The sequence below is a fragment of the Callithrix jacchus genome, chromosome 22 (assembly GCF_049354715.1).
Source record: "Callithrix jacchus isolate 240 chromosome 22, calJac240_pri, whole genome shotgun sequence".
Classification (NCBI taxonomy): Eukaryota; Metazoa; Chordata; class Mammalia; order Primates; family Cebidae; genus Callithrix; species Callithrix jacchus.
Genome location: NC_133523.1, coordinates 36,992,557 through 37,114,452, shown reverse-complemented (window position 1 = coordinate 37,114,452; position 121,896 = coordinate 36,992,557). Strand labels below are relative to the sequence as shown.

The window sequence follows — 121,896 nt, the reverse complement described above, 5'->3', positions numbered from 1 at the left end:
AGTACAAGACCAGTCTGACCAACATGGTGAAACCCTGTCTTTTTATTAAAAAAAAAAGAAAAAGAAAACCTAACACAGGAATAGAAAACCAAACACTGAATGTTCTCACTTCTACATGGGAGTTGAACAATGAGAACACATGGACTCAAGGAAGGGAACATCACACACTGGGGCCTGTCAGAGGGTCGGTCAGGGGCTAGGGGAGGGATAGCATTAGAAGAAATACCTAATGTAGATGGTAGATGACAGGCTGAAGTATATATAAATAGGATTCGGAGCTCCAGCACACTGTCTTTTATTTGTCATTTATTAAAGAGTGTGCTGGAGCTCTGTCCTAAGCATTCAAAACATATATAAAAATATATGTTTATATATGTCTACAAAGAGTGAAACAAACCTCTATTAAAAAATACATATCTTTACATATATATGTATATCAATATTTACCATATCGTTTATATACATGTAACAGGTAAGATATACACATACACACATGCACATAACCTACTGGTTATATATTTTTTGTATAAACAGAACCCTAATACATTAACCTTTTAAATCTTAGGTCATTTCTTTTACAAGAACAATTCTTAGAATTTATTTTGTTTTAGGCTGGGCATGATGGCTCATACCTGTAATCCCAGCACTTTGGGAGGCTGAGGCTGGTGGATCACCTGACATCAGTTCAAGATCAGCCTGACGAACATGGTGAAACCCTGGTCTCTACTAAAAATACAAAAATTAGCTAGGTGTGGCGGCAGGCACCAGTAATCCCAGCTACTTAGGGAGGCTGAGGCAGGAGAATCTCTTGACCCTGGGAGGCACAGGTTGCAGTGAGCCAAGATTGCCCCGCTGCAGTCCAGGCTGGGCAATAGAGTTAGACTGTGTCTCCAAAAAAATAAAATTATTTTTTTTAACCATAGCTACACTATCATAAATTATTTCAGTGCTTATTTATATTCTCAAATTTTCCCAAATTTTAATCTATTTGGACATCTAATTTTCTTCTATTATTCACATGTGCATCTTAGCAGTTCCAATACTTTGGTCACAATATTTTTTTTCCTTAAACATTTATAGATGTGTTACCACAATCTTCCCACATGTGATATGGTGTAGAGGTGAATGCTAAGGCTAGCAAGCTTTATGTTCCTTTCCTTTATTTTCCACTCTATTTTTCTTATACTATGAAGATGATGCATTGAAGCAATCACCATCCTCGATATTAATCTTTTCTAATAAAATGTAACTAAAAAAATAAACCCAAGGCTGGGCGCAGTGGCTCACGCCTGTGGTCCCAGCACCTTAGGAGGCTGAGGCAGGCAGATCACCTGAGGTTGGGAGTTTGAGAGCAGCCTGACCAACATGGTGAAACCCTATCTCTTTAAAATAAAATAAACCCAAAAACGTTGGGCACCAGGGAACCAGTGTTCTTGTTGCCTTGACAACTTGGCTTGCCCAACTAAAAACAAGCAATGCAAGCCCCAGTTTCATCAGAATTGGTGTGTATATAATGCAGGTTCCTGGGTATCACCCCACACATGCTTGCTGGATCTAAGTCTCAAGGGGAATTTCCTAACACACACCAGCATTTGGTAACCTTTGCCTGTGCAACTGGAACACCAGCATCCAACAAGTAGTATCTTTTTTAGGACCATGGCTCAACTGATGACCGTGGAAGTTTCACCAGGATGATGATGAACAAAGAACCCCCTAAACTTGTTCATAAATGTGTTTGCACAAACTCTTCTCAGGGTAGGAGTCAAACTCAAGCTGCAAAAGAGAGTAACGGAGGAAGGATGACCAGACACCATCACAGAACCATTCTTTCCTGCTGAGAGCCTCTTTATCTTGTAGCTAGCAAGCATCCTCAGGTTTTTCTCCTTCATCCCATCCCTTTTCTTGATTCAGCTTTATCTTTATGGTTTTGCATGGATGACCACTCCAGTTGTTCTGAACACTTATTTCATGACTTTCATGATGTTACAGCTCTTGAGGGGGAGGTTTGGGAATGACTTTACCTGGGGACTGGGGGACCTGGCATGCTGGGCCAAGATGGCTCTAGTCCTTTCTGCAGGGGATGCAGTTGTTAAAAGATGGTGGCCATGATCTGTACACCCAGGTGGGAAGCAACTGCTTAAAAAATTTGCTCTTCATAGGAGCTGTTAGGACATCAAGTGTTTTTTTTTTTTTTAATATGATTAAAAGCACAATGTAGTAAAAAAGTAGTAGAATTAGGAGACTTGACTTCTAGCCTTCTCATCTGAGCAACAGGCTGAACTAGACTTTCAAATGATGCCCTAGAGTCCTAGTGCTCAGAGTGTTAAGGGCCTGAAGTGAGTAGAATAGGGAAGACCAGGTGCTGTGGCTCACACCTGTAATCTCAGCACTTTGGGTGGAGCCTTTGAGTCTAGAAGTTGGAAACTAGCCTGAGCAACATGGTGAGACTGTCTCTACAATAAACACAAAAATTAGCTGGGCATGTGCCTGTAGTCCTAGCTGAGGTGGGAGGATCAGGAGCTGGAAAGGGTGAGGCTGCAGTGAACCATGTTCATGACATTAGCTGGACATAGTGGTGCATGCATATAATCCCAGGTGAGGCTGAGGCAAGAGAATTGCTTGAACCCAGGAGGCGGAGGTTGCAGTGAGCTGAGAACCGGCCATTGCACTCCAGCCTAGGCAAGAGTGAGACTGTTTTAGAGAAAGAGTTCTTTCAGGCCAGGTGTGGTGGCTCATGCCTGTAACCTTAGCACTTTGGAAGACTGAGGTGGGCAGATCACCTGAAGTCAGGAGTTTGAGGCCAGCCTGGCCAACATGGTGAAACCCCACCTCTACTAAAAAACACAAAAATTAGCTGGGTGTGGTAGCTGTAATCCCAGCTACTCGGGAGGCTGAGGCAGGAGAATCACTTGAACCCAGGAGGTGAAGGTTTCAGTGAGCCGAGATCACGCCATTGCACTCCATCCTGGGTGTCACAGCAACTCTCTGAAAAAAAGAAAAGTTCTGGCCGGGCGTGGTGGCTCATGCCTGTAATTCCAGCACTTTGGGAGGCCGAGGTGGGTGGATCACGAGGTCAAGAGATCGAGACCATCCTGGTCAACAAGGTGAAACCCCGTCTCTACTAAAAATACAGAAATTAGCTGGGCATGGTGGTACATGCCTGTAGTCCCAGCTACTCGGGAGGCTGAGGCAGGAGAATTGCTTGAACCCAGAAGGCGGAGGTTGCAGTGAGCCGAGATCATGCTATTGCACTCCAGTCTGGGTAACAACAGCAAAACTCCGTCTCAAAAAAAAAAAAGTTCTTTCCAAAAGAAGCATTTGGAATAATCTTTGAGGAAAAGGGGTCTGAGGCAAGGCTAGCACAGCAGCCTAGCATCCCATCAGTCACACACTTCGATCTTGTTTCCACCACCCTCCCCAAAGTATGCAGAAGGCAGCAGAGTGGAGAGAAAAGCATATGGATGATTAAACCAAATGAAATCAGGCTTAAATTCTGACCTGGGCAAGTCTTCTCAATGCTTTTGACTGCAGATTCCTTTCCTGCAAAATGTTCTCACTTAATCAGTGAGAATAGTACTCAAAGTTATATATATAGTACTTGAGACTAATGTTCAAACATTAGCCAGCCAGCCAGCCATCCCTCTCCCACAATAAAAAACTGCTGGCTGAGCCAAAGTCCAACTCCAGGGGTATTCAAGTCACCATCCCTCATGAAGCCTCCTATGCCCAGACACGTATTATTCAGAATCTCCTTTAATTCCACAGCCGGACATCATGTCTACCTGCATCTGCCCTTGGGGATCACTGAGAAAATCAGATGGCCTTGGGAGACAAGGCCCACATCAGGCCAGGAGTCGGGGACAGGGTTTAAGAATCTGATTTCTCTAAAAGAATTCCTGCCACCAGCAGAAAACACCCTTGAGCTTTTCCACAGGGATATGGGACCTCTAGTGGTAAGAGAGCCATGCTACCTCCATCTAGCAGTAAAGTGAAGTCCCTGCTCTGAGAGCCATGCCCATGAACACCACATCATTCTCTTCAGCCCAACAAATGTTGACTGAGCTCCTACTACCCGCCAGACCCACTTTTAGGTGTTGGTGACACAACCATGAGCGGTGAGACCTAGTATCTGGCCTCATGCCTCCTAAATTCCACTCTATACACTGCTGGCAACTCAGTCTTTATTGACAGTTTCATTTTTGGGGTAACCAGTGCTAAGAGGTGGAAGGCTGGGGGCACCTTTGTGTGTGTTAAGGATCCCAGAGCACCCCCTCAGGAGAGAATAAATCCAATTTAGAACTTACATGGTGGTGGGATGGGAAGAGGAAGGGACACAGTATGTACAGAGGCTTAAGGGGATGCTGGAGGGCCTTCAGCAACAGGGCATGGAGGTGCTGAAGAGGAAGTCAGGCAGAGTCAGCCATTGATCTGGACCCCCTCAGCCTCGGCCAGAGGATAGATCTCAATGGCTTCCACCAGGGGCAGTGCCTCCACGGCAGTCTCCATCACAGCCAAGCCAACAGCAGCCTCTGCCTCTGCCAGCTGCTGCCGCACAGCTGCCTGATGCTGCTGCTGATGCGTCTTGCGGTGCTTCCAGAGGTTGGAGAACGAGCGGTAGCTCTTGCCACAATCAGGGCAGGAGTAGGGTCGTTCACCTGTGTGGATGCGGCGATGTTCTGCCAGGCGCATGGAGATGGCAAAGGCCTTGCCACACACTTCACAGGCAAAGGGCCGCTCACCTGTGTGCAGGCGCCGGTGGTCTTTCAGGTGGGTACTCTGACGGAACGCTTTGCCACAGTCTGGACACGGGTACGGCCGCTCACCTGTGTGGATGCGCCGGTGCACTTGCAGTGACGTCTCTGTGCTGAACAGCTTCTTGCACTCGCTGCACTCTAGACCCCGGCGGCGGGCAGGGGCCGCAGGGGATGCTGCAGCAGTGCCTCCGAGGGCTGCTGGAGAGGCGACTGGTGCACGAGTGGCACGTGGGGCTCGAGGGGCAGGGGGCTCCTTAGCCAGAACCTCTCCAGGTCCAGCAGCTGCATGGGCTGCCTCATGTGCCTGCAGCCGAGCCGCTGAGCCCACTTTCTTGCCACAGGTGCCACACTCAAAGCGCCGTGGGGCCTGGGCAGCAGCAGCTGCACAGCGGTGCTCCCGGAGCCTCAGTGAGGAGGGGAAGGCAGCCCCACAGGATGGGCAGCGGTGGGGCTGGCGCCCAGCATGGACCACGAGCTGGTGTACCTCCAGCAGCCGGCGCAGTAAGAAGGAGCGGGGGCATTCGCGACACTTATAGGGGTATTCACCTGTGTGATGGTAGCGGTGCATGAGCAGGCGGTAAGGGCGGTGAAAACGCACCCCACATTCCTGGCAGCGGTAGGGGAAGTGCTGGGCATGCACCAAGCGGTGCTGCCTCAGCGTGGAGCTTTGTGTGAAAGCCTTGCCACAGTCCCCACACCGGTAGGGCCGCTCTCCTGTGTGTGTGAGCCGGTGGCGGGCCAGGTTGGCAGGCGAGTTGAAGGGCTTGGAGCAGTCAGGGCAAGGGAAGGGCCGCTCCCCTGTGTGCGTACGCAGGTGATTACGCACATGAGACTTCTTCTTGAACATCTTGCCACAAATGCTGCATTTATGGCGCCGCTCCAGCCGATGCACAAAACGTTGGTGTCGGGTCAGCTGCAAGGCCTTTCCAAATTCACGGCTGCACAGGAGGCAGCGGTAGGTGCCTGGAGCAGTGGGCCCTGCTGAGGTCTCCTCGGACACAGGGGGCTCAGGGGCCTCTGGCTCTCCAGTCTCTGCTGGAGCTGGCTCAGAAAAACCAATGACAGGCTCCTCTGGTGGGACTGGTGTTGTGGGCAGAGGGACACCCCCTACCCCATGAGTACGCCGGTGATAAAGGAACTTGGTAAGATTGACAAACGTCTTTCCACATGGACACGAATGCAGAGGATTCGGGGTGTGGGCTCGCCGGTGGGCCAGGAGGAGGGCTTCTGTGCCAAAGGCCAGGCCACAGTCTACACACAGGAAGTGTGACTCACTGCTATGGTCTCCAAGGTGCTGGTCCAGACTGGAAGGGCTAGGGAAGACACGACTGCACAGGGGGCACTTAAAGACACCCTCCCGGTGACTCCGCAGGTGCTGCTGTAGCTGGTGGGGTGAGAGAAAGAGCTGGTCACAGGCTGAGCAGAAGAGTTCCTGTGTGGCTGCCCCGCCTGCTTCTCCACTGTTGTTCCTCCGGGCCCTGCGTCCCCGGCGATCCCGCCCAATGGCTTCGCCATTGCGCAGCTCATAACTGTGGTCAGAAGCTGGCAAGGGGTCAGGCTGAGACACAGGCACCTCTGCAGGTGATGAGGCCTGCATCTCCTGCTGTAGGGCAGGCTCCTGAGATTCGGGGACAGGAGCAGGAAAGTGAGTGGCCTGGTGCTCCAGGAAATCCGCTGGCAGCTGGAAGAGCTGGGAGCACTCAGAGCACTTGTAGAGGAGCAGCTCCACCTCAGTCACCACCTCAGTGGTAGTGGTGGCAGCAGCAGATGGGACAGCCGCCCCTTCCCCACCCTCTTCTGCCTTGCGGTATGAGTGCTCCACAGCCACGCGGGCCTGGCCCATGGGAGGCCCTAGAACAACTGGGGACCCCAGGACAACAGGGGCAGGAGCCTTGGTGGGTGTGGCCCGGAGGTGTGTCTGCCGGTGGTTCAGCCAGAGCTCCTGGCTGGCAAAAAGAGCCTTGCAATCCACACACTCGTAGTGGATGGTGCTGGAGCTCAGGGGTGGTGCCTTGGGTGGTGGCTCAGCTGGCAGTGCCTCCTGAGGTGCCATCATCTTCAGGTGCAGCTCCTGGTGCTCCAGGAGCTGGCTGGGTGACATCAGCAGTTGACCACACTCCAGGCACTGGTACTGGCTCTCCTGCACAAGGGTCTGATAGAGGCCTGTGCCTGAAGCTGCCTCCGTGGCCACAGTGACTCCAGGGTCAGCCACGCCCACCAGCTCAAAGTGCTGCTGGGGCACGTGGGAGTTTTGGTGCATGAGCACCTCTTCCAGGGATCCATAAAGCTGGTTGCACTCAGAGCAGACATAGCGGTGCTCAATGTACAGGACTGTCTCTTCTGACTCCTCAGTCATGGTGGCAGCAAGGCCCTGGGCTGGAAGAAGGGACAGTGGGGACAAACCAGTTGGGTCACTGATTCCTCAGCTCTTCCCTTTATCACTCTCCACTCCCAATACCTTAGATCTGCTTCTCCCTAACTTCTTCCTTTGATTTTTAAAATTCTGCCTCCCTCTCTCCTAATAATCCTCCCTCCCTTCAACCTAATAAACACCAAACACAAAATCTTCCAGGCAATCCCTTCCCCAGGAATCTACCCACAGTCTCACCTCTGAATCAACTTGCATCAAATTCCACCCACCAGATCCTTGTCACCCTTCCAGTCCCCTCATCTCCCACACCTCTCAGTGGGCCCCACAGCTCAGCCCAGCACACTGGAACCTCCACTTAAACCTCCTTCCACTGACTCCTTTTCTTAGCAACTCACGTCATCCCATTCCTCTCCAAGGCACCCAAACGAAAACTCATATAGGCCTTTCCCACCTGTTTTTCCCAGCAACACCCTTCCCATGGGCTCCACTCCTCCCAGATTCTCAGACTTCTTTTTATACCCAGACCACTCAAACTGCCCAATGCCCCACCACTCCACTTTCAGCACTGTAAACGGTTCCAACCCTCCCCTCTACACGAAACCCCCACTACCCACTAACTCTTACTTGGGTGCCCGGGTTCCTCACATCAGACTATCCCTTCCTGGCAATCAAATTTTCTCACACTGCCCTAACCCATCTCCACACCCAGACTTTGCCCACCTTAACCACTTCATGATACCCAGCCTTGTTTAATTACTTAACCTACTCTACAAATCAAGGCCTTCTCCTACAACCCAAACCCCCTATCCAGAATACCCAGACCCATTTTCACAAACGCCTACTCTTCGCTTCAGACCTAGAACCTCCCCTTACCCTAACTCCTGTCTCCAGGATATCTATCCACTCTTTACATTCATCACCTCTTCTTTGTACCAAGACCAAACTGCCAATTATAATCCCCTCTGGGATACCCAGATCCCGTTCCCATTGATTTAAACCCTTCCTGTTCATACACAGCCACTCATTCAGGGACACCCATAACCTCACTTCATACCAACTTATCAACCTCCTGCCAACAGGCCCACCTTAATCCATCCAAGGAATATCCAGATCCTCCTTCACATTGTTAACCTAACCTTTTTTTTTTTTTTTTTTTGAGACAGAGTCTTGCTGTTGTTACCCAGACTGGAGTGCAATGGCGTGATCTTGGCTCACCGCAACCTCCGCCTCCTGGGTTCAGGCAATTCTCCTGCCTCAGCCTCCCGAGTAGCTGGGACTACAGGTGCGCACCACCATGCCCAGCTAATTTTTGTATTTTTAGTAGAGACAGGGTTTCACCATGTTGACCAGGATGGTCTTGATCTCTTGACCTCGTGATCCACCCGCCTCGGCCTCCCAAAGTGCTGGGATTATAGGCGTGAGCCACCTTGCCCGGCCAGAACCTAATCTTTTTTAATTTGCTAAAAGACCTAACTCAACCTCACCCATTCTAGGGATGCTCAGACCCTCCTCTTCCTAGCAACATAACTCCTCTTCTTTTCTTTCTTTCTTTCTTTTTTTTTTTGAGACAGAGTTTCACTCTTGTTACCCAGGCTGGAGTGCAATGGCGCGATCTCGGCTCACCACAACCTCCGCCTCCTGGGTTCAGGCAATTCTCCTGCCTCAGCCTTCTGAGTAGCTGGGATTACGCGCCACCATGCCCAGCTAATTTTTTTGTATTTTTAGTAGAGACGGGTTTCACCATGTTGACCGGGATGGTCTTGATCTCTTGACCTCGTGATCCACCCGCCTCGGACTCCCAAAGTGCTGGGATTACAGGCTTGAGCCACCGCGCCCGGCCACTCCTCTTCTTTTCATAAAGATCCACAGGCACTCTAACCCATTCCAGCGATAACCAGACCATCCTTCACAATGGCTTAAGTTCCTCTTACGCTCACCCCTCTCGTTGCCCAAATTCCCTTTAGGGATACCCGAACCTCCTGTTCTCATGCAGAACCCTTATCACCACCCTAATCCAGCAGACCCCTCTTCCTCAACACTCAAACCCCTCTCACCAGCCTACTACTCTAAGGGGTACTCAGACCCCAAACCTCTTAGCAACCTAACATCTCGGTCTCATTCCAGGAATTCCCAGACACCTCTCACTTTAGCACACAGATCTCTCTCACTTTACTTCCTCTCCTTCCAATAACCAAATCCCATCTTCACCTTGGCCTAATTACCTGAACTTACAAAAGACTACCTTCCCTAGCTCATTCCAGGGACACCCAGACACCCTTTTCACATACACATAACCCTTCTTTGTACAGAGACCCCTCTCCACGCATTCCAAGGGTACCCAACCTCCCGATGGTAAATACATCCCATATTCCCAATGTACCCACATTGGTTTAAGGTTTCTTTACATTAATTTAACCTAATCCGTCACAACTGGACTCCTCCTTAGCTCTAAAGCGCTCCCTTGGGGTATCTATTTCCTAATATCTTTTCACATCAAGACCCCTCTCACCGCCCCAATTCTTTCCAGGAAGAACTATTTCCCCCGCTTGGTTAACTTAATTATCTTTCTCACACGTTAAGCCCCTCACCGGACACCCCAGTACCGTCTAACCGGCCCAGCCCCTTCGTCCTGAACTTAACACGACACCAAGTCCTTTACCCCAAACCCTGGGAAGCCGCGGAGCCCTCCTGGGGCAGCTCTGAGGCCTCCCCTTCCCGCCCAGGTGTCCCGCCAAGGCCCCAGCCCGAGCCCCGCCCCTCCTCACTCAGCCCCGCATGCGACTCCACTCCCCTTCCCCACCCGCCGCCCCGGCCCGGCCCCCGCCCGGCCGCCCGCGCGCCAGGTCGGTGGTTGGTGCCGTTCCGCCCTAACTGCCCGGCGCGCGCTCCCTCAGGCCCTCACTGCGCAGGCGGCCTGGCAAGAGGAGGCCGCGGCGGCAGGGAGGGCAGCCCGGCCAGCCTCCGCGCGCCCGCTCGCACTCACCTGCCTCCGCCGTCTCGCCCGCCCCGGGCCCGGGCGCGGGCCACGGGTCCCCTTGCACGGCCACCCTAGCGCTGCGCCCGCTCTAGCTCTCACCGTCGCCTCTCGCCTGCTCCGCAGCCTCGCTCTCGCCGCCAGCTACCCTCGGCAACGCCCCTCCCATCTTCTTCCTCGGCCGCCGTGCGGACGGCCGGACGCAACCAATCATCGTCCGCTCGGGCCCTACCGTTCGGCCAATCGACGTTTATATCTCTGGGGCTTGAGCCAATAGTGAAGAGCGTCGAGATTCCCCTGCAGCGCCCAACCAATCCTTTAGCGACGTTCCCTCACCGGTCGGCCCTCGGGTGGATAGTACCCGCCCCTTTAATCCTCCCTAGAGGATGCTCCTCCTCCTCCTCGACTCCGCCTCCGACGGCTCCAGAAGGGAGCTCTGAGCGAGGGGCGGTGCGATGACGTCAGGCGGCGGAGCGCCGCCGCAGGCGCCATCTTGGGGGTTCCGTGAGGGAGTCAGCGTTGGGGTCAGGGAGAGGGAAGAGGAGAGGCTGCGAAATTGAGGCGTGCGGCACCCTGGGGGTTGGAGCGGCGGATTGGAGGCACGGGAGCCTCTGTGGTTTCCCCGAGGGTCAGAGGGAGAAAGTGAAACCACTCAGCACGATGGGAAGAGGGCAAACTGCAGCACCAGTCACATGGAGGGAGAAAAGGAAACCAGGACTCCAGACTCACTTTATTAAAAGGAGGGTAATGAAGGCCACAGGAAGAAACAGGGAAAAGACCGAGGGGACTTTTGGGAGGTAGAGAGAGGAGAAATGTCAGAGGGGAAGCAAGGAGAGCGGGGATATGGAGAAAAAGGAGCAGCAGGGACAGGCGGTTTCATTGGAAGAAACGGAACGTGGCGGGTAGAGGACCTGAAGGACAATCGGGGTGAGGGCCTGAAGGAAGTGAGCAGGTAGCGCCTCCTTCCGGGGTGACTCTGACCCTTATAGTTCTCATGTCTCCAAGGGCTCTGGCCATTCCTACTCACCTTGTTCCTGCGACGCTCGGTCTTGGGAGGGAGTTGCCCCAGTAAAAAGTTTCCAGGCAGGGCGCGGTGGCTCACGCTTGTAATTCCAGCACTTTGGGAGGCTGAGGCGGGTGGATCACTTGAGGTCAGGTGTTCAAGACCCACCTGGCCAACATGGTGAAACCACCGTCTTTACTAAAAATACAAAAAATTAGCTGGGCATGGGCGTGTACTTGTAATCCTAGGAACTCGGGAGGCCGAGGCTCGAGATTTGGTTGCACCCAGGAGGCCGAGGTTGCAGTGAGCCGAAATCGCGCCAGTACGCTCAAGCCTGGGCGACAGAGCGAGACTCCATCTAAAAGAAAAAAAAAAAAAAAAAAAGATTTCCGGACCTACTCCCTGAACCCAAGCACAGAAGAGTTTCAATTTCTCGGATGAGGAAACTGAATCTCAGAATTGGATTATTTATTTACCTACCTGATGCCATTCGTCTGTTTTGCTGTGGCCATTTGGTCTCCAGATGTCCTATCTTTCTCGTGGATTAAATTCCCTAACATCAGGCCTGTATAGTTAAAACAGATTCCCGCATTAGAATCCGGGTTCTAGAAGAAATTAACTGTCCTGTGTCTAAGTTTCTCATCTGTGAAATGGGGCTAATAGCCCATCTCATGGTGGTTTTGAGGCACAGAGTAAAAGATATTTTAGCTGGGCGCAGTGGCTCACGCCTGTAATCCCAACACTTTGGGAGGCCGAGGCAGGTGGATCACCTGTGGTCAGGAGTTCGAGACCAGCCAGCCAACATGGTGAAACCCTGTCTCTACTAAAAATACAAAAATTAGCCAGATAAGGTGGCATGTGCCTGTAATCCCAGCCACTTGGGAGGATGAGCCAGGTGAATCACTTGAACCCTGGAGGCAGAGGTTGCAGTGAGCTGAGATCGTGCCATTGCACTCTAGCCTGCGGTACAAGAGCCGGAGTGCTTTTTTATCTCTGAAAAAAAAAAAAAAGGTATCTGGATATCTAAAATTTATTTATTTATTGGAGACGGTCTCACTCTGTTGCCCACCACACAGGCTGGAGTGCGATGGCACGAGCTTGGCTTACTGCGAGCTCGGCTTACTGCAACCTCTGCCTCCTAGGTTCAAGCAATTCTCCTGCCTCGGCCTCCCAAGTAGCTGGGACTACAGTTGCACACCACCATGGGTGGCTAATTTTTGTATTTTTCGTGGAGGCAGGGTTTTGCCATGTTGGCCAGACTGGTCTGGAACTCCTGACCTTAGGTGTTCCACCCCACTCAGCCTCCCAAAGTGTTGGGATTACAGGTGTGAGTCACCACCCCTAGCCCCTAATTTTTTTTTTTTTTTCGATATGGAGTTTCACTCTTGTTACCCAGGCTTGAGTGCAATGGCATGATCTCGGCTCACCACAACCTCCCTCCTGGGTTCAGGCAATTCTCCTGCCTCAGCCTCCTGAGTAGCTGGGATTACAGGCATGCGCCACCATGCCCAGCTAATTTTTTATATTTTTAGTAGAGACAGGGTTTCACCATGTTGACCAGGATGGTCTCGATCTCTTGACCTCGTGATCCACCCGCCTGGGTCTCCCAAAGTGCTGGGATTACAGGCTTGAGCCACTGTGACCAGCCTGTTGTTTCTAAGACAGTCTGGCTCTGTCACCCAGGCTGGAGTACAGTGGCCTGATCTCAGCTGACTGCAACCTCTGCCTCCCAGGCTCAAGCAATTCTCAGCATCCATCTCCCGAATAGCTGGGATTACAGACTCCCACCACCATGCCCAGCTAATTTTTGGTATTTTTAGTAGAGATGGGGTTTCACCATCTTGACCAGGCTAGTCTTGAACTCCTGACCTCGTTACCCATCCGCCTCGGCCTCCCAAAGTGCTGGAATTCTAGGCATGATCCACTGCCACCACGACTGCGTTTTTTTTGTTTTGTTTTTTTCAGAGATAGGGTCCCACCATGTTGCCCAGGCTGGTCTTGGAACTCTGGGCTCAAGCCATCCTGCCTTGGCCTCTTAAAATGGTGGGATTACATGTATAAGCCACTGTGCCTGGCCAGTTGTTATTTTTATTAGTGTCTCCGGAAACCTAATAATAACTAGTATCTCTTGAGTGTACTATGACATGTTAGGTATTATACTCAGTGCTTACGTGCATTATTCAGCTTAATCCTCCTAACTACGCTATGAGGGAGAAACTCAGGCTGACTTTACAAAACATCGAGGCCTAGAGAAGTAACTAGTCATAGTTCCCACAGTTAGGAAGAGTCAGGATTCCAACCCAGGATCTACACTCTTGGTCCCCTGGCTCACCTGAAGTTCAAGTGGTTGCATGTTGAAGGCATGAATGCAAGAAGTAAAGAGTTGGTGGAAATTAATGAGCTAAAGCTAGGCCCGGCCTACTCTGAATCAGTCTGGGTTTGCCTTAGAGCAAAATCACCTGGGGTAGGTACCAGAGTAGTGGAAGCCTTGCCCAGTCTTTGATAGACTGTGTGATATTGGGCAGATTCTTGCTCCTGCTGAAACCTCCTTTTCCCCACTTGAAAAATCTGAGGATCAGGCCAGGTGCGGCGGCTCAGCCTGTAATCCCAGCACTTTGGGAGACCAAGGTGGGCAGATCACCTGAGGTCGGGAGTTAGAAACCAGTCTGACCAACATGGAGAAACCCTGTCTCTACTAAACATACAAAATTAGCCAGGGGTGGTGGTGCCTGCCTGTAATTCCAGCTAGTTGAGAGGCTGAGATAGGAGAATCACTTGAACCCGGAAGATGGAGGTTGCAGTGAGCCAAGATCACGCCATTGCACTGCAGCCTGGGCAGCAAGAGTGAAACACTGTTTCAAAAAAGAAAATCTGAATATCTGGGTGACTTCTCAGGCCTTTTGCTTCGACTTCCCAACTTGATTTGGGTTGCGTAGGTCTGTCTTTCCAGACGATATAGGAATGAACTGAGGCCTGGACTGGTCCTTCTGAAGGTGATAGCACAGGACTGGCTAGGATTTCGGGGACAGGTTGAATTTTGAGTGGGTGGTGGTTTTTTTTTTTTTGGAGATGAGTCTTGCTCTGTCTCCTAGGCCCGACCCCAGGTGGTCCACCTGCCTCAGCCTCCTAAAGTGCTGGGTTTACAGGCATGAGCCACTGCTCTAGTTGAGAGGATGGTGTTCTGTGTTGAGGTCCTGCATAAGCAAAGTCCTAGAGGCGAGTGTGAGTCTGGGCTTTCAAGCCTGACGAGCTGAGTGTAGGTGTTTGGGGGGTGGGTATTGATGTTGACCAAGTGGGATAAGGAGGTGTGTGCAAAGTTGGCAGTCCTTCAGCATCAGATATATGTGTCAGATGTGTGTCCAGGATGCCCCACATGCCAGCTTGTAGAGGGCTTCCCGTGCTAGGCTGACATGTGGTCCAGGAGTTGCCATGTGCCAGCTGTGTGTTCGAGGCATGTGGTCACATGTGCTGTGGGCCACACGTGAGTGTGTCAGTGTCTCCTCCCCATCACGAGCATCGGGGGTGGTGGTGAGTCACGGGCTCAGCCTTCAGCACCAACTGTCATGTTTCTTCCCCTCAAATTTCACCCCCCACCCAACCATGTACCACCCACCCCCACTCCAAGATCTGTGTCGCTTCTCTCTTCCATCCCCCTGCCCTGCTTGGCTCCTGAAATGCTGCAGAGTGTTCCCTGGGAAGGAGTCTCCCACTTCTCCTGGCTCTGCCCTCCAGCTTCTGTCCTTGTCCCATCAACCTTACCCACTGCCTTTCCGCTCCTGCCACTAGAGAATGAGGGTCCCTTCTCTCCACCCACTCATCTCTGAGGGTCCCAAGGATTTCTCTATGCACGACAGAGAATTCTCATACTCACCACCCATCCCTCACCTCTGTAGGAGCTATTTCTATTGGGGGAGGCTTCCCTCGCATCTCCAGGCTGGCAGCTCCTGCCTCAGTGGCTCTCCTATGTCTATGAGCCACATCCTTGTCTTTGTGGTCCCTTTGTGGCTGTAGGCCTCCCTTGTTTCTGTGACCTTCTTCAGCTCTCCTTGGCTCTCTCCCTGCCCCTGTGGACTGTTCCCCATATCTGAGGAGTGCTTTCTGTTTCTGGGGGCCTCTCTCTAGTGTCTCTGGCTTCTCCCGTGTTTTCCTTCACGTGAGGTCTCTGTGTCCACACACTGCCCTGGTCTCCAAGGTCCTTTTGCTTGTCTCTGCGGGCTGCTCCCTTGTCTCCATGGGCCTTTCTTTCTTATCCCGGGACTCTTCCTGTCCTTGCCTTTGTGGGGTTTGTGGGCCTCGGCCCACTTCTCTGGACAGTCTTGATGGCTATCTCTCTTCATTTTTCTTCATCTCTGTAGCCCTCTCCCTCCATCTCAGTGGCCTTCTCCCCAGGTCTTCTTGCCTCTCATCTCTGTAGGCTCCTGTGCCCAGGGCTGCCTGGGCAGGGTGGCGGCATGGGGTGGTAGAGAGGGTGGCCAGGGGGTGGGCCCTCCATCCAATGCAGCTGCTGCTTCTCATCAACATTCTCCTTGGTGGGGGAGGGGGGAGCAGCCCCAACCAATAAGGGCTCCACCTCCTCTGACTCCCCTCCCTCCTCGCTCTCCGCCTGCCTCCCTTCCTTCCTCCTCCCCACCCTCCTCCCTGCCTCCCTCCCTCCCTCTTCTCTCTCCCCCCAACCCCCCCTGTGATCCAGGACCTAGCTTGGGCGGCAGGCCGGCAGGCAGGCAGGCAGGCAGGCGGTGGCCTCAGAGGAGAGACTGAGCAGTGGCGGCAGGGAGGCAGGCCCAGCCGGGGACTGAAGCCGGCGGAGGCTTCTCACAGGGGACCAGGAGTCTATGGACAGGCCCTCCCACTGAGGCCCAGTGCCGGGAGCCCCTGGGACACCCCACCCTCCTCCGCCTTTCTCTTCCACCTGCTCCTCTGTATCCTCCTTTCCCTCCTCCTCTCCCTCCTCCCTCTCTCTCCACCTCATTTGCCCCCTTCTCGGCCTTTCCGGGTCTCCCAGCTCTCCAACCTCTCTCGCCCTCCACTCCAGGGCTCTTCCCCGCCCCCAGCATGCTTTTCCGTGGGGGCTGAGGGCTTGAGGACTCCGGGGCCCTTGCCTCAACCAGGGCAGGGCCCAGGCTCCAGGGGGGAGGGGGGAAGGGGGCGGCCCCCTCCCCCAGCAGGCCCTCCCCTCCCCCACTTCTCCTGATGGCCAGCTTCCTTTTCTCCACCCAATCCTCGCCCCCTGTGGCCCCCCAAGGCCGGCCCGGCTAGGGGAGGGGGCGGGGGCCCTTTCCCGGGCCGGCTTCCCCCTCCCCCGGCTTTGCCTGTGCCCCCCCTTCCGTTTTCACCTTCCTCTCCTCCTTTCCTCCCTCCTTCCCCTCCATTTGCTCCTTCCCCCTTTCCTGTCTCCCCTTCTCTCCTCCATTTTCTCCTTTCCCCTTCTTCCCCTCCCCGGCCCGCCCTCTCCTTTTCCACCTGTCCTTCCTCCCTGCTCCTGTGGAGCCACCGTTTTGGATTAGTTGGGGGCCACTGCCAGCGGCGGGGGAGGGGGCCCTGTGGACTGCCCTCTCCCCCCGCCCAGCCCCACTGCCACCCAGCGCCGGAGCACCTCCTGCTGTCGGTTCTCGGGCCTCGAGGGAGCCCAGCCCTCCGTCCCACCAGGATCCGTGAGTGTCTGTAGGGCGGGGATTGGGCTGGGTTTTGGGTCCTGGAAGGCTGGGCTCGGTGCCGCTTGGTGGGTGGGGGGCCGCATTCTCCCCTTTCTCCGGACTGGCAAGTACCCTCCCCCACTAGGGGCCTGCTCTGCACCCTCCATCTCCTCAGCCTCCATTCACCTCAACCTTTTCTTGCCTCTTCTTTTGGGTACACAGCTCACTGCCACCCCTGGCCCCCCAGCTTTCTTGGGTCCTAGGTGGCTGACTGCTCTTACTCGGGCTGTCACTTGCCCCGACCCCTGGCACGTCCGTGCCCCTGCTGTCTCCAAGCCTCCGTCCTGGTCCCAGACTAGCTGTTTGCATTCCTCTGATCCTCATCCTCTGCCTGCTGTGGGCCCTGGTCCTGTCCCCATCCCATCCAGTCTCTGTCTCCTGCAGATGTCTTTCCGTTTTTGAGCCCCCATTTCCTATGTCTCTTGGGTCCAGTCTCTGACTCTGCCCAACTTCTCTCTTCTTTGCTGTTACCCCAGGCTGCTCTTGGCATGTCTCTGTTTACATTCCTCTTTCTATCCGAACTCCTTGCCCCTGGCTTTCCTCTTTCAGAGGCCCCCCTTAGCAGGTCTTCTTCTACTTCTCTCTTTCCATTCTGTGCCTCTGTTTACTTCTTCTCCTTCCTTTCTCTGCCTCTGGGCTGGGAGTCTGTCTTTCCTCTCTCACTTTTCCACCTCTTTCCTCCAGAGCCACTCTGAATGCCTGGCTCCTCCATCCCACCCTCCTTAGCTGCTGCCCCACCTTTCTGTGGTCCATGGTGACTTTTCCTGGCTGGTCTGGCTCTTCCCACTCCCTTCCTCTCTCCCACTTCTGCGTTACCTCGTGTGGCCTTTCTGCTCCCATTCCTCTCCTTGTCTGGGGGCTTTCGGGCCCTGGGATTGCCTGCTCCCCCACAGGGCATTCCTGAGTGTCTTGGGGTGGCTGTGCCTCTGTGTGGGCCTGGCCCCTCCTATAGGCGCTTGCCTGTGCTCCTCTAGGGAACTCACTCCACCTCCCTGACTCCTGGCCAAGGGCTATGCCCCAAGGGAAGGGATTCTTGAGTTTCTGTGGAGTAGGATTACTGTGGGCCCTGACTCAGTTTCCCTCCTTGACTCCCCCTTTCTCTCTTCCAGGTACTTTTCCCCCTTGCCCCTTTCTTTTCTATGGGCTTGCTGTGCAACTCTGACATACTGTCTCTCTCTTTCCAGCTGGTCCTCTTTGCGCAGAGTTTGGCCGTTTCTCTCCTCCTCCCAAGTCTTGTGCCTGCTGCTATTTCTTTATCTTCCTTTACCTTCTCCCTCACCCCATGTGCCTTTGCTGGCCCTCCTTGCCTCTCGCCTTCGCTGATGTCTCTCCTTTGCCCACTTGTGTGTCTCTCTCCATGGGGGGGCCCTGTTGCTCAGCTCTCTGCTGGGTTTTGACTTTTATCTGTCTTTGCCCAGCCTCTGGGTCTGTGAGTCCTGGGCCGCCTGACACCCTGACTCTATCCCTTTTGGTGTCTTGCTTCTAGGCTGTGTCTGTGTCTTGCTCTCTCACATAGCCTCAGTTTCTACCTCTTGGGCTGTTTTTCTGTGTATTTATGTCCACCTGCTGCCCCTTCAACCCTGTCCTATATATAGTCTTTCTCTGTCTGCTCCCACCTTTGCCTGCCACCTGTGGGTCTCTGTCCTTCTGCTCCATCTCTTCCTCGGTCTTTCTTTTTTTTTTTGAGACAGAGTTTCACTCTTGTTACCCAGGCTGGAGTGCAATGGCGCGATCTCAGCTCACCGCAACCTCCGCCTCCTGGGTTCAGGCAATTCTCCTGCCTCAGCCTCCTGAGTAGCTGGGATTACAGGCATGTGCCACCATGCCCAGCTAATTTTTTGTATTTTTTAATAGAGACAGGGTTTCACCATGTTGACCAGGATGGTCTCGGTCTCTTGACCTTGTGATCCACCCACCTCGGCCTCCCAAAGTGCTGGGATTACAGGTTTGAGCCACTGTGCCCGGCCATCTCCCTCGGTCTATCTGTCCTCTGCTCCCTTTTTGCCCCAGGAGTCCCTGGTGTCTTAGCATGACCCACTCCACTCCTACCTCTCTCCTAGCCCCGCCCTTCACACTCCTCCCACTGTGAGCGCTCCTTCCGGGTCTCCCAGCATCCCTTGCGCCTCCATCCTTGACAAGCCTTCACCTTAATCCACATTATAGTTTGCAGTCCCCAGCTTGTCCAGCATGCTCTCCTACTCTGCACCCTCTCTTTCTCAGAGGCCCAGAGAGTGGTGACTTGCTCAGTATCACTCAGTGAGTTGCGGGCAGAGCTGGGACCGATCCCCAGCCTGGGTTTTCCAGGCCACTTGAGATGGTCAGAAGGACTTGTGCTTCTGTCCTTCCCTCGAAGTTCTCATTCCACAGTTTCACCAGCTCAAGCTCTCCTTTCATGGGCATTGAGTGGGGTCCAAGGTCCAGGCCCACCTCACAGCATTCTGGGCCCCCACAGTAATCCTACTTCATAAAAACTCAAGAATCCCTTCCCTTGGGGCATAGCCCTTGGCCAGGGGGAATGGAGCTGTGCATCTGGCCAAACTCCTTGCCCAACGGTTGCCTTGCAGAAGGCCGGGGTGCCTGAAAGAATCCCTGACTCCTTGGGGGTGGAGAGCTGTTAGGAGCAAAGATGCACCATCTCCCCTTTTACTTCTGCTCCCCTTCAGAGTTGGGGGGCAGTGGCTTCGCACCCACTTCTGGCAGGCAGCCCACTCCCTGCTTTACTCCTCCATTCCAGCCCTTCCTGCTTGTATCAGAGTCGGTTCGTATCTTTTCTCCATCCTCTGTCTCACTCTTCCTGTGTCTCGCCTGTGCCTTGGTTCCTCCTCTCCAGCCTGCCCCTCTCTCTTCCTCTCCCTGCTCTGTCCTTGCTTCTATTTTGCGTCCCCATCCTCCTGTCTCTTCCCTCTTTCTCTCTCCTAGTCCTCTCCCTAGCTTCCTGTATCTCTCCTTCTCTGTTTGTCTCCATTTCTATCCCCGTATTCTTGTTGTCTTGCTGTCTTTTCTTCCCTTGTGTTTCTATTTTGTCCTTTCTCTTTTTCTGTCTTTCCCCTTTCTAAGCCTCTCTTTCTCTGTCTCTCTCTGTTTCTTCCCTTCTCTCTCTTTGCTCTTTTTTTTTTTTTTTTTAGCCCTTTTAGTACTCTGGGTCCATTCATCTGTGAGGCTCTGTGTGTACCTCTCTCTCTCTGTCTCTCTCTCTCTTTCTCTCTCTCTCACCGTCACTCTTTTTCTCCATCTCTCCATCTTTCCGAAAGTTTCCTAACTCTGGATACTCTCCCCTCCAGACCTCAGATATCCAGGCCTCTTTCCCCATGGGATTGTGGGAACCAGGGACGTCAGGAAAGTGGCAAGTGAGGCCTGGGATGGGGTTGCCTAGCAACCACCGCATCCTCTCCAGCCAGTTTCTGTTGCCTAGTAACAGCTGCCTGCCCAGAGACAGGGGCGGGACTGGGTGGGGGGGTGGCACTTCCTGGTTTCCTATTAGGGTGGGTCTGGTCCCTGGAATTTACTCCCATCTCAGATCCTCACATGCCTCCCTCCTGCTTTGGTAGCTGTGCCCATCCTCTCTCTTGCAGCCTGTCCCACTCAGAGCCTGAGCACTGTGACCTCCGCTCTGGTAGTGTCCCTCTGAGCTGAGCTTCCATTCTCCCAATGCCTTCAGTATTGTCAGCTTCTAAACAGAGCAGGGCTCTGCAGAGCTGTGAACTGCTCACCCACAATGTCCCCAAGGCTTCAGTGACCACCCCATCCAGCAGGCCTCCAAAGGGTTCCATCCCCCACATAGCAGTCTCCCCCGGGCTGTGGGGTCTCCCTGCAGGTGGCGAGTGGGGGCCGCGGCAGCTGCGTCCCCATGAGGAGGGGAGGAAGATGCCGGCTGAGCTGCTGCTGCTGCTGATTGTTGCCTTCGCCAGCCCCAGCTGCCAGGTGCTCTCATCACTGCGCATGGGTGAGGCCCTCCCGCACCCTGCCCTTGCATCCTCAGAGACCCTCCCGTCAGGCCCTGGGGCTCCTCTGGGGACCCAGGCATCCCAATCCCTCAAGAGAGTTGGGTCTCAGCTCTCTTCAGCATCAACAGGTCCCAGCCTCTAGTTCCTCCTTCCCCTGGGACCCAGGAGTCCAGACCCCTAGCTTCCACCAACCTCAGATCTAGGTGTCTAGACTCCTGGTCCCTGCACCCACCTCATCTAGAGCCCAGGAGTCCAAGACCTGAGCCCCCTCCTTCCTCAGGACTCAGGAGTCTGGTCCCCAACCCCCATGTCCCCTCAGCTGCAATCCTGGATGATCAGACAGTGTGTGGCCGTGGTGAGCGTCTGGCCTTGGCCCTGGCCCGGGAGCAGATCAACGGGATCATTGAGGTCCCAGCCAAGGCCCGAGTGGAAGTAGACATCTTTGAGCTGCAGCGGGACAGCCAGTACGAGACCACGGACACCAGTGAGCGGGGCCATGGGGGCGTGGGGTGAGGCAGGGCAGGCCGGTGGCCCTCAGTCAGTCCCTCTGCCCCCAGCCTCTAGCCTGGCCTTGTCCTCTTCTAGCTCCATCTTCCCCCTTCCTTCCTGTCTGTCTCCGCCTTCTTCCCAGACATGGCTGCTGGGTTGGAGAGGAGGGAGAGCATAAGCCCCAGTTCTGCTCTGGGGGAGCGCAGGGCAGCATTGGAAAGATAAGCCCTACCATCCCAGCTGGCTGCGGATGCTTGTTAGTCCTCAGAGCTTAATAACAAGCCCCAGACATCGAGGGCAGGAGCCTCAGGTGAGGGTCAGCAAAGGCATTCTGGAGAAGGCTAGTCTGAAGCTGAGCTCTGAAAGGTGAACGGGATGTAGAAAGAGTGGCATGGCTCCAAGCACAGCTGGCCACATGACGGGGGTGTGGAAGTGTCTGTGGAATACTGATGGGCTGAATGTTCAAAGGTGTCACTTGAACAGATGTGAAGGAGTTAGACCTTTGGGAGATGCTGCCATAAAGCATGTTTTAGACAGGTTTCTTTCCTGCAGGCCTTATCAAAGGCTTTATGGTGTTCGTGTACGTTTCAAATTACCAAGAGGGAGAATGGGCTATGGCATTTCACAGGCTTTTTTGGCTGGTGTGGCACACAGTACAATTTGGGAGAAGCTGGGATGGAGGGTGAGGAGGAAGATGGCATTCCAGGCATGTGCCTAGAGTCTGGAGATGGGGTGGGGATCAGGGTGGAAGCAGAGGGAAGTGTTTGGAGCCAAGGAATGGGTGTGCAGTTGAGCCCATCCTGAATCCACCTGGACATATTTGGAGAGATTGTGAGATGTCAGGGCTAAGTATGACAGGGCAGTAGGAAGTGAGGCTGTGCAGATCATCAGGATGGCTCAAGGAGGCTACAGTGCCAGGGTGGAAGATGCTGCCTTCACCCACAGGCACTGGGAAGCCACTGATAGGTCTGTACCTGGGATTAAGGCCTCTGTAAAGAGAATCTGGAGGCTGGATTTGGGTAATGAGTGAAGATTCTGGTATATGCCTGAAATGAGGGTCCTAAACTAGGGCAGGGGCCAAGGGGTTAAAGAGAAAGGGACAGATGTGAGATAATTTGAGGTCAAAGAAGAGAGGATGTGGTGACTAATTGGCTGTCAGGAGAGAGATCGAAAACAAGGACCTTTTTTGGGCATCTGGTCTGTGTGAATGGTGGAGCCCTCACCAGTGTGGAAGGTCCAGAAGAAGCCAGTTTGGAGGAAATGAGGTGTTCAGTTATGCCTTTAGTTAGATGTGGTAGAAATCCAGCTCAGCCTGGTTTAAGGAAGAAAGAGAACTTATTAGCTCACAGTCACTAAAAGACCTAAGGACAAATTTCAGGCATGACTGAATCCAGGTGTTCAAATGATATCCTAGGCTTGTTTCAGGCATGGCTGGATCCAGGCATTCAAATGACATCCTGGCAGTCTTTCCGTGTCTTTACCTCTGGGGCCTGCTCTCCTCTGAGTTGGCTTCGTTTTCAGAAATGGTCTCTCAACTGGTGGCAAGATGGCCCCAGCATCACCAAGCTTACATCTCAAAAGTTTAGCAAACTCAGTGATAATTGTAGCAAAAGACCTGGGGAAGGAGCTGCATGTTCTGATTTGAGCCCATGTGCATCTCTGAACCGGTTGCCATGGCTCAGAGAATGGGGTTCTGTGACTCCCCAAGTCCTGCATCAGGTGCCAGTCAATCCTGGAAACCCTGGACTGAAGGGTGGGGAATAGTTCCCCCAGGAGAAGTTAAGATTCTGCTATGAGAACAGGCGCTGGACAGGCAAAACAGCGCTATCTTCCTCTGAGTTTTGAGACATACATGTGTCTAAGGAGGAAGAAAGCAGAAGAAAGAGGAGGAAGTAAGTGTGGCAGGAGAGTGGTGTTTGGAGTGTGGAGAGGATCCAGGGGACCTGGGCTGCAGGGTTAGGGGAGAAGTTGGTGAGTGCACCATAGACTGTGGCACGGCTAAAAAGGTTGAGAACAACACAGCAGCTGAGGGACTAGGCACAGGCTTTGCAGGCAGAGAAGGCCCCTGGTGTCTCTTTTCTCTTTATCCCTTCCTTTGATCTCCCTTGGCCTGACCTCTCCCTCTGTTGCTTTGTCCTCATCTCTCTCTGTCTCATGCCCCCTCATGTTCACTTGTTGGGTGGGGTCAGAGACTGGCCCTCTGGGTCCCAGATGGCAGAAGAGGATCAGGCAGTTGCCAGTGTCTGATCCTATCCTGGGCCATGGTGGCTCCCTGGGGGATGAGGAAGGAGAGGAGGCAGGGAGTCCCTGACTCTGTGGTCTCTTCCCTGTCCCTTGCAGTGTGTCAGATCCTGCCCAAAGGGGTCGTGTCTGTCCTGGGGCCCTCTTCCAGCCCAGCATCTGCCTCCACCGTGAGCCATATCTGTGGGGAGAAGGAGGTGAGGTGGGGAGTGTGGGCTGGTGCTGTGGCGGGAAGCGGTTCCCTCCGGGGCAAGGGCTGGACGGAGGAACAGGATGGAGGCCAAAATTTCCTCTCTGTCTAGATCCCCCACATCAAGGTGGGTCCCGAGGAGACACCCCGCCTTCAGTACCTTCGCTTCGCATCTGTCAGCCTGTACCCCAGTAACGAGGACGTCAGCTTGGCGGTCTCCCGAATCCTCAAGTCCTTCAACTACCCCTCGGCCAGCCTCATCTGCGCCAAGGCTGAATGTGAGGGAGGAGATCTGGATGTTTTCTTTTCTGTTCCTTCCCAAGAGATCTGATGTCCCACCTAGTCATTCACTGGCCCCTAGTTAGAATTCTAGGGCACCCAGGCACCAGGCTCTTCTTCATCTTCAGAAACTGAGGCCTCTGTTTCCACAGACCCCTGCTCTCCTCAGAGAGACCCATTTAATCCCCAGATGGTGACTAAGCACCTGCCATGTCAAAGCCCTCTGCTAGGCCCTGGGCATGGTCCCTGGGTGCTTGGAACTCTGGTTCTAGTGGAGGTCCTAGGTCGTTGAGCTGTTGTGATACAGAGTGGTACCTGTGCTGCCAGGAGGCACGTGGAGCATCTGGTATTACATAGGAGAGATCCTAATCCATCTGGGAGATTCAGAGCCTGTGTCTATGAGAAAGTGATATCCAAGCTGAACCTGAAGGGTATGGGAAGAAAAAGGAAACAAGTTCTAAGCAGAGAGTGTGGTAGGGGCAGAGGTGGAGGGCCCAGGGAGCACAGCCCCCTCGAGAGGCTTGTGGATGCTCCCAGTGGCTGAAATGTGGGAACAACGAAGCAAGAGATGATGGGAGCCATGGGAGGTCCCCACACAGGGCAGGGTGAGGGCACAGGGTCAGATGTGTATTGTAGGAAAAACCTGTTGGCTGCAGTGTAGAGAATAGACTGGAGATTGACAAGAGGAGTGGCACGGAGACCAGCGTAAGGCAGGGGAGAGGCAACACTGGTCTGGGCCCAGGTGGTGGCAGTGGGAATGAGCGGGCCAGGGTGATGTGAGAGGCAGTGAGGGAAAGAGGAGTGTGGATCCAGGGATGGTGAGAGACCTCTGCCAAGGAGGAACACAATCCGTAAGGGGCCCACATTGGGCGTGGTGTGACATTCACATGAGATGTCTGGTAGGCTGGTAGATTTGTGGTTGTGGAGCTTGAGGCAGGGAGGGACTGCCTCTAAAAGGAATTCCTCCTTCAAGAAGTATTTATTGGGCCAGGTGTGGTGGCTCATGCCTGTAATCCCAGCACTTTGGGAGGCCAAGGTAGGAGGATGGCTTGAGGCCAGGAGTTCAAGACCAGCCTGGGCAACATGGCAAGACCCCATCTCAAGAAAAAGTTATCTATTGAGCACCTGCTATGTGCCAGGCACTGCTCTTTGTATTAGGGATCAGCCATGGGTGAAATTGTCCAAGTCCATTCTGATGAGAGGAGTTGGGCGAAAAACACCACAAACAAGTGCATTACGTGGTTAAAAGTAGTGAGTTCTATGGAAAAGTAGAAACGACTTATGAAGAATGGTGTGGGAGTGGGTGCAACTTTAAATGAAATGGTGGGTGAAGGCCTCATTGAGAAAGTGACCTTGGAGTAGAGACCTGGACGAGGGGAAGGAGAGAGCCATTTGAGAATGTGAGAGAAGAGGGTTCCAGGACAAGGGAACAGCCAGAGTGAGGGCCACAGGACAGGAGCAAGACTGTGGTGTGTGTAGAACAGTGAGGGGGTGATGTGGCTCAAGCCCAAAGAGTGAATGATAGGGATGGGGAGAGGCAGGGCTGCAGGCTGGGTGGTTAAAAATATATATTTATTAAATAGCTGCTGTGTGCCAGGCTCGGCTCTTGGTATTAGGGATCAGTCTCTAGTGTCTCAATGAGGGCCCTGCCCACCATTTCCTTAAAGTTCCCCCTCATGCTTACTCTAGAATCCTAGTCTTCATACCTCACTTTTGCTTTAACACAGAACTCACTACTTCTAACCACGTAATGTACTTATTTACAGTGTTTATTGCCCAACTCCTCTCCTCATCCTGTACCTGGTTTACTTCACTCACGGCTGACCCCTGATACCAAGAGCAGAGCCTGGCACAGAGCACCTACTCAACAAGTACTTTTTTTTTTTTTTTTAAGAGATGGCGTATTGGTCAGGCTGGTCTTGAACTCCTGCAATCGGGGCAGTTAACAAGGAAGGTGGGCAGGTTGTGTGGGGCTTTGGAGGCTATGGGGACTTTGGCCTTTAGGACTCTGAACTGACAAGCCATGAAAGGATTTGAGGCGAGAAGGAACATACCTGACCTGCATCATTGTGGTTGCTGTGTAGGGAACAGACTCAAGGGCAGGCTTGGGGATTGCAGCAGGCAGGAGTTGGTGGTCGCTCAGGGCAGAGTGGTGACAGTCGCACAGGGCGAGGGGATCTGATGTGTTTGGAAGATAGGGTCTTGATGGATTGGATGTGAAAGAGAGGAAGCCAAGGTTTTGGCCTGAGCAACTGGCACACTGGAGATGCTGTTCACCAACATGGGGAAGCCTTGGTGGTTGAGCAAGGAGAGTAAGCATGAGATGCATATTAGACACCCCAATGAGGGGTCAAGAAGGTGGCAGAGACAGGAATCTGAAGTTCTAGGAAGAGGTCTAGGTTGGTATTTTAATTGGGGAGGGCCCAGGCTTCATGTCTCTGAGAGCATTACCCCATGGGACCCAGCTGCCCCATGTCCTTGGCACACCCTCCAGTCCCCTGCCCAGCTGTCCCATGTTGAGGAGGAGTGAGTGTCTACACCACACCTGGGCACCCGGAAGCACTCTAACCCAAGGCCCCACCCCTCCCTCAGGCCTCCTGCGATTGGAGGAACTGGTACGTGGCTTCCTCATCTCCAAGGAGACGCTGTCAGTGAGGATGCTGGATGACAGCCGAGACCCCACACCGCTGCTCAAGGAGATCCGTGATGACAAGGTGTCCACCATCATCATCGACGCCAATGCCTCCATCTCCCACCTCATCCTCCGAAAGGTGAGCCTCCCATCTCTGATTTCCCAAAGGGCTGGAGCCAGAAACTTGGGGTGACTGATTAAGTCACCAAATGCCCATGGGTCTCAGGAATCAAAAAGATGTTTTAAGACCTTCTTCTTCCATGAAGATGATAATTGTAAAGTTTGTCTCTCAGCCTGGCTGCTTCCTGGTTGTGTGGTCCTGGGCAGTCACCCCTTCTCTCTGTGAGTAGTTCCTACTTAGTGGATTGTGAGGGTTAATGAGTGAGTGGCAGGTAAAGAATGTAGGGCAGTGCCTGGTCCAGAGTCAGAGCTGGCTACCTCATAGCTCTGAAGGATTTTTTATTGAGCTCTTTTTTCTTTTTGAGACAGAGTCTCACTCTGTCACCCAGGCTGGAGTGCAGTGGCACGATCTCGGCTCACTGCAATCTTTACCTCCTGAGTTCAAGAGATCTCCACCTCAGCTTCCCAAGTAGGCCCCCGCCACCACACTCAGGTAATTTTTTTATTTTTATTTTTTAGTAGAGACAGGGTTTCACCATGTTGGCCAGGCTGGTCTTGAACTCCTGACCTCAAGTGATCCACCCACCTCAGCCTCCCAAAGCGCTGGCATTACAAGCATGAGCCACTGCACCTGGCTTTTTTCTTTGTTTTGAGACAGGCTCTTGCTCTGTTACCCAGGCTGGAGCGCAGTGGTGTGATCCTGGCTCACTGTAGCCTCAAACTCCTTGGCTCAAAGAATCCTCCTGCCTCTGCCTCCCGAGTAGCTGGGACTACAGGCTTGTGCCACTACACCTGGCTAATTTTTTAAATAATTTTTTATAGAGTCTGGGTCTTGCTATGTTGCCCAGGCTGGGCTCAAACTCCTAGGCTTGAGTGATCCTCCTACCTCAGCCTCCTATAATGCTGGGGTTACAAATGTGTGCCACTGCACCTGGCCTGCAGATATTCTTTAATTTGTCTTTCACCCCACCCCACATGACAGATGTCATGATGAAGAATCTGGGGATCAGGGGGAAAGGACTGGCTCAAGGGCACGTGGGAGAGACCAGAGCACCAGGACCTTCCCTGTGGGCCTGGCACATTCTGTCTACCAATGATCCATACTCACCAATCACTCATTTGCTTCCCTGCTCATTTATTTGTTTAATTTTATTATTAATTTTTTAAAACAGAGTCTTGCTCTGTCACCCAGGCTGGAGGGCAGTGGTGCAATCTCAGCTCGCTGCAACCTCTGCCTCCCAGGTTCAAACGATTCTCCTCCCTCAGTTTCCCAAGTAGCTGGGACTACAGGTGTGTGCCACCATGCTCAGCTAATTTTTCTATTTTTTAGTAGAGACAGGGTTTCACCATGTCGTCCAGGCTGGTCTTGAACTCCTGACCTCGAGTGATCCACCTGCCTCAGCCTCTCAAACCTGCTCTTTTAAGAATTATTTTTATTTAATATTTATTTATTTACTAGAGACAAGGTCTCACTATTGCTCAGACTGGTCTTGAACTCCTGGCTTCAAGTGATCCTCCTGCCTCAGCCTCCCAAAGTTCAGGGGTTATAGGCGTGAGCCACTGCACCCAGCTCTACTACACTGATCTTAATTTTGATTCATAATCAAATTTGTATTATTTATTTTCTCTATTTTTTTTTTAATTAAAGCCATATGTCAGCTGGGTGTGATGGCTCACGCCTGTAATTTCAGCATTTCAGGAGGCTGAGGTGAGCGGATCATGAGGTCAGGAGATCAAGACCATCCTGGCTAACACGGTGAAACCCCATCTCTACTAAAAATACAGAAAATTAGCCAGGCATGGTGGCACATGCCTATAGTCCCAGCTACTTGGGAGTCTGAGGCAGGAGAATCACTTGAACCCAGGAGGTGGAGGTTGCAGTGAGCCAAGATCGTGCCACTGCACTCCAGTTTGGGCGACAGAGTGAGATTCTGTCTCAAAAAAGAAAAAATTGTATGTCACTGTTGACATAGCCCACAGGAAGTGTGAACAGAATCCACTGGGCTCTTGAGACAGGATGGCTTAGGGAAGAGGTTACAGGTGTGGGAGGTAGATAGGCCTGGGCTGGGATCCTGGCCACTACCATGACAGCTATGTGAACAGTTGTCTCTTCCCTCTCCAAGCCTGCCCTTCCCTGACACCCACGTGATGAGAGCCCAACCCCTGCCACCCAGGAAATGCAAACTGGTGCCCTTTAGTGTTATGATTCTTGTAGGGAGACAGACTTGGGTGCTTCTGGCAGGGAGTTTTTCCAGCTTTGTTTTCCTTGAAGACTATGAGAAAAGGGGCTCAAGAATGAATCTTGACATTCAAACTGGCTGCTATTATTGCAAAGCACTTTTAAAGATTGCAGAAGATCGATTTTATGACTTTACGACTGGGCTGAGCCCTACTCATTAGCAGCCCAACCATGGCTTTTGGAGAGTGTGGCGGTTAAAATTAAGGCTCTCCTCTCTGCTGGGCCTGGTGGCTCACATCTGTAATCCTATCACTATGGGAGGCCAAGGCAGGAGGATTGCTTGAGGCCAGGAGCTTGAGACCAGCCTGAGCAGCATAGCAAGACTTAATCTCTACAAAAAAAAATTTTTTTTTAAATTAGCTTGGCATCATGGTGCATGCCTATGATTCCAGGTACTCAGGAGCTGAGGTAGGAGGATCACTTGAGCCTGAGGTCAAGGCTGCATTCAGCTACGATCCCACCACTGCACTCCCGCCTGGGTGACAGAGCAAGAACTTGTCTTAAAAACAAACAACTAGCCAGGGGTGGTGGCTCAAGCCTGTAATCCCAGCACTTTGGGAGGCCGAGGCAGGTGGATCACGAGGTCAAGAGATCGAGACCAAAAATACAAAAAATTAGCTGGGCATGGTGGTGCATGCCTATAGTCCCAGCGCCTCAGGAGGCTGAGGCAGGAAAATTGCCTGAACCCAGGAGGCGGAGGTTGCGGTGAACCAAGATCGCGCCATTGCACTCCAGCCTGGGTAACAAGAGTGAAGGCTCCGTCTCAAAAAAAAAAAAAACAAAAAAGATAATTTCCCTCCCTGTCCTGTTTCTGAGGCTTCTCCTTGCCTATCTCCAGAAGGACATCTTCTAAGTGCCTTCATGAGAGATGGGGAACTTGGGGGATCTTACTCTCTCCTCTAGCAAAAACTCTGTCACACCTGGGACAGCAGTCAGCATGGTGGGACATCAGGGACTAAGGCCTCCCTCTGCCCCCACTTATTTCCTCCCTGTCTGTCTGAGCATTTCTCACTTTACTGTGTTTCTCACGGGGTGTCTTCTTGCCAGGCTTGTCTCTAAATCTCTCTTCCTCTCTTGGATCCTCTCCATCTCTGCCTGTGGGTCTCTGTCTCTAACTCTGCCTCTTTGCCTCCCTGTGTTTTCCAGGCCTCGGAACTGGGAATGACCTCAGCGTTTTACAAGTACATCCTCACCACCATGGTGTGTACACCCTCTGTCTCCTCTCTGCCCCCATTTCCCTCCCACTGCAGCTGTCTCACTCAGGGCTCAGCCACAGGCCTTACCACCTCTTCCTTGTCCCAGGACTTCCCTATCCTGCATCTGGACGGTATCGTGGAGGACTCCTCCAACATCCTGGGCTTCTCCATGTTCAACACATCCCACCCCTTCTACCCTGAGTTTGTCCGCAGCCTCAACATGTCCTGGAGGGAGAACTGTGAAGCCAGCACATACCCGGGCCCTGCGGTGAGCACAAAGATACCCAGTCACACCCAGAGACACTCTGTACGTAGATACTTCTGGGGACCCCTTTCAGACCTCACTCAGATCGTGCTCAGAACCCTCTAGCCCTCCTTGAGGCCTCGTGATGTGGCCCTGTGATGGGTTGGGCCCATGCCTTCCTTCTCTCCCTCTACCTTTCACACCACTCTGCCCACACCAGCTCCTCGAGGTGCCTCTAGTGCCCTAAGCACAGGTGCACCTTAGGTCCTTTGCACACCCTCTTCCCCCTGCTTCCTGTGCACTTCCCCAGAGAAACGACGGCTTGCTCCCCATTACTAGGACATTGCTCCAGTGTCCCCTCAGGTATGAAATTTTCCTTCCTCCTCCTGTTAAAAAAAATGGTAAACTTGGCCAGGCACGCTGGCTCACACCTGTAATCCCAGAACTTTGGGAAGCTGAGGTGGGCAGATCACCTGAGATCAGGAGTTTGAGACCAGCCTGGCCAACATGGTGAAACCCCATCTCTACAAAAGTACAAAAATTAGCCGGGCATGATGGCGAGTGCCTATAATCCCAGCTACTCAGGAGGCTGAGGCAGAAGAATCACTTGAACTTGGGAGGCGGAGGTTGTAGTGAGCCGAGATTGTGCCATCGCATTCCAGCCTGGGCAAGAGAGCGAGACTCTGTCTAAAGTAAATTGGCCAGGTGTGGTGGTTTACACTTTTAATCCCAGCACTTTGGGAGGCTGAGGTGGGAGGATCACTTCAGGCCAGGAGTTTGAGACCAGTCTGACCAAAATGGTGAAACTACTAAAAATACAAAAATTAGCTGGGCCTGGTGGCACACGCCTATAGTATCAGCTACTCAGGTGGCTGAGGCACAAGAATTGCTTGAGCTTGGGAGGTAGCAGAGGTTGCAGTGAGCCAAGATTGTGCCACTGCACTCCAGCCCATGCGACAGAGCAAGACTGTCTCAAAAAAAAAGAAAGGTAAACTACCTACTTTTTCACTCCTTCCTGCCTTCTCTTTTTCCATAGCAATTATATTTACTTATTTCATCATGATATGGCTTGCTGTATATTAGACTTACATAGAGATACGGATTTGAGGACTGTTTAAGTTCCATGAGGGCAGGGGGTTCTGTCTATTTTGCTCACCATTGTATTCCCAGCACTTAAAACAGTCTATAGTTCATAACAGGTATCCGATAATAGATGTTGAATAAATGCCAGCATACAAAAGATGCATATTTATGAATATTTGTTCATAGATATCTACTCAGATACCAAGACACCAAGATACTCATACATGCAGAGTGCACGTGGACACCAAGCTGTCCAGTCAGATGGGTCCACACAGGGACGTCACACATCCCAATACAGAGGCATGTTTGTGTGTACTCCTGTGCACATCTGCCCAATGCAGATACTCAGAACTTCAAACTAACACAGCTAGGACACACACACACAAGCACACACAGACACCGTGGTTGTGTCACACCTTGGTGGCCAGAGTGTATGGGATGCTCTCTGTGTGCCAGGTGCTGTTCTGAGTGCTTTACAGACATTATGTTACCAGATCACCACTACACATGAAGGTAGAGATTACTGTTATCTTCATTTTACAGAGAAGGAAACTAAGGTTCAGGGAGGAATGGGGACTCAGCCCTATCACAGAATGAGGAAATAGCAGAGCCAGGCCTCTAGCTCTGAGCCACCTGCCTCGCAGGCCCAGGACCAACCATTATATGCTCCTGCCTCTCTGACACCACACCCACCCTGTGTATAGACGAATGGGCACTGTCATCCAGCCCCATTCATGTAAACATGCCGCAGATACACTCAGATGGGGACTATGGCCATCTTCCCCGGCCTGCATCATCCAGATTCCCAGACACACCTGCCTATGCAGGTGACAGCTAGCCATCCAGGGACCCTCTGAGAGACACATGGCCACACGCAGTCTAGAAGACCTGCTCCCACCAAGACACGGGAGGCATACACACCTTCCCCACTGTCATTTCGACTTCCCGAGAAAGACACCAGAGCCACTTCCTTCTGACCCACCTAGTTTTCCATTCCTGGAGAGAGGGAAATTATTCAAGGGCCTGAGGGTGGCAGCTTGGGGGCTCCCCTGGCTAAGCAGCCTCATCCATCCCACCTCCGCCTCTGTCCCACCCCAGCTGTCAGCTGCCCTGATGTTTGATGCCGTGCATGTGGTGGTGAGTGCCGTCCGAGAGTTGAACCGCAGCCAGGAGATTGGCGTGAAGCCTCTGGCCTGTACGTCAGCCAACATTTGGCCCCACGGGACCAGCCTCATGAACTACCTGCGCATGGTGAGCCCCAGCGGGAGTGGGCAGAGGAGGCAGGGCATGGCCACCTCAGGTGGGAACACTCACTGTGTCCATCGTGCGGCCCTCTGCCCTCCCTGCTCCTCACACCTTACCCACTGCCTCTCCTATCCACTCCCGGCTGTTGCTGCCTGTCTGGGTTGTTCTCTCTCTCCTTCTGAGACTTGCCCTCTTCATGCCTTTTGTCCCATCTCCCCTTGCTTCCTTGCATGTTATCTTGCTCTTTTGGCTGTGGTCTTCCTCTTCTCTCTCTTGTCCCATCATCCCCTATCTGTCTGTGCCTTTCTCTGTGGATGTCTCGTCCCCGCTGGGCCTTCCCTGCCCATCTCTGGACCCCTGCACCTTCCCTCTGCCCTGCCTCCCCGCCCTGCCAGGTAGAGTATGATGGGCTGACTGGGCGAGTCGAGTTCAACAGCAAAGGGCAGAGAACCAACTATACCCTGCGTATCCTAGAGAAGTCCCGGCAGGGCCACCGTGAGGTGAGCAGACCCAAGGCAACACCAGAACCCTGCCGGGGTGAGGGTGGGGGCAGGCCCAGAGGCTGCCATGACCTCAGATAGGGCCTGAACTGACAGCACCCTCTCTGCCTCCTAGATTGGGATGTGGTACTCTAACCGTACACTAGCCATGAACGCCACCACCCTGGACATCAACCTGTCACAGACACTGGCCAACAAGACCCTGGTGGTCACAACCATCCTGGTGAGTGGCTCTAGATGGGGGTCTGGGGGTGGTAAGTGAAGGGGCCTGAATGCTGGGCCTTCCCTGACGCTGCCCTGAGCCAAGTCCTAGCTCCCCCCATGAGGTGAAGGGATGCATTGGCTGGCACAGCACACAGGCCAGTGGGGGCTGGGATCCCTGCACCCAACAACTCCAGGTTATGAACCTCCATCACCATTCTAAATGCTGCCAGAGCAGAGGAGGATGCAGACTGCCTTCAGGGCCAAGTTTAACCCAGCTCTTTGCACAGTATCTGGCCGTGGTTGGTCCTGATGAATAATGATTGCCAGAACAGTTGTTTTGCCACCCTTGCCAACCGAGTGTGTTAATACATGCCAACTCAGTGTCCATCTTGAAAATGTGGAAACTGAGGCTCAGAGAGGGGAGGCAATTTGCCCAGGGTCACAGAGCAAGTACCCAACACATCCAGGACAGGAAGCCGTGTCTCTAATCCTTCAGAGCCAGAGTCTTGACCTCTGTGCTCTGAAGCTCCAGACCTCTCACCAAGCACCAGCCAAGGGTATTGTCCTGTAGCCCTGGGGATGCCACTCCTGCATTTCACCAAATCAGAGGCAGAGGAGCCTTTGTGTGCCAAGTATTTATTGAGCACCTGTTCTTCACCAGGCACTGTGCTAGGCCCTTTCCAAGCATCATTCTTCAGACCTCATGGCTACCGTTGTGAGCTTGGTCTTATTTCCTCCTTTTGAGGCTAAGGAAGCACGTCACACGGTGAGTCCCTGGTGGAGCTGAGTGTCAGGCTCAGAGCTGGTGCCCTGCTTCTTCCTGCCGGGTACAATGGGCTTCCAATGCCTTAGGAGGTCAGGAAGAGGGTAATGCACATCGCCTGGTGAGCAGGAGGCTTCCCCAAACACCTGGCCTGGAGGCTGGACACGCCAGGCAGCCACGCTCTTCAGAGCAGCCAAGTCTGCAGCCTGTCAGAATTCGTTATTACTGAGGGAGCTTCTCAATAACTGATCTGTGCCAGCTATTAGCTGTGGATGCTGATATTCAGAGAGGGTTACCAGAGGACTCTACAGGATGTCAGAGGCCCCTAAAGCAGTGAGTGGCAGAGTGGTTCCCTCAGTCCCTAGGGAACTTCTGATCTAAAATGGACCTCGAATCTCTGGAGGAGGGCCAGTGAGCCTGTTGTGGAGGAACAGATGCCCTGCAGACGGGAAACCAGACACCTCCTAACAGCCTCACCAAGGGGTCCTGGGGGCTTGGCTAGGAGCAGTTGGCCCCTTTGTGCTGTGGGGTATGGTCAGTTTCTGAAGCCTCCTGGAGGCAGAAGAGTTGGGGGCTTGGTGGGGAACAGGGTACAGAGGCCAGGGAGGGGAGGTCAGGAGAGCTGAGCCATGACACTGGGAGCTTCGAGTGTCTTCTTCACTCTCCTCCCTACTTCTCCTCAAGGCCTGGGAGCCCATATTGTTCTTGCCTTCCTGATGTTTACTCTTCTCTTGGTAGGTTGATTCACTTACTCATTCCATGAATATTTACCAAGCTGCATGGTGCTGGCCATTACATTCTAGAAGCACAGAAATGAGTCAGGTGCTCTTGGGTGGCACTGGGAGGTGGTCCCAGTCTGATGAAGGAGGCAGACCTGGACATAGTCATTCCCACAGTGAGGGACTCCCAAAGAAAGGAGGGACCAAGTCAGCTTTAGGAAGCCAGAGGAAGGCTTCCTGGCAGAGGCGGTGTTAGATGGAGTTGCATAGGAGTTGGGTGTGTAGAAAATATCCCAGGCAGTAGGAGAGTAGCAGGAGGGGCAGGAGCTGGGGTTTTAGGAGGCATTTGTCAGATTGAACAGGGAGGCAACAGCCTCTGTGTACACATCCAGACAAGTCCCGTTCATGCACTGGTATTGCCTTACATGGGTTTCTGGGCAAGACCTGTGTCAGGCACTTGGGGATTCACATGTGACTCAAACTGGGTACCTAGGGCAAGATGTGGGTTAGGACTTGTCTCGTTTACTGCTCTGTTCCCAGGGCCTAGGGCCATGCCCAACACCCAGCAAGCACAGAGGGGTGTGGTGAGCCATGGGACTGAGGCAGCATAGGGGCTGTGAGGCAGCAGGTGGCGAAGGACTTTGAAGGACTCAGTTGTCCTATGCTTTACCTTGGAAAGAGAGTGTTCAGCAGGAAGGGGTGGAGTCAGATCTGGAGCCAGGAAAGCTCCTTCTTGGCCCATAAAAGATGCTGCTAGGGATTAGAGGTGGTCTAAGTGTGGGAGTGAGGGGCTTTGGTGATGGAGTGCAGGCTGGCACTGCCCCTGGGGCAGGCTCTGTGGTCTGGTGCTGGGATAGGGTGGGCTGGTGCTGAGATGGAGAGAGGCCCCATGGGGAAGCTAGGGGTCCATAAGTCCTATAGAGTTGAGGCTGTGCAGGGGCCTGCCCTTCTCAGCCCCTGGCCTTGCCCCAGTCTTGGAGAATTTCTCGGGGTACCCAGGCAGTCCTGAGGATTCCCTTCATTGGGCTGTGATGCCTCACCCTGCCCTTTGGTGACTACTGTGGTAGTAAAAGTAGTCCCTCTGCTGCGGACAGAGGGACCTGAGTTCCATTCCTCCATTCTTACTAGTTCAAGTCACTTAACTATCTAGTCTCCATAGCTTTATCTGTAAAATAGATCTGCGTCTCACCTTGAGGGGCCGTGAGAGGATCACATGAGTTAAGAAAGCCTTTGCAGTGCCCCAGGTATGCATGAGAGCTCCCTCCCTCCTTCTCCTGAGCTTGTATCCTTGGTACAAATAGTAGTCGTAGTGGTTCATGGCTTTGAGTGCTGTGCCAAGCCCTGTGCTCGTGTGACTCAATCTTCACAGCAGCCCTAATTTTCAGATGAAGGCATGGGAGGGTTAAAGGATGTGCCTGAGGCCACCTGGTTAGAAGGCAGCAGAGTCTACACGCCTATCTTTTGCACCACATTGCCTCCATTTCTTCTTTCTGAGCCCTCAGTACTGTGTGCTGCGCCTGGCACTGCCATCCACACACACTGTGTGACCTTAGCAGATCTCCTCTCTAGCCTCAGTTTCCTCCTTTAAAGTGAGGGGATTAAAGTATTCCTAGCAGGCTGGGCATGGTAGCTCACATCTGTAATCCCAGCACTTTGGGAGGCTGAGATGGGAGAATCACTTGGGCCCATGAGTTTGAGACCAGCCTGGGCAACATGGCGAAACCCCATCTCTACTAAAAATACAAAAATCAGCTGGGCATGTTGGTGTGCACCTGTAATCCCAGCTACTTGGGATGCAGGAGGGTTGCTTGAACCCAAGAGGTTGAGGCTGAAGTGAGCCCAGATCACACCACTGCCAGGGCAACAGAGTGAGACCCTGTCTAAAAATTTAAATAATAATAATAAATAAATAAGTAAATAAAATATTCATAGCAGAGTGAGGAGGTTGGACTAGAACAGGGTTGTTTACACTCCAGGAAATCCTGCATATGGATTTGGATCCTAGGTTCATGAAAGCATCCAAGCAATCAGCTTGTGAGGGTTGTTCTAGAACCTATTCTACTTTAATTTTTTGCTTTTACTTTCCAGAGATTTTTGTTGAAATGTAACACATACAGAAACGTGCATAAATTATATAACTTCTCACTGAAGTTTCAAAAACTGAACACACCTGTGTAACCAACCAGCTGTCCCCAACCCAAAGCCTCACCATGCCCTTCCAATTACTAATCTGCCAAGGCTAACCCCCATCTTAGCTTCTGTCACCATAAATCGACTTTGCCCGCCTTTGAACCTCATATAAATGACATCATACTATATGTTCTCTCTTGAGGCTGGCTTTCGCCAACATTATAAGATTCATCTGTGTCATTGCAAGGAGTGTAGTCTCACTGTTGTATGTTGAATGTACTGCAATTTACTGATTCATCAAATCTAGATGAAAGTTTGTTTTTGGCTTTTTGCTGTTAGGAATAGTACTGCTAGGAAGGTTCTCTTCCGTGCAGTAGAACATGTATTTGTGTTTCTGTTGGGGTGTTCCAGGGAGTTACTGGGTCGCAGGGTATTGGTCCCAGCTTCAGCAGGTTTTGCAAAAGTGTTTTCCAAAGTGGTTGAACCACTTTCACTTTCATTCCCAGCAGCAGCAAATGGATGAGATTTCCACTTGCTCCTTGTTTTCGTCAGTGGTGAGTGTATTAAGTTACCAACCATATATGGTGGTTTTTATTTGCATTTCCCTAATGATCAGGGAGGTAGAATACCTTTTTATGTTTATTGGCTATTTGGTTTCTGTTTGTTTTTGTTTTTTGAGAGAGGGTCTTGCTCTGTTACCCAGGCTGGAGTGCAGCTTCTACTTCGGGCTCAAGAACTTCTCCCATCTCAGCCTCCTGAGTACCTGGGACCACAGGCATGCACCACTACACCCACCTAATTAAAAAAATTTTTTTTCTTTTAATAGATAGGGTTTCACCATGTTCCCCAGGCTGGTCTTGGACTCTTGGGCTCAAGGGATCCACCCACCTTGGCCTTCTAAAATGCTGGGATTACAGGCGTGAGCCACCACACCTGGCCCTTTATTGGCTATTTGGAAATCTTCATTTGCAGGGTTCCTATTCATGTCTTTTTCCATTTAAAAATATTGGGATATATGACCTTTTTATTGATTTGTGAGTTATTTATATATTCTTGGGTACAAGTCATGCTCATATTACAAATGTCTTCTTTCCCTTTGTGGTTTACCTTTTCATTCTCAGTAGTATCTTTTGGACAAAAGCATTTGATTATTAATTTTACTAAAGTTCACTCTATCTGCTTTTTTCCTTTATGGTTAATCGTTTAAGAATTTAAGAATTCTATGCATTCCCCTGTATCATGAAGATATTCTATTTGTTTTCTGAAAACATAATAATTTTGCCTTTTACATTTGGGTCTGCCATCCTCCAGAAATTGATTTTTATGTAGCATGTGAGGTAGGGGAGTCAGAATACTTTCTCTTCTCTTCTCCTCCCCTCCCCTCCCCTCTCAGTCTCGCTCTGTTGGCCAGGCAGGAGTGCTGTGTGATCTTGGCTCACTGCAACCTCTGCCTCCTGGGTTCAAATGATTCTCCTGTCTCAGCCTCCCAAGTAGCTGGGATTACAGGCGCCCACCACCACGCCTGGCTCATTTTTGTATTTTTAGTAGAAATGGGAGTTTCACCATATTAGTCAGGAGTTCACTTGAACTCCTGACCTCAAGTGGTCCACTCGCCTTAGCCTCCCAAACTGCTAGGATTACAGGTATGAACCACTGTGCCCGGCCAGAATCCTTTTTTTCCATATGGGTATTTAATTCAGCAGCACCATTTATTTTAACAATCATTCTTCCCCCTTCACGACAGTTTCACCTTTGTCACAAATCAATATCCATTTATTTGTGGGTTTCTAAACACTCCATTCTATTGTCTGTCTATCTTTGTTCTAGTACTGCAGTGTCTTAATTACCACAGCTTTAAATTAAGTGTTAATATTTGACAGGGTAAACCCTCAGTTTTACTTTTCTTATTAAGGATTATTTTGGTTCTTGTTGACTCTGCATTTCTTTTTATCCTTTTAAGTTATTTTGAGATGGGGTCTTACTATGTTGCCCAGGCTGGTCTTGAACTCCTGGGCTCAAGTAATCCTCCCTTGTTGGCCTCTCAAAGTTCTGGGACTATAGATGTGAGCCACCAAGCCCAGCCAGCCATGCATTTCCATACACACTTAAATATCATATTTCACATTTAAAAAATATATTACTCTGGGGAAGGGGGCTGGGCGTGGTGGCTCATGCCTGTAATCCCAGCACTTTGGGAGGCCGGGGTGGGCAGATCACTTGAGCTCAGGAGTTCGAGACCAGCCTGGGCAACATGATGAAACCCTGTCTCTACAAAAAATATGAAAAATAGCCACGCTTAGTGGCACACACCTGTGGTCCCAGCTACTCCAGAGGCTGAGGTGGGAGAATCACTTGAGCCCAAGAGCCAGAGGTTCTAGTGAGCCAAGATCGTGCCACTGTACTCCAGCCTGGGTGACAGAGACCCTGTCTCAAAAATAAATAAATAAATATAATTGGGGAAGGGACAAAAGTTAATACAAACCTATGTAAAATAGAATTCAAAGAATACAAGGTGGGTGAGGAGTGAAAAATCAGTTTCCTTCCCTCCCTGGGTCTCTCATTTTCTTTTTTCAGAGGCCATCATCAGTCCAGCAATGTCTATGCATATACAAGCACATCCCTGCTTTTTCTTTAACAAAGAGTAGCATATTGTACACGTTGTTCTGTAGCTTGTTTTTTTCCTCCTAATATATCTTGTAGACCTTGCTATTTTAGTGGTTGCCTGGGATTCTTTTATGACATCGATAATCTTTTTAACTTGGCCCAAATTAGGTTGTTTCAGTCTTTGTTCTCACTACAAGCAATGCTGCACTGACTTTCTTGGACCTTATTTTTGATGCACAGCCATTTGTAGGATAAATTCTTAGAAATGGACTTAGCAGTATCTCATTGTCTGGCTGCAGTGTTGGGCTTCTGCATAAGATTCTCTTTGGAGTCTGAAGACCCTGCCTTTGAGGCTCTTTGAGGACCCTTCTGTGCTAATAGTCTGTGGCTCCAAGTTGAGTCTTAGATTATGGTTATCTAATTTTGAGTTCTATTCACAGACCCCAGTCTCTTTTTGTCTCTCTAAGTTCAGATCCCATTCCTGAGACCCTGAACCCAACTTCCTCAGTCTCGAATTTAGAGAACAACTTGGCATAGTGGAAGGAACAGGGTTCGGAGTGCACAGGGATTAGGTTGTGAAGCCCAGCTCTGCCCCATCTCCCTTCCCACTGCCCTGCTTTAGCTGGGTGGCCTTGGGCTAGATGCTTTACCTCTCTGAGCCTCTGTTCTCTTCTCTATATGTCAAGGGGGCTGTATGGGAGCCAGACACTTGTCTCTAGGAGTCGTGATTTCTGATTCTCCAGCTTTGATACCCAGCCTGGGTCCCTCACCTCTGTCTGGATTCTCCCATATTCACTATCTGATTCTGTCCACTTGAGCTCAGTCTAGCATGGGCCTTAAGAGTGGAGCTTTGGAGGCCAGGCGCGGTGGCTCAAGCCTGTAATCCCAGCACTTTGGGAGGCCGAGGCGGGTGGATCACGAGATCAAGAGATCGAGACCATCCTGGTCAACATGGTGAAACCCCGTCTCTACTAAAGATACAAAAAATTAGCTGGGCATGGTGGCGCATGCCTGCAATCCCAGCTGCTCAGGAGGCTGAGGCAGGAGAATTGCCTGAACCCAGGAGGCGGAGATTGCGGTGAGCCAAGATCACGCCATTGCACTCCAGCCTGGGTAAAAAGAGCAAAACTCTGTCTCAAAAAAAAAAAAGAGTGGAGCTTTGGAATCAGACCAACTTGTCCTTCTCAGCCACTTACTACTTCACTTCTCTGGACCTCAGCATCCTCATCTCTAAAACAGAAGTAATAATACCGCCCTCCCACGCTGACAGAATTGCTGTCACATAGCAAGCCCACAAGAAATGTTGGCTGCTGCTGCTATTATTAGTATTATCTTACATTCTTGTTCCCAGTTCCACAATTTTGGATCTGGAAAGGCAGCTTGATAGAGAATCACTGACTGCCCTCTATCCCATTGCCCTACAGCTATAGGGCTCTATGGGGTCCTGGAGTCTACAGCCTATGACCTGGCCACATAGTGGGAGATTCTATCACTATGACAAACCACCTAGAACCCAGAGACTGAAACAATAACAGTTACTAATTTTGCATGATTCTGTGGGTCAACTCAGTGGTTCTTTGGATGGTCTTGCCTGGGCACACTGTGGCAGCATTCAGCTGGTGTCCAGTTAGGACTAAAAAGTGCAGAATGTCTGTGGATGCTGGCCGTTGGCTGGTACGCCTTGGTTTACTCACCCTCCAGCAGGCCAGCCTGGGCTTCCTTAAATGGGGGCTGCTCTGAAGGCTGAGGCTCTAAAATTCACACAGCATCACTTCTGCCATGTCCAGTTAGCCAAAGTAAATCCTAAGGCCAGTCCAGACCGAGGAATCTGGACCCAGCAAGAAATGGACCCCATCAGCAGCACAATATTGTGGCCACATCTGTCATGGAGCTCAGTAATTATGTGTTGAATGAATGAGAGGTCACTTGACCACTTTGAGCCTCGGTGTCCACATGTGTAAAAGGAGTTACTCATGCCCATTTCAGTGTAAGGTTGCCATGAGGAATTAAAGTGACATCATCGAGAGAACCCACAGCACACAGGTTCTCAATACACAATAACCATAGTGGATATTTTATGTTACTTTTTTTTGAAAGAATCTTGCTCTATCACCCAAGCTGGCCTGCAGTGGTGCAATTTTGGCTCATTGCATCCTGAGCCTCTGGGGCTCAACCTCAGCCTCTCAAATAGCTGAGACTATAGGTGTAAGCCACCACACCCAACTAATTTTTTTTTTTTTTTAATAGAGATGGGGTTTCGCCATGTTGCCTAGGCTGATCTTGAACTCCTGGGCTCAAGCCATCCACCTGCTTTGGCCTCCCAAAGTGTTAGAATTACAGGCTTGAGCTACCACGCCCAGCTCATTGTAGATACTTTAACCAAAGCTCTTTCCTGGCTCTTCCCTAAGTCCTAAGTTCTTTTGTTCATTAGTCCAAAGTGACATTGTACAAACAGCCATTTAGATAATAACTGTGTCTACCGTCTTCACATTCCTCGTCTTTCTAGTGCTTGGACCATTCTTTCTGCTTTTGTGTTTCTTTGGCACAGTGGGGTCAGTAAAGTTTGCTCAGATCCATCGGATACAAGCGTCAATGTGGCAGACTGACTGTAGGTCAGAGATTGCAAACTAGCAAGTGTGTTTGTTTTGGCCTGCAGAACATTTAATAATAATCGGTGTTAGAATTTGAATTGGTTGCTGTATTAGTTCGTTTTCAAAATGCTGTAAAGAACTGCCTGAGACTGGGTAATTTATAAAGGAAAGAGATTTAATTGACTCACAGGTTCAGCATGACTGGGAAGGCCTCAGGATATTTACAATCATCGCAGAAGAGGAAGGGGAAGCAAGGCACTTGCTTCACAAGGCAGCAGGAAGGTGAAGTGCTGAGTGAAGGAGGAAGAGCCTCTTATAAAACTGTCGTATCTCATGAGAACTCGCTATCCCAAGAAGAGCATGGGGGAAACTGCCCTCATGATTCAGTTACTTCCACTTGGTCTCTCCCTTGACGTGCGGATTATGGGGATTACAATTCAGGGTGAGACATGGTTGGGGACACAAAGCCTAACCATATCAGTTGCTAACATTTATTTTATTTTAGAGACAGAGTCTTGCTCAGTTGCCTAGGCTAGAGTGTGGTGGTACAGTCATAGCTCACTGCAGCCTTCAACTCAGGGGCTCAAGCAATCTTCCCACTCCAATGTCCCAAAGCACTGGGATTTCAGGCATGAGAGTTGCTAACATTTATAATCAGGAGATTTTACAAAACAATCTTAGGTTTCCAAATTCTCTTAAAATTATACCATCTGGGCTGGGCACAGTGGCTCACGCCTGTAATCCCAGCACTTTGGGAGGCCGAGGAGGGTGGACCACTTGAGTCCAGGAGTTCGATACCAGCTTGGTCAACATGACGAAACCCCATCTCTACTAAAAATACAAAAAAAAAAAAAAAAAAAAGCCAGGCGTGGTGGCAGGTGCCTGTAATCTAAGCTACTTGGGAGGCTAAGGCAGAGGAATCACTTAAACCCAGGAGGCAGAGGTTGCAGTGAGCTGAGATCACACACTGCACTCCAGCCTGGGCAAGAGAACAAAACTCCATCTCAAAAAAAAAAAAGAAAAAAAAATTTGCACCATCTGTTATCTTTGGCCTGCCTCCCTCATGGGGCATTGGGCTGGAGCTAAACCCTGGTGAGGGATACCCTCTTTGACCCATTGGTGGCTCATGAAGTTGGTCGGTTGAGTCATTATCAGCCATGTGAAAAGATGAAGTGTAGCAGAATAGAAAATATCAGAGTGTATTGCCCATAGTCACTAGGGCAAGGACTCTTCTGTGGAATGAAGTCTAGTTACGTGTGTTCATGTGTGGGTTGCAGAGTAAAATGTATCTTTTACTGTGGGTTGTAATAAGAAATCTGAAAGCCCCTAATCCGCTTTGGCACAAGCTCTATCTAGTCTGACTCACTCTGAAGTTACCTCCTCCCTCGTAGGCATTTGAGCTTGGGACCAATGAGCGTGAGGTTGGCTGCTGGAGATTAAAATGGCTCCCTGCAATCTGCTAGGGGCTGGCAGCACCCATGTGCTTTTTCCCTGGCTTTCAGGTCTGTTCCTCACTCTGAGAATTTGTAAGTGAGAAATGTGTACTATGAATAAATCATCCCTGCTCAGCCAGCAGATTGCTGCTCTACCTGCTTGGTCTGAGCTCCAGGAACCCCGGCCCAGCCCCCAGATAACCAGTCTCTGACCTCTGCTCTCTTCTGCCTACCCAGGAGAACCCATACGTCATGCGCCGGCCCAACTTCCAGGCCCTGTCGGGGAACGAGCGCTTCGAGGGCTTCTGTGTGGACATGCTGCAGGAGCTGGCTGAGCTGCTGCGCTTCCGCTACCGCCTGCGGTTGGTGGAGGACGGGCTGTATGGGGCACCTGAGCCCAATGGCTCCTGGACAGGCATGGTTGGCGAGCTCATCAACCGGGTACAGCTGGGCTGGGGCTGGGGAGGGGGCATAGACCTGGTGAGTGAGGGAGGGCAGGCAGCCAGGCAGCCAGGCAGCCAGTCGAGTCTCAGGAGCAGCCTGGCTGGTGGCAAAAGAGGAGGAGCCATGAAGGGCTCCTAACACCGCCTCACTGATGTTGCACTGTGTGCCTGTGCCTGGCGTGTGCCATGGGATAGGATGGGGGAGGAGAGGTGGTGCATGCATCACCCCTGTGTCCTGCTTTGCCAGATGCTTCTTTCATGCCACGTTGGATTAGTCGGTGTGCAAAGATTTGTTAAGTTAATGAAAGACATGGAGTGGGGAGTAGGAAAATGCCTGAGGTGGCCAAAGGCTTCTTGCAGGAGGCAGGGCTGAGAGCAGGGCATACACCTCACCTGTGTGCCATGCCCAGCACCTGCCAGGGAGTCTGGCATGTCCTGAATCTGGAGGGCTGCATATAGAACTCACACATGCACTCATTCAGCGAGTGTTTATTGATGACCTGCTATGTGCCTTGCCTCTTGCTGGGCGTGGGATTCCACTATGAGCACAGTGGATCTGGACCGTGGCCCCAAGAGCTTAGAGTCTCTTTGGGGTGCAAGACAGCACATGACCACAGCGCAGAGCCATCTGGGCTGTGATGGGGAGCTCAGAGTTGGGGGCCCAGAGGAAGTTCCTGACCCAGTCAGGCATCCCAGGAAGGCTTCCCAAAAGAGATGATACCCAAACTGAATCCCAGAGGGCATGAAGGAATCAGCAAGGTGAAGGGGGTGTGGGAGAAGGGAAGTGTATTTGGAGCAGGGGAAGTAGCATCTGCAAAGATGGGGTGATACAAGGGAGTGGGGTGCACTGGAGGAGCCAGTGAGGCCTCAGCGTGGGCAGGATTTGGCTGCAGGTGAAGAGAGTTGGAAGGCAGGGCCATGGGAGGTGGCAGGCAAGGATGCAGTGGAAAGGATCTTTGGGCATCAGACCATCCTGGATTTGAATCCTTAGGTGTCATTTCTCTTCTCTGAACCTCGGTTTTCCCCTTCCTAAGATGGGGATAATAATACCTTACAGATCTATAGTGAGGGTTATGAGAAATAGGGACAAGTACCTCACACATTGCTTGGCAGACTGGGGAACTGAAATGTAGTTTCTCTTTTTATTCCAAGCGGGAGAAACTATGGGCACAACTGCCCAGAGGCAGGACTGTGCCCTGGGAAACAAATAGGTCCTCAGTTAGGACACACTCAGAGCTGGTGTGCAGAGCAGCCAGGGTGGCCTTAACATTAGACTTGACCAAGCTCATCAGAGATTTTTCACCCTCCTCTCTCATGTCAGAATTTACAGCATCCAACCCCCTGAACATCACCAGGGAAGACATGAGAAGGCCACTTTGCTTGACAAGGATGTTTATCACTTCGGGCACTGACTTTCAAAAGTTATTTTGACAGCAGAACTTTTTTTCCAATTGAAATCTCCTTCAGAACCTTGGGCAAGAGCAGAGCTGCTCTGGTGGAGGCGGAGATAGGGGGGCCTCCCACCCCACCCGACCCTATAGGCAAGGCCCGAGGTGCTGCCCCATAAAGCTGCTAGCCGATTTGAAAACTTCTGCCCCAGGGTGAGTTTTAAGGTCAGGTTGAATTTTATTATTATTATTTTTTTTTTTTTTTGGAGTCAGAGTCTCTTCTGTTGCCCAGGCTAGAGTGCAGTGGCACGATCTCTGCCCACAGCAACCTCTGCCTCCCTTTAACCTCCGCCTCCTGGGTTTAAGTGATTCTCCTGCCTTGGCCTCCTGAGTAGCTGTGATTACAGGTGCACCACCGTGCCTGGCTGATTTTTGCATTTTTTGGAGCAATAGGGTTTCGTCATGTTGGCCAAGCTGGTCTTGAACCCCTGGCCTCAAGTGATCTGCCTGCCTCACCTCCCAAAGTTCTAGGATCACAGGTATGAGTCACTGCACCCGGCCCAGGGTGAATTTTAAGGCCTGAAGCCCAAAGAGGCCCCTGGTGAGACAGGAGATGAGGAGTCACAGAGCTGACAGCTCTGTGCTCACCTGAGGGCACAGGCTTCTCCTGACCTGTTTCCGCAGCCTGGTCTTTAGTCGTAGGCTCAGAAATTTTCTTGAATCTGGTATCCTAGAAATAAGTAGGCTCCAAGGGAGTAGCCCTGCACCTGAAGTCACTCTAAAGTGATTGCCCTTTTTTCACCAACAGAGAAGTCTGGAACAGTCCTTATTTTACAGTTGTCTGACCTTTGTGTCTCAGGGCCTACTCAGTAGGGTCGGGTGAGAGGATCTGGGACCTGGGGCCAGCAAAGTGTAGCAGCTGGGAGTGTCTGTGGTTGGCTACGATTGTCGATTGTCGTCCTGAGTCCTGTTTGAATCTTAGCTCTGCTGTGTACTGGTTATATGGCCTTGGACAAGAGCTTAATGTTTCTTTAGGTTATAGTTTGTTCAACTGTAAAATTGGGGAATAACAGCCCTATAGCACACAGGGTTGTTGTGAAGAACAACATGCAATGAAGAACTTAGAACAGGGTCTGGTGCATAACAGGTGCTGTATGCGTATGTCTTTTGTTTTTCCCTTCGAGACTGGGTCTCAGTCTTCACCCAGGCTGGAGCATTAGTAGTGTAATCATGGCTTACTGCAGCCTCAACCTCCTGGACTCAAGTGATCCTCCCACTTCAGCCTCCCATGTAGCTGGGACTACAGGCATGCACCACCACACCCAGCATTTTTGTATTTTTAGTAGAGATGGGATTTTGCCATGTTAGCCAGGCTGGTCTTGAATTCCTGAACTCAGGTGATCCACCTGCCTCGGCCTTCCAGAGTGCTGGGATTACAGGTATGAGCCACCAAGCCCAGCCGCCCTTGAAGGGTTTTGATCTGGCCCAAGTGAATTGGCTCTGGTGTTGGGGGAAGAAGTGGTAACAGGAAGACCAGTGAGGAGATAAGGAGTGAGCTGACGGGCCTCAGGTGGGAGAACATCAGAGCTAAAGACTAGGGGAAGGGCTAAAGAGAACCAGGGCTTGGTGACTGCCTGGGGTGGGGGATGCAGGAGAGGACACAAGGGAGAGCATTCCTCCTGTATCTAGCTTGGGCAGCTGGGTGATAGCTAGCTATGACATTTACTAGGAGAACACTGGAGGAGGAGCTGGCTGGAGCATGAAGGGTAGGCGGGGCTTAGCCTTGCCCCACTGTGGGATAGCCGGGTGAGCCAAGCTGCACAGGAGTAGTCACCACCATCATCACAACAGCAGCAGCTGTCATTTGTTGATTTTATACCATGTGCAAGGAGCTTTTCAAGTGTTACTTAACATAATTCTCATAACAGTCCTTCATGGCCTGAGGATCACTGGCCAGTGTGGGATCTGGACTCCCTGAAGCACAGGGAGGAATTTGGGAAACCAGGAGTACATTGACGGAGTGGCACGCTGTGCTGGGTCCTGTCTGAGCTTTCTGACTTGTCTCCATCCTCGACTCCTTGTGGCCACCCAATGAGGAAAGGACTGGTATTAGCCCAATTTTCTCAAATACACAGTGAGGCACCAAGCTTTCATGTCCAGGCCACATGGCTAGTGACCGGGAGAACCAAGGTGGACATCCCACAGGGAGGCCCAGAGCTAGTGAGTGACTTCTAGATGGGAGACAGCCTGGGGCACCAGCATCCCTCCAGTCACCCCCGGGCTAGGCACAGGGCTCCTTGGCCAGTCTTGAATTATGACTCATTTATTCCACCCAGTGGCCATGGCTGGCATTGGCCTTCTCCCTGCCATCACTGCCATGGTGTGAATTCAGTTCCCATCCCTCTTGTCAGCCTCCTCATTGGCCTCTTGGCTTCGAGTCTCTCCACTCCCCAGCTTGTCCTTCAGTAGAACCTTTCTATAGTGTGAGCTGTCACTTGTATGATTTAACTGAAGCCCGTGAGGCCCTCAGGATAAAGCTTAGCCTTCAAGGGCAAAGAAGATATCTTAGGTCAGGGTCACAGGAAGCTAATTCTGAGACAGAGATGTACAGACAGGAGGTGTGATGATGTCCCCCTGGAAACCCGCCCTGTATGGGAGGGAAGGAAGCAGACCTGGGCAGAGGACTTGAGCTGTGCTGCAGTCACAACTGGGCCTTAGCCGTCCCAAAGGCAGCTCTGGAGCTGGGCTAGCCATTAAGGACCACCCCCTGTGGCAGCCTGGACATAGGCTGCTCTTGGTGAGAGTCAGGACTTCGAGGGAGGGGACGCTCTTCCATTAACAGAGCTGAGAGCCATCAGCCACCTACACCCTGAGTAGCTGAGGCAATGAGTGCCCCTCTCCTGAAACAGAATCTGGGTGGCCACCATGGTATCCAGCATAGCAGTGCACTGGTTAGGAGCCAGAAGCCAGCTTCAGGTCTGCAGTGCTCCCACATGATCCCTGGCAAGCCACTTATCTCTCTGAACCTCAGTCACTTCTCTTGAAATGGGGCTAATGTTACTTCCCTCACTGTGGTTTTCTTTTTTTTTTTTTTTTTTTGAGGTGGAGTCTCACTCTGTCTCCCAGGCTGGAGGACAGTGGTGTGATCTCGGCTCACTGCAACCTCTGCCTCTGGGTTCAAGTGATTCTTCTGCCTCAGCCTCCCAAGCAGCTGGGATTATAGGCATACACCACAATGCCCAGCTATTTTTATATTTTTAGTAGAGATGGGGTTTCACCATGTTGGGCAGGCTGGTCTCTAACTCCTGACCTTAAGTGATCTGCTCGCCTTGGCCTCCCAAAGTGCTGGGATTACAGGCATGAGCCACCACGTCCAACCAGTAGGTTTTGAGGCAATTAAATGAGAGCGAATTTGCACAGAGCCTGGTACATGCCTGGCTCACAGGTGGTGACTACTGCCAGTCATTTTTCTGGTGGCAGTCTGTATGTGAGTGTAGTTAGAAGCATGGGCTTTGGAGTTGGCTGCTAGCCCTGGGTTCAAATCTGAACTTACTCCTTACTGGTTTTGTGACCTGCAGGCAGGTGGCTGCCCCCTCTGAGTCTCAGTGCCCCCTCAAATGGGGAGTGATGACCCCTAATTTAAGGGGTATCAGAGGGGACAGATGAGATCAGCACAGCTCATAGATGCTATCATGACCAAAGTAATACCCACACACCTTACCTGTGGCCTCCACACCCTGGGGATGGGAGCCTTGTCTACTTAGCTGTGTCCCCAGCTCAGGGCCTGGCACACTGTAGGTTTCCAGTAAATTAGTGAGTATATGATTAAATTAGTGAGTAATGGGCAATTGACTGGCTCTGTCAAGAAGGCTTTATAAATGTTGTCCCCAGTTCTCTTCATCTGATAGAAGATGCACACACATGCTGGGCGCAGTGGCTCATGCCTGTAATCCCAGTGCTTTAGGAGGCTGAGGCGGGCAGATCACTTGAGGTTAGGAGTTCAAGGCCAGCCTGGCAAACATGGTGAAACTTGTCTCTATTAAAAATACAAAAATTAGCTAGGCATGGTGGTGGGCATTTATAATCCCAGCTGCTCAGGAGGCTGAGGTAGGGGCATCGCTTGAACCCAGGAGGCAGAGGTTGCACTGAGCCAAGATTGCGCCATAGTACCCCAGCCTGGGCAACAGAATATGACTCCATCTCAAATAAAAAAATAAGATGCACACATACACCAGCAGTTTTTCTTCAGCTAAGCACATGGTGGTGGATTTCAACTTTACTGCATACATTTCTTATCCAACCCTATCTCCTGGGGGTTGCATCAAGTCCTCTAGATTGCATTTTCAAGCGACATGTAGTATTTATCTTCCAATTCTAAAATGTTTACTCATTGTAAAAAACACACATCTAGGCATGGTGGCTCACACCTGTAGTTCTGGTGCTTTGGGAAGCTGAGGCAGGAGGGTCACTTGAGACCAGCCTGAGCAATATGGCGAAATGCTGTCTCTACAAAACATTTAAAAAATTAGTCAGCAGGCATAGTGGCACACACCTGTAGTCCCAGCTACTTAGGAGGAGGCTTGAGATGAGAGGATTCCTTGAGCCCAGGAGTTCAAGGCTGCAATGAGCTATGATTGTGCCACTGCATTCCAACCTGGGTAACAGAGCAAGACCCCATTTATGAAAAAACAAAACAAAACAAAAAATAGGTTGGTACAGAGAAGGAAGATACTACAGAATACCTGTTTTTATGCTTATTTGTTATTTGGAAATTCTACATGTATTGTGTTTCAGGTTATAAAACACTATACCAAGTATAATCCCATTTTGCACAAAAATATTGGGTATATATGCATCAAAAAGTATAAGCAGGTCAGATGCAGTAGCTCATGCCTGTAATCCCAGCACTTTGGGAGGCTAAAGTGGGAGGATTGCTTGAGCCCAGAAGTGCAAGACCAGCCTCGGCAACAACCCTGTCTCTACAAAAATTGAAAAAAATTAGCCAAGTGTGGTGGTGGGTGCCTGTAGTCCCAGCTACTCAGGAGGCTGAGGTAGGAGGATCACTTGAGCCTGGGAGTTGAGGCTTCAATGAGCCACAGTTGCGCACTGCACTCCAGTCTGGGTGACAGAGTGAGACCCTGTTTTAAAAAAATAGGCTGGGTGTGGTGGCACACGCCTGTAATCCCAGCACTTTGGGAGGCCGAGGTGGGTGGATCACCCAAGGTCAGGAGTTCTAGACCAGCCTGGCCAACAAGATGAAACCCCATCTCTACTAAAAATACAAAAAAGTTAGTTGGGTATAGTGGTGTGCAGCTATAATTCCAGCTACTCAGGAGGCTAAGGCTAGAGAATTGGTTGAACCCAGGAGAGGTTGCACTGAACAGATATCATGCCACTGCACTCCAGCCTGAGCGACAAGATCGAGACTCCATCTCAAAAAAATAAAAAATAAATAAATACATAAATAAAGTCCATCTCACTTAAAAATTTTTATATTATACTGTGTTTCTGATTATAAAACAGATTTGTACTAAGTATAATCCCATTTTGCACAATAGCAAGTATATATGCATCCAAAAAAACATTTTTGCAAACCATCAGAAATTTTCATAAGCAATTGAGAAGGAACTCCTTTATTTTCTGTTTATATATGTAATACTAAATGATAAAGCATCAAATGGTACCTATAGCAGGAACACTGGATATGCATGATGGTCTCATACCTCAGAGACCATATTCCACCAACTTATTTCCTACGAATTCATTAATACAGGTGTGTCTTTAAATTTCTTAATTTTTTTGAGACAGAGTCTTGCTCTGTTGCCCAGGCTGGAGTGCAGTGGCACGGTGTTGGCTCACTGCAACCTCTGCCTCCCAGGTTGAAGCAATTCTTCTACCTCAGCCTCCTAAGTAGCTGGGACTACAGGCGCCTGCCACCATGCCCAGCCAATTTTTTTTGGCATTGTTTAGTAGAACTGGGGGCTTCAACATGTTGACCAGGCTTGTCTTGAACTCCTGACCTCAGAAGATCTGCCTGCCTTTCCCTCCCAAAGTGCTGGGATTACAGGTGTGAGCTGCTGTGCCTGGCCTACATTTCTTAAATTTTTATTTTTGCAAAAATGGTGTCCTGCTACACTTACTGTTGTGTAGTTTGCTTTTTTTTTACTTATAACTTGACCATCTTCCCATGTTAGTGCACATAGGTCTGCCTCATCTTTAAAAACTGCTACATTCGCTTATTGAATAAACTATTTGAGCAGCTATTCTGCACCCACTCCATCCAGGCCACTAGGGGGCAGCAGTGTACCAAGCAGATGTGCTCCCTGTCCCCTCCCTCCCACCTCACCCCACCCCACCCCCCACCCCCACTGCTGATGTTCTAGTGGGGGAAACATCTAGATTGACAGGGGATATATTAATATCGTGTCAGGTGAAGCAAGGTAAGGAGATAAAAGTGTCTGGTGCGTGTATGCTGTTTTAGACAAGGTGGTTGGGTAGCGTTTAGAAAGAGATCTAAATGGGGTGGGGAAGACAGTCCTGAGAAGACCACCAGGGAGGGCTTCATGAGGACAGAAGTTTGTCTGTTTTCCTCACTTGTGCATCCCCAGTGCCTAGAACCATCTGAGAAGCACAGTAAATACTTGCTGAGTGGAAGGATGGGTCTGGGGAAGAGTGTTTTCCAAGTAGAGACCACATATGTATAAAGACTTGAGAGGAAAGGTGTGGTTGAGGGGAGACAGTGAGAGGTAGAGAGATCCGAGAGCAGGGCCCACATCATGTGGCCTCACAGTCACTTCTAAGGAGTCCAGCTGTTATTTTTTATTTTTTGAAACAGGGTCTTGCTCTGTCACCGAGGCTGGAGTGTAGTGGTGCCATCTTGGCTCACTGCAACCTCAACCTCCCAGGCTTAAGCAATCCTCCCACCTCAACTTCCCCAGTAGCTGGGATTACAGGCATGCTCTACCACACCCAGCTAACTTTTGCATTTTTTATAGAGATGGGGTTTTGCCATATTGGCTAGGTTGGTCTTGAAAAAAATTAGCTCCTGGGCTCAAGCAATCTACCTGCCTCCACCTGCCAAAGTGCTGGGATTACAGGTGTGAGCCATTATGCCTGTCCTTGGCTATTATTTTTATTGTGCTGCAGAGCCACTGGAAAGTTTTAAGCAAAGAATGTGCCATGATATTTAATTTTATTTATTTTATTTTGAGACAGAGTCTAACTCTGTAGCCTAGACTCAAGTGAGTGGCATGATCATGGCGTACTGCAACCTCCACCTCCTGAGTTCAAGCAATTCTTGTGCCTCAACCACCCAAGTAGCTGGGATTACAGGCGTACACAACCATGCCCAGCTAATTTTTGTATTTTTAATAGAGATGGTGTTTTGCCTTGTTGGACAGGCTGGTTTTGAACTCCTGGCCTCAAATGATCCACTTGCTTTAGCCTCCCAAAGTGCTGGGATTACAGGCACAATTTTTTTTCTCCTTTTTATTGAGGTGAAATTTATGTCACATAAAATTAACCACCTTAAGGAGTACAGTTCAGTGGCATTTAGTACAGTCATATGTTGTGCAATCACTACTGCTGTCTGGCTCCAAAACATCTTCATAACCCCACAGAAAACTCATACCATGAAGCAGTCACTTCTCATTCCCTCGCCGCTACTCCAACCCCTGGCAACCACCTGTCATTCTGTCTCCATAGGTTTACCTATTGCAAATATTTCACATAAATGGAATCAACCAATATGTGGTCTTTGTGCATGGCTTCTTTCACTTGGCATGATGTTTCCAGCTTTTCAAAGTTCATCCACATCATGGCATAAACCAATACTGCATTCCTTTTTATGGCTGAGTAGTATTCCATTGCATGCATCGACCAGCAGGATCTAACTTTTAAATTATTTAAAAAAGATTATACTGGCTGCTGTCTTGAAACACACCTTAGTGGGACAACAGTAGAAACAGAACAGTCCATTTAGGAGGCTGTTGGAGGGTGTGAATGAGAGAAGATGTTGCCTTGGTTTGAGTAGCAGCTGTGTCAGGCATGCTGCCAGTTTGGATGTGCCTAAGAGGAAGAGAGGAATCGGGGTGACTATGGGGTTTGGTCAGGGCAGCTGGCAAATGGTGAGGCCAGTTTCCACTATGAGGAGAACATGGGAGGAGTAGTTTGGTGGGGCCAGGACGAGTTTTCTCTGGGCACGGATCATTTGAGATGCCTGCTTGAAATTCAGGTGAAGACATACGGCTTCCATTGTGTGGTTCAGCATGAATTATTTACCATATCCCCTATTGATGGCTATTTGGATGGCTTCCACTTTTGCTAGCATAGCCAGTGCCACCATAAACTTGGCCTGTGGATTGCTGGGAGTATTCCTGAGGGACACATTCCAAGAAGTGAAAGTGCCGGGTCAAAGGGTATGAATTTTTTCCAAGTATATACTGCCAAATGGCTGTTCGAAAAGGCTTCACCAGTTTATATTCCCACCAAAAGTGCACGAGAATGTGAAATTTCCTATATTCTTGCCAGCAGTCGGTGTTATCAGTGTTTAAAATAAAATCTTCGCACATCTGAAAGGCCAAATATAATATCTTATTGTTTTAACCTTAAACAGAATGTTACCTGGCTGCATCTAGTAATCCCATTTGGATGTACCATAATTTATTTAGCCATTTTTCATAACTAGTTGTTTCCAGGTGTTTTTATTGTTTGTGCTCTTGTAAATAGCTACTAACAAACAACTTTTCTTTTAATTTTTGAGAATACGTTCTCACTCAGTTGCCCAGGCTGGAGTGCTATGGTGCCATCACAGTTCACTGCAGTCTCAACTTCCCCAGGCTCGGGTGATCCTCCTACCTCAGCCCAGTAGCTGGGACTACAGGTGTACGCCACCATGCCTGGCTAACTCTTTGTATTTTTTGTAGAGATGGGTTTTCACTACATTTCCCAGGCTGGTCTTGAGTTCCTCGGCCCAAGTGGTCCACCCATTTTGGCTTCCCAAAGTGTTAGGATTACAGGCATGAGTCATTGTACCTGGTCAACAAGCATCTTTATGCACAAAACTTTGCCTGCATTGTAGCCTATTTTCTTAGGATTGGTCCTCTGAATAGAATAACTGGGTGGAAGAAAAAGACCCTTTTTGTGGCTTTGTGATATTTTGTTGAATTATTTTCTAGAAAGACTACAACAGTTTCTGTACAGGCTCCTTCTTAGCATTGAGTGTTTTTATTGGCTTTTAGCTATTTAGACAACTCCCTGTCATTTTCACGGATGCCACATCATTTTGATTTTTCCTGCTTTGACTGGTAGACCACAGTGGGGCTTATGTGATCAAGTGATCAATGGAATTCTGAGCCCACATTAACTCAGAAGGGGTCTGACAGAGCCATGGTCCCACCCTGTGTTTTCCCAGTTCCTGGTTGTCTAATTGGAATAGACATACGTGGTAGCTGGCAGAATCCCACATTGGCACACTGACCCATGAAGTCAGGGCCATTATGGTAGAAAGAGCCATGTGGAAGCTCCTAGAACTCCCTGTCTTTCCCAGAATAGTAATTCAAAAGCAATTCTCTATCCTTTGTGGAAATTGTGAAGATTAGTGTCATCATTAACAGCTTGAAAGAAGCAGGGGTAGTGATCCCAACCCCATTCAGCTGGCCCATTTGGCCTGTGCAGAAGGCAGATGGATTTTGGAAGAATGACTTTGGATTACTGTCAACCTGATCAGGGGTGACTCCAATTGCAGTTGCTGTCCCAAATGAAGTTTCTCTAATGGAGCAAGTCAGCACAGCCCTTGGCGGCTGGTGTGAGCTACTAACATGGTAGATGCTTTTTTCTCCATACCAATTTCCAAGGACTACCAGAAGCTAAGGGTTCACATCTTCACAGTCTTTCTCAGTGTGACATCATCTTTCCCACTTTCTGTCCTGATTTAGGCTGCAAAGAACTTGAACTGTAAAGTCTACATGGCTTATACTGGTTCCCCACATTGACAGCATTATGCTGATCAGATCTGATGAGCAGGAAGTAGTTGAGTAAGTGTGGTTGGCATTAAATCCCCTATGGATGACAGTCTGGCAGGGTCCAGTCTGGATGCAAAACAGCACTGGTTGCCAGGTACAGTGGCTCATGCCTATAATCCCAGCACTTTGGAAGGCTGAAGCAGGAGGATTGCTTGAGCTCAGGACTTCAAGACCAGCCTGGGCAACATAGGAGGACCTCCTCTCTACTAAACATTAAAAAAAAAAAAAGATTAGCGGGGTATGGCACATGCCTGAGGTGGGAGGCTGAGGTGGGAGGATCACTTGGGAGGCTGAGGTGGGAGGATCACTTGAGCCTAGCAGGTCAAGACTGCAGTGAGATATGATCATACTGCTGCACTCCGGCTTGGGCAATAGAGCAAGACTTTGTCTCAAAAATGAAAACAAAACCTGGGCCGAATGCGGTGGCTCGCGCCTACCAGTACTTTGGGATGCTGAGGTGGGTGGATCACCTGAGGTTAGGAGTTCGAGACCAGCCTGGCCGACATGTGAAACCCTTGTCTCTACTAAAAATATAAAAATTAGCCAGACATGGTGGCACGCACCTGTAATCCCAGCTAGGGATTACAGGTAATCATTAGGCTGAGGCAAAAGAATCACTTGAATCTAGGAGGCAGACCTTCAGTGAGCTGAGATTGCACCACTGCAATCCAGCCTGGGCAGCAGCAAGACTGTCTCAAAAAAAAAAAACCAAAACCAACACCCAGCACCAGTTACTTGAATAGAATCATATCAGTTATTTGAACAGAGAGCATTTAGTATAAAGAATTGTTAACTGGATTTAAAGTTGTTAACCAGCTAACTTAAAGGGTAAAAAGAAGACTAAGAGGTTATGGCAGTAGCGACGGCAGGAAGCAGCTACCACACTTAGTCCTTAGGGGACAAGGGGAAGAGTTTGAAAAGATGAAAACTTAGAAGCTCAGAGGAGGGACCCCACAGAGCTGAGACTCAGACTGCTGAGGAGGGGGTACTGTTTGGTTGATGCTGTGACATTTGGTGGGCTTTTTGGATTTTAGTGGCAACTTATACCACATTGGGATGTGCTACTTCAATCCATTTACTTTCCCAACACCCCATAAGGCTTTTCATTTGGGGTGAGGTCCAGAGCCTCAAAGACTCTGCAGCCAGTCTAGGCTGTTTGCGAGCTGATTTGACCAGCACATTCAGAGATTCATTCACAAAGTGTTGATGGCAAATAGGAATGCTATATGGAACCTTGAGAAGGCACCAGTGGCTAGCTCGTAGGGCAGACCTTTAGGGTTTTGAAGCAGACCTGTGCCCTCTTCTGCAGTAAGTATTCTCCTTTTGAGAAACTGCTCCTTGCTGAGTGCAGCAGCTCACACCTTTAATACCAGCACTTTGGGAGGATCACTTGAGCCCAGAAGTTCAAGACTAGCTTGGGAAACATGGGGAGACCCTGTATCTAGAAAAACTAAAAAATTAGCTGAGCGTAGTGGTGCATGCCTGTGGTTCCAGTTACTTGGGAGGCTGAGGTGGGAGGTTGAGGCTACAGTGAGCTGTGATCATACCATTGCATTCCAGCCTGGGTGACAGTGAGACCCTGTCTCAAAAACAACAACAAAAAAGAGAAAAACTGTTCCTGGTTTGTTCCTGGGCCCTGCTAGACTCCTAGAGACTGAACACCTGCCCGTCTCCATGAGTGACCATACAGCCCAAGCTCCCATTTTGACCTGCGTGTTATAATTTCTGCATCAGCCAGTCCAGGAGACAGAAGCCATGCATGGCATTTGAAGGAAGATGATGATGATGATGATGATGATGATGATTTTGAGGCAAAGTCTCACTTTGTCACCAGGCTGGAGTGCAGTGGCATGATCTTGGCTCACTGCAACCTCTGCCTCATGGGTTCAAGCAATTCTCCTGCTTCAGCCTCCCACGTAGCTGGGACTACAGGCGCATGCCACCACACCCAGCTAATTTTTGTATTTTTAGTAGGGACAAGATTTTACCATGTTGGCAAGGATGGTCTCTATCTCTTAGCCTCGTGATCTTGGCCTCCCAAAGTGCTTGGGATTACAGGCATGAGCCTTCACACCCAGCCGGGAATTATTTTCTCTATAAAGTTATTTACTATATAATTGGAGGGTAAAGGAACTCCAAGTCAGAGAGTAGCCAGCGTTGTTTTTGTTTTTTTTTGAGGTAGGGTCTTGCTGTGTTGCCCAGGCTGGAGTGCAGTGTTATGATCACTGCTCACTGCAGCCTTAACCTCCTGGGCTCAAGGAATCCTCCCACCTCAGCCTCCTGAGTAGCTGGGACCACAGGCATGCACCACCGCTCCCTTATGCCTTTTTTTTTTTTTTTTTTTTGTGAGATGGAATCTCGCTGTGTCTCCTAGGCTGGAGTGCCAGTGACACTATCTTGGCTCACTGCAGCCTCTGCCTCCGGCGTTCAAGTAATTCTCCCACCTCAGCCTCCTGAGTAGCTTGGACCACAGGCATGCACCACCCACTCCCTTATGCTTTTTTTTTTTTTTTTTTTTTTTTTGAGATGGAATCTCGCTGTGTCTCCTAGGCTGGAGTGCAGTGGCACTATCTTGCCTCACTGTAACCTCTGCCTCCGGCGTTCAAGTAATCCTCCCATCTCAGCCTCCTGAGTAGCTGAGATGGGTACAGTGACCTCCTGATTACAGGCATGAGCCGTCATGCCTGGATAATTTTGTATTTTTAGTAGAGACAGGGTTTTGCCATGTTGACCAGGCTGGTTTCAAACTTCTGACCTCAAGTGATCCACCCTCCTTGGCCTCCCAAAGTGCTGAGATTACAGGCGTGAGCCATTCTGCCCGCCCTATGCCCAGCTAATTCTTTAATGTTTTTGTAGAGACGGAGTCTCACTGTGTTGCCCAGGCTAGTCTTGATTCCTGGCCTCAAGCAATCCTCCTTCCTTGGCCTCTCAAAGTGCTGAGATTATAGACATGGGCCACTGTACCGGCCTAGCCAGCTTTTTCTGACTAGAGTGTAAGTATTTTCAGCTTTAAGGCCTTACTGTCACAAATCCTCAGCTTTTCTATTGTATGGAAAGCAGTCATGTACAATACAGTGGGCATGGCTGTGTTTCAGTAAAACTTTATTTACAAAGGCAGGCAGATGGACTGGACTTGGCCCAAGGGCCATAGCTTTCCCACCCCTCACTCTCAGGTATCATGGAAGTATCATGGCAGGAAGTGGCCACATCCCTAGTTCTGAAGGAAGAAATAACTGAAACTTTTAGAAACTTAGAGGAAGGGCTCTGTGGAACTGAAAGTCAGACCCTGAGGAGAGGTACTCGAAGCTGGTGTTGGGTTCTGGAGAGGGTCTGGATGAGACTGGTTTGTAGATGTTGGGAAGCTGCACACCAGATTCATCTGCTGCCAGGAGGAGGGACCCATGCTGCCAGGGGTTGTGGAAGGCAGCTGGGGTGGGAGAGGAGATAGGAAGGAGCAATCCCTTCTCCCTTTTCAATCTTTCAACCTCCCTCCTGTGCCCTCTATTGGCAGAGCCTGGCAGGGCACAGTAGGCAAAGTAGGAATATGGTTTGCACAGAACAGAGTGTGCAGGGTAGGTTGGGAGCTGAGGGACTATCACTAGTGTTTTGATTGGCTTTGGGGCATTTAGATGACCCCTCCATCATTGCAGATGACTTGGCATTCAAATTCTTCCTGATTTCACTTCAGAGATTAAATAACTGGAGGGGGCCTGTCAGGGTAGGGGCTGGAGGATATATGTCAGGGTGGAAAAGTCAATTCTAAGAAATAGGTCTTTTGCCATACATGGTGGCTCACGCCTGTAATCCCAGCACTTTGGGAAGCAGAGGTGGGAGGATTGCTTGAGCCAAGGAGCTTGAGACCAGCCTGGGCAGCATAGTGAGACCCCCATCTCTACAAAAAATAAAAAAATTAGCCAGGCATGGTGGCACACACCTGTAGGCCCAGCTACTCAAGAGGTTGAGGTAGGAGAATCACTTGAGTCCAAGAGTTTGAGGTTGCAGTGAGCCATTTTCACACCACTACACTCCAGCCTGGGTGGCTAGAGCGAGATCCTGTTTGAAAAACAAAAACAAATAGCCTTTCTTCTAGAAATGAAAAGTGAGTAGAAGGAGGGAAGGGGGATCCAAAGGTTCTGGGAGGAGCTTAAGAGGAACTTGCACCATTTAGGATCCTTCCATCCTACCTTCAGATGAAACCCAAACCTCACTGTCTTTCTCCACCACCACCGCTGCCACTCAGCCTGCCTCCAGCACCTCCATGGTCATCTGCAATGGGCTCCCTGCTTCCCACATCTACTCTTGCACCTGTGTTCTAATCGTGTCACCCTCTGCTAATGCCTTCCTGTATGACATCCTCATGCAATGTCCTCCATTGCCCAAGGTGCAGAATCCAGCCCCCTTACTGTGGCCCGCAAGGCCCTGCCAGGCTCTGGGCCCCAGCCTGCTGCCCTTCCTGCCCTTCCTATTCTGCTTGAGCCTTGCTGGACAGTGCAAGTCTCTTCCCATCTCAGGGACTGAACCTGCTGATCCCTCAGCCTGGAACCCTCCCCCTAGGTCTTCTGCTTTTTCTGTACTTCCTTCATGTTGCTATTCAAGTAAGAACTCCCCCACCCCACAACAGTGGGGAGTGGACTCAAAACAGCACCTTCCTCCAGTCTCTCTTGCTGCCTGCTTGATTTTTCATCACAGCACTTGTCGCTACCTGACATTGTATGTTTCTATTCACTGCCGTATCTCCAAAGCTAGAATTGTGCTGGGCTAGTGGAGATTGCTCCACAAATATTTGTCAAGCAGGTAAATAAATGAAAGAATGAGCAAATGGAAAGGGCAGCATGGCTGCAACGTGGGACAGAGCAAGATGGTAGGGGCTAAGGCTGTGGGGATTGGATGGTGCAGGTCATTTTGGGGCCAGGTGTGAGGCACGGTCTCATAAGGGGAACAGGTGTGGAACATGGTCTTATTGGGGTGATAGATGTGGTCAGGGCCTCATCAGGCCAGGTGAAGCATGTGGATGACAGTTTAAGAACAGGCAGTGGGGTGCGGCAGCTCACGCCTATATTCCCAGCACTTTGGGAGGCCAAGGCAGGTGGATCACCTGAGGTCAGGAGTTCGAGACCAGCCTGGGCAACATGTTGAAACCCTATCTCTACTAAAAATACAAAAATTAGCTGGGCATGGTGGTGTGCATCTGTAATCCCAGCTATTCAGGAGGCTGAGGCAGGAGAATTGCTTGAGCCTCGGAGGTGGAGGTTGCAGTGAGCCAAGATTGTGCAACTGCACTCCAGGCTGGTGACAGAGTGAGACTCCATCTCCAATAATAATAATAATAATAAAAGTAGGGGCAGGCACAGTGGCTCAGGCCCATGATCCCAGCACCTTGGGAGGCCGAAGCAGGTGGATCACCTGAGGTCAGGAGTTTGAGACCAGCCTGGCCAATATGGTGAAACTCCATCTGTACTAAAAGTAAAAAATTAGCTAGGTGTAGTGGTATGCGTCTGTAGTCCAGCTACTCAGGAGGCTGAGGCAGGAGAATCGCTTAAATCTGGGAGGCAGAGGAGCGCCACTGCACTCCAGCCTGGGCTACAGAGCGAGACTTGGTCTCAAAAACAAAACAAAACCAATAGTAGTAATAAGAAGAGCAAGGTGCTGTATCTCATGCCTGTAATTCCAGCAGTTTGGGAAGCCAAGGCAGGAGGATCACTTGAGCCCAGGATTTTGAGACTAGCCTGGGCAACATAGCCAGAACCTGGTCTTTATAAGAAATAAACAAAATTAGGCCGGGCATAGTGGTTCATGCCTGTAATCCCAGCACTTTGAGAGGACAAGGTGGGTGGATCACCTGAGGTCAGGAATTCGAGACTAGCCTGGCCAACAAGGTGAAACCATGTCTATACTAAAAATACAAAAATTAGCCAAGCATGGTGATATGTGCCTGTAATCCCAGCTACTTGGGAGGCTGAGGCAGGAAAATGGCTTGAACCTGGGAGGCAGAGATTGCAGTGAGCAGAGATTGTGCCACTGCACTCTAGTCTGGGTGACAGAGTGAGATTCTGTCTCAAAAATAAATAAATAAATAAAATTAGGCATAGTGACACACACCTGTAGTCTCAGCTACTCAGGAGGCTGAGGTGGGAGGATCACTTGAGGAGTTCAAGGCTGCAGTAATTTATGATTGCACCACTGCATTCCTGCCTGGGTAACAAAGTGAGACCCTATCTCTAAAAATAAAAATAAGAACAAGCAGAGTCATTGCAGAATTTATTTATTTACTTTTAGTTTTAGTAGAAATGGGATCTTGCTACATTACCCAGGCTGGTCTTTAACTCTTGGCTCTAGCAGTCCTCCTGACTCAGCCTCCCAAAGTGCTGGGTTAATAGGCATGAGCCACTGTGCCCTGCCCATTGCAGAATCTAAGCAGGGGAGTACTGTGACCAGGCTGTCATATGTTGGGATCTCTGGGGCTGCAGGCTGTGTGTCCTGGGAGGCAGAGACCAGCTATTCAGTCAGAGATGTGGCCTAGGCAGATGTGGGCGATGGCGGCAGAGGACAGTGACTCAGTTCCAGAGGTGTTTAGGGGTCAAAATCAGGGAGCTTGAGGATGGATGCAGTGAAGGGTGAGGTAGAGGCAGAACCCCCATGCTTCTGCCTGGGATGGTACTGGATGGAAGACTGGATGTGGAGCAGTGTCAGGGAGCGGGTGGAGGCCGCTGACACCACCATATTGGCCAGAGGTTCGAAGACTCACTGACTCCTCTGATCAGTCAGCCATCATTTCTTAAATTCCCTGGGATCCAGGGAGGAGTCACCTACCTGGGCCTGACTTCAGACACCCCCATCCATGGAGAGACCAGGGCAGCAGGCGGATAAAGCCCCTAAGAGGGGAGTGGTTCCAAATCCAGGGGTCAATTAGAGCAAGATACTTAGTCTCTGTGCCTCAGTTTCTTCATGTGTAGAATGGTGAGAATGGAGGTCCCTCTGCATTGGGTTGCTCTGGGGACCAAACAAGCTACTCTGGGGAAAACCCTGTGACAGTGACTACATGGGGCAAGTGCTGTGTGGGTGAGCGTCTGACTGCGTGAGGTTCCATTGTGGCACCAGGGAAGAAGAGGTCTCTGCATCTGGGAGCATCTGGGAGGGCCCCAGAGAAAGCAGCCACATTCCTGGGCTTCAACAGAGGTGGGTGGGACATGAGACACAGCAGATCCTGCTTTGAGCTGGCCCCCGAGTGGTGCCAGAGACATATGACATGTCCAGCTGGCCCTGTCTCTGGAATGCCTGTGGTTTAGCAGCAGAGGCAGAGGAGAAACAGATATTTTCCAAATTGAATGAGAGGTTGAGATCAGGTGGTGTCCAGGGAGTTGGAGTGGAGCGAAGGCATGAGGGTCCCTGGAGGGATGGATGGGATCCAGCTCTGCAGGGTAGATAGGCACCTCAGGCATAGCCAGAAAGAAGCTGGCACGAGAGAGAGGGGTGGTGAGTAGCCCAGGAATGTGGTGGGGGAGGCATTGGCTGCCTGGGATGCCATTCAGAAAGACTATACTCGATCAAACGAGAGCAGGATCTGTTGGGAACCTGTTCTTTGCAGGCTCTAGGCTGCCCCACTCAGCCAGACAGGCAAGGAACCTGTAATGGAATGAAGACAGCCCATTACTAAGCACCCAAGCAAGGCCATCTTCATTCGTGCTAAGAACAAGACGATGGAGCCAGGTGCAGTGGCTCATGCCTATAATTCCAGCACTTTGGGATGCCAAGGTGGGCAGGTCACCTGAGGTCAAGGAGTTTGAGACCAGCCTGACAAATACAGGAATACAGTGAAACCCCATCTCTACAAAAAATACATAACTCTCATGCCTATAATTCCAGCACTTTGGGATGTCAAGGTGGGCAAGTCACCTGAGGTCAAGGAGTTTGAGACCAGCCTGACGAATACAGGAATACAGTGAAACCCCCTCTCTACAAAAAATACATAACTTAGCCGGGCATGGTGGCATGTGCCTGTAATCCCAGCTACTTGAGAGGCTGAGGCAGGAGAATCACTTGAACCTGGGAGGCGGAAGTTGCAGTGACATGAGATTGAACCATTGCACTCTAGCCTGGGTGACAGAGCAAGACTCTGTCTCCACAAAAAAAAGGCGGGAGGGGCATGGGGAATGTGAGAGAGGAACCTGGGTGGGGGTGAGGTGATCTGGAGGCTGCTTTGGGGGAGGGCTGAAGAGGTGGGTGTGATGAGAGCCTGGAATGGGGAAGAAGAGCTGGGGGGAGAACATGTGCTGCAAAGGCCCTGAGGTGGGCATAAGCCTGCTGTGTTGAGGAAAGAACAAGTCATCATGGCTGGAGCAGAGCTGGCAAGACAGAGGATGTGAGGGGAGGCTGGCTGGGCAGCTAAGCCCCAGGTCGCCAGGGCCTCTTGGCCGTGAGAGGGTTTTGTCTTAGGTGTTGAGGGAAGCAATAGCAGGTTTTATACAGGAGACTGCCCCCTTAGCTTATATGTGAGGAATTTATTGGGAGGTTATGAGTGGTAGCAGGGGGTGCTGGTGAGGTGGCCAGTGCTGTGGTCAGGAGTGAAATACCAGTGACCGAGGCCTAGGTGGTGGAGGTATAAAGAAATGAACAGATCTGAGGAGTGTTTTGGGAGCAGAGTTGCTGTCCTTGCCTAGCCGCTGTCCTTGCCTAGCCCAGCAAGAGGCAGGTATCTGGCCCAAGGGATGGCCCCAGGAGTGAGTGAGGAGGAGGCCAGTGTGGGAACAAAGGATGGGGGGCCCTTAGGCTTTCAGGAGGAAGTGGAGTCTTGAGTGCTGACCCCAGGACTGGAGCCCACCTGAAAGGCCATTGCTTCCTCCTCTCTGAAATGAGAATGTGGCCACCACGGATGGCCTTGCCAGAACAGACCCCTAGTGGGTGCTTAAAATAATTGGAGTCCTACATTAGCTGTGATAATTCCCATGATGATTCATGTATTAGTCATGAAAGTGGCAAGTGTACAAGAAAGGGGATAGAAGCTCCCTACTCTTGACACCCAGGAATTCCCAGAGAGATTCTCTGAATCTACATTCTGGGCCCCTGCCACACTGCCGCCTCTGGATGATGCTTTCAGGGCTGTGCTGTCTCGCTCTGCTCTGTGGCTATATTGAGGCTGGTGCCATTTCTCCCTTACCTGGCTTTAGCTGTTTAGCCTGTGCCATCTCCCTCTCTGTTTGGGGTCATCTTTGGGGTCTATGTCCTCTCTCCCCAACCCTGGATTTCCCATTGGGCCTCTCTGCTCTCCCTTTGACCTTGGGTTTTGTTTTCAGCCTGTGCCACTTCTCTCTACCTCGTGGTTACCTTTTGTGCCATCTCTCACTGACCTTGGGTTTGTATTTGGGTCCTGTGCCATCTATTTCTGACTCCAGTCAAAGTTTTGGGCCTGGGTTGTCTCTCCTTCATCCAGGGTTGTGCTTTGGTACCGGTGTTATCTCCTGACCAGGATGCTGTTTTGGGCTTGTGCCCTGTCTCCCTGACTGTACACTGGGCCAGGGCCTGGGTTATGTCTCCACTGGCTGTAGACACTGACTTGCACCCTTACTCCTCACCCCGGGGTCATTTCTGGGCCCTGCATCCTCTCTTCCTGCTCTGTGTTCTATCCAGGCCTGTGTTATTTCGAGTGCTGTCAGTCTCAGCCCCTTCAGGACCTTGGCTCTTTTATGGCCCTAGGGAGAAGTTGCTGCTTGAATTGGAGTTTGGGGAACCCTTCCATCCCCACCCAGCCCTTGATGTTGGGGCACAGTTGAGGCCTGGGGACAGAGTCAGGGTGCCTGGAGACGTGAGATGATGAGGATGGACATGTGATGAGGGTCTGATTTCAGGCCCAAGGTGGGCTCCTGGAGTCAGTCCAGGCTCCTGGCCCCTTCCCCTCCCTACCTCTCTCTCGCCTCCCTCAGTCGCTCACTCTCCATGCATTTCTCTTTAACTGTCCACTTCTGTCTTCCCCTCTGCCCCCCTCCACCCCTGCCCGGCTTCCTCTCCAGCAGAAGGCAGACCTGGCTGTGGCCGCCTTCACCATCACAGCCGAGAGAGAGAAGGTCATCGACTTTTCCAAGCCCTTCATGACCCTGGGGATCAGCATCCTTTACCGAGTGCACATGGTATGGTTCCGCTGGAGACTGTGGGCTGATGGCCTGGCATGGAGGCTCAGGGCAGGGGGCTATGAGTGGGAGTCAGACTCCCCCAGGACGTCAGATGGGCCAGTCAGGTTCCCAGGTCCCTGGTGGGTCAAGGGCTGGGTGTGAGGCTCAAGCCACAGGTAGCTCTGGGTCTCACTCCCTCTCCCTGTAGGGCCGCAAGCCCGGCTACTTCTCCTTCCTGGACCCCTTCTCCCCTGCCGTGTGGCTCTTCATGCTTCTTGCCTACCTGGCTGTTAGCTGTGTCCTGTTTCTGGCTGCCAGGTGAGTCTACTGCCTACTGGGAAGGAAGGGGCTGGAGGAGGCACAAGCCAGGGCCTTTGGGACCAACTTGCACCATCTCTCTCAGAACCGTCCTTGGCCTTCTCTTCAAGACCTCAGATTCCCTATGCCCTCCTTTCTTGATTTTGTGCCCTGTGTCTGGGTCTCATTCTTCCTCTTGTGGCTCTTACTTGGGCTTTGTGGTTCTGTGTCTGGGTCTCTCCCCTTCCTGCTCTTCCTGCCTCTTTCCTCTTTTGCCTCCTCCCTTCTCTGTTTCTCTCTGTGCATCTCTGTGTCTCTCTCTGCCTCTTCTGTCTCTATCTCTGTGCATCTCTCTCTGCCTCTTCTCTGTGTGTCTTTGTCCGTCTTGCTCCTTTTTTCCATCTCTTCCCCTTCTGATCACCGTTACTTCACCTTTTTCCTTTGCTTCTCTCCTTTTCCTCCCTTCCTGGGCCTTGGGCCCCATCCACCGCTTCATGTCTCTCCACAGGCTGAGCCCCTACGAGTGGTATAACCCGCACCCGTGCCTACGGGCGCGCCCCCACATCCTGGAGAACCAGTACACGCTGGGCAACAGCCTGTGGTTTCCCGTGGGGGGCTTCATGCAGCAAGGCTCGGAGATCATGCCCCGGGCACTGTCCACGCGCTGTGTCAGCGGAGTCTGGTGAGAAGCTTTCTATCTGCCTCTGCTTGGGGCTGGGGAGGGACCCTTCTGAGGCCTGGAATGGGTTGGGGCATCGCCTGGCAGATTTGATTCCCCATTTTCCCCTGCAGAGCTGTGTGATTCAGAATGGGGTTGGGAGAGCTGAGCTCCAGTTCTGCCACTCACTGGCTGTGTGAGCTTGGCCAGGCTGCACCCATCCCCTGCCTCAGTGTCCTTCCCTGGAAGATGGGGAGAAAGATGCCCACATCTCAGGGTTTTGAGGATTCATTGAGGCTGCTAAGGAAGAGTGCCCTGTGAGTCCAACAGCCTTGTGTGGACAGGATGGGTACGATCATAACAGGATTGGGGTCGCTGTCTTGGACATTGCCCTGGTCATCATAGGGACATAGAATCTCTGAGCCAGGACAGCCTTCACTGCCTAGATGTTTTCTCAAAGTCCCTAGATGTTTTCACAATGTCTCAAAGACCCGGTATCTCAAACAGAACTTCTTTGCCCCTGTCCCAAGCTCCAAGAAACTACATGTCAGAGAGCAGACACCCACAGCTTACGGTGTCTGGACAACAGTTTTGTTTTTTTTTTTGAGACGGAGTTTCGCTCTTGTTACCCAGGCTGGAGTGCAATGGCGTGATCTCGGCTCACCGCAACCTCCGCCCCCTGGGTTCAGGCAATTCTCCTGCCTCAGCCTCCTGAGTAGCTGGGATTACAGGCACGCGCCACCGTGCCCAGCTAATTTTTTGTAATTTTTAGTAAAGACGGGGTTTCACCATGTTGACCAGGATAGTCTCGATCTGTTGACCTCGTCATCCACCCGCCTCGGCCTCCCAAAGTGCTGGGATTACAGGCTTGAGCCACCGCGCCCGGCCCCAGTTTTGTTATTGTTGTTGTTATTGTGAGACAGAGTCTCCCTCTGTCACCCAAGCTAGAGTGCGGTGTCACTATCTCAGCTCACTGTACCCTCCACCTCCCAGGCTCAAGCAGTTCTCCTACCTCAGCCTCCTGAGTAGCTTGGATTACAGGCATATGCCACCACTCCTGGCTAGATGTGTTTTTAGTAGAGATGGGGTTTCACCATGTTGGCCAGGCTGATCTCAAACTCCTGACTTCAAGTGATCTGCCCACGTTGGCCTCCCAAAGTGCTGGGATCACAGGTTTGAGCCACCATGCTCAGCCTTGGCCTACAGTTTTAAGAAACTGGAAATTAGATGCCAACACTTTGAGCAGATTCAGTCACAAATTTAGATTTCTTGCTTTCCTTGAAAATCTGGGAGATCTGGCAGCACTTGGCTGGCATTCCTGCCTGGTGTCACAATATGCTCCTATCCACCCCGTTCCCACTGCCCACTGCAGTCGCCTGCTGGCCTGGCCTCCGTAAGCGTCCACGTTTGCTACCCTGGGCTTTAAATAGCAGCTGGACTTGGTTGCTGTTCCTGCAACTCTTCTCACCTCCTGTTCCTCAGGAGAACCACAGAATGCCAAGGAGAATGCTTAAAACGGAATATCCTCCCTGTTTACGGATTAGGAGACTGAGACCCAGAGAGAAGGAGTGGCTTGCCAAAGACTGTGTGTCAGCTAGAGGCAGGGCCGGGCCGGGGCTGGAACCAGACTCCTTCCCCCATGCCAGGGGATCCTCAGCACTGCCAATGAAAGCCCTATTGGTTTCCTATTGCCACTGCAAAATAGTACCACAAATTTAGTGGCTTAAAACAATACACATTTATTCTTCTATAGTTCTGGAGGTTGGAAGTCTGAAATAGATCTCAGTGGGCTAAGATCAAGTTCTTGGCAGGGCTGGTTCCTTCTGGAGGCTCTAGGGAAGAATTTGTTTCTTTGCCTTTTCCAGAGTTTAGAAGCCACTTGTATTCCTTGGTTCATGGCCCCTTCCTCCATCTTCAGAACCAGCAGTGTAGGATCCACAAATCTCTCTCTAACTTCCTTCTTCCACTCATAAGGACGCTTATTTCCTTTGGGCCTTCCTGGATAAACCAGAGTAATCCCCCCATATCCAGATCCTTAACTTAATCACAGTGGCCAAGTCACTTTTTGGAAGTAAGGTCACATCTTCACATGTTCTGGGGATTAGGATAGAGACATCTTTGGTAGTAGTAGACAGGGCCTATTCTGCCTGCCACACAGTCCAAGTGAGATGTACTAAATTTTCCATATAATGATGTTGCAGATGCACATAAAATGTGCTATTGAGGAGCTAACCAGGATACAGTAATAGAATAGTAGAGTATGGGGGTGGTCAGAGAAGGGCCCCCTGAGGAGGTGAACTGGGTTGAGTCCTAAAGGCAAAAACAGAGTTGTCCATGCCAAGGAGAGGGAGGAGCATTCTAAACAGAGGGAGAGAGCCAGGTATGTGAGGTGCTGAGAGGGTGCCCAGGAGACCTGCCGTGACAAATCTGGTCATGTCCGTCCCCACAGTAAGGTGGGGGCAGACGTAGGCCACTGCTTTTGCCACCTGGCCAGTGGCCCTCTTCCTGAGGGTAACACTCTCCAGCCAGCTATTTTCTGCCCCTTCCCATCACTGTCACCCAGACAGCCCCCACTCATGTTCCCTCCCTCATCAGAGCCTTTGGCCCTGGGGCCCACTCTCTTCTGCACCCAAAGTGTTCCCACACATTCATTCATTCAGCAGACGTTTGTAAATCTTCAGATGTGACGCAGCACCATGACTCAGCAGGCCAGTCCCTGCCCTTGTGGGACTCACTGTCCAGTGAGGGAGGTGGGGTTTGGTGCCATCACCCTTGGGGACTTGGCTGGTAGCTGACCTGCAGCAGCTGGGCCCCTTTTCTCCAGTGCCCCCTCAGCCCACAGCCTCCTGCAGCCAAACTTGAGGGCTTGTCTATTCAGGACAGCTCTGCCTTGGGAGTCAACATGGTTTTTTCCTTTTTTTTTTTTTGAGACAGATTCTTACTCTGTTGCCTAGGCTGGAGTGTCATGGCACAATCTCGGCTCACTGCAACTTCCACCTCCCTCACTGGTTTCAAGCAATTCTGCCTCAGCCTCCCCAGTAGCTGGGATTACAGGCATGCACCATCTTGCCTGGCTAATTTTTGTATTTTTAGTAGAGATGGGGTATTGCCATGTTGGCCAGGATGATCTCGAACTCCTGACCTCAAGTGATCCACCAACCTCGGTCAGCCTCCCAAAGTGCTGGGATTACAGGTGTGAGCCACCGCACCTGGCTGGGAGTCAATATTTCTAAGGTTTCACTCTGACCATGGTCCCTGTCCATCCTGACTCTCCCTTGGTCACTTGGTGTGGTGAGTCCTCTGATCTTGCTCTTTCCATTCTCTGAGCCTTCCTGTTTTCACTTGTCCATCTCCAGGTGGCTCCTAGGCTGTCTGTGCAGCCATTGTCCTCAACTTTTCCTCAGGTTCTTCTTTCTCCACGCCTTCCTGGCCAGAAAACCCTAAAACCTCAGATCTAGCCAGTAGCTTGGCTGTGCCCCCCAACCCCAGCTGTACCAGGGGCACATGCAACCCCTTATCCATACCTCCAGTCCCTGTCTTACCTCCCGGCAGCATTTGCCCAGTTGGTCACCGTTCTAGAAATTCCTTGCTTCTAGGCTCTGTGTTGTGGTTTACTCCAACCGCTCTCGTTCTGTTTCATTTGCTGTGGGTTCCTTCTGCCCTTGCCACCCCTTATATGGGGCTTCTTGCTCACACCAGTGAGTTTTCAGTGCTTGCTTGATCCAGTACCCTCTTTTTATAACAAATATTTTTTAATATGTCCTTTTCCACCCTGAGCTGAAATTCAAGGGTAATGTATCTTCCTACACACATAATTCGTAAAAAATCAACATAATACCCTAATTGCAATATGAAGGAGAAAAAGCAGGGAAATGACTTCTAATGAAATAATATGGCAATACACAAATGCCTGGGTGTGGTTACACTGGAAGATAGACTGCGACAGTCAGCGCCTGCTTAGAATGAGTAAGTGGTATGATGAGAAGATCATTTAACAGAATTGTGCTGCCACTTAATATCTGACACATTGAAATAGTTGACGAATGAGTATGTTTGTGCAAATACAAGTCACTGTGAACGTGATGATCTGCTAATGCAGCTGCTGCAGGGGTCTTGACTTGGGTCTCAAGGGCGAGCGGAGTTGCTGTCAGAGAGATGATTTCCCCCATCGCTGAGCAGCTCTCAGCAAAGTTCCAAACAAAACATCCAGTAGTTCCTCAATTCAAACAAGAGGTGCATTTCTGGAGATTTTGGTTTATATTATAGTAATGCAAAAAAATACTTGGGTTTTTAATGTACCAAGGAGTTAGGCTCAGATAATCACAGAACAGGTATTCCCCATTATTCAGACCAGGCCTCGAATTTTTGGGCTATTCTACTCTGACCACTGGTGACCTACACTTTACCAAACACCTCCCAGGGTGCCCCCCCCACCTACCCCCCACCAGAGACCACTGTTTCATACACACTTTCAGGGGCCATCTCACCTGCTGCTGGACTTCCCTTGTTGTATGAATACTAACACTTCCAAAGTCATCTCTAGACCCCTCCCTGTGTCCAGCCCGCTGGGACTGCTCCTCTTGGGAGCCTAACAGACATCTCCAAACTCACCTTGTACAAAACAGAGCTCATGTCCTTACTCCCAAATTTGACTTGCAGTCTGTATTCACTCTGCTGCCTTAGTGAGTGCCTGCATCACCACCACCGGTCACCCACTGTGTTCTCAGGGGCTAGAGGGTACCAGGCACTGAGTAATTTTTGTTGTTGTGTTGTCTTTTTTTTTTCTTTTTTGAGATGGAGTTTTGTTCTTGTTGCCCAGGCTAGAGTGCAGTGGCACAGTGTTGGCTCATTGTAATCTCCACCTTCTAGATTCAAGTGATTCTCCTGCCTCAGCCTCCCGAGTACCTGGGATTACAGGTGCCACCCACCACACCTGGCTATTTTTTTTGTATTTTTAGTAGAGATGGAGTTTCATCATGTTGGCCAGGCTGGTTTTAAACTCCTGACCTCAGATGATCTACGCGTTTCAGCCTCCCAAAGTGCTGGGATTATAGGCGTGAGCCACCATACCCGGCCAAGTAATTTTGTTTTGCATGGATGATAGCATTGACCTACAAGGTGGATTAGGAGAGACTTGGTTTCTGAAGAGGTTGAGCCAGACCTTGGGTCTTTGTGTCTTGGGGTTTTGGTTTTATTTTTCAGGAGGCTGTATAATTCATCTCTCTATCAAGCCCTTACTCCATCCCCATCCCAGTGCCTAGCATAGCACTTTACATGTGTGTTCTGCAGAGGACAGCTGCAGTTTTCAATATTATGGGCTGGGAATGTGAGGGTGGGAGGTCTGGGAGGCCCTTTCAGCATCTCTTCTGCCTTCAGGCCCCATAGATATATATGGTCTGCAGGGACCCTGGCCATTCTTACTTACCAGAGGGTAAGACAGGCGGTTGCTCTGGGGTCCCACAGCCAGGATGGTGAGAACCTTTTCTCCCGGGTTGGTCATGCGTCACCAAGACAGTGAGAGCAGATCTTTCTATTATTGATTTCTAATTTAGCTCTATGATGGTCAGAGAACATCAAGGACTTTAATCCTTTTAAATTTACTGAGACTTGCTTTAGAGTTCAGCATACAGTCTATCGTGGTAAATGTTCTATGTGGACTTGCATTGAATGTGTTTCTGTTTCTGCTGTTGGTGGGTGCAGTGTTCTATAAAGGTCATTTGGGGCCAGTAGGTTGATCGTGTTATTCAAGTCTTCTCTATCCTTACTTGTTACATCAATTATTGAGAGGAGTTTTGAAATCTCACCCTGTAATAGCAGGAAATTTTTCTGTTTCTCTTCTATTCTATCCGTTTTTGCCGCATGCATTTTAAAGCTTTGTAATTGGGAACATAAATGTTTAAGATTGTTAAATCCTCTAGATGAATTGACCCCTGTATCATTATGTAATGTCTCTCCTTATTCCTGGTAACACTCCTTCTTCTGAAGTTAACTTTATTTGATACTAATATAGGCACTCTGCCTTTCTGATATGTAATGTTTGCATAGCATATCTTTTCCCATTCTTTTACTCTTAACCCATCTAGATTATTATATTTAAAGTGTGTTCCTTTTCTTTTCTTTTAAATAGAGATAGGCTGATGGGAGCCTCTTCTCCTGGGTCAGTCCTGGGTCACCAAGACAATGAGAGCAAACACTTGCATAGCTCTCATTGTCTTGTTTTGTCGACCAGGCAGGTCTCGAATTCCTGGGCTCAAGAGATCCTCCCACCTTGGCTTCCCAAAGTGCTGCGATTATAGCTATGAGCCACCACACCTGACCATCCAGTGTGTTTCTTTTTTTCTTTTCCTTTTTTTTTTTTTTTTGAGACATATTCTCGGGGAGTGCAGTGGTGTGATCTCAGCTCACTGCAACCTCCACCTCCTGGGTTCAAGCGATTATCCTGCCTCAGCCTCCCAAGTAGCTGGGACTACAGGCACATGCCACCACACCCAGCTAATTTTTATATTTTTAATAGAGGCAGGGTTTCACCATGTTGACCAGGCTGGTCTCAAACTCCTGACCTCAAGTGATCCATCCGCTTCTGCCTCCCAAAATGCTGGGATTACAGGCATGAACCACTGTGTCCAGCCCCAAGTGTGTTTCTTATAAACAGTATATATTTAGGCCTTCGAGCAAAGTTTGGCCAACATTTTCTGTATTGGGCCAAATTGTAAGTATTTTTTAAACATTTTATATAGTAGTTGTACATATTTTGGGGAATATAGGTGATTTTTTTTTTTTTTTTTGATGAGGTCTTGCTCTGTCACCAAGACTAGAGTGCAGTGGTGCAGTCACGGGTCACTGCAGCCTTAATCTCCCAGGCTCAAGTGATCCTCCCACTTTAGTCTCCTGCGTATCTGCACCACTGCGTATCTGCACCACCACACCTGGCTAATTTTTTTTATTTTTGGTAGAGATGAAGTCTCTCTGTGTTGCCCAGGCTGGTCTCAAACTTTTGGGCTCAAGCAGTCCTCCAACCTCAGCATCCTGAAGTGCTGGGATTAGGGTAATTGGGAAATCCAATCACCTCAAACATTTATATTTTCTCTAAGTAAAGATGTCTTAAAATCTTGGTCTTTATCCTTTTTTATTTTTTATTTTTTTGGTGACAGAGACTTGCTCTGTTGCTGAAGCTGGAGTGCAGTGGCATGATCTTTGCTCACTTTTTATTATTTTCTTCTTTTTTTTGTAGCGGTCTCACTTTGTTGCCCAGGCTGGTCTTGAACTCCTGGCCTCAAGCAGTCTTCCTCCTTTGGCTTCCCAAAGTGCTTGGATTACAGGCATAAGCCACTGCACTGGCCCTAAGTAAATATTTTGGACTCTATTGGCCATATGGTCTTTGTTGCAGCTACTCAGTTCTACTGTTGTAGTGTGAAAGCCATTGTAGATGATACATTAAATGAATGAGTGTGGCTGTGTTCCAATAAAACTTTATTTATGGATTCTGACACTGAAATTTGAATTTTATATAAGTCATGTGTCATACAATATTTTTTTTTTTTTTTGAGGCAAGATCTCATTCTCTTGCCCAGGCTGGAGTACAGTGGTACAGTCTTGGCTCACTGCAGCCTGTACCTCGAAGGTTCAAGCAATTCTCCCGCCTCAGCCTTCCGAGTATCTGGAACCACAGGCACGTCCCACCATGCCTGGCTAACTTTTTGCAGAGATAGCGTTTCACCATGTTGCCCAGGCTGGGCAACAGAGTGAGATCTTGCCTCAAAAAAAAAAAAATTTATAACACATGACTTATACAAAATTCAAATTTCAGTGTCAAAATCCATAAATAAAGTTTTATTGGAACACAGCCACACTCATTCATTTAATGTATCATCTACAATGGCTTTCACACTACAATAGAAGAATTGAGTAGCTGCAACAAAGACTCAGCTATTCAATTCTTCTATTGTAGTATGAAAGCCATTGTAGATGGAGGTGGAGGTTGCAGTGAGCCAAGATGGCATCACTGCACTCCAACCTGGGCGACAGAGCAAGACTCCATCTCCAAAAAACAACAAAAAATGTAAAAACCATTCTTAGCTTATGGGGCTGTACAAAATAGAAAGCAGGCCAGACTTGGTCTGTGGGCCATAGTTTGCCAACCCTGGTTCAAACTCTTTACCCTTAATGTAATTACTGATATGGTTAGGTTTAACTGCTATTTGTCCCATCTATTCTTTGTTCCCCTTTTCCTCTTTTTCTACCTTTTTGGGGGTTTACTGGGACTTTTTGTTTGTTTGTTTGTTGGAGACAAGGTCTCACTCTGTCACCCAGGCTGGAGTGCAGTGGCACAAACATGACTCCTACGCTCAAGTGATCCTCCTGCTTCAGCCTTCTATGTAGCTAGGACCGTATGTGCACTCTACCATGCCCAGCTAATTTTCTTATTTTTTGTAGAGACAGGATCTCACTTCATTGCCTAGGCTGGTCTCAAACTCCTGAGCTCAAGTGATTTGCCCACCTTGGCCTCCCAAAGTGCTGGAATTACAGTGTGAGACACGGTGCCTGGCCTGTTGGGATTTTTAAGATTCTCTTTATCTCCGCTCTTGACTTGTTAACTATACTTCTTCGTTTTATTTTTCTTAGTGGTTTTCCGGGTTTACAATATGTATCTTTAATTTATTACAAAATACTTTCAAGTAACATTATACCATTTCACGTAAGATATAATAATACCCTGACAACATGAAACATGATATGTTCCTCTCACCCTCCCATCCTTTGAGCTGTTATATCTATTACTTCTGCATATCTTATGAACCCCACAATACATTAGGGGTGTGGGTGTGTGTATGTGTGTGTGTGTGTGTGCGTGTGCGCACGCGCGTTTGCTTTAAACAGCAGATGCAGCCAGGTGTGGTGGCTCATGCCTATAATCCCAGCACTTTGGGAAGCCAAGATGGGTGGACTGCATGAGCTCAGAACTTCGAGACCAGCCTGGGCAACATGGCAAGACCCTGTCTGTACAAAAAATACGAAAATTAGCCAGGCCACCATGCCCGTGGTCTCAGTTACATGGGAGGCTGAGGTGGGAGGATTGCTTGGGTCCAGGGGGTCGAGGTGCCAGTGGGCTGTGTTCACACCACTCCACCCCAGAGCGAGACCCTGTCTCAAACACAAAACAAAACCAACAAATGCTTTGTAAGGAAATTTGAAAATGAGGAATATTGCTTTTGATTTTACAGGTTCATGGGCAAAAATTTAAAAAAAAGAAAATGAGGAATATATCTTTTATATTTACCCACAAATCTACCATTTGAAGAGGGTGCCCTTTACCCCTTCTCAAACATCCACGTTTCTCTCTGGTGTTGTGCTTCTTTTACCTGCAGAAATTCCTTTAATATTTCTTGCTGTGCAGGTCTGCTGGCAATTAATTCTCCCTGCTTTGGTTTTGTCTGAAAAATGTGTTAGTGTGTCTTCTTTGAGGGATATTTTTTTGCCTGCTATGGAATTCTAGGTTGACAGTTTTGTTTTGATTTTTCTTTCAGCATGTTGCATCGTCTTTGGGCTTGCACACTCTCTGACAAGAAGTCGACTGGCACTGTTATCTTTGATTCTCTGAATGTAATGTGTTTCTCCCCTTCCAGCTGCTTTTAAGACGTTTCTCTTTATTGCTGGTTTTCAGCAATTGATTATAATGCGTCTTGATGCGTTTTATAGATATGTGTGTTTACCTACGTGGGGTTTTTGGAGCTTAGATCTGCAAGTTTATGGTTTTCATCAAATTTGAAAAGTTTTAGGCCATTACTTCATGAAATTTTTTTTTTATTTTATTCCTTTCTCTTCTCTCTCTGGAACTCCGGTCACATAGCTGCTTATTCCTCAGGCCACTGAGGCTCTGTGCTCATTTCCAGTCACTTTTTCCTTTCCGTGCTTTATTTTGGATAGATTCTATTGCAATCTTCAAATTCTCTCTCTCTTTTTTTTTTTTTTTTTTAATAAAAAGTCTCGCTCTGTTGCCCAGGCTGGAGTGCAGTGGCAGAATCCCGGCTCACTGCAACCTTCATCTCCCAGGTTCAGGCAATTCTCCTGCCTCAGCCTCCCGAGTAGCTAGGATCACAGGCATGTGCTGCCACACTTGGCTAATTTTTGTATTTCTACTAAAGATGGGTTTTGACCTTGTTGGCCAGGCTGGTCACGAACTCCTAAACTCAGGTTATCTTCCTGCCTCAGCCTCTCAGGGTGCTGGGATTACAGGCATAAGCCACGGCACCAGGTCTTTTTTTTTTTTTTAAGATAAGGTCTCAGTCATCCAGACTAGAGTGCAGTGACAATCAGGCTCACTGCAGACTTAAACTCCTGGCCTCAAGTGATCCTCCCACCTCAGCCTCCCAAGTTGCTGGTACTATAGGCAGGCACCACCACACACATCTAATTTTTTTATTATTTTATTTTTTGTAGAGACAAGTTCTGGCTATATTGACCAGGCTTATCTCAAAGTCCCAGCATCAAATGAGTCTCCCGCCTCAGCCTCCCAGTGTGCTGGGATTACAGGCGTGAGCCACTGTGCCTGGCCCAAACTGCCCGATCTTTTCTGCTGCCAGTGTCTAATCTGTGTAATCCCTTTCAGTAAATTTTTTTCTTTCAGATGTGTGTATATCATTCTCTAAAAGTTCTGTTCACTTCTTTTTTATGTCTTCTGTTCCTTTCATTATGTTCATGTTTTTCCTTATACTCTGGAGCATTCAGAATATATTTATAATAGCTGTTTTGGGCTGGGTAAGGTGGCTCATGCCTGTAATCTCAGCACTTTGGGAGGCTGAGGCAGTTGGATTACCTGAGGTCGGGAGTTTGAGACCAGCCTGACCAACATGGAGAAACCCTGTCTCTACTAATAATACAAAAATTAGCAGGGTGTGGTAGCATATGCCTGTAATCCCAGCTACTCAGGAGGCTGAGACATGAGAATTGCTTGAACCTGGGAGGCAGAGGTTGCAGTGAGCCGAGGTCACACCATGCACTCCAGCCTGGACAACAAGAGCAAAACTCCATCTCAAAAAAAAAAAATATATAGCTGTTTTCTTGTCCTTGACTGCTAATATTTTCCTGCACCTTTGTTTACCTGGTCCTTTTTTTTTTTTTTAGACAGTCTTGCTTTGTCACCCAGGCCAGAGTACAGTGGTGTGATCTTGGTTCACTGCAATTTCCACCTTCTGTATTCCAGCAATTCTCATGCATCAGCCTCCCAAGTAGCTGGGATCACAGGCATACACTGCATGCCCAGCTAATTTTTGTATTTTTAGTAGAGACAGGATATCATCATATTGGCCAGGTTATCCTTGAACTCCTGGCCTCAAGCAATCCACCTACCTTGGCCTCCCAAAATGCTGTAATTACAGGTGTGAGCCACCGTTTTTTTTTTTTTTTTTTTGAAATGGAGTCTCACTCTGTCACCAGGCTGCAGTGCAGTGGCACTATCTCAGCTCACTGCAATCTCAGCTCACTGCAACCTCCGCCTCATGGGTTCAAGTGATTCTCCTGCCTCAGCCTCCAGAGTAGTTGAGAAGACAGGCATGCGCCACCATGCCCAGGTAATTTTTGTATTTTTAGTAGAGATGGGGTTTCATATGTTGGCCAGGATGGTCTTGATCTCTTGACCTTGTGATCCGCCCGCCTCGGCCTCCCAAAGTACTGGAATTACAGGCATAAGCCACTGTGCCCAGCCAACCAGCCTGGTTTTCTTTAAAAAATTAACATAATAGGCCAGGCGCAGTGGCTCATGGCAGTAATCCCAGCACTTTGAGAGGCCGAGGCACGCAGATGACCTGAGGCCAGGAGATCAAAAACCAACCTGCCAACATGGTGAAACCCCGTCTCTACTAAAAATACAAACATTAACCAGGCCTGCTGGCAGGTGCCTGTAATCCCAGGAGGTGGAGGTTGCAGTGAGCCAAGATTGTGCCACTGCACTGTAACCTGCACAACAGAGCAAGACTCCGTCTCAAAAAAAAAAAAAAAAATTACACGGCAGACATTGTGAATTTTACATTGTTTACATTGCTGAATATATTTCTTTAAAGAGTGTTAGAGACTTTTTCTGGAAGGCAGTTAAGTTACTTGCAAATTACTTTGATCCTTGCAGGCCTGTTTTTAAGCTCTTTTAAGGCAGGTTTAGCATTGCCTTTATTCTAGGGCTGATTTAATCCTATTTCTAGTATGTTACACTTTTGGGTCTCTACTGAATATCTCATGTATTCAATGAAATCTTTCTACTCTGGCTGGAGGGAGCTCAAAAGATTCTTAGCCCTGTATGAACCCTAAGAATTGTTGTCTCCTTGAAAGTTGCTCTTGTTCAGCCCCACAGAGTTTCGCCCCATGCAGGCACAGATTGATATTCAGCCAAAGACTCAAGGGAACCACGAGTTCCTGAACCCTCTCTCTCTGTGCAGCTCTCTCTTCTCGGGTACTCTATCCCCCAAATTCCAGCCATCTTGGCCTCCCTGATCTCCAGTCTCCATCTCTGCAACTCAGAAGGATAGCTGGGCTGTTTGGGCTTCCCTTCCTAAAAATTAAATTCAGCTGAACAGCCTGGACAATAAGACTCACTTTGTTTCTCTTCTCAGGGATCACAGTCCTATGATGTCTGTTATCCTATGTCTTTAAAAGTTTTCTGGCTGGGTGCAGTGGCTCACACCTGTAATCTCAATACTTTGGGAGGCTGAGGCAGGTGGATCCCCTGAGGTCAGGAATTTGAGACCAGCCTGACTGATATGACAAAACCCCGTCTCTGCTAAAAATACAAAAATTAGTCAGGTGTGATGGCAGATGCATCCCCAGCTACTTGGGATTCTGAGGCAGGAGAATCATTTAAACCTAGAAGGTGGAGGTTGCAGTGAGCTGAGATCGTGCCACTGCACTCCATCCTGGGCAGAAAGAATGAAACTCTATCTCTAAAAAAAATTTTTTTCTGTATTCTATCCAGCTCTTTAGCTGTTTATGGTGGGAGGGTATTTCCAGACCATCTTACTCTTTTATATCTGGAAGTAGAATTTTCTGGATGCAATATTTACAACCCGCAAGTCTGGCTTCAGAATCCCTATTCCCTGCTTCTGAACCCAGCAGTCACTGAGCCTTCCCAGATGCTGGGGTCACTTGGAGGGGGGCACCACCAATAGAGGGCATGGTCACAGGGGTAGGGCAGCAGGGGTGGCTCCAGCCCGTGGCTTACCCCTCCCACCCCTCAGGTGGGCCTTCACCTTGATCATCATCTCCTCCTACACGGCCAACCTGGCCGCCTTCCTCACCGTGCAGCGCATGGAGGTGCCTGTGGAGTCGGCTGATGACTTGGCAGATCAGACCAACATCGAGTACGGCACCATCCACGCCGGCTCCACCATGACCTTCTTCCAGGTGGGGCCACCAGAACCCCTCAGGTGTGGTGTTGGGATTCCTGCCATGCATAGCAGCTCAGAATGGGGCTGGACAGGGCCTCTTGGGTCAGAGGGAGTGATTGTCAGTGACAGCCTGGGAGGCTGGGTAGTAGAAGCCACGTTTGTGCTCTCATGGGGATGGTGGCTGGCTGGCTGGGGAACTGAGGAATGAGGGCAGGGAGGCATATGTGGGATCAAATGTCAATGTCATATGGGCCAGATGGGATCAAGGAAGGCTGCTGGAAGGGTCGGGCCCAGGAATATGGGCTGGCAGAGAGAAGGGAAGGCTCTTGAAGGTGAAAAGTGCTTGATCCTTTGTATTTTGGGGTGGTGAGAAGGAAAAGGAAAGCAAGCTTGGCAGGGAGGTTCCTAGTGGTCTAAAGGAGGCCTGAGCTAGGCAGGGGCCACTGGCTGGAGGGTTAAAGGGGAGGAGGTGGAGGGTTCCCAGGTGGTTGGTGGGCATGGTGCCTGTGGGGATGACTTGGACATGGCCTGGACAATTTGTCTGTCTCATCTCTCCTCTGCCTTTGGCTCTTTCTGTCTTCCTTTGATCACCTCACGCTCTCCTGGGTTGAGGGAGACTTCCTGGAGGACGGGATAGGAAGGGCTTGGGGAAAGGAAGCTTTGGAAAGACCCTCCCCTGTCTTCCCCTTGTGCTCCGCCTGCCCAGAATTCACGGTACCAAACGTACCAGCGCATGTGGAACTACATGCAGTCAAAGCAGCCCAGCGTGTTTGTCAAGAGCACAGAAGAGGGCATCGCCCGTGTCCTCAACTCCCGCTACGCCTTCCTGCTTGAGTCCACCATGAATGAATATCACCGGCGCCTCAACTGCAACCTCACCCAGATCGGGGGCCTCCTCGACACCAAGGGCTACGGCATCGGCATGCCGCTGGGTATGGCGCAGGGCAGTGTAAAACATGGTGGGGCCCTAGGCATCCAAAACCACCTGTGAGCAGGCCAGGACCAGGCCAGGCCCTCCCCGAGGCAGGCTGGGTGTGTTGCATGTGGCCTCCTGGCTATATGGGCTTGGGCAGGTGACATCCCCATCTTGAGTCTGTACCCCCAACCTGCAAAACCAGGCCTAGCAACAGTCCAGCCCCCACAGAGCTGTTGGGAGAGTTCAGTACATGTGGGTGGTGGGGCTTGCTGTCTTCCCACAAGGACCCCTTGAGGGTGAGGACCTGGTCTTTTCTTTTTTGAGACCGAGTCTTGCACTATTACCCAGGCTGTAGTACAGTGGCGCGATCTTGTCTCACTGCAATCTCTGCCTCCTAGGTTGAAGCAATTCTCCTGCCTCAGCCTCCTGAGTAGCTGGGACTACAGGTGTATGCCACCACACCCAGCTAATTTGTTTTTATTTTTTTTAGTAGAGATGAGGTTTCACCATGTTGGCCAGGATGGTCTTGATCTACTGACCTGATGATCTGCCCACCTCAGCCTCCCAAAGTGCTGGGATTATAGGCGTGAGCCACTGCACCTGGCGGGGACCTTGTCTTATTTGCTTCCTATTTCCTGCACAAAACCTATAGCCTGGCTCAGAGCTGGTGCTTGGAAAATGCTTGTAGGATAGATGGAAGGATCTGATAGGGAGACTCAGATGTACCTATTTCTATTTCAGGACTGTTTTTTTTTTTTTGGATACGGACTTTTGCTCTGTCCCCCAGGGTGGAGTGCAGTGGTGCAGTCTCAGCTCACTGCAGCCTCTGCCTCCTGGATTCAAGCAGTTCTGCCTCAGCCTCCTGAGTAGCTGGGATTACAGGTGCCCACCACCATGGCCGGCTAATTTTTATGTTTTTAGTAGAGACAGGATTTTACCATATTGGCCAGGCTGGTCTTGTGAATTCCTGACCTCAGGTGGTCTGCCTGCTTGGCCTCCCAAAGTTCTGGGATTGTAGGTGTGAGCCACCACGCCCAACCCAGGACATGTTTTTCCAGGACTCTGTGCTGGAACTTATGACCAATTTGTCTCCAAATCTTGGTATTTTGGCTTTTAAAATAATCTGTGTACTGATGACACCTGTATTAATTATCTACCGCCACACAGCAAATTGCCCCCATCTTAGCAGCTTTTAGGTGAGTTGGTGACAGGGAAGCAGTGTAGCTTGGTGCTTGGAGGACAGGCCCAGGAGACACATTGACCTGGATTCAAATCCCAGTTCCAGCCGGCCACTGTGGTTTATGTCTATAATTACAGTGCTTTGGGGAGGCCAAGCTGGAAGGATCACTTGAGCCTAAGAGTTTGAGACCACCTTGGGCCACATAGCAAGACCCTGTCTCTACAAAAAATTTAAAAATTGATCAGGTGTGGTATGCACCTGTAGTCTCAGCTACAGGCTGAGGTAGGAAGATTGCTTGAGCCCAGGAAGTGGAGGTGGCAGTGAACGATGATCATGCCACTATGTGCCAGCCTGGGTAACCAAGTGAGACTCTCTCTCAAAAAAAAAAAAAGAAAAGAAATCCCAGTTTCCTCTCTGACTCAGTGCACAACCTTAGGCAAGTGTATCACTTTCCTCATTCAGAAACACTTGCCTCAGGTGAGAATTCCTGCCTCACAGGATCATCATGAGACCTGAATAAACCCAGTGTCTGGCACATGGTTGGTGCCTGATAGATATGAATTACCTGCACCTGCCCATGTCTCTGGTTCTGTGGTAGATGGTCAGGAAGTATCTTAGCGAATAAAGAAATAAGTCCAGAATAGGGTGTGTGGGGTATTGGGTCTCAAGGATGGCTTAAGGGCAGGACCTGAGGATGGAGAGAGGTGGTCCGGGGAGAGGTGGTCCAGCGAGAGGTGTAGATGGCAATTCGTCTGCTGCCCTACCACATGCCAAATCCCACACTGGATGCTGGATACCCTGGTGGGGCTGCAGACAACAGTTGATGAACACATAGCCATATAATACGGTGTTAGGTGGTAGCAGCTGCTCCAAAGTAAGTTAAAGGGAAGACACTGATAGGGAGTGGGGCACGTGGTGCCATTTTAAATAAAGTCATCCGAATCGACTTCCTGAGGAGCCAGCATGTGGGCAGAGACCTGAATGAAGTGCGGGAAGGGACATTCCAGGCAGAGGCAAAGGTCCTAAGATGGGATTGTACGTGATGGATTCAAGGAGCAGCTAGGAGGCTGGTGGGGCTGGAGCTGAGAGAGTTGTGGGGGTAAGGGTGTCTGAGAGTGGCTGAGGGGAGGACCTTGCAACAGGAAGCCTTGAAGGGTCCTGAGCACAGGAAAGGCATGATCTCAGACTCTTCCTAACACTGTCTCTCTGGCTGCTGTGTTGAGAGGGGACTGGGTTGGGGGTGAGGAGAGGCCACAGGGAAGACCCCAGGCACGTGGTGGAGGCCGGGGAAGGCCATGGTGAGGGCACAGTTTGGGGCTTTGGGTGGGCAGGGCTCTAGGGCCCCGATGGCCGGTCCAGCCCTCGTGTGCCCGCCCAGGCTCCCCGTTCCGGGATGAGATCACACTGGCCATCCTGCAGCTTCAGGAGAACAACCGGCTGGAGATCCTGAAGCGCAAGTGGTGGGAGGGGGGCCGGTGCCCCAAGGAGGAGGACCATCGAGCTAAAGGTCAGCCCCTATGAGTGGTGTCCCCATCCCACAATCCCAGCCCCCTTCCCACACAATCCCGACTCTGTGACTCCCCACCTCCCTTCACCCCCCAGGTTTGGGCATGGAGAACATTGGTGGCATTTTCGTTGTGCTCATCTGTGGCCTCATCATTGCTGTCTTCGTGGCGGTCATGGAATTCATATGGTCCACACGGAGGTCAGCAGAGTCCGAGGAGGTGAGGAGGCTGGCAGCGGGGTGGGCAGGAACAGGGAGCCCCCAAGGGCTGAGGTTCATGAAGATCGTGGCATTGGGAGCCATACCTTGAGGGTAATGGGGATCATGAGAAGGGGGTGGAGAAATGCAGAAGGTGGGGAAGTAAGAGAGCTGACAGGGGGCCAGAGAATCAGCACATGAGGAAGAACAGGAGGGAAAGTGGGCACAGGAAGTGATGAGGATGCAGGGAGAGGAGCTGAGGGGCAGGATATGGGGAGCCACAGAGGCGGGAAAGCAAGAAGAATAAGAGGAGAAACAAGGCCGGGCACAGTGGCTCACGCCTGTAATCCTAGCACTTTGGGAGGCCAAGGCAGGTGGATCATCTGAGGTCAGGAGTTCAAGACCAGCCTGGCCAACATGGCAAAACCCCGTCTCTACTAAAAATACAAAAATTAGCCAGGCATGGAGGCACATGCCTGTAATCCCAGCTACTTGGGAGGCTGAGGTGGGAGGATCAATTGAACCTGGGAGGTGGAGGTTGAAGTGAGCCAAGATCGTGCCACTGCACTCCAGCCTTGGCGACAGAGGGAGACTCCATCTCAAAAAAAAAAAAAAGAGAAACAGGTGAGGAGACAGCAGTTCATGCAACTGGAAGAGGACAAGCCCTGGACTGGTCTCACACTGTATTCAGGAGGGCTGCTTCCGTGTCACACCCCTGAGTTTCCAGACCCGTTCATGCTCTTGCACCCCTGGACTGCTGGTTTCCCACTTCCCCTCTCCCTGCCAGCCTCCAGCCCCTCCTCACATCTAGTGGCTGACCTTGCATCTACTCCCCAGATCCCAGCTCTGCATCCAGCTGCCTGCCAGTGTTCTCCACTTGGCCCGAGGTCTCCTCAGAAGGAGCTGTCCATGCTGCTAACAAGGGCGCCCTCCACCCGTGTCCAGGTTGCCTTCCCAAGGACATCCCTCAAGCAAGTCTCTCCTTTCCTCCTGTAGCATCAGTTGTCTTCTCTTTATTGGATTCAGGCCACCAACATAGAAATGTGCTGTCATTTCTCCAGTCTTAAAGGAACCCTCTCCTGACCTCACTTTTCCTCTCAGCCACTGCCCCCTTTCTCCTCTTCCCTTTACAGCCTTGGTGGAGGGGGTCTCCTGATGCTTCCAGTTTCTTCTTTCCTCCCATTTCCTCTTGCCCCTCCTCCAATCTGGCTTCTGTCCCCACCACTCCTCCAAAGCCACTCTTGTCACCAGCAACTTCCACACCTGAAATCCCCGGTCTCAGGCCTCATCTATATGAGGTAGCAATGGGCTTTGGCATAGCCAGTCACTCTCAGTCCTCAAAGCCCTTCTCCACCTCTCTGACCACTTTTTCCCAGGCTCCCTTACTGGGTTCCTCTTTCTCCCCAGCCTCTGTTTATTGTGGGGCTCCAGGGCTTGGTCCTTAGACTGCTTCTCTTCTCAGTCTTTCTTCACTCCTTCTGTGATCCCACCAGCCAAATGGCTCTTAAAACCCCCTATGTGCTGGTGACTCTTGTGTTACTTATCTGTTGCTATCATAACAAATAACAGCTTTTAAAAGCCAGCTTCTATTGGTTCACAGTTTCTGTGGGTCCAGAGCCTGGGAGCAGCTTACCTGAATGGTTCTGGCTGCTGCAGGTCTCTGGTGAGGTCATAGTCATGTTCTCCAGACTGCTGTGTTCTGAAGGCTCAACAGGGGCTGGAGGGTTCCCTTCCAAGATTGCTCACGGTCTCAAATGTCCCATGGGATTTTAGTTATGGAGGTGATTGAGTGACAAGATGGAGAGACCAATTCCATTGAAAGATGATTTTTGGCCAAGTGTACTATAGGAAGCTGAGTTGGGCAGATCACTTGAGGCAAGGAGTTCACGACCAGCAACAGGGTGTAAAACCCTGCCTCTATTAAAAATACAAAAATTAGCCAGGCATGGTAGTGCACACCTGTAGTCCCAGCTACTCGGGAGGCTGAGGCAGGAGAATCACTTGAACCCGGGAGGTGGAGGTTGCAGTGAGCCAAGATTGTGCCACTGCCCTCCAGCCTGGGTAACAGAGTGAGACTGTCTCAAAAAGAAAAAAAAAAAAGAAAAATGATTTTTATTCCTTAACATTTCCCAGGAGAAGAGGGCATAGGGGAAGCACTAGAAGCAGGGGCCAGCAGCCTGCAGCCTTTATTGGGGTTTCCTCGGGAAAGGCAATGCAGGGCAGAGGAAATAGCTTATGATTGACCAGTTTGAATAATGTCAGTGGACTCTGGGCTATAGGGGCTGTCCCCAGTCATCTGGCACCTGACCCTGGGTTGATTTAGGGCAGGAAGAATATTGGCTTGGTATGTAAGAGTTAGGTAAAGGGAGAGGTTGGGGGTATAGACTACTCCCCAGACTCGGGATTGGTTGGTTTGCACATGAAAGGTGGCTGAGCCCTCTGCTATCTCTAAGTCTTGGCTAGTTCTGGGAGGGGTAGTCTCTCCCCAGCCTGCAAGATATTTAAGGTGTCAGTATATCCTGAGACACAGAAAATAAAAAAACATGATGAATATACTCACATGGCAATTGGCAGAATGCCTCAATTCCTCAAACAAGGACCTCTCCAAGGCCTGCTTGAGTGTCCTCACACCATGGCAACTGAGGTCCCCCACGGCGAGTGATCAAAGAGAGCAAGGTGGAAGCCAGAATGTGCAGTGGTCAAGCCTTATTCTGTTGGTCACGCAGACCAGCTCTGATAGTTTCAGAAGGAATTACACAGGGGCATGGACGTGGGAGGTGGGGACTTGAAGGCTGCCTGCCTTAACCCACAAATGTTTGTCTCTCCTTGGCTGTCTGATAGGTGTGCACGTGATGTGATGTGTCCAACACTGGTCTTCTGCCCACCCATGAGGCAGTTTAGTCCTTCCAGTTGCTCAGGCCAAAATACGTGGAGTTTTCCTTCACTATTCCCTCTCTTCCATGCCCCATGTCTGATCTCTTAGCAGATCCTATTGGCTCCACCTTCAGAATATGTCCAGAATCCAGCCCCTTCTCAGGCTGCTCTGGTCCAGCCACGCCCATCTCCTGCCTGGGTTATTGTCATAGCCTCCTCCATGGGTCTCCTGCTCTTGCCCTTGGCCTCCCTGCAGTCTGTTCTCAACACAGCTCCAGAGCGATCCCGTGAAAACACAGCAGTCCTCTACCTAAAGCTCTCCAATGACTCTCATCTGACTCTTCCATTCTGATTTTCAGAATGAAAGCCAAAAATCCTTCCAGTGGCTTATGTGCCTTAGCAGAGCTGGCCGCCACTGCTCCTTTGACCTCATCTTTCTGTCTTCTTCCCTGTGCACACCTCCTTCCAGCCACACTGAGCTGCTTGCAGTGCCTCAGACATGCCAAGCCACTCCCACCTGGGCACTTCGGCCCTGCCCTGTTGTCTGTCCAGCATGCTGTCCTCCCAGGTCTCCATGTGGCTCACCCTGTCTTAACTAAGGATCCTTCTCTCAGTGAGGTCTTCCTTGACTTCCTGTCTCAGAATTCATCCTCACTTCCCACCATACTGCTTAGGCCTCTTCCCGATTTTATTTACCTCCAAAGCACTCATCACGCCTAACACACTACATACATGTGTGTTATCTTCTGCATGCACATTTGAGCATAATCTCCACGAGGGGTGGGACTTCTGTCTGTTTTGTTCTCTGCAGTATCCCCAGTGCCAAGAACAGTACCAGGCACACAGCAGGCGTCGGGTAAATATGCCTTGCAATAATGAACAAATGGATGAGGGGCAGAGGATGGGAAATCAGTAAGAGGGAAGAAACTGAAGAAAATTTAGAGAGAGTGAAAACACTAGAGGAGCCTAGATAGAAGGTGAAGGGCAGATTCAGGAACAAATACAGAGAAGAATGGAGACATTGGAGATAAGTGGGAAGAGGTGGAAAGGGGAAGCAGAAAACACGGGGGAGATAGAAGAGAAGTGGGAAGGGGGCGGAAGGAAGAAAGACTCGGAAGAGGAAAGGAGGAGTGGGGTGTGGAGAGGGGCTAGGGGAGGCGGGAGGCGGACTGTGCTGGGACGGTGACCGCCCGCGCCGCCCCCAGGTGTCGGTGTGCCAGGAGATGCTGCAGGAGCTGCGCCACGCCGTGTCTTGCCGCAAGACGTCGCGTTCCCGCCGGCGCCGGCGCCCGGGCGGCCCGAGCCGGGCCCTGCTGTCGCTGCGCGCGGTCCGCGAGATGCGCCTCAGCAACGGCAAGCTCTACTCGGCCGGCGCAGGCGGGGATGCGGGCGGCGCGCACGGGGGCCCGCAGCGCCTCCTGGACGACCCGGGACCCCCCAGTGGAGCCCGGCCCGCCGCCCCCACCCCCTGCACCCACGTGCGTGTCTGCCAGGAGTGCCGGCGCATCCAAGCGCTGCGGGCCTCGGGGACCGGCGCGCCCCCGCGTGGCCTGGGCGCCCCCCCTGAGGCCACTAGCCCACCCCGGCCGCGGCCTGGCCCCGCCGGCCCCCGGGAGCTGGCGGAGCACGAGTGACCACGGGCGGGGCCCTGCGGGCGCCCAGACTGACTGCAGGGACTGGGCCCGCCCCAGGCCCCGGCCGTCTAGCCTCCTGCAGCGGGTGCGGGACCGGACTTGTGCACCGGCGCCCCAGACGCCGCGATTTTGCCTTGGGTTCCCCATGAAGTCCGAGGCCGGGCTCTGGAGCCCGCCTGCGCCCCCCAGTGGACTCGCCAGAGGGTGCCGCGGGCGAGAAGGGCGCAGGAACTGAGGACTCCAGGGGTTAGGGACTTCTGGGACCACTCCGGGAAGCGGAAAGCAGTCCACGGGAGGACCCCATCCTGGGACTGCTCAGGCTCCCCAAGACTTGTCGCAGCCTCCCACGCTTCTGGAGGTGGGGAGGGCCTCTGGATAGATGGGTGTCCCCTGGTGCCCCTCCTCTCTTATCTTCCTCTCTTTTTTTGGGGGGAGAAACCTCAGAATTTCTATGAGACCCCCCCAGGGAGGGGGTCACTTGGGCCCCCATCCCTCCCCTTGCCACATCTCAGACCCTGTTGGAATAAAAAAAAAGAACAAAACCCCAGAACTGGGGATGCCGGCTCTCATTTCCTGGGGGTGTGAGGGCATTGGAGGCTTGGGTCCCCGGGGCACCTACTGAGAGCTAGAGTGAGCCTCCATAGTCACTTCCATGCTCTCTCCACCCTCGGCCCTGCCCACAGCCTGCAGGCCAGCCCAGGTCCCAGCAGTTGGCCCCTCTCTGCTGACCTTCTCTCAGGACAGAGGGAGGCTGCGACAGAGACCCTGAGACAGATGGAGAGATGCAGGGATCTGGAGATCAGAGACACCGGAAGCGGAGACACAGAAAGACAGAAAGCAGATGGGGCTGGAGGAAGGGAGGGCCAGTGAGCTGTTGAGTGTGGCCGTGCTTGGGGTGGCGAGCGTGTGCCTGAGTGTGCCTTGGCCAGAGTGATTCAGTGTTGTTATGATGGTGTGTGGGCACATCCGCGAGGCCATCTTGAACTGTCTGAGACTGTGACCCCATGTTTCTATTGAAAATATACCTTCTCAGCCCCAGGAGAAAGCGAGGAAGCCCAGTGTGTTGGGGGGGGTGTGGGAGGGCATACGGGTGGGAGAGGCTGAAGGGCTGATGGCGCAGAAGGGTGGGTCCGCCTTCTGTCCCCGCCTTCCCTCGCCCCGCCGGAGGTTTCTGTGGAAACTGCAGCTGAGAAAGGACGAGTGAAGGTCACACAGCAAAAGCCAAAACGAGGCCGAGCAGAAAGGGAGAGATGGAGGGATGGCGAGAGACAGAGATGGGAAGAGACAACGAAGGGGGCATAGTGGGCGGGAGAGGGATGGGGAGAGAGCTAGGGGCACAGAGCAGGTGAGACAGGGACAGAGGCAGGGTGAGGTGAGAAGACTGGAGAAGGAGTAGAGGGCTGGGACCAGAGGTGAGGCGGAAGGGTAAGAGACACCCGGAATTGGGGTGAGAGACAGGAAACCATAAAAAACTAAATGGAGCCTGAAGGGGGCTAGAACAGAGGGGAAAGCCAGACTGGGAGGGTCCCAGAGAGGGCGAGGCTGGGCGGGTCTTGGGAGCTGTCCGTTCAGCACCCAGCTGGCCAGCCTGAGCCCAGCGCGCCCGACTTCCCTGGCAGGCCTGCCACACCCCTGGAGGCCCCTACCCCAGGAGGCTTCTGTGCGGCACGCAGCACCCCCCCGTCGCCACCCGGCCCCTTCTGCGTCTTAGACCCTGGCTGCCTGCGTGCCGTTCGGACAGGTGGGGCGAGCACCAGCCTCTCTGTTGTCCCCCATCTGTCTCCACATCTCTTAAACACCCCAGTCAATGTCTCTGCCCTGGGGCCGGACTCTGTCTGTCGAGGTGACTGGAATGCGATTGCAGACATTTCTGGTTTCTCCCCCTTCTCTGTCCCAATGCCTCGAGGCTGATCCCCTCTGGGGTCTTTCCTCATTTCTGAGTCCCCTATCCCCCACCAAGTTTCTGCTCAGTCTCCCCCCCGGCCTTTATCTCTGAGTCTTCCTGGTTTGCCAAACCTGTCTCTGCCTGGCTCTCCATGTCCCCGTGTCTCTGTCACCTTCACTGAGCTCTTCCGTTGCACTGTTTCTGTGTTCTCATCTCTATGTCTGCCAATCTCTCTTTTTCAGTCTGTCTGTATCTGCCTCTCTCTGGTTCTGGGCTGCCTGTTTCTCCTCCTGTGTCTCTCCTTCCACCTCTCACACCTAGCTCCCCTATCCCCCTTTATCCCTGTGACCTTCCCAGGTCTTTCCTCCTCACCACCCCCCCTCTTCTGCAGAACCTCGCTGGGAGCACGATGCACAGTCATCAGTCTCATCGGGCTCATGCCTGAGGAGGGAGTGCATGGGGGGGGGGGAACGTGAGCTTGTGTCTGAGGTGGGATGGGAAGGGCTCGAGGCCTCCCCCGGCCCAGCTGGAGAGCAAGAGCAGACAGCCTAGAATCTCCTGGAATCCAGGCCTCCCCCACCTCCCCAGGCTTCTCCATCTTCCCAAACCCATTCTCCATGGTCCAGGCCCATGCCTCTAGGCCAAGGTGTCAAGAGAAGGAAGGTATGATATATTGATAGCCTCTCCCTGCCCCAGGAAGGGGCAGAGTTGAGGAGGGGGCATCTGGGGGCGAGGCACCTGGGTTAAAAGATGTGGCTCCTCCCCCTTTCCCAGTCTCCATAGCAACAGCCGAGTCTGCAGGCCCAACCTCCTTTGCTGCAGAAGCAGCCTCCCTGCTACCATGGCAACAAAGGACAGCGGGAAAGATGGGGACGGGTCAGAGGACAGGATTGGGATGGGGCTCTGGGCGCTGGGGAAAGCCTCCATCCACTTCCTGGCCCTGTCTCTGTCCTCTCTGTCTCTGTGCTGTGGCTCTGAATCTCTCTCTGTTTCTGTGCCTTTCTCTGGCCCGAAGCCTTTCACACATTTCCCTGCACCAGGTCCTCGACCTTCATCCACCCACCCTCATACACCACTCCCTGTCCCTTGCCTGTGTCCCTCACGTCTCTTCTCCTATGGGTGGGGAGGATACACACATTCTGAGAAAGCTACAAGGTCAAATGCGCGCGCTCTCTCTCTCTCTCTCTCTCTCTCTCTCTCTCTCTCTCTCTCTCTCTCTCTCTCTCTCTTTCTCCCTTCCCTTTCTATCATCCCCAGGGAGTGTCTGTGGTGTTCCTCATAGAACAAAGTGGCATTGGAGGGGTGGAGAGGCCTCAACTTCTTGGGATCCAGTGGGGTGGCTGGTGGGGTGTTGTGTTGGTGGCAGGCCTGAGGTATGGGTGCTGGCTGTGCGTCTGTGAGTGTACATATACTGTGTGTTGTGGGTGAGGGAGTTGGGGTGTGTTTGGAGGTGCAACAAAGATGGCTGCGTAGTGCCGCAATAACGTGATGTATGTGTGGAAGGTGTGTGGGTGTCGCATGACTTGTGTTTGAATTATTGTACTTTGTGTGTGTGTGCACCTTTTTGTCTGTCACTCACAGTTAGCATAGGCAATTTTGTACTGTGGGCCACTGCTCATGCCCAGACACACTGGGGAGCAATGTGTGTGATGAGTGTGACATTGTGGGATCATGAAACGATGTCCACAAAGGCTGATGTTGTGTGTCTGAAGGCAGTGTGAGACCTGTGCCTGTGTGATGGTGCTGAGTGCACATGTGTGTTGGTTTACAGTTGCATGGTGTGGGTTTCTATGAGATGTTGGGAGGTCAGGTGTGGTAGTGTGTGGTGTGTGAATCTGTGATGTTCTAGAGTCCGTGTGAGTCTGCACAGCACTTTGTGGCTGTGATTGTGATTCTCTTGTGGTGTGATGGGTGTGTGTGTGTGCCATATATATGTTTCATCTCTACATGTTTGAGACTCTGGGTTTGTGCGATGGGGTATTGTTGTGTGTGTGAGGGTAGGTACATGCTGGTGTGTGATGGAATGTAAGTTTGACCCTGTGGTGTGTGCATGTCCCCAGCATCTGGACTATCAGGTTGATGGTCCTGTGCAACTGTGACACTGGGCATTTTCTGGGTTTCCTGGGGCTCTCCTCCACCGTGTTGTGTCTCCCGTGTACCCTGTGTGGTTGTGTCTCATTGGATAGTTCAGGCGTAGTGGGGGCACCCACAGTGAGGAAATCTCAGGGTTCCTCCCCCCAGCACCCCTCCTCAAATGCAGGGCCTTCCTAGCTCTCTTGTGTCCCCCTCCAATTTCCCCTCCTGCGGGGCCCTCTTCCTGAACATACCCCCCTCCACCGTCTTCAGAGGCCCTGGTGCCACACTGCAGCGATTCACCGAGCTTTCCTCCCATCCCGTGTCACTACTCCCCTCCCTCAGTGCACCCTTCTCGCTGATGGCACACCTTCACAATGAGGGTATTTCCGAGGTTCTCCTTCCCTCAGCGCCCCTCCTTGGAGGCCCCACCCCATATTGAGGGGATCTCCAAGTCCCCTATTGCGGTGGTCTCCGGGAATCCCCCCGCCCCCGCAGAGCTCTCCCTTAGCGGCCGCGCGGCCACTTTGCGGAGCCCAGGGGAGAGGACAGCTGCAGTACCAGGGGCGGGGCCGCGGGCCGTCCGTCAGCGCGGCGCCGCCCCTGATTGGCCAGCTCCGCCCCCTCCCGCGGACGCGGGCATATGAGGAGGCGGAGGCGGCGGCCGCCGCAGCCTCTGTGCGGTGGGATCGACGGACGGACGGACGCGCACACCGACAGAGGCGCGGGCGCTGCAGAGGTCCCCAGCCCTAGCCCGCGCCTGAGCCCACCCCGAGGCCCCCGACGCGCCCGCCCGGCCCTCTCCCTGCGGAGCCGCCAAGATGGGGGTAGGTGTTGGGCCGGCCGACTGGGCGCCGCTTCTGTGTGACATTGTGGGGCTGGTGACATTGGGTGTGCGCGGGGGGCGGGGGCTCCTGGTCCCCTGCGCACCTGGCTAGGCCTGCCACACACGGGGTGCCGGCTGACCTGGCCGATCCGTGTGGTCTTGGGGCTGCTGCAAATGTGTGCACGGGGCCGCTGGGGGCGGCAGGGGGCCTGTGGCGCACGTTGGCATGGCTTTGTGTGCGGGGGTCCCCGGGGTCGAGGGCCAGCCCTCAGCATTTCTGCCTGACCTTGTCGTGTTGCATGTGCACGGTTGCATTTGTGTATGGGAGCTCCTGGCTCGGTCAGGCCCTGGCAGCAAGTGTGTGGCCCCCGTGGTGTCTGAAAGTCTGCCATCACGTCTGGGTGTGTCTGAGAGCTCCTGTTAGTGCATCTGGGGTTATTGAAGTTTCCCCCACCCCCGCCCCGGCTTCCCTGGCAGGGTGCGGATAGGTCCGGGCTATGGGATGGACATCAGATGACCTCTCTTTCTCCTTCCAGGCCTGGATGGGGGGGGCTCCGCAGTGTGTGTGTGTGTGTGTGTGTGCGCGCGCGCGTATGTGTGTGTGTATGCAGGCTCCGCAGTGTCGCAGCCTAGGGCTGCAGTGTGTGTGTGTGCAGCCCCTATTGTAGGGGAGCAGGCATGGGAGGCTGGAAGGAGGAGAGGAACAGGAGAGCCACGGTGGGGAGACTGAGCGCACGGCTGAGGGTGTGCGTGTGCAAATGTGTAGTGGGGAGTGTGCATACCTGTCTGTGTCCTTGCCTCTGTATCCGTGTGTCCTTGTCTGTCTGTGAGTCTCTCCAGCAGATGCCGCCTCCCTCCCTGGGTGACCACCTGACCCTTGCTGCAGCCCTGGATTCCTCCCTGTGTGTCCGGGGTGGGGCTGGGCAGGGGGGAATCAAGGGTGGAGAGGGTGGGGTAGGAGGGGGTAGGTGTGATGCAGAGGGCAGGAGAGGCCAGTGGAAGGGGGGTATGAGGGCTGGGGAGAAAGATGGCGGATAAAGGCTGATGGGCCCAGGGATGGAGGTGGGGGGATGGGGCTGCATATCTGTGGGGTGGGGGTGGGGCCAAGGGGGCTGGGAAGGAGAATTGGGTTGGGGCAGGACTAGGGGAGAGAAGGGAGAAAGGAGTAGTTAGTGACTGCTGTCAGGTAAGTGGAATGGAGGAAGAGAAGCTGCAGATGGACTGGGAGAGAAGACTGATGCTCAAAGCCCTAGAGTAGGAAGTAGGGGGGTGGGTCTTCGGAAAAGGAGTGGGGATGAGAGGTGAAATGAAGGCAGCTTAGACATGGGAGGGAAAGACAGAGACACATGGAAAGACAGAGAGAGATGCTCTGAAAAAGACACAAAAAGAGACATGGACATAAAGACAAAGAGACAGAGACAAGCAGAGAGACATGGGTGAGACACATAGAGGGACACTGAGAGAGAAAATGAGAAACTGAGGCGCAGAGGAAGAGACACAAAGACAGATCTTTCCTAGCCAGCAGCAATCACAGTCAGCCTGAGGGATGGGAAGAGGAGGCAGAGAGCAAAGGAGGAGGTCAAGGGAGGGATGCCCAGAGATGTGGGCCAGGTCCCCTGCGAGGGGAAGGGGAGGCTGGCCCAGGCACAGAGGCTGTGCGAGCTGGCACCAGATCAGGAAGAGGCGGACAGCATGGAAAATGGCAAGGAGCTGCAGAGGCGGCCACAGCGAGCCAGGCATGGCCCCCACCCTCGGAGGTGCTCCTGCCCTGCAGTGCGCCCATCTGGGCCTCCTGCCTTGATTGGGAAAGCCTCAGCTCTGCACTCCAACAGATGGGAGCCTGCCCTCAAGGAGGTCTGGTCATGGCAAGGGCGAGCAGAAACCAAAGCCAGAGCCAGGGTAAGCCAGAAATGCAGGCCCTCAGTCCCTCCTCCCTCAGACCAGGAGTCCAGGTCCCAGCCCCTCTTCCCTCAGACCAGGAGTCCAGGCCCAGACCCTCCTCCCTCAGATCAGGAGTCCAGGCATAACTCCTCCTCCCTCAGACCAGGTGTCCAGGTCCAGCCCCTCCTCCCTCAGACCAGGAATGCAGGCACAGCCCCTCCTCCCTCAGACCAGGAGTCCAGGCACAACCCCCTCCTCCCTCAGACCAGGAGTCCAGGCACAGCCTCTCTTCCTTCAGACCAGGTGTCCAGCCTCAGCCCCTCCTCCCTCAGACCAGGAGTCCAGGCACAGCCCCTCCTCCCTCAGACCCAGGGGTCCAGGTCCTCAGCCTCTCTCAGGATCGAAGAGTCGGGCCCCGCCCTTAGCTTTTATGGGCTGCCCACCCCCACCACCACAAGCATCAGCTCCCAGCCTTTGGTAAGGTTTTCTGTGGGCAGCTGGGCAGCTGGTTTTCTCCCTCTCTTTCCGGAACCCCATCTCTGCCCTCTCCTGACCTCCTGCACAGGACTCAACCCCACGCCTTTGTGGCTCCACATCTCTCCGTCACTCCATGTCTCTCTGTCCCTGAGTTTATCCCATTGAGCAAGGCTGAAACCACCCCTGGTTCTGCAGGGGAGTATGAAAGATGGTCTCCCCGTCCCCCAAGCCTCTGTGCCTCCACATCTGAGACGCAGTGCTGCTGCAGGGCTGGCACAGGGCCAAGCCTCCCTCCCACCCCCTGCACCCCTTCTTGAGGCTCCCAGATCTCCAGGCTGCTGCCCCTCCCTGCACACCCCACCCTCCGACTCAGCCTCTGGGTCTGGGGGCAGACAGCAGGGAGCTCAGGCCCTCTACAAGGTCACGAGGAGATTAGCGCTGAGCCGCACTGAGCCTCGGATCCCAGCTTGGCCCTGGGCCTGCAGGGCCTGTCAGCGGCCCTGGCGGCACCCAGCCTCGCCCCACCCCTCCCACCAGCCTCCAACACTGCCCTCCCTATCGCTCATGCTCCCAAACTGGGACTTCAGGCACTCATACCACGTGCAGCTCAAGCCAGGACTGGGCTTCTGCCTCTTGCTCTCCTCCTCTGTCCTCCAGGGACCTGGCCAGGCCCACCCTCTGTTAAGCACGCCCCATGGCCCCACACATGGAAGATCCCAGAGAGAGACAGAGACAGAGACAGAGAAGGTCTCAGAGGGAGACAGTGAGAGAGACAGACAGAGGGACATAGACAGACAGAGATAGAGAAGCAGATCCCAGAGACAGAGATAGATCTCAGAGAGACAGAAATAGAGAATAAGATCCCAGAGAGAAAGTTAGAGAAAGAGGGAGAGATACAGAGGAAGATCCCAGAGAGAGACAGAGTAAAGTCCTACAGAAAGAGACAGATATATTCATGTATACATTCATATACATATACATACACATATATATACAGAGAGAGAGAGGAAGGTCCTACAGAAAGAGACCGACAGATGTATACATATCTATATCTATATCCATATCTATATCTGTATATCTATATCTATATATCTCTATCTATATCTGTATCTATATCTGTATATGGGGGGAGGAGAAGGTCCCAGAGAAGAGAGACGTTGGGAGTGAGGTACTGAGGAAATCCCAGAGAGAGACATTGGAAGAGAGATAGATAGGGAGGAAAACTCCAGGATGAGACAGTGAGAGAAAGAGAATGAGAGGAAGGAGGGGATGGAAGATTCGAGAGACAAAAAGGAAAATTCCAAAGAGAGACAGAGGAAGAGAGACAGAGACCGACATAAAGAAGAGAGCTTAGTGATAGTGAGAAAGAGATTCAGAGATAGAGAGGATATCCCAGAGAGAGACAGTGGGAGAAAGAGGTGGGCAGATCCCAGGGAGAGACAGGAGAGAGACAGACGGTGGTAGCGGTACGGGCAGGGTGCAGGGAGAGAGAGAGGTTGAAACAGGAATAGAGACAGCAGGGAGAGATGTGAGCACCCCAGGGAAGGAGACAACTTGAGAGATGAAGATGGAGACACAATGACAGAGAGAGACAGACTGAAAGATGGAAAAAGAGACAGAAAGTACTGATCCTTGAGACGCCAACTCAGAGGGAAGTAAGAACCCAGAGAGACAGAAACTCCCCAGACCTGGGGAGAGGCGACCAAGGGATGGAGGCAGACATCATGCAAGGCAGAGAGACAGAAAGAAGCAGGGATCGGAGAGAGACAAAATCATAGAAAGACACAGAGAGACCCAGAGATGGAGATCAGGATAGAGAATGACAGAGGCAACATAAAGAGATTAGAGCAATGGAGAGAGAGCTATCCAGGGAGAGAAAGAGCCTTGCAGAGACAGAGATACAGAGATGGAGAGATAGAGACAGGAGACAGAGAGATGAAGTAGCAATAAGACAAAGAGGCACAAACGAAGGCCTGGAGAGAGAGACAGAGGAGGAAGAGATAGAGAGACACAGATGGAGACAGAGCAAAAGACAGATACATAGGAAGGCTGGACAGAGCCAGAAAGAGGGAAGAAGAGACAGAAGCACAGAGTTAAAAAGCCACATAGAGGCCGGGTGCGGTGGCTCACGCCTATAATCCCAGCACTTTGGGAGGCCGAGGCAGGTGGATCATGAGGTCAAGAGATCGAGACCATCCCTGGTCAACAAGGTGAAACCCCGTCTCTACTAAAAATACAAAAATTAGCTGGGCATGGTCTCATGCCTGTAGTCCCAGCTACTCAGGAAGCTGAGGCAGGAGAATTGCTTGAACCCAGAAGGCGGAGGTTGCGGTGAGCCGAGATTGTGCCATTGCACTGCAGTCTGGGTAACAACAGCGAAACTCCATCTCAAAAAAAAAAAAAAAACACAGAGGCCAGATGTGGTGGCTCTCACCTGTAATCCCAACATTTTGGGAGGCTAAAGCAGGAAGATTGCTTGAGTCTAGGAGTTAAGAGACAAGCCTGGGCAACTTAGTGAGACCTCATCTCTAGAAAAAAAAACTAAAAAATTAGCCAGGCATGGTGGCACACACCTGTGGTCTGAGCTACATGGGAGGCTGAAGCAGGAGGATCACCTGAGTTTGGGAGGTCAAGGCTACAGTGAACTGTGATCGCTGCACTCCAGCCTAGGCGACGGAGCAAGACACTGTTTCAAAAAACAAAATCAAAGTCACATAGAACACAGAACACAGAACACAGAAGGGGAGAGAGCCACAAAGATGGGCACAGAAACAGAGACAGAAACACAGGCAGAAGCCAGACAGGGACCTGCAGGGACAGACTCAGAGATACCTGGAACCAGAGATAGGGAAGCCAATCAGACCAGACGAGACTCATAAGGCTCGAAGTCACCAAGAGGCACCGGGAAAGACAGGGAGATCCTGAGAGGCAGACAAACCCCCACCCAGATATACAGGGGCATAGGCCAGGAGGACAGCCAGGGCATGGAGGGCCGGTGTCCCCCTGGAACCCCTTCTCGCCCGCAGTCTGGTGGCTCTGACAGCTATCGTATCGCCACCTCGCAGGACAAGAAAGATGACAAGGGCTCGCCCAAGAAGAATAAGGGCAAGGAGCGCCGGGACCTGGATGACCTCAAAAAGGAGGTGGCTATGGTAAGCCCCACCCTCTACCCGCACACCCTCCAGAGAGCCCCGCCTGTTCCTGGCTGGCCTAGGCACTCACCGTCTCCCCCAAATTCCTGTTCCTCAGACAGAGCACAAGATGTCAGTGGAAGAGGTCTGCCGGAAATACAATACAGACTGTGTGCAGGTGAGTCCGGGCTGCAGGCTGGGAGCCTGGGCACTAGGGAGGAGGGGCTAGGGACTGGGATCCCTAGGTCTGAGGGAGGAGGGGCTGGGGGCCTGGACTCCTGGGTCTGAGGGAGGAGGGGCTGGGGCCTGGACTCCTGGGTCTGAGGGAGGAGGGGCTAGGGCTGGTGTTTGAAGTTCTGGAGATGTGGTGAAGGCCTGGGTGCCAGGGTTGCCCAGGGAAGGTTCTGTGTGAGTCCTCTGTCTGTCCCCCAGGGTTTGACCCACAGCAAAGCACAGGAGATCCTGGCCCGGGATGGGCCTAACGCGCTCACGCCGCCGCCTACCACCCCGGAGTGGGTCAAGTTTTGCCGCCAGCTCTTTGGGGGCTTCTCCATTTTGCTGTGGATCGGGGCCATCCTCTGCTTCCTGGCCTACGGTATCCAGGCAGGCACTGAGGACGACCCCTCTGGTGACAACGTGAGTGCCTGGATCCTGCTGTGTGTACAGCCCACACATTGATTTCCAGACGCCACCCCCACCTCCTCCCATCCCTCCAGCCTCTTCACAGCCACTCTTCTCCTTTCTCCCATCTAACTCACACTCACCCAGCAAGAGAACCAGATTGAATACAAGGCAAACTGAGGCTCAGAAAAGCCAGGGAACTTGTCCAAAGCCCCACAGCAGGACATGTGAGCTGGGGCTCTGTCCCAAGGCTGTGTGACATCAGCGGCCTTGAGAACAGACACCAGCAGGTGATCACAGCTTGACAGATACCCAGAGTGAGTGTCACATAGAGACCCAGGCATGCCCTGTGGCTGAGACGTCAGGGCCTGTCCCTACAACACGGAGACACATTTGAGATGCAGTTTCAGATCCTATGTGTGTCACACAGACCCACACACCGGCCACACACAGATCTCGCCTGCGTAGGCATGCGTACTCACACACACATGCACGTGGAGGGTCAACACGGACAGCCATACCAGGATGTGGATTCAAACACAGCCACCTTGGGTGCAGTGGCTCCCGCCTGTAATCCTAGCACTTTGGGAGGCTGGGGCAGGTGGATCACAAGGTCAGGAGATCGAGACCACCCCGGCCAACATGGCGAAACCCCATCTCTACTAAAATACAAAAAACTAGCCGGGTGTGGTGGCGCACGCCTGTAATCCTAGCTACTTGGGAGGCTGAGGCAGGGGAATCACTTGAACCTGGGAGGCAGAATATTGCAGTGAGCCGAGATCGCACCACTGCACTCCAGCCAGGTGACAGAGAGAGACTCTGTCTCAAAAACAAAACAAAACATGGCCACCTAATTCAGAAACGCAGACACACACTCAGACATACACTGACAGAGAAACTCACATACACACTGACACACATACACAAAGAGCAATACAGGCACAACCTGGTGACAGACAGACGTGAGAGTCAGGCACAGACAGTGTCCTCAGATATTCAAACCTAAACAGGCAGAGAGCCCAAAGTCTCAGACTTCAGCTCGCATAGAGAGGCAGAGCTGGAGACACAGAGACAGAGATCCACACACACAGAACCAAGGAAGCTGCCTTGCAGATGGAAAGTCAGGCAGGCCCCAGTCAGGCAGACACGTGGACAGACAGCTGCGTACCCAGACTCCAGCACATGCAGGAGGACAGACACAAAACAGATGGACAAATCAGGCGTGGTGGCTCACACCTGCATCCCAGCACCTTGGGAGGCCAAGGCAGGAGGGTTACTTAAGTCCAGGAGTTCCCAAAGCCTAAATAACATACCCAGCCAGACCCAGTCACTAAAAAAATACCAAAATATAGCCGGGCCTGGTGGCGCATACCTGTAGTCTGAGCTACTCCAGAGGCTAAGGTGGGAGGATTGCTTGAATCTGGGAGGTTGAGGCTGCAGTAAGCTGAGATTGTGCTCTGTACTGTAGCCTGGGCAGCAGAGTGAGACCCTGTCTCAAAAAAAAAAAAAAAAATCAACAGACCCTTAGATTCAGACACACCCATTACAGAAAGAGGGACTTGGCCGGGCACAGTGGCTCATGCCTGTAATCTCAGCACTTTGGGAGGCCAACCCGGGTGAATTACCTGAGGTTGGGAGTTCAAGACCAGCCTGACCGATGTGGTGAAACCCTGTCTCTACTAAAAATACAAAATTAGCCAGGCGTGGTGGCACATGCCTGTAATCCCAGCTACTTGGGAGTCTGAGGCAGGAGAATTGCTTGAATCTGGGAGGCAGAGGTTGCAGTGAGCCAAGATCACGCCATTGAACTCCAGCGTGGGCAATAAGAGCGAAACTCCATCTCAAAAAAAAAAGAGAGAGAGAGGGAGGAAGGGAAGGAAGAGAAGGAAAGAAGAAAAGGGGACTCAAGATGGGAGACACTCAGACACACAGACTCCTGAGGGTCAGGCACACAAATACAGACCCCCATCGACACAAAGCTCCCTTCCCAGACTCCAGGAGGGCAGGGACTGGTGGGGAGGGCCTTGGGCGGCCCCTGATCAGTGTCCCCCATCTCCCCACAGCTGTACCTGGGCATTGTGCTGGCGGCCGTGGTGATCATCACCGGCTGCTTCTCCTACTACCAGGAGGCCAAGAGCTCCAAGATCATGGAGTCCTTCAAGAACATGGTGCCCCAGGTGAGGGGTGCCCAGCAAGGGGCCAGATGGGGCTGTATGGATGGGCTGGGGGCCAGGTCCGATGACCCCCAGGCAGAGGGAGTCTGGGAGGTGACACTGCTCCATCCCATTCCAGCAAGCCCTGGTGATCCGGGAAGGTGAGAAGATGCAGGTGAACGCTGAGGAGGTGGTAGTCGGGGACCTGGTGGAGATCAAGGGTGGAGACCGAGTGCCGGCTGACCTTCGGATCATCTCAGCCCATGGCTGCAAGGTGAGCCTGGGCCTGGGTCCTGGCTCTACCCTCCCTCATGCTGCCCAGGAGTCCATGCCCAGCGCCTCCTCCCTCAGTCCCAGGAGTCCAGGCCCAGCCCCTCCTCCCTCAGACCTAGAATCCAGGCCCCCAGCCCCTCCTCCCTCAGACCCAGAGTCCAGGCCCAGCCCCTCCTCCCTCAGACCCAGGAGTCCAGGCCCAGCCCCTCCTCCCTCAGACCCAGGAGTCCAGGCCCAGACCCTCCTCCCTCAGACCCAGGAGTCCAGGCCCCCAGCCCCTCCTCCCTCAGACCCAGGGGTCCAGGCCCCCAGCCCCTCTTCCCTCAGACCCAGGAGTCCAGGCCCCCAGCCCCTCCTCCCTCAGACCCAGGGGTCCAGGCCCCCAGCCCCTCCTCCCTCAGACCCAGGAGTCCAGGCCCCCAGCCCCTCCTCCCTCAGACCCAGGAGTCCAGGCACCCAGCCCCTCCTCCCTCAGATCCAGGGATCCAGGCCCCCAACCCCTCCTCCCTCAGACCCAGGAGTTTAGACCCCAGGCCCTTCCTCCCTCAGACCCAGGAGTTTAGACCCGGGTCCCCTCCTCACCCAGCAGTCAAAAGTCCAGGCCCAGCCCTCACCCTTCAAGATCCTTAGGGACCGTAGACCTTGGCCAGCAGCCTATGTCCTCCCCACCTTCAAGATCCCAGGCCCTGGCCTCCCACACACCATGTGCCCACTGGGCACCCAGGCTTCTAGCTGTGATCTCCAGGCACACAGGCTTCAGCCCCATGCCCCCTGTGCAAATGCCCTCCTGTCCCAGGCCCTGGAATGAGCCCTCTCTCTGCTGCGCCTGCCTCCAGGTGGACAACTCCTCCCTGACTGGCGAATCGGAGCCCCAGACCCGCTCTCCCGACTGCACGCATGACAATCCCTTGGAGACTCGGAACATCACCTTCTTTTCCACCAATTGTGTGGAAGGTGAGGCGGGTGCAAAGAAGAAATGCAGCTGGGGCAGACAGAGGGGCGTGTCTCAGGGGGTCAGGGCCTTCTAACCTCCCTGAGCCACCCTCCTCAGCCTGACCCCTCTGGCCTGCAGGCACAGCTCGGGGTGTGGTGGTGGCCACGGGCGACCGCACCGTCATGGGCCGCATCGCCACCCTGGCATCAGGGCTGGAGGTGGGCAAGACGCCCATCGCCATCGAGATTGAGCACTTCATCCAGCTCATCACTGGCGTGGCTGTCTTCCTGGGTGTCTCCTTCTTCATCCTCTCCCTCATTCTTGGGTATACCTGGCTGGAGGCTGTCATCTTCCTCATCGGCATCATTGTGGCCAATGTCCCAGAGGGTCTGCTGGCCACTGTCACAGTAAGGCCAGGCTCCTGGGTCTGGGCAGGGAGGGGCCAGAGGCCTGGGCTCTTGGGTCTAAGGGACGAGGGAGTGGGGGCCTGGACTGCTGAGTCTGAGGGAGGAGGGGCTGGGGGGCTGAACTCTTGGGTCTGAGGGAGGAGGGGCTGGGGCCTGAACTGCTGAGTCTGAGGGAGGAGGGGCTGGGGGGCTGAACTCTTGGGTCTGAGGGAGGAGGGGCTGGGGGCCTGGGCACCTGAGTCTGAGGGAGGAGGGGCTGAGGGCCTGGACTGCTGAGTCTGATGGAGGAGGGGCTGGGGGCCTGGGCTCCTGAGTTTGAGGGAGGAGGGGCTGGGGTCCTAGATCACAGTGTTTTTGTGAAAGACAACTTGGGCACTGAGGGCTGAACCTCCTAGATCCTGAGTGAGAAGGGGCCTGACTCAGATGGCCTCATTAACAAAGCAAACAATCAATGAAGAAACAAACAAACATCTTGAGAAACCCTGGCGAGTCATAAAGAGCCAGCAGTCCTATTGCTTGTTAAGTTCACTCACAAAATGAAGAACGGCTCACTCATGATGAAAAGTCTGAAGAATACATCAAGTTAAAAAACAAAAAATGAGGCCAAGCACAGTGGCTCACGCTTGTAATCCCAACACTTTGGGAGGCCAAGGTGGGAGGATCACCTGAGTGACGGAGTTTAAGACCAGCCTGGCCAACGTAGTGAAATCCTGTCTCTACTGAAAATACAAAATTAGCCAGGCGTGGTAGCACGTGCCTGTAATCCTAGCTACTCGGGAGGCTGAGGCAAGAGAATCGCTTGAACCTGGGAGGCAGAGGTTGCAGTGAGCCAAGATCGAGACATTGCACTCCACCCTGGGCAATGTGAGGGAAACTCTGGCTCAAAAAATAAATAGGTCAGGCTCGGAGGCTCACGCCTGTAATCCCAGCACTTTGGGAGGCTGAGATGGGCGGATCACCTGAGGTCGGGAGTTCAAGAGGAGCCTGATCAACATAGTGAAACCCAGTCTCAAAAAAAGGAAAAATAAATAAATAAAAATAAAATGAATGAATAAAATCATGGGCCAGGCACAGTGGCTCACGCTTGTAATCCCAACAGTTTGGGAGGCTGATGCAGGAGGACTGATTGAGTTCAGGAGTTTGAGACCAGCCTGGACAACATAGTGAGACCACTATCTCTACAAAAAAATTTAAAGGTTGGCTCGTGCCTGTAGTCCCAGCACTTTGGGAAGCTGAGGCGGGTGGAATCACCCGAGGTCAGGAGTTTGAGACCAGCTTGGCCAACATGGTGAAAACCCTGTCTCTACTAATAATACAAAAATTAGCCAGGCATGGTGGTGGGCACCTGTAATCCCAGCTACTCAGGATGCTGAGGCAGGAGAATAGCTTGAACCTGGGAGGCGGAGGTTGCAGTGAGCCGAGATCGCACCGCTGCACTCTAGCCTGGGAGACAAGAGCATGAGACTCCATCTAAAAAAAAAAAAATTAAAAATTAGCTGGCATGGTGGTATGTGCCTGTGATCCCAACTACCTGGGAGGCTGGCCTGAGAGGTTGAGGCAGCACCACTGCACCCCAGGCTGTGTGACAGAGGGACACTCCATCTCAAGAAAAAGTAATAATAATAAAAATAATAACTTTTTAAGTTTTTCTCTGGCTGCTTTGCTGCCAGCTTCACCCCAGAAGTCCGTTCTCTGTGAGGTCCCCCTGACAGCTGTGAGCATATTGACTAAATACTGTCTTCAAGGTACATGGCAGGGACTATCCTGGAAATACTATTCTCCTCCTTCATTCTTTTACTTAATGTTTTATACAAAGTGTTCCATATTAGGGCCTGACAGGGTGGCTCACGCCTGCAATCCCAGCACTTTAGGAAATCGAGGTGGGCGGATCACTTGAGGTCAGGAGTTCAAGACCAGCCTGGCCAACATGGTGAAATCCTGTCTCTACTAAAAATACAAAAATTAGCTGGGCATGGTGGTGGGCACCTGTAATCTCAGCTACTTGGGAGGCTGAGGCAAGAGAATCGCTTGAATCTGGGAGGCGGAGGTTGCAGTGAGCTGAGGTCGTGCCACTGCACTCCAGCCTGGCGCCTGGTGACAGAGTGAGACTATATCTCAAAAAATAAAAAGAAAGAAAGAAAAAAAGAAAAAAAAAAGTTTGCCATATTTTCCGTATTAGCATGTTGAAAGCTACCCTATGTCAAATGGATTTTTACACACATGTACAATGGATTGCACATATTGTGAACTTAGTCTGACGATTTTGGGCAAACTGAACACAGTTATATCAGCGCAAGACCTTATTTAGCCCCTGCCCTGCCAACACAAGGGAAATCCCTAATCTGGCTGCTAACAGCGTTGATTAACTTTGCCTGTTTTCAAACTTTGTGTTAATAGAATAATTCAGTATGAACTCATTTCTGGCTCTTTTTGGCTAAACACGTTTTTGACCTTCACCTGTGCAGGTTCGGGTAGCAGTAATGTATTTGTTTTTGTCAATGTGTACTATTCCGTCATCCACAATTTATCTTTTCTGCTGTTAGTGGACAGCTGAGTCATTTGCAGTTTGGGACATTTTTTTTTTTTTTGAGTCAGAGTCTCACTCCAGTGCCCAGGCTGGAGTGCATTGTTGCGATCTCGGATCACTGCAACCTCTGCCCTCCTAGGTTCAAGGGGTTCTCGTGCCTCAGCCTCCCAAGTAGCTGAGATTACAGGTGTGCATCACCACATCTAGCTAAGTTTTGTACTTTTACTAGAGTTGGGGTTTCACTATGTTAGACAGGCTGGTCTCAAACTCTTGATACCAAGTGATGCACCCACCTTGGCCTCCCAAAGTGCTAGGATTACAGACATGAGCCACGGTACCTGGCCTGGACAGTTTTTAAGACAGGGTCTTGCTCTGTCACTCAGGCTGGAGTGCAGTGGTGCCGTCGTAGTTCACTGCAGACTTGAACTCCTGGGCTCCAGCGATCCTCCTGCCTGAGCTTCCCAAGTAGCTAAGACTACAGGTGCATGCCACCATGCCTGGCTAATTAAAAAAAAAAAAATCTGTAGAGATGAGGTCTCACTGTGTTGCCCAGGCATGTCTCAAACTCCTTGGCTCACACTGTCCTTGTGCCTTGGCCTTTTAGAGTGTTGGGATTACAGGTGTGATCCACCACACCTGGCCATTTTGCACATTTTTTTTTTTTTTTTGAGACTGATTGTTGCTCTCGTTGCCCAGGCTGGAGTGCAATGGCACGATCTCAGCTCACTGCAACCTCCGCCTCTTGGCTTCAAGTGATTCTCCTGCCTCAGCCTCCCAAGTAGCTGGGATTACAGGCATGCACCATCACACCCGGCTAATTTTGCGTTTTTAGTAGAGATGGAGTTTCTCCATGTTGGTCAGGCTGGTCTCAAACTCCCAACCTCACGTGATCTGCCTGCCTCAGCCTCCCAAAGTGCTGGGATGACAGGCGTGAGCCTCCGCACTCAGCCATTTTACACTATTATGCATGTGGCTGCTATGAACAGTCTAGTCTCTGCCTTTGGGCGTCTCTGCCCTGTTTCTATTGGTCTGAACATGGGGGTGGCATTTCTGGGTGCTGCCTAATTCTTTTCTAGGCCCTCTGGATTCTCCGGGGGCTGGGCAGCTGGGCTGTGGCCCTCATGTCACTTATCCAACCCTGCCACTGGGCTTCTCCCTGCAATTCGCCTGCTCTTGCTCATCCTCCAGGTGTGTCTGACACTGACCGCCAAGCGTATGGCCCGGAAGAACTGCCTGGTGAAGAACCTGGAGGCTGTGGAAACTCTGGGGTCCACATCCACCATCTGCTCAGACAAGACGGGGACCCTCACTCAGAACCGCATGACGGTCGCCCACATGTGGTTTGACAACCAGATCCACGAGGCTGACACCACTGAGGACCAGTCAGGTGAGTGCAGGCCCTGGGTGGGGACCATGAGGGGCTGGCTCCAGGAGTCCCTGGCCCTCACCCGTGCCTTCCCCAGGGACCTCATTCGACAAAAGCTCACACACCTGGGTGGCCCTGTCTCACATCGCTGGGCTCTGTAATCGTGCTGTCTTCAAGGGCGGTCAGGACAACATTCCTGTGCTCAAGGTGGGTTCAGCTGCCAGCCTCACCTCAGCCCCACCTGAGTCCTCCCCTCCGTTGCCCTGCCTCTGACAACCCTCTCTCCCTGCAGAGGGATGTGGCCGGGGATGCCTCTGAGTCTGCCCTGCTCAAGTGCATTGAGCTGTCCTCTGGCTCCGTGAAGCTGATGCGTGAGCGCAACAAGAAAGTGGCTGAGATCCCCTTCAATTCCACCAACAAATACCAGGTACTCTGGGCTTTCCGGGAGAACCAGCCTGGCCCTCAGGTTTCCTGTGATGCCTATAAAGAGATGTCATAGAGCCTCGATTTTCCCATCTGTAAAACACGAATGATAATACCCACCTGGTGGGGAGAGGAACAGGGAGAACTTGAGAGAGTGGGAGCCAGATTCCTTTTGGAGTGAGAGGCTGAGGAGTAAAGATCCCGTAGGCTGGGTGCGGTGGCTCACGCCTCTAACCCTAGCACTTTGGGAGACTGAAGCAGAGGACCACTTGAGGCCGGGATTTCAAGATCAGCCTGGGCAAGATGGTGAAACCCCATCTGTACAATTTTTTTAATTAGCCAGGTATGGGCCGGGCGCAGTGGCTCACACCTGTCATACCAGCACTTTGGAAGGCCGAGGCAGGTGGATCACCTGAGGTCAGGAGTTCCAGACCAGCCTGATCAACATGGAGAAACTCCATCTCTACTAAAAATACAAAATTAGGCAGGCATGGTGGTGCATGCCTGTAATCCTAGCTACTCAGGGTAGGCTGAGGCAGGAGAATCGCTTGAACCCAGGAGGCGAAGGTTGCGGGGAGCCAAGATCGTGCCATTGCACTCCAGCCTAGGAAACAAGAGAGAAACTCTGTCTCAGACAAACAAACAAACAAACAAACAAAGCCAGGTGGAATGGTATGTGCCTGTTGTCTATTTGGGAAGCTGAGGCAGGAGGATTGCCTGAGCCGGAGAGGTTGAGGCTGCAGAAAGCCTAGATCACGCACTGCACTCCAGCCTGGGTGACAGGGAGAGACCCTGTCTCAAAAAAAAAAAAAAAAAAATCTGCCTATAGCAGAGAGTGGGAACCAGCAGGAGACCTCTTGGGGCAGAGCAGCAACTTTCAATCAATTCAGCAAATTTTTTTTTGAGACAGAGTCTCGCTCTCACCCAGGCTGGAATGCAGTGGTGCGATCTCGGCTCACTGCAATATCTGCCTCCCAGGTTCAAGTGATTCTTGTGCCTCAGCTTCCCGAGTAGCTGAATTAGAGGCATGCACTACCATGCCCAGCTAGTTTTTGTATTTTTAGTATTGATGGGATTTCACCATGTTGGCCAGACTGGTCTTGAACTCCTGATCCCATCTCGGCCTCCCAAAGTGCTGGGATGATAAGCATCAGCCACCATGCCTGGCCCATTCAGCAAACATTTTTTGAGCAGCCACCACGTTAGGCTCTGTTTTGGCTACTGGGTATACACGCAGTAGTTAGTGAAACCAAGTTCCCCCTCTCTGGGACTTATGCTCTGGTTCCAGAAGACAGACAATAACAAAGACAGGAGGAGGTAATTGTAGTGGTTGTGGTGCTGAGGGCGGGATCCCTGCAGGTGTCTGGGGGAAGAGCGTTGGGGTGGCAGGCACAGCCAGTGCAAAGGCCCAGAGGCGGGAGTGTGCTGAAGCATCTGATCACCAGCCAGCCAGCCAGTACAGAAGGGCCAGGAGCCAGGGAGCGTGCTGGGAGCAGTGGGTGCTGGCCAGATCCTGTAGGGCCACAGGCATGGAGAGGACTTGGCTGTGACTCTGAGGAGCACGCAAGACTCCAGGGGGCTCTGAGCCAAAGAGAGACAGGAGTTGACTCAGAGCTTTTAAAATCACTTTATTAAGATGTAATTAACATACCATCTTAGATCGTCCATCTAAGTGTGTAATAGTTTTAGTATATTCTGAGATATAGGCAGCCGTCCACATAGTCAATTTTAGAGCGTTTTTATCACCTCCAAAAAGAAAACCCCGCATCACTCAGCTGTCACCCACCCCCTCCTCCCCCACACTCCCAGACCTAAGCAACCACTAACCTACTTTCTGTCTGTATGGATTTGCCTACTCCGGACATTTTGTAAAAATGGAAGCATACGGCTGGGCATGGGACTCATACCTGTAAACCCAGCACTTTGGGAGGCCAAGGCAGGAGGATAGCTTGAACTCAGGAGATTGAGACCCACGTGGGCAACATCGGGAGAGCAGGTCTCTACAAAAAATTACCCACGTGTGGTGGTGTGCGCCTATGGTCCCAGCTACATGGGAGACTAAGTGGGAGGATCGAATGAGCCTGGGAGGTTGAGGCTGCGGTGAGCTGTGATCTCGCCACTGTTCTCCAGCTGGAATGATAAACCAAGACCCTGTCTTTTCTTTCTTTCTTTTTTTTTTTTTTTGAGACGCAGTTTCATTCTTGTTGCCCAGGCTGGAGTACAGTGATGCCATCTCAGCTCACTACAACCTCCGCCTCCCAGGTTCAAGTGATTCTCCTGCCTCAGCCTCCCGAGTGCTGGGATTACAAGTGTGCACCACCATGCCCCGCTAATTTTGTATTTTTACCAGAGACGGGGTTTCTCCATGTTAGTCAGGCTGGGATTACAGGTGTGAGCCTCCACACCTGGCCAGGACTCTTAAAAAAAAAGGGCAGGGGGTTGGGAGAGGCAGGTGTAGTGGCTCATGCCAATTATGCCATCACTTTGAGAGGCTGAGGCAGGCAGATCACTTGAGGCCAGGAGTTGGAGACCAGCCTGGCCAACATGGTGAAATCCTGTCTTTACTAAAAATAAAAAAGTTGGGTGTGGTGATGGTGCCTATAATCCCAGCTGCTCGGGAGGCTGAGACAGGAGAATCACTTGAACCCAGGAAGTAGAGGTTGCAGTGAGCCAAGATTGTGCCACTGCACTCCAGCCTGGGTGACAGAGACTTTTTTTTTTTTTTTTGAGACTCCATCTCAAAAAAAAAATCCATAAGATAGAAGTGGACAGGAATGAGCAGAAGTCTCTGAGAGAGAGTCTCCCCTCTGGGGGAGCCCTAGTGTGGGTCTATCCTGGAACCCGTGGCTCTGGACTGGGTACAGGATGGTGCAGGGAGCTTCCCAGTGTCTGCGTGGCTCAGGCATGCCACCCTCTGCTCGGTCCTCAGCTCTCCATCCATGAGACCGAGGACCCCAACGACAACCGATACCTGCTGGTGATGAAGGGTGCCCCCGAACGCATCCTGGACCGCTGCTCCACCATCCTACTGCAGGGCAAGGAGCAGCCTCTGGACGAGGAGATGAAGGAGGCCTTCCAGAACGCCTACCTTGAGCTTGGAGGCCTGGGCGAGCGCGTGCTTGGTGCGGGGCTGCTGGGGCACATGCTGGGCCGGCTATGGGGTCCATAGAGGGCAAGGAGGGTTGAATGGCCTGTAAATGAATGCATGAATGAATGAATGGATGGATGAGAAGGCAAGGCATCCTAGGAAATGAGTGCTGACTGACCGTCTTGCTAATGGGGAGATGGAATGTGGGCGATGCAGACATCTAGGGGCATGGGGCGGAGGCCTGGAGGTCCCAAGGCTGGGACCCTCATGTGCAATCCCTTCCCTGCCGCCAGGTTTCTGCCATTACTACCTACCCGAGGAGCAGTTCCCCAAGGGCTTTGCCTTCGACTGCGACGACGTGAACTTCACCACAGACAATCTCTGCTTCGTGGGCCTCATGTCCATGATCGACCCTCCCCGGGCAGCCGTCCCTGATGCAGTGGGCAAGTGTCGCAGTGCAGGCATCAAGGTGTGGCTTGGGGTGGCTGGGAGAGGCCAGGCCAAGCGCAGGGCAGCGGGGAGGCCATGCCTAAAACCAATGCCTGCAGGTCATCATGGTCACTGGCGATCACCCCATCACGGCCAAGGCCATTGCCAAGGGCGTCGGCATCATCTCTGAGGGCAACGAGACCGTGGAGGACATCGCTGCCCGGCTCAACATTCCCGTCAGCCAGGTCAACCCCCGGTGAGCCACCTGTCCCAGCCAGGGCACTGGACATCCCTCTCAGATGTTGCCACAGAGGGACCGCCTCCCCTTCCAACCTCTCTCTGAACTGCCTGTCCCGTTCTTTCTGGGACTACTCCGTGGACCAGACCCTGGGTCCTGGCCCTCCCTTCCTCCAGTGTGGGGACATTGCAGTCACAGAGGTAGCCAGGCATCCCAGCTTTTTTTCTTTTTTCTTTTTTGATATGGAGTCTCGCTCTGTCGCCCAGGCTAGAATGCAGTGGCGAGATCTCAGCTCACTGCAACCTTCCCGTCCCAGGTTCAAGCAGTTTTCCTACTTCAGTCTCCTGAGTAGCTAGGATTACAGGCACCGGCCACCATGCCCAACTAATTTTTTTTGTATTTTTAGTAGAGATGGGGTTTCACCATGTTGGCCAGGCTGGTCTTGAACTCCTGACCTCAAGTGATCCAGCTGCCTCAGCCTCCCAAAGTGTTGGGATTACAGGCGTGAGCCAGTGCACCTGGCCTGCATCCCAGCTTTTATTGCTCATGAGCTATGTGTCATTGGGCAAGTCCTTTAGCATCCATGAACCTCAGTTTCTCCACCTCTAAAATGGGCTACTGATAATTCCTATCTCAGAGGATTCAGTGGAACCCAGTACTTCTCTGTGTCTGTCTCTCTTTTTGCCTGTCTGTCTTTATATCTCTCTTTTCTATTTCATTTTTCTGACTTCTTCAGTTTTCCCATCCTCATGCCTATCTCTGACTGCCTCCCTTCTCCGTTCCTCTAAATCCACTGCCCCTTGGCCAGGCATGTTGGCTTATGCCTGTAATACCAGCATTTTGGGAGGCCAAGGTGGGTGGATCACTTAAGGTCAGGAGTTCAAGACCAGCCTGGCCAACATCACCAAACCCCGTCTCCATTAAAAAATTAAAAAAATAATAGCCGGGTGTGGTGGCAGGCGCCTGTAATCCCAGCTACTAGGGAGGCTGAGACAGGAGAATTGCTTGAACCCAGGAAGCAGAGGTTGCAGTGAGCCGAGATTGTGTCACTGCCCTCCAGCCTGGGTGACAGAGCAAGACCCCATCTCAAAAATAAAGAGGCTGTGCAAGGTGGCTCACACCTGTAATCCCAGCACTTTGGGAGGCCGAGACAGGTGGATCACCTGAGGTCAGGAGTTCAAGACTCCTGGCCAACATGATGAAACCCTATCTCTACTAAAAATACAAAAATTAGCCTAGCCTGGTGGTGCTAGCCTGTAGTCTCAGCTACTCGGGAGGCTGAAGCAGGAGAATTGCTTCAACCCGGGAGGTTGCCGTGAGCTGAAATCTCACCACTGCACTCAAGCCTGGGCGACAGAGCAAGACTCTGTCTTGGAAAAAAAATAAATAAATATAAATAAATAAATAAATAGTAAATCAGTAACTGACCACCGCCGTGAAGCCCTTCCTCAGGCATTCCCGCACCCCTGCTGCAGTAGCCCCCTTCTCCCCTGCTTCCCCCGAGGTCCCTTACCCCAGCCCCTGGTCCTCTGGCTCTCCTGGCTGTGGGGCTGGCCCGTCTGTCTCTCTGTCCCTCAGGGATCACTTTGCCACTTCTCACACACCCCAACCTCAGCCATCACACTCTCTGCTCTTCCCAGGGATGCCAAGGCCTGTGTGATCCACGGCACCGACCTCAAGGACTTCACCTCTGAGCAAATTGATGAGATCCTGCAGAATCACACTGAGATCGTCTTTGCCCGCACGTCCCCCCAGCAGAAGCTCATCATCGTGGAAGGCTGTCAGAGACAGGTGGGCTGTGCTCCCGCAGAGGAGGGGAGGGGGCCTTCACTCCTGGTCCTCACTGATAGCCGGGGCCTCCTGGGTCTGAGGGAAGAGGGGCTGGAGCCTGGACTCTTGCTTGGGTCAGAGGGAGGAGGAGCTGGGGGTCTGGACCCCTGGGTCTGAGGGAGGAGGGGCTGGGGCCTGGACCCCTGGGTCTGAGGGAGGAGGGGCTGAGGCCTGGACTCTTAGGTCGAAGGGAGGAGAGGCTGGGGACCTGGACTCCTGGTTTTGAGGGAGGAGGGACTGGAGACCTGGACTCCTAGTTCTGAGGGAGGAGGGATGGGGGACCTGGACCCCTGGGTCTAAGGGAGGAGAGGCTAGGGCTTGGACTCCTGGGACTGAGGGAGGAAGGGCTGGGGCCTGGACTCCTGGCACTGAGGGAGAAGGGGCTGGGGCCTGCACTCCTGGGACTGAGGGAGGAGGGGCTGGGGACCTGGACTCCTGGGACTGAGGAAGGAGGGGCTGGGGACCTGGACTCCTGGGTCTGAGGGAGGAGGGGCTGGGGCCTGGACCCTTGGGTTTGAGGGAGGAAGGGCTGGGGCCTGGATCCCTGGGTCTGAAAGAGGAAGGGCTGGGGGCCTGAACTCCTAGGTCTGAAGGAGGAGGGGCTGGGGTCTTGGGCTTCCAGATCTGAGGGAGGAGGCTCTTGGGCCTGGTTCTGGGAGTCGTCCTTACTCTCTCTCCCTCCAGGGTGCAATCGTGGCTGTAACTGGGGATGGTGTGAACGACTCCCCTGCTCTGAAGAAGGCCGACATTGGGGTGGCCATGGGCATCGCTGGCTCTGATGTCTCCAAGCAGGCGGCTGACATGATCCTGCTGGATGACAACTTTGCCTCCATCGTCACAGGGGTGGAAGAGGGTGAGTTGGCCATGGGTAGCCCTGGAGAACAGGGTCACTCCCGGAGGCCTGAGACTGGTGAGGGGAACTGACCAGGGCTGCAGGAAGATATGTGGGAGAGACCAGAGCCCCCTGCTGGCCCTGGTGGAGCTTGAGGCTGTCCTTTTCTATCTTCCTCCCTTGTGGGGTGGGGAGCTCCCCTCGGCAGGACTGAGCTGACACATTGCTGGGTCCCCAAATCATCCAGCACAGGCCCCATCTGGTAGGTAAAGCCAACTTGGAGACTTTTAAAAAACATTCTCAGGCAGGGCTCAATGGCTCACGCCTATAATCCCAGCACTTTGGGATGTTGAGGCAGGTGGATCAGGAGGTTGGGAGATCGAGACCATCCTGACCAACATGGTGAAACCCCATCTCAACTAAAATACAAAAAACTAGTTGGGCATCATGTCCCATAATCTCAGCTACTCAGGAGACTGAGGCAGGGGAATCACTTGAACCCAGGAGATAGAGGTTGCAGTGAGCAGAGATCATGCCACTGCACTCCAGCCTGGCAACAGAGCAAGATTTTGCCTCAAATATATATATTCTCAAGCCCAACGAGGGGGAAGCCAGGGACCCTGGGGGAGGCCTCAGGGGACCCCTCTGCCAGCCTGGGCTAGGGGTTGAGGGAGCTTCCCAGAGAGGACAGGGATGGCTGAGCTGAGTCAGGGGCCATGCTGCGATGTCCACGTAGAACAGTGCCAGGGAGTCACAGGCAGAGGAACTGGTATGAAGGCAAGGCGGTGTGAGGGCTGGGGTTTGAGGCTGCTGTTGCTGCTGAGGCGGGGGCACCAGGGGCCTGGGCTGCAGAGCCAACAGGCACCACCTCCTGACGGGCCACAGAAGGGCTGGTTCACATTCAGATTTATTCTGATCATCAAAGTAATTCATGATAATTATAGATAAATGCAGAAAAGCATTCAGGAAAAAATTGGAGTCACCCATAACCTCACCATCCAGAAATAATCATGGTTCGTGCCTTGGTGCATTTTCTTCCAGTTTCTCTCTCTCATTTGAAATGTCATTGGTGTAGGCCTGCTGCGGTGGCTCACACCTGTAATCCCAGCACTTTGGGAGGCCGAGGCGGGTGGATCACGAGATCAAGAGATCGAGACCATCCTGGTGAAACCCCGTCTCTACTAAAAATACAAAAAATTAGCTGGGCGTGGTGGCGCGTGCCTGTAATCCCAGCTACTCAGGAGGCTGAGGTAGGAGAATTGCCTGAACCCAGGAGGCGGAAGTTGCAGTGAGCTGAGATCGTGCCATTGCACTCCAGCCTGGGTAACGAGCGAAACTTGGTCTCAAAAAAAAAAAAAAAGAAATGTCACTGGTGTAAAAAGTAGTTCATAGTAAAAGAGAATTCAAACAGCAAAGCTGAGCCCCGAGTAACAGATTAAATGTCCTTAGCCCTTGTCTCCTATGTCCCAAAGGAAACCATGGTTAACGCTTTCTTATCCTCCCAAGAGACATCTTTTTTTGGGGGTGGGAGTGGGGATAGGGTTGCCCAAGATGGAGTGCAGTGGCACGATCTCCGCTCACTACAGCCTCCACCTCCTGGGCTTAATTGATCCTCCTGCCTCAGGCCCCTAAGTAGCTGAGACTATAGGTATGCACCACCACACCTGGCTGATTTTTAATATTTTGTGGAGATGGGGTTTTGTCATGTTGCCCAGGCTGGTCTTTATTTTTTTTTTGAGATGGAGTCTCGCCCTGTCACCCAGGCTGGAGTGCAATGGCACTATGTTGGCTCACTGCAACCTCTGTCCCCCGGGTTCAAGCAATTCTCCTGCCTCAGACTCCTGAGTAGCTGGGATTACAGGTGCGTGCCACCATGCCCACTAAATTTTTTGTATCTTTAGTAGAGACGGGGTTTCACTGTGTTGGCCAGGCTGGTCTCAACCTCCTGACCTCGTGATCCACCCACCTTGGCCTCCCAAAGTGCTAGGATTACAGGTGTGAGCCACTGCACCCAGCCAAGTTTTGTATTTTTAGTAGAGATGGGGTTTCACCATGTTGGCCAGGCTGGTCTTGATCTCCTGAACTGAAGTGATCCCCTGACCTTGGCCTCCCAGTTTGCTGGGATTACAGGCATGAGCCATTACACTTGGCCTCCCCAAGACATCTACACATACACAGTGTACACACTGTCTCAGATACAGGCATCGGCTCCTTCCGAATCTGATGCATCATGCTGGAAGCTTGGGAGGCAGCTGTGAGCAGAGCAGACACCATCCGTGTTCTCATGGGGTGGGAGAGACAGGCTTAAACAAGTTAACAGATGCATAATTACAAATTGTGACAAATGCCCGGAAGAAAACAGGCCACCGTGATAGATAATAATGAAACTCCTGCCAGATGGGGTGGATAGGGAAGGCCTCTCTGAAGGGAGGGAAGAAATGTCTAACTTCCATCAGGGCCTGGGCACGGGGTTCACGCCTGCAATCCCAGCACTTTGGGAGACCAAGGTGGGAGGATAGCTTGAGCCCAGGAGTCCAAGACCTGCCTCTACAACAAATTAAGACCTCATCTCTATAAAAACATTAAAAAATTACAGCTGGGCATGGCGGCTCACACCTGTAATCCCAGCACTTTGAGAGGCCAATGCAGGAGAATTGCCTGAGGTCAGGAGATTAAGGTCATCCTGGCCAACATGGTGAAACCCCATCTCTACTAAAAATACAAAACTTAGCTGGGTATGGTGGCGGGCATCTGTTTATTGTGATGTAGCATGGGTATAGTGAGTTGGGCATATTATATCTCAATGAAATATTCAACCAGACAGGTGTATAAATTTTTACACCTGTACCACCCATGCAATCACCAGACCCCAGTCAAGATAGAGAACCGTTCCAGCCCCCGTTCGGGTGTTGTCTGCCCCCGTTCCAGTCTATATCCCTACTCCTAGAAATAACCACTATCCTGAGTCTTTGCCCAGAGATGGGTACTGAGCCTGTTCCGGATGGAGTCGTATGGTATGAATGCTTTTGTGTCTGGCTTGTGTCACTCAGCACGGGGATCCGAGGTTCGGCTTCGGAGTTGTGTGTCCATAGCTCACGCCTTCTTGCTGTGTGGTATTTGACTGTGTGATGTACTGTGGTTTATTCACCCCTCACCTGTTGATGGAAGTGGGGTTGGCTCTGGCTTTTGGCTATGATGAGTGATGCTACAGTGAACATTCTCATACTTGCTTTTTGGTGAACATAAACAATCTTCCTCTCTTTTGGATATAAAACCTAGCAGTTAGCTGGGTGTGGTGGCTCTCGCCTGTAATCCTAGCACTTTGGGAGGCTGAGGCAGGTGGATCATGAGGTCAAGAGTTCTAGACTAGCCTGGTCAACATGGTGAAACCCTGTCTCTACTAAAAATACAAATATTAGCTGGGTATGGTAGCGCATGCCTTTAGTCTCAACTACATGGGAGGCTGAGGGAAGAGGATCACTTGAGCCTGGGAGTCGAGGCTGCAGTGAGTCCTAATTGTGTCACTGCACTGCAGCCTGGACAACAGAGTGAGACCCTGTCTCAAAAAAGAAAAAAAATGGTGGGTAGGCTGGGGGGCTGGAGAGTAGAAAAGGACACTGAACTGGGGGAGGAGGGGCAGAGGGAGTAGGCCTCCCTGGCATGGGCACCCACTCTGAGCCCATTTGTGCCCCAGGCCGCCTGATCTTTGACAACCTGAAGAAGTCCATTGCCTACACCCTGACCAGCAACATCCCGGAGATCACGCCCTTCCTGCTGTTCATCATGGCCAACATCCCGCTGCCCCTGGGCACCATCACCATCCTCTGCATCGACCTGGGCACTGACATGGTGAGCCCTGGAGGCCATCCCTGGGCCCCGGGAGGGCGGAGTCCTCCCAGTCCCCCAGCTCACCTGGCCTCCCCTGCCCAGGTCCCTGCCATCTCACTGGCCTACGAGGCTGCTGAAAGCGACATCATGAAGCGACAGCCCAGGAACCCACGGACGGACAAGCTGGTCAATGAGAGACTCATCAGCATGGCCTATGGGCAGATCGGTGAGGCACCAGGGACTCTACCTCCTTAGGGCCCAGTGTTGGGCCTAGAGCAGCGCCTGGATCACTGTGGGTGCTTGGGACCCTGGCATTGACTCAGGGGAGCAGACATGGACAGGACCAGCCAGTGAGCTGAGGGCGGGGCCTGTACCAGTCCTTCTCCGCCTCCTCCTCTCTGCTGCTGATGTGTACAGAGCCCAGCGGTGTGGAGCAGCCACCCTTAGGGGCTGTCCCAGCAAGCAAAGGCTTCATGGCGGTGGTCCCAGGACTGGGGAGGTCATTCCTGCAAAGGGGGCTCAAGCTGGGGCTCCTCCAAGAATTCATGATGTTTAGTTGGCCTGGGTCAGGTGGGAGAGGGGCTCCGGGTTATGCCTCTGGGAGATCCCCTCTCCAAAGCCCCTGTCCCAGGCGGCTCACCCACCTCAGGGCCTCACCACCAAGTAAGACCTCAGGTCGCCCTCTGGGAACCAATGTTCAGATAATAGGACTCCCCAAGGGGGCATCTGGGACCCTGGGAGGTGCCCTGGACTGGCTCCTGGCCGCAGCCTGAGCCTCTCGCCTGCTCCCTCCCTCCTCCCAGGAATGATCCAGGCTCTTGGCGGCTTCTTCTCTTACTTTGTGATCCTGGCAGAAAATGGCTTCTTGCCTGGCAACCTGGTGGGCATCCGGCTCAACTGGGATGACCGCACCGTCAATGACCTGGAGGACAGTTACGGGCAGCAGTGGGTGAGTGCAGCAGCGTGCCGTGTCCCTGCCCACCACGGATCCCCGGGCCGAACTGTCCCAGCCATGCACAGCCACTTCCTACGATGGCCCCTCAGTCTCCCATGGCAGCGTCAAGGCCTTTGCTGGCCACACAGGGCTTCCTGGGCACCCTTAGTCCAGCCCCTCTGGAGCCTCCTTCCCGAGCTCTCTGCCCTGCCAGGCCTTCTTCCCCGCCTTTGTCTGTCCCTTCAAATCCCGGCTGCTGTCTATCTGCCTCAGGAGGCCCACAGGGTCCTCTTCCTCCTCCCTGGCCCCTGGTGGACGATGAGATCACTATTAACCTTTCTCCTGCCATGTACATCTCCTGACTCCTCCCTCGGGACTATGAGCCCTCAGAAGGAAGCCACATCTGAGGCCCTGGGGACCCCAAGCAGGGTAGGGTGAGGCAAGGAGCCCAGAACATCGTCGGGATGGTGGCTGGGGCTGCAGTGCCACTGACTGACAGGCCATGGCCGGGCCACCGCTCCTACAGACATACGAGCAGAGGAAGGTGGTGGAGTTCACCTGCCACACGGCCTTCTTCGTGAGCATTGTGGTCGTCCAGTGGGCCGATCTGATCATCTGCAAGACCCGGAGGAACTCAGTCTTCCAGCAGGGCATGAAGTGAGGACGGGGGCATGTGGTGGCTGTCCAGCCATCCGTCCTTTCCAAGTATCTGTCTGTGTCCCTCCTCCTGTGTCCTTGCTTTGGTTTTTTGTTATTTTGTTTCATTGAGGCAGAGTCTCACTCTGTCGCCCAGGCTGGAGTTTAGCGGTGCAATCATAGCTCACTGCAGCCTCAACCTCCTGGGCCCAAGCGATCCTCCCACCTCAGCCTCCTGAGTAGCTGAGATTACAGATGAGCAACACCATATACGACTAATATTTATTTATTTAGATGCAGTCTTGCTCTGTCACCCAGCCTGGAGTGCAGTGGCGCCATCTTGGCTCACTGCAACCTCCTCCTCCTGGGTTCAAGTGATTCTCGTGCCTCAGCCTCCGGAGTAGCTGGGATTACAGGTGTGCACCACCACATCTGGCTAATTTTTTGTATGTTTAGTAGAGACGGGGTTTTGCCATGTTGCCCAAGCTGGTCTCAAACTCCTGAGTGCAGGCAATCTGCCCACCTCAGCCTCCCAAAGTGCTGGGATTACGGGCATGAGCCACCGTGCTTGGCCTAATTTTTATTTTTTGTAGAGACCAGGTCTCCCTACATTGCCCAGGTTGGTCTCACACTCCTGGCCTCAAGTGATCCTTCCATCTCAGCCTCCCAAAGTGCTAGGATTACAGGTGTGTGCCACCGCACCTGGCCCATTTTGGATTTTGCCACTGTACTGATTTTCTCTCAAGGGGTCCCATGTGTCCTGGATTCTCTCAGCCTCTGTGTGTGTCTGTGGTGGAGGTGCCCTTGGCCTTTTCTTTTTGTACCACTACCTCTCTGTGTCTGTCCCTGTCTCTGTCTGTCCCCATGTCTGTCCCTGTCTGTCTCTCTGTGTCACCATCGCTGTACCTCTATCTGCATCTCCCCATCTCTGTCTCTCTTCCTATGTCTCTGCATCTCTGTCTCTGTGTCTGTGCAGCCATCTCTGGGTGTCTGCACTGTGCCTCTCCCTGTCTCTGCGGGGTGAGGGTGCAGGGTGGGTGCTTTCTGTGCCCAGCCCTCCCCTTCTGTGCCTCCAGGAACAAGATCCTGATCTTTGGGCTGTTTGAGGAGACAGCCCTGGCTGCCTTCCTGTCCTACTGCCCTGGCATGGATGTGGCCCTGCGCATGTACCCTCTCAAGTGAGTGCCCCACCACCCCCAGCCCTGCTGGGAGGCACTTCCCTTCCCTCATGGACCCTTCCCTTCGGCTCTGCCTGGACCTCAGGCCCCACCTCCCCTGGCGTTCTCACTGCAATCCCCCATTCTGATGCCCCCCAGCCTCCCTGATGGGCAGCTCTCACCACGGGTCACTCCGAAGACCCCAGGCCCAGCCCTTCCCAGGGTACCCCTGACCTGTGAGCACGAAGGATCCTGGGAGACTGCCCTGCAGCGTCCCCTCCTGTCCCCTGGGGCTCTGCCTCTCCTTAGGGCCCCACACTTATGCCCTCCTGCTCTCCCCTCCGCAGGCCCAGCTGGTGGTTCTGTGCCTTCCCCTACAGTTTCCTCATCTTCGTCTACGATGAAATCCGCAAACTCATCCTGCGCAGGAACCCCGGGGGTGAGGGGGCTCAGCGAGGCAGCCGATGGGGGCGGGGGGCAGCAGGGTCTGTTTGCTCTGCTGGATGGCTCTGCCACCCGGTTCCCATTCTTCTCTCTCTCCCGTCTCTCCGGGCCTCCTCTCTGTCTTCCTCCAGGTCTCTGTCTGTGTGGGTTCCTTGTCTCTCTCCATCTCTGTCCCTCTCTCTGCTGTGCGGCTGGCCTTGCCGGTCTCTCTCCATCTCTTACTGTTTCTTTCTTTCCTTCTTTGTCTCTCCAGGTTGGGTGGAGAAGGAAACCTACTACTGACCTCAACCCACCACATCGCCCATCTCTTCCCCACCCCAAGCCCAGGACAGCCCCCGCCAGTCCCCCCCATTTTGTATTCTGGGGGGAGGGGCCCTCTCTCCCCATGGCCCCACCGTGGCCCCCACCCCCTCTACTATCTCCTGCCACCCCCACTCTGGCTGGCTTCTTTCCCCTGCCCCTCGCCTCTCTCCTCTCTCTTTTCTGCATCAGTTTCTCTCCCTCTCCTCACCCCTCCATCCCTTCCTCCAGCCCCAGCCACCTCCCTGGGCTCTTTTTTACTCCCCCTCAGCCCCCCGACTGATGCCATCTCTGGTTCTGGACAATTATCAAATATATCACTGGGGAGAGAGAAGTGGTGTGTGTGTTGTGCCTGCTTTCTGGGAGGGGGCTGCGGCTGGGACAGCATCCCCTCTGCTGGGGCGCACTGCCAGGTGATTCTCAAAACCCCAGGAACTTAGCCTGGCACTGGCTTGGAAGTCACGGAACCTCAGAGCCATCTAATCACTGAGTTTTCAACTCCATGAAAGTCAGAGCAGCTTGAATTTGCCAGGCGATGGGATTGTGGAACCAGAACAGAGGAGAGGGAGGGAAGCAGACGTGGGGTGGAAACAGGGAGCCTCTCGAGTAGGAGGAGGACCCAGGGGACACAACGACGATGATGATGGTGAGTGCCCGCTGTGTGCTCTGCCTACTTCTAAGTACTCTGCACAAGGAGTGTATTAAACGTACACAGAGAGGGGAAGTGATTTGCCCAAGGTCACACAGCTAAGAAGAGACAAATCTGAGATTTGAGATTTGAACTAAAGCTGTCCGAAGTTCTAGGTCACTATGCTATTCTCTCTTTTTATTGAAATAAACTGTCATACAGGGAAGTGCACACATCTTAAGGCTACAGCTCAATGATTTTTAAAAGTGCATCTGCAGGCCGGGTGCAGTGGCTTTCGTCTGTAATCCCAGGAGTTTGGGAGGCCAAGGTGGGCAGGTCACATGAGG

At 51.9% G+C, this 121,896-nt stretch overlaps 3 protein-coding genes across 17 annotated transcripts; 2 read left to right on the top strand and 1 right to left on the bottom strand.

Annotated features, from left to right (window-relative positions):
- Positions 1 to 4,164: 4,164 nt before the first annotated feature.
- ZNF574 (zinc finger protein 574) lies at positions 4,165 to 15,630 on the bottom strand. 5 transcript variants are annotated; one of them, XM_035284566.3, is made up of 4 exons: positions 14,988 to 15,630; positions 11,583 to 11,667; positions 11,127 to 11,460; positions 4,165 to 7,130 (listed from the first exon to the last, which is right to left on the bottom strand). In XM_035284566.3, the coding sequence occupies exon 4, from the start codon at positions 7,108 to 7,110 to the stop codon at positions 4,417 to 4,419; it is 2,694 nt and encodes an 897-aa protein (XP_035140457.1). In that variant the 5' UTR covers positions 7,111 to 7,130; positions 11,127 to 11,460; positions 11,583 to 11,667; positions 14,988 to 15,630; the 3' UTR covers positions 4,165 to 4,416. The 5 variants fall into 5 exon arrangements, with proteins under 5 accessions (XP_035140457.1, XP_035140456.1, XP_035140458.1 ...); XM_035284565.3 differs by lacking the exons at positions 11,127 to 11,460; positions 11,583 to 11,667; positions 14,988 to 15,630 and adding an exon at positions 10,109 to 10,266; XM_035284567.3 differs by lacking the exons at positions 11,127 to 11,460; positions 11,583 to 11,667; positions 14,988 to 15,630 and adding an exon at positions 8,714 to 9,989.
- A 153-nt stretch (positions 15,631 to 15,783) lies between these two features.
- Positions 15,784 to 88,778, top strand: GRIK5 (glutamate ionotropic receptor kainate type subunit 5). Of its 10 annotated transcripts, none has more exons than XM_078359768.1 (21): positions 15,784 to 16,753; positions 20,610 to 20,738; positions 21,059 to 21,223; positions 23,569 to 23,666; positions 23,772 to 23,937; positions 26,531 to 26,709; positions 30,076 to 30,129; positions 30,232 to 30,393; positions 32,551 to 32,703; positions 33,093 to 33,197; positions 33,313 to 33,420; positions 43,879 to 44,082; positions 65,502 to 65,615; positions 65,806 to 65,915; positions 66,403 to 66,576; positions 79,773 to 79,938; positions 80,629 to 80,854; positions 83,397 to 83,525; positions 83,621 to 83,742; positions 87,406 to 87,450; positions 87,800 to 88,778. In XM_078359768.1, exons 2-21 carry the CDS (start codon positions 20,660 to 20,662, stop codon positions 88,226 to 88,228), a joined length of 2,988 nt encoding a protein of 995 aa, XP_078215894.1. In that variant the 5' UTR covers positions 15,784 to 16,753; positions 20,610 to 20,659; the 3' UTR covers positions 88,229 to 88,778. The 10 variants fall into 10 exon arrangements, with proteins under 10 accessions (XP_078215894.1, XP_078215893.1, XP_078215897.1 ...); XM_078359767.1 differs by having other exon boundaries at positions 65,499 to 65,615; XM_078359771.1 differs by lacking the exon at positions 43,879 to 44,082.
- A 4,079-nt stretch (positions 88,779 to 92,857) lies between these two features.
- ATP1A3 (ATPase Na+/K+ transporting subunit alpha 3) lies at positions 92,858 to 121,255 on the top strand. Of its 2 annotated transcripts, none has more exons than XM_002762181.6 (23): positions 92,858 to 93,013; positions 98,436 to 98,522; positions 98,620 to 98,679; positions 98,934 to 99,137; positions 101,186 to 101,299; positions 101,415 to 101,549; positions 102,385 to 102,502; positions 102,621 to 102,889; positions 106,605 to 106,803; positions 106,880 to 106,989; positions 107,075 to 107,209; positions 110,135 to 110,327; positions 110,587 to 110,762; positions 110,842 to 110,978; positions 112,601 to 112,751; positions 113,475 to 113,643; positions 117,317 to 117,471; positions 117,553 to 117,676; positions 118,254 to 118,399; positions 118,911 to 119,041; positions 120,097 to 120,198; positions 120,525 to 120,616; positions 120,875 to 121,255. In XM_002762181.6, exons 1-23 carry the CDS (start codon positions 93,008 to 93,010, stop codon positions 120,901 to 120,903), a joined length of 3,042 nt encoding a protein of 1,013 aa, XP_002762227.1. In that variant the 5' UTR covers positions 92,858 to 93,007; the 3' UTR covers positions 120,904 to 121,255. The 2 variants fall into 2 exon arrangements, with proteins under 2 accessions (XP_002762227.1, XP_002762226.1); XM_002762180.6 differs by having other exon boundaries at positions 98,397 to 98,522.
- The last annotated feature ends 641 nt before the right edge of the window (positions 121,256 to 121,896 follow it).

Bases quoted from the DNA above. Each gene is read 5' to 3' on its own strand.
- ATP1A3 (XM_002762180.6), top strand. The intron at 110,979-112,600 runs GTGAGCCACCTG...TGCTCTTCCCAG, and splicing joins GTCAGCCAGGTCAACCCCCG to GGATGCCAAGGCCTGTGTGA. The intron at 112,752-113,474 runs GTGGGCTGTGCT...CTCTCCCTCCAG, and splicing joins TGGAAGGCTGTCAGAGACAG to GGTGCAATCGTGGCTGTAAC.
- ZNF574 (XM_035284566.3), bottom strand. From the start codon at position 7,110: ATGACTGAGGAGTCAGAAGAGACAGTCCTGTACATTGAGCACCGCTAT.
- GRIK5 (XM_078359767.1), top strand. From the start codon at position 20,660: ATGCCGGCTGAGCTGCTGCTGCTGCTGATTGTTGCCTTCGCCAGCCCC. The intron at 44,083-65,498 runs GTACAGCTGGGC...CTTCCTCTCCAG, and splicing joins TTGGCGAGCTCATCAACCGG to CAGAAGGCAGACCTGGCTGT. The intron at 80,855-83,396 runs GTATGGCGCAGG...GTGCCCGCCCAG, and splicing joins CGGCATCGGCATGCCGCTGG to GCTCCCCGTTCCGGGATGAG.